This window comes from Antechinus flavipes, chromosome 2 (assembly GCF_016432865.1).
Source record: "Antechinus flavipes isolate AdamAnt ecotype Samford, QLD, Australia chromosome 2, AdamAnt_v2, whole genome shotgun sequence".
Classification (NCBI taxonomy): Eukaryota; Metazoa; Chordata; class Mammalia; order Dasyuromorphia; family Dasyuridae; genus Antechinus; species Antechinus flavipes.
The window spans coordinates 266,011,668-266,155,846 of NC_067399.1; the positions used below are offsets into that span (position 1 = coordinate 266,011,668).

At 33.9% G+C, this 144,179-nt stretch overlaps 2 protein-coding genes across 3 annotated transcripts in view; both read right to left on the reverse strand.

Annotated features, from left to right (window-relative positions):
* Positions 1 to 14,072: 14,072 nt before the first annotated feature.
* On the reverse strand, positions 14,073 to 112,319 carry AQR (aquarius intron-binding spliceosomal factor). Its single transcript, XM_051977028.1, has 35 exons — positions 112,132 to 112,319; positions 107,229 to 107,285; positions 105,876 to 105,916; positions 99,111 to 99,146; positions 96,874 to 96,994; positions 94,064 to 94,204; positions 93,664 to 93,732; positions 92,524 to 92,624; positions 87,725 to 87,801; positions 86,102 to 86,166; positions 85,162 to 85,278; positions 81,371 to 81,484; positions 80,782 to 80,885; positions 78,322 to 78,424; positions 75,499 to 75,619; positions 73,301 to 73,442; positions 69,670 to 69,848; positions 61,197 to 61,364; positions 58,817 to 58,986; positions 55,911 to 56,152; positions 54,592 to 54,738; positions 53,255 to 53,324; positions 43,886 to 43,996; positions 42,360 to 42,469; positions 39,995 to 40,130; positions 37,600 to 37,809; positions 36,952 to 37,089; positions 33,326 to 33,397; positions 31,352 to 31,539; positions 29,943 to 30,114; positions 26,212 to 26,382; positions 22,088 to 22,173; positions 18,454 to 18,628; positions 16,658 to 16,771; positions 14,073 to 14,632 (listed from the first exon to the last, which is right to left on the reverse strand). Exons 1-35 carry the CDS (start codon positions 112,204 to 112,206, stop codon positions 14,327 to 14,329), a joined length of 4,449 nt encoding a protein of 1,482 aa, XP_051832988.1. The 5' UTR covers positions 112,207 to 112,319; the 3' UTR covers positions 14,073 to 14,326.
* Positions 112,320 to 134,263: 21,944 nt separating this feature from the next.
* ZNF770 (zinc finger protein 770) overlaps positions 134,264 to 144,179 on the reverse strand; it is a 12,778-nt gene continuing 2,862 nt past the window's right edge. For both annotated transcript variants that reach the window (XM_051977029.1, XM_051977030.1), the window contains one exon: positions 134,264 to 138,947. In XM_051977029.1, the coding sequence (XP_051832989.1) occupies positions 136,817 to 138,874 (2,058 nt within the window). In that variant the 5' untranslated portion in view covers positions 138,875 to 138,947 and the 3' untranslated portion in view covers positions 134,264 to 136,816. The remainder of the gene's footprint in view (positions 138,948 to 144,179) is intronic.

Genomic DNA, 144,179 nt, shown 5'->3' on the forward strand with positions numbered 1-144,179 from the left:
TCACATGTCCACATCTGGTATTGATCAATACCGATCAACCAGTTGACAACAATTAGCTTTTTACAAAGCAATAATTACTGGAAAAATATGATAATGACTGAAGTTATAAAAAAAATCTATTTACTAGGGGCATAGTCTTTTCTTTCCACTTCTCATTCCATATACATATAAGGTCCTTGGGGAGAGTGATTTCCAATTTGAAGTAAAGAGGTAGCCAGAGAAGTCTTTTCTCCCAGTCACAGAGTCTGTGCCAAGTTTGCTTCTGAACATGTCAGAGATGTCATCTGGGATGATTGCAAAGGACAGTGTTACAGCTAATGGGTTGGTCAGTTCACTGCTGGTCTAGGTCAAGGTCTTTTATTTGCTTCCCTGGTTTTTCATGGGACTTAGCTACCACTGCTATTGGCTCTGACTGTTGATGGGATTTAGTTTCACTGGGAACCTGTGTTCCCACACAAGTTCACATAAGATCAAGAAAGGATAAGCACCAAAAAATAGAGATTCCAAGCATTCATTGACACTTAGTGGCTAGGTGAGAGATAAGGTAATTGCTGCTCTTCTCCTATCTGGCAGCTCACAGCTCTATATTGCAGTCATTGAACATTCATGCTGTTGGAGTTAACAGGGTAAAAATATGTTTATATGTAAAACAATTAACATTTATGTTTAAAACTTTGAGATCCAGATTCTCTCTCTTCCTCCCTCCCAAACTCTCTCATTGAGAAGACACATGTAAAATCATGCAAAACATTTCCATAAAAGTCACATTGTAAAAGAAAATATAGACACCTTCCCCAAAAATACCTCAAGAAAAATATTTAAAAATATTTTTAAACATTTTTAAATAAACTTCAATCTGTATTCAGACACAATCAGTTCTTCCTCTGGGTATGGATAGCATTTTTTATAAGTCCTTCAGAGCTCTTTGGGGTCACTATATTGCTGAGAATAGCCAAATTATTCACAATTGATCATCTTACAATATTACTGTTACTTGTACACAGTACATTTCACTTTGCATGAGTTCATGGAAGTCCTCCCAAGTTTTTCTGAGAGCATCCTGCTCATCATTTTCCATAGCACAATAGTATTACATCATAATCATATACCACAGTTTGTTCAGCCATCCCCCAGTTAATGGGCATCCCCTCAATTTCCAATTCTTTGCCCTAAGAAAAGAGTTGCCATAAATATTTTTGTTTCATTCTTTTTAAAGACAGGCATTTTAAACCAATCTACAATCATGACATTTCAGAAAGAAATCATTGGAATTATGGGGGAAAATAATGTTCAGATTTTTTTAGTCTAGAATACAATAGATGCGTGCTAGATTTGGAGACACTAATCCTATGGAAATCACTAAACTTTTCTGCGCATCAATTTTCTCATCTGAAAAAATGAGAGGGTTAGACTAGATGACCTCTAAGGTTTCTTCCAGCTCCAAATCTATAACTCTCTTAAATTTAATGGGTCTCAAACCAAATTAATTATCTTCCCTTTTAAAATTGCCTCTTTCAAACTTCACTATTTTTGTTGATGACAGTTTTAACTGTCACCCAGGCTTGCAAATTTTTAGGTGTATTTGGTTCTTCCCTATTCTCCTTCCCCTCTACTATGTAATTACTTACGAAGTCCTATCAATTCTACTTCCATAATCTCTTTTGATTCCATCTACTTCTCTCAATTCATATTGTTACTTCCTTCTGTCTCTTTTCCCTCCCCTCTCCTCCCCTCCCCCAGCCCCTACACCTTGTTCTGGTTCTCATCATCTCAGTGCTGAGATGGCAGGAGATCATACTGACACAGCTTTCAGATCCACACAACCCCTTTCCTCACAATAATCTTGTTTAGTAGATAATGTATACATTTTTATACTCACTTTATAAATGAGGAAACTAATGGTCATAAAATTGAAATGATTTGCTTAAGGTCCCACCACTAGTAAATGACAGAATCAGGACTCAAACCCTGTTCCTGTTATTCCAAATCCAATGATCTTTCCATTATAATATACTACCTCTCACAACCTAACTGCTCTCTCCACTTCTAGTTTCTTCTTTTTCTAACCATCCTTCTTTCCACAGCTGTCAAAATAATTTTCCTAATACACAAATCTGACTGCCACTCCTTTGCTCCAAACTTTCCAATGGGTCTCTATTGCTTCTAGGATAAAAGACAAATTCCTTAGTCTGGCATAGAGGTCATGTTATGACATAGATTAGTTTTAGAATTAGGAAGATCTGGATTCAAGACCTGCCTCTGACATGCTGACTGTTATCCTAGCAAGTCATTTTACTTCTCAGTGCTCTAGAGTGAATCTCCAAGAATATTCATTGCAACTTAGTGGAAGTTTTATCACCTTCGAGTCCCTCTTAGATGAAATTAGAGGTCCTATTTCTATGCCATAATCTAGTTACAACCAACCCTTGAAGCCTTATTTCTCATTACTCCCTCTCAAATCTTTTACATTGAGGCCATTTTCACTACTAACTCTCCCTGGTCTTCTGTGCGCTCACATAGACAATGTCCAAAATATCTTCTCTCCTCAAAAATCATCCTTTAAAATCTTTGCTTTTCTTCAATGCCCAACTATGTTTCCATCTTCTCCATGAATTCTTCCTTTGACCTTCTAAGGGAAAGTTTTGCTTGCTTAGATTTTCTTAGATTTTATTTGGATCTCTATTATGTTTTATCTTACATAATATTTATTTGTGCTTCTCATCTCCTCCCCCTCATCCAGTCGTGAATTTAGTTAGAACAGAAACTAGGTCATTTTTCATTTTTGTACACCCTAATGTCTAGCACAGTTTGAGGGGGGAAACTACACCTGTGATTTCATTAGTATAGGGAACTCTTTGAGGGGGAAAACTACACCTGTGATTTCATTAGTATAGGGAACTCTTTGAGGGGGAAAACTACACCTGTGATTTCATTAGTATAGGGAACTCCCAGAGAGAAGTTTCCTCTACTAATGAAGACTGAAACCTACTCTGCAAATTATAGCATTAGAAAGTTGGATGGGGGCACTGAAAGGTGAGTGACTTGCTGGAGGCATACAGAAAGTATGTGTCCTAAGTGAAAGTTGAACCGGGGTTTATCTAATCCCAATCCATAACACACATTCTCCTGCTAAGTTCATAGTGGGTATTTATTGAGTTTTTGATTAACTGAAGGAAAAGTTTAGATGGAGCTCTGAATTCTAGTTTAACTTTATCATTTACTTGATGTAGGGCAAATCTCAACTTCTTTAATCTTTAATCTCTTATTTTGAAAAATAAGTAGCATGGATTATTGAGGTCCCTTCATCTTCTCATATTATGTGATCTTAATAAGGACTTTTTTGAAAGCAGAGAGAAATAAATATTAACTTAATCCACTCCTGCTCAACTATAAATCACTAATACTAATATGATCAAGGTTACTTGACCTCTCTCTTAGATAGGCTAAACTTTAAAAGAATTGATGATGTCACCCAAAACACAAAGTAGGGATGAAAATACAATAACTTAGCAACTAGATATGTTGAAGACAGTATTTCATCTAATCACTACCTAGAAAGGATAAACCTATGAAGTAAGTGTACCTTTAAAAAATTGAGTTTAGCAACCCAGTTTCTCAAAGAAGATGCTTCTGAGCATTTAATCAAGGTTCCATATTCTTTTTATTTTGGAGGATATCTTTTGATTTTCTAAAGCTATTATGACTTCCAAAGACTTATGTAAAATACATGTTGACAATAAAAGTAAGTCATCCAGGGGGATGGGAGTGAGATCAGAGAAGGAAAGGACAAGCTGGTAGCTACTTATATGTCTTAGACACAGTCCAAGTAAAGCTTCAAGATCAATTTCATTGTGATTGGCCAATAGGGACCAATTAAACATTCTCACAAAGTTTCTCTCAGTATTCTGTATTTCCCTTAATTTTATTCTATTTCTAGTCATGTTCCCAAGGGCTATGATAAATAATTCTTCCTTTTAAAAAATATTTGCACCTTTTAAGGAAGCAAGAGAACCAAAGAGCTGAGAAAATGAGATGCGTAGGTAATATGAGCTGTGTGCTTTCACTGTTTTGCAAAAGAAGGGAGGGAAACAAAAAGGGGAAGAAAGGCTTAGTGTTAAATCCTGGAGCTTAAAATGAAAATGTAAATAGGAAATGCTCAGTGACCTTTTCCCAGGAGACTTAAATGAACTAATGTTAATGTCATGGTACATTGGTCAAACTGTTTTACTCAGTTCATTCATCTTATATCAAGATATTGTTTTTGTATATAACTATTAAGGGGTTGAACTACATAACCTCTAAGGTCTCATTCATCACTAACATTCTATTAATCTATTATGAAGTTGGACATATCCCTTTAGCATCTTCCTTAAAAATGTCTCTATCCATCAAAGATTTTAAAAATTTTTTTCTTATTAATCTGTCTCTTTTACTATCCCCTATCGCTTGAGTAAATTATTTTTTTAAATAAAGAACCTGACAAATGAAGGCCTTGCTGCATAACTGCATAGTCCTGCAAAACAAATTCTCATCATGTCGCCCTATCTAAAAATGTCTCTTTCTGTACTTTAAGTTCAACATGTTTCTATCTGTTCATTTTTTTGAACTTGTATGGATCAGAGTTCTAAAGTCTTACAAATTGTTTTTCTCTATATTATTATTATTGTATACATTGTCCTAATTTCACTCTATTTAGAGGAAACTTTGTAATATCATAATTTGTAATATTGTAAATTGAAAAGACTTTCAACTATAATGAAAGTTCTGACCGCTGACCTACATTGGTATATTCTCATATCAATGAAATCACACAGCTGGACAAAAAAGAAAGAAAAAAGTTTTGGATATAGAAGATGAAAGAGAGCAAAGAATGGAAGAGGCCTTCTGTGGTCCTTGTTCAGAGATAGACAGACAGACAGACAGACAGACACAGAGACAGAGAGAGATAGAGAGACAGAGAGGAAGGGAGGGAGGGAAGAAGGAAAGGAAAGAGAGAGGGAAGAAGAGAGGGAGGGAAAGAGAAAGACAGAGACAGGGACAGGGAGAAGGAGTTTAATATTGGCTTAAAAATCGTTAATACAATACTTCAAAATTACACATAACATCTAGGATTTTCAAAGGAACCATGGCAGCTCTGGAATCTTTCTGTTCCTTTATCTTGCATAATCAACTAATCCACCAATCAAAAGACATTTGGTAAGAACATATTAAATACCATGAACTGTGATATAAGCACTGGGGACACAAAGAAAAGCAAAAATGGTCCCTGACTTCAATAAATTTACATTTATGCAAGAGAAACAACATAAATAGATATTGGCACATACAAGAAAAATATAAAAGATGGAAGGTAGTCTTATATGGCCAGGGACTAGGGAAAGAAGACTGAGACAAGTATCATATAAGGGGTGGCATCTGAGATGAGTCTCAAAAAGAGCCAGTTGTCTAAGATATGAGATTAGAAGAGTATTGCAATCATAGGGTACCATGAATGCAATTTTTATACTTATGAACAAAAGTGAACATAACATACCTTTTGGTCAATTCTGTGACAAAAGATTTGATTTGCTATTGAAAATCATCTGCAAGAGGTGAAGATGTGGCGGGGGGGAGACAAGGTCTTGTCTGTAGGTATAGAACTAACATATAACATCAAATTTTTTATGATTCTTAAATCAGTTTTACTGTATTTTTAAAATCTGTTTAAAATATGCTCAAAGGGCTATCAAAATTTGCATACCCTTTGATCCAGCAGTGTTACTACTGGGCTTTTATCCCAAAGAGAGTTTAAAGGAGGGAAAGGGACCCACATGTTCAAAAATGTTTGCAGCAGCCCTTTTCGTAGTGGCAAGAAACTGGAAACTGAGTGGATGGCCATCAATTGGGGAATGGCTGAATAAGTTATGGTATATGAATGTTATGGGATATTATTGTTCCGTAAGAAATGGTCAGCAGGATGATTTTAGAGAGGTCTGGAGAGACTTACATGAACTGATGCTGAGTGAAATAAGCAGAACCAGAAGATTATTGTATAGTATACAATAGTATAGTAACAAGATTATATGATGGTCAATTTTGAAGGACATAGCTCTCTTCAACAATGAGATGATTCAAACCAGTTCCAATTGTTCAGTGATGAAGAGAGCCATCTACACCTAGAGAGAGGACTGTGGGAACTGAATGTGGACTACAACATAGCACTGACATTCTTTCTGCTATTGTTTGCTTACATTTTATTCTTTCTCATTTTTTTTGATCTGATTTTCCTTGTGCAGCAAGATAACTGTATAAATATGTATGCATATATTCGATTTAACATGTTTTTACCATTTTTAACATATATTGGATTACTTGCCATCAAAGGGAGGGAGTTGAGGGAAGGAGGTGAAAACGGAAGCACAAGGTTTTGCAAGGGTTAATGTTGAAAAATTATCCATGCATATGTTTTGGAAAAAAAAGCTTTAATTAAAAAAAAAAAAAACTGTTATAAGGGATGGCTCTCTAGAATGGGGAAGGGGAATAAGGAGAAATCTAGGTGATACAAAGTATAAAATTAATAATAATCTTTTTTTAAATCTTCAAAAGTCTGCCTGTTTTCTTCTCACATTTTCATCAAAGAAGTTTTTTATATCAATTTAGGTCCTCATACAAATTCTAGAAATAATTAGAGCACACAAGTCAGTAGAAGTTGATCATAGTCTTTTGGGAGGTGATAACAGCATTTCATGACTTTTTTTCTCCCACCATTTGCTATCTTCTACTATTTTTTCATATTTTAAACATTAATTCTTCAATACTTTCAAAATTATGTCATCTCCAAGATAGATTTTTTCTATGTATACTTGGTCTATCTTTGCCTTTCTTCCAATTTCAATTTGCCAAATCCATTTACTCATAGAGTACTAGTTAAGATATGTAGTCCAAATGTGATGGTTTCACTGTTATTGATGATGAGAGTAGATCACTATGGAAATTCTCATAGATGTGATTCATTGTTGATTTATCTGATATTTTTCCAATTAAATCTATAAATGCTCTTGGAATAATTTAGTTTAGTGAGATCTCACACTGAGCTCTCAGAAGGCTAACTTTCCCCCCATACTGTTTTTCCTTGTTTTGATAGGACTTACTGCTCAGAACATTTCTCTATTCTCTTTGTAATGATGTTGTTCTGACTGCATCAAGTTGCAGAATATTCTAGACTTTCAATGAAATCCATGGCTATTTGAAAGAGTCTAACAAGCCACATAGTAAAAAATAAAAAATTTAAAATTTAAATGGAAGAAAACTATTTCCCAGTTGGAAGGGCAATCCATTACGTAACTCACTTGACACATATTTTAGATAGGCACTCCATAAGTTTATGGAATCTGAATTGAATTGGAAAAGGGGGGCTGGATTGAACTTGGAAAATTAAGTTCTTTGAATCTCAAGCTGTTTCCTGATGCATCAAACTGTTAAGGACAATGCCTAAGTGTGAAGGGGCAGGTCGGTTCTCTGGAAACCTCCACAGCTGTGAATCAAAACAACCCTGAAGGAATTGCAAATCAGCCTTTATTGACATAGATGTTGCTTGTGGATTGGGAATGAAATAAATTGGAGGCAGAGGGAAGAGGAGAGAGGTCAGAGAATGCAACCGCCTCTCAGTCTCCTTGTATCATTATCATCCTCTCACATGAAGGAATCCATTCTGCTGATGTGAGTTGATCCCCAGCAGCCACTGGCAGGTGGCTCCCATAACATCCAGCAACCATTAGCAGCTGGCTCCGGTAATATCAAACCACCTTTCTAATACCAATATTCTAGTGATGTTAAATCAAAAATCACAAGTGACTCAAAGGGCAATGGAGATATGCATGATGGGTGAGCATAACTAAGTTAAAAGTATATTATCAGTGAAGAGAAGGGATTTAATAAAGTTGGAAAAGGAGGTGGACCAGTTATGTACTGAGAATGAGAGATACATAGCCAAAGTGCTAAGCTGGTATCTACAAGATGTTAAACTTAAAAAGCGGCCTTTAGCCTCCTGAGGAACTTTGATGGAAAATTTGTAGGAAGATCAGGACAAAGAAAACATAACATGAAAATGTATGAGTGGATTACATTTGACACTGGTGGAATAAGATCAAAGTAATATCTATCAGAGATTCTCTCACATAAACTAAGATAGTTTTTTTTCTCCCCTAAAAAGAAGGGAAGCTCTCCGAGACTTGATCAATCCAGAGGACAAGTTAATGATGCACCTTACCAGTCATTTGAGGAATAAAAAAGGCCTGCCTATGAGAAGTCAATGCTAGACTTGTCAGATAACCTATGATGAGAATCAACTTATCCTTTTGACGAGTTGTGTTTCCATATGGAGACAGGGGAATTACATCTATCTGAACCAACACTGTATTCGAGATGAAAATCCTTTCCATTCTTTGACTAAGGAAATGTCCTTTAGATAAATGTTAGATGATCTATTTCTTACTTGGTTCCAAACCCAGACATGCATACCTGCCATCAAGGAGCTTACAATCTAATGGGAGAGACAACATGCAAACAAATATATATACAAAGCCAGCTACATATGAAATAAATAGGAAATAATTTATTATAAGAGAAATCCAGTCACATGGGCTAGGCAAATTTTTCCCTAAAAGATAGGGAAGTTATCTGAGATTTGATTAGTCTAAGAACTCAAGTCATTGATGTGACTTTTGGTCATCTGGCATATAAAAAGGCCACAAGGAGTTAGTACCATTTAGATTTGATAGATGTCTTATAAGTCAAGACAGTCTTTTGACCAAATACTTCTGTATTAAGCTCAGGGGAGATGCATCTACCTGAACTACTTGCATATCCTTTCTATGTTTTGGCTAAGTAAACTTCCTTTCATTGTTTAGACTGCCTAATTTCATTCCAATTCTGAACCTGAACCACCTAAAAGGCCTGAATTAGACTTGACCCACAAAAGAGGTAACCAAATTAATGAGATTACTAATCCATGGGAACACTGAGCACTTAGGAGAACAGTTGGGGTTCAGGTCATTTTTTGAATCTTATGTGTGAATATCATTCAATTTGCATCCTCCATCATCCTAACTTAAGAATCCTCCAGATAGATATTACTGTTTAAACAGAGACAAGTTTTTAGAAACTTTTCATTCTCCCCATCAAAATTTCTGAACTGCTTCAGGTAGTCATCTAATTTCAACAAACAGCTTATTAAGTTCCTTCTGTGAACAAGGCCCCGGGGGAGATACAAAAATGAAAAACAATCTAGTTTAAAGAAGGGTGGGGATCATATGCTTCAAACATGAATTCAAGTTTTTAATTAACTCCTACTTTCTAAAATTTGAAGTATTTTTATATGCATTTTTAATTTTTAAAAAATCTTGAGATGTTTTCAAATATGCTTGCATAATTCCAATAAATTTGGGATGGAAAATTCCAATCACTTCCAGAGAGATAGAACTATGGAGAATGAATGTAGATGGAAATGGACTATGATGACTTTTTTTTTCCCATGGTTTGTTTTTTTTTTTTTATTTTGGTTTGATTGTTCATGCACAACATGACAAATATGGAAATATATTTAAAAGGATTACATATATTTAATATGTATCAGATTGTTTGCTGTCTTGGGAAGGAGGGAGGTAGGGAAAGAAAGGAGAAAAATTGGGAACATAGAGTTTTATAAAGATGAATGTTAGGGGCAGCTAGGTGGTGCTGTGGATAGAGCACCAGCCCTGAAGTCAGGAGAACCCTAGTTCAAATATGGCCTCAGACACTTAACATTCCTAGCTATGTGACCCTGGGCAAGTCACTTAACCCCAATTGCTTCAGCAAAAAAAAGAATGTTAAAAACTATCTTTATATGTATTGGAAAAAATAAAATATTATAGAAGGAAAAAAATAAATTGATATTTCTAAAGCACAAAAAAATATGCTTGCATATAGAAATTGGTAAGCCAAGGAAATCCTCATCTGAATTTGTCACACATTGGGTACAGGCCCTGTATTATTTAATTCTGATTAAATGACTCCTTAATTTACCAAACTGAATTGCTTGTACAATCCATTATGTCTCATTGGTGTTTCCAGTAACAATTTAAAAATAACAAAAAGCAATAACTTGCTACAAATCAGAGAAAGATGTGGAAAGATCTTGGATCAGCTAAATAGTAATCTATATTACTGGGGGGTGGGGGGAGGAAGAAGAGAGGCTTATTTAATTAAGAAGATTATTGATTTCCTTGTTTTGATTGCAGGTATCATAACCCCTATCTCTAGAGGGCAGACAGAAAAATCAATCTTTTTCCAGGAAAAATAGAATTACTTTAAAGCTGCTTTTCAACTTTATTTAGACACTCCTCTGACCAATGAAAATCATTTTGTCAGGTCTCTGCCTCACATAGATAACCCAAACACCTGCTTTCAAATTCTTATAATCAGTGAAATTATGTTACCAACTAACCAGTTCAGTTCTGATAGAAAAAGTTCCCTCTCACATATCCTCCGGACCCTAGATTTATACTGTGTAGTTTTCTCAGTATTTCACTTATCTCATCATTCCATCACCTCAATTTCTCATCTTCCCATTAAGTAAGCACTTTTCCTCCTGTGATAATTTTCCTTTAATCTAATTGGGAAATGTAAACATAAAAAGCCAACACTATCAAATCTTAGATGGGTTTACATTTTAAACTATCTACGCCTCTCATTTTAGCATATTTATAACTGGGAAAAAATGCTGAACTGGTCTGGTAAATGTAATTTATGTAATGTGAGGACGGTGTTGAAGTGAGTAGACAGACGTGGAGAAAGGATTGATTCAAATCTTGTCTTTGACTCTTAGTTATATCCTGAGCCATAGTCATACTGTTCATGAGTACACAAGGAAGGATTTAAATCAGTTCTTCTAGACTCCCATCAGAATCCAGTCTTCTAATCACCTAATCTCCTAAGCAAGTCTCTTGTACACACTAAAATCATTGTAGAATAGTTAGCTTTTTTTTCCTACTCCACCAATCTAATTCATCTCAATAAGTCTTTGCTGAGCTCTTGAGGACCTAACACTTTAATAAGCTGAAAATTGCACTAAGACTTTTAGGAAACACTATATAGATGCCAGATCCTTCTTCTCACACACTTTTCATAAAGAATTGAATTATATACCAGTGAAATCTTTTAAAAAAAAAATACAAAGAACTATGCAAAGAATTAAAATGTGACAAAATCATTATCTTTAAGTTAAAGAAAATAGTAAGAAAAATCAAATATTCATGTAAACAGAATAGTTTAAAAGTCTACATAGATGGCAGAACTTAAAATGGAATTTGAAATCTATATAGGATTTGAATAGAAAAAAAGAGTATTCTAGAAATCATAAGGTAAAGTAATAAAAATGGTATTTTAGGAAGATATATAGTAGTAGAATGAATGTAATACAAGAATTGAATCATTAAGTTTTGAAAGATGCTATAAAAAAGCACACACAAAAAATAAGGCAGTTGCAGGTCAAAGCAACAGGTATTCCTTGGAAATGCAAAGACATTACTTGGTATAGCAAGTTTTATAATATGTTCAAAGTAACCAAAACAAAAAAAAACATTTCCAGGGATATCTGATCATCATGTATTGCAATGCTAATAAGCAGCTTATTATGAAAATAACTACAGCTTATATATTGCAAAAGGTAAAATAGTTTAAAAATTCTAAAGAATTTGGTAAGACTTTCCAAATATATATATGGAAAAATCTGGTACAAGTATTTCTAGAATATAAAAATAATTGACTCAAATTTATAAGACTACAAACCATTTTCCAATTGATAAATGGTCAAAGGATTTGAAGACAATTTTCAGATGAGGAAATTAAAACCATTACTAGTAACATAAAAAAAATGCTCTAAATTATTATTGATCAGAGAAATGCAAATTGAAACAACTCTGAGGTACCCTTATATACCTCTCAGATTGGAAGCCAGAAAAAGATGATGGAAAAGTGGAACACTAATACATCATTGGTGGAGTTGTGAACTTATCCAACCATTCTGGAGAGCAATTTGGAACTATATCCAAAGGGCTATCAAACTATGCATACCCTTTGATCCAGCAGTGTCGCTACTGGATCTGTATCCCAAAGAGATCATAAAAAAGGGAAAAGGACCCACATGTGCAAAAATGTTTGTAGCAGCTATATCTGTAGCAGCAAGAAACTGGAAACTGAGTGGATGCCCATCATTTGGGGAATGGCTGACTGTTATAGTATATAAATGTAATGGAATATTATTGTTCTGTAAGAAATGAGAACTAGGCTGACTTCAGAAAAGCCTGGAAAGACTGACATGAACTAATGCTGAGTGAAATGAGTAGAATTAAGAAAATACTGTGCACAGCAACAAGATTATGTGATGATCAATTTTGATGAACATGGCCCTTTTCAACAATGAAGTGATTCAGGCCAATTCCAATAGACGGGATAGAGAGAGACATCTGCATTCAGAAGGTCAACAGAGACTGACTATGAATCACAGGATAGTATCTTCACCTTTTTTGTTGGTGTTTTGCTTGCTTTTTGCTTTCTTTCTCATTTTTTCCTTCTTTCATCTGATTTTTCTTGTCCTGCATGATAATTGTAGTAATATATATAGAAGAATTGCATATGTTCAATATATATATTGGATTACTTGCTGTCTAAGGAAGGGGAAGGGGGGGAAAAGGAGGTAGACAGAATTTGGAACACAAGGTTTTTCAAAGGCGAATGCTGAAAATTATCTTTGCATGTATTTTGAAAATAAAAAGCTATTATTTAAAAGGAAAGGAAAAGAAATAAAAATGAGCGGCCAAGATGTGTTGATGACACAGAAGCCTCACACATCTCCATGTTAAAACACTTTTGAGAAAAGAGTTGCTAGACATGGCAAATAATACCAAGTAACAACATTAAGAACAAAAAAAGTTACATTTCAAGAGGCAGAAAAAGATATGCAATTGATGTCTTCCCTGAATCAGCTTATCTGTATAGTCAGACCACAAGATGTTTAAAAGCCAAGAATTAGTAAAAAAAAAAAAAAAATTTAAAAAAAAAAAAGGCACAGAAAAAAAAGCCAAGAATTTAAAAAAAAACAAAAAAACGACAGGAAAAATTATACAATGGAAACAATACAAGCAAAAATCAAAATTATTAAAAGAACAACAGAAATGCCATCGAATTGGTATTCATATTATCTAGAAGCTTAACTGATGTAAATTAATTGCCAGCATATGAAAACCAAAAGAAGCTATAAAGTGCCTTACCTAGTATTTGACTTACTTGCCAAAAAAAGATGGCTGACACAGTGGAACAGACATTAACTTTTTGTAAAATCATAATGATGAATATGTTCATCTCACCAAGCAATCAACAAATGGCAAGTCATTTACACAAAGCTTTCAAAGTTATCCCATGTGTATTTAAGGAGAAAGATAGAAAGAAGACTACATACATTACAAAAAATGGGAAAAAAAATTACAAAAATCCTAACTCTTTTCTCCATTAAGAATGGAACTATCATACTTAACATCATGGTCCTCGTGGATATGCCTACACAGGAGGTAGAAATAAAGCTGAAGTGAACAAAAGTAGAAAAGGCAGCCAGACTGGACAAAGTCTATATAGGGAAGACCTATGCTGACGATGACATAAATACAAAAATGTGGAAATCAATAAACCAAGTATCTGAGGCAAGTAAAGATACAAAAAATGGGAAGAGGAAGGAGAAGAAATCTCAAACTTCATCAATTTGTAACCTCTGCTTGGAAAGCTTCTAGCATATCAAGTAGAAAGGCCCTTTGTTGTAAATTTATGAGAGGACAAAGACAAGAGTCAAACAGGATGGCCAGACACTGATGGGTTATAATCTGCATCACTAGAAGTTCCAAATCAATGAGATCATAGTCATTTGAGTATTGGGAAGATAAAAATTTTCTTCCCCATTTTAACATCTACTTAGTGTTTTTTGTCATCTATTTTTAATGTCTTTTGTTTCTGCCTTAGATTATTAATGAGTTGCCCTTTGTGAGACATAAAAAGTGAAACAAGGCTGTAAAATATTTTTTAATAGATCCTTGGATCCTAATATTTGGAACAGTAAAAAAAAAAAAAAAAAAAAAAAGAAAAAAGAAAAAGAAACAAACAACAAACCAGTTATTTACACCAGAAAGTGTAGCAATAATACGAATTCAGCATTAAGTTAGTCTTCTCAAAGTAGGAGACAAATATGAAAGCAGAAAAGTAACACCACCTTTAGATAGAAATGAATAGTGTTCCTTTCAAATGTAGATACCAGGTTTACTTGTCAGTCTTTGTTACAGGTCTCTTCTGCCAAAAGGGAAGGAACCTCTCCTGAAACAGGCCTGGAATCTGTCTTTATGCTCTCTGCCATTGTCGGGGTAGCCTCTGCTGTGGTGGGAGTGGCCTCTGCAGGGGTGGGAGTGGCCTCTGCAGGGGTAGGAGTGGCCTCTGCTGGGGTAGGAGTGGCCTCTGCTGGGGTAGGAGTGGCCTCTGCTAGTGGATGAGTAGGTTCTACTTCAGTTTCCATTTCTGTTTCCTGATTTTGAACTGCATCACTTTCTTCTACCATAGCTGGTGGAGGTAACAAAGCCTGATGGGAAAGAAAATATTTCAGCATGGCTACAAAATTAAAAAAAAATTCATTGTTACACACTTTAGTCTCCACTGTCACCTTTTCTTCTATGATTACAAATACTGTTTATTCCCTCTTCTGGGACCAAATCCCCAGGCTTCTCTGATTACAAACAATTGAACTACAGAATATTAGATTTAGAGCTAGAGAGTCCTTAAAGTCACCTAATCTAACTCTCTCATTTTACAGATGAGACTGAGGCTTAGAGAGGGGAAGTGATTTGTCACAGGATAGTAAAAAGCAGAATCAAAATTCAAAGCATGGACTTCCAACTCCAACTTCTTTCTACTTTATGTGTTACCCACAAACAAACAAGAGTATGTGAAGGTAATACTGACTCTTCACAAAGGAAACATCTGCCAAAGTCCAGCATGTAACAGCCATTTTATTCTCATTAATATTTGTGAATTTAAGTGATAAAGGTACTAGAATTAATTATATAGAAAACACTGGACCAAAAAAGGAAGGACACAGAGGTTTGAGTCCCAGCTCTGACACTTAGCTATTCAGCCACAAGCAAGGTACTTCACTTCAGTTTCTTCAGCTGTAAGACAGGATGACTACCTGACCTCAGAAGTGAGGAAAGCATTTTATAAAGCCACAATGATCAACTCAGAAGGTGGGAAAAGGAAAGAGGGGTAACAAAAATAACATCAGCTTTTTCACGTTGAAATTATGAGATCCAAATGCTTTGTCACTTCTAACCAATCCATTTCCTCATAGAAGTGCTAACACATTTGTTGGAACCAAATCCTATCATCATTATCATTTTACAATAGGGGTTCGTAACCTGGTAGTACAAGGACCTCTAAGGAGTTCCCAAAGATGGGAAGAATCTTAGAACTTTATTTTGCAAACAACTCATTGGAATTTGGCATTTTTTTTAAAAGGGTTCATCAGACTGTCAAAGGAGTCCATGACACAGAAAACAATGGAGAACTCCTGATTTACATTCACTGAAATGGTCATTTCTATGCTTCTCAACAGAATTTGGCTATGTGGATAGGTACAGCAGGAATATGCACTTACACACATTTTCTTTTTCAATTTAAATAGTGACTATAAAGGTATGGGATGCCCTAAAAGGGAGCACTTGATAGTAACAACTATGTGATAATAAAAAGACTGGATACTATGAATTCATACATATTAAGTTAAAAACATAATAACAAATATATACATCAAGAGTTCCAATCTCAGATCTGCCACCTCCTATGTAATCTTAAAGTTACTTAATCTTCCTGGGCCGATTTCCTCACTTGTAAAATGAGAAAGTTTCTGGAGAGTCCTTTCAGCCCTTAAAACTATCTATATTACTTGTGTAGGGAGCTCTGAGAAGACACTTCCTCTACCTATGCAGATCACCAACATAGCTATCTGTAGACTTCAAGAACTGCCTTGGCACTGAGAGGTTACACAGATAGTACACATGTAAGGCAGTTTTATTTGAACCAAGTCTTTCCGACCCAGAGGCCAGTTCTTTATAAACCATATCATACACTGTCCCCAGGGTTGTGCCTGGAATCTGATAGGTGTTTTACAAATTATGCAAATCCTCCTTGGCCCTAAGGCCTGTTCTCCATTCATTATGGCTTGTCCACTGAGTAGAGATATAACAGTAATACTTTAAAAAACCCTTTGATCTCAAATAATGAATTCAGAAGGTTCTCAAAGTAGGCACTAAGTATTATCAAGTATTCTTTATAAGAATATATTCTTTTAAAGATTATGAAGTAGTCTTTCTTTTAGTCACTTGGAGGTATCTATTATAAAGAAATCTTTCTCTATTATTTCATTGAACCTTTCTTGGTAAGGAACACTAAATGAATAGACAATCAAAACTCTACAGAATTAAAAAGCAATACTAGCCTGTGTGAATTTAGTTCTTTCTCTGAAAGGATCAAGCTCTCTATAGAACTAAAGAAATTTATTCTGTATTTCACAAGACCCTTTTCTAAAGAAAAGTAGGTTCAGTTACCTCACCTGATTATATTGATGTGTACTCTGGATCATAAGCATGTACATGTTATATACAAAGTTTGCCATCTGGGGCATATTTTTTATTATCTGAACAGGGTGAGATGGCTGCTCTCCATTCTGGAAAGGGAAGAAAAAGTGAGTATAATTAATAGTCAGCAGTAAAATGAACAAAATAATGGCTCTTATCCACTATAAGTAAGAATAGCATTAGCTTTCAGAGATGACAAGGAAAAACGGCAAAGGAATTAATATAGAGTATCAATATTTTAAATTAGAAATTCAAAGAAAACTGCTCATTGGCTTTTCACATCCATGGATCATTATGAATCAATTTATTTTGTTTCCTCCATAAAACAAAAATCACCATGAGTTTAAAATGGCTATTATGACATAATCACTTGTTCAAACAAGACTATTCCAAATGAAATTGGACAAAAAGGAAAAAAAGAAATAAAAAAGGAAGAGAAAAATCCATAAAGACTCTTTCTAAACCAGTAGAGTCAAACTAAAATAGAAATAGGGGTCACTAATCCACAAAGGTCACACTACCAGCTTAAATTTTAAAATGTAACATTATGTTTTATTGTTTTTTAAATTTATTCTGTTAATTATTTCCCAAATACATTTTAATCTGGTTCAGACCTTTACTTGATTATTGTATAGTCCATGACACCTCTGACCTAAGTCATACTAGATAAAATTCTTATATACTGTCCACTTTTCTATAAAGATTCACTAATAAGATCTAATCAACTCTTGTCATTTTAAAACAATGATGATAAAGATGTCCTCTCATGTACTGTATAGTACAACATAAAGAAAAACATTAAGAGGTAAAATCAATTCAGGGAAAGAAAACACATCATTTTATAAAACTAACTCTAGTATTGGGGCATAATTAGCATTTTGAGTTTTAGGAAGCTCTGGATTGAATATATGACACACACACACACACACACACACACCTCCTCCCAAAATTCCTCCTAGTTTTAATTGTATAGGCTTATATGTACTATCAGATATTCAGGGAAAACAAATGCTATGAATATAACAAAAAACAACATAAATAATTCAGAGCATGTCAAAGTGAGAGTATTTATCAAATTCAATGACATTTCTTAGAACTGCCAGAGGTATATGGTTATTCAGTATATTAGCAGGCAGTCTTTTGACTGAAGATCATTTTCTGCTCTGGGCACAATATCTCATATGCAAAGAGCATGCAAGTTATTTACTAGGTGCTCTGCTTCAGGCAGACTTCAAAACAGGCAATTAAAAAACAAAAGGATCATACCAATATAATTACAAAAATATAATTCAAACTGGAGGAACAAATGGATTATATTATTTGTTCATCTTTTCCCTCTAATGCAACTCTATTTAGAAACAATATCTTTTTGCATATGCTCAATCCCCATCAGGAATATTCTCCAATAATTTATGTCCTGTCTCAAAAATCACTTCTTTCTAGGAAGTCTTCCTTTATTTATTCATTTGTTATATTCTCATCACTCCTATCTTCTTCTCTACATTTACATACTATACACCTCTATTTATATAGCATTCAAGTCTTAAAATGCTACTTGTTGTCTAAGAGTAAATATCAGCCAACTTCATAAGAAAGTGAGCTTTTCTGGAATGAGGGGTGACCTGTGTTTCTTTAATATCATACCAAAGGATATACTTCAGTGTTCTCTTCATATATAGAGTTCATAAGAGAAAAAGTGAGAAAGAAAATTCTATGTAAGTCCCTTAGAATATTTAATAACCTAAAGTCAGTAACAAAATAATCCATATACCTTTCTGTTGGTAGGAAAATGCTCTGTGGGAATTATCTGTAAATGAAGTGGGCGGGCTGTGAGCTGGTTAAAAGCTGGAGTTAATTCGAAGCAGTTCTGGAAGAGGGACACTCTTGCAAAGATATAAAGTCCAAGTCTGGCTCTCGACATGGCCACCACTAAACGACGAACATCCCTTTGGAAAACAGAGGAAAAAGAATAAATACATTTCAATTTTATTGCTATTGCAAGTGATTCTTGCAGGTGACTTTTTAATGTTTCATCTACAATCTTTCTCATCAGCATGGCAAAATCTGTCACTGAACTTTAGTGAAGAATATTTTAATAAAACCATGAACTAAGCAAGTCACGGTAGTATTTTGCTACTGAGTTCTATCGATAGGGAATAAATCAGTCTGCTTAATCAGAGAAATAAATCATTACACTAACATAAAAGTCAAAGCAACTAGACTGTACCATAGTAAAACCATACAATTTAGCTTGCAATGACCCATCTGCATGGTCCCCATGAGTGATTCAAACATGCTGCCAATTTACAATGGTCAGCTCAAAGGTCTGGCCATGCTGTGACCCATCTGTGTGTAGACACAGCCTAGCTCTTATTTCCTTAATAATCAGTGATGATGACATTTCAAATTCTAAACATAGATTTTGGAAGGTCTATGAATTATCTACAATTTATAAAATGAAAAAACTCAGTCCAAATAAACTCATCTACTGTATTACAACACATCATAGTTCATATTTATTCCCTATTACAGAAGCATTTGTTTTGAATGGAAAAGACCATTTTGTTCTCAATGACAAAGGAAAAATTGGTGGGTTCCCATTTTCAAATGGTGAATTGAAAATGAGAGATAATTACAATTGTGCTTTTAGGATTATTAAAGTATTTAGTCAAAGTCTAATTTTCCACTGCTTATCTATGACTACTTATAGTTTTGAGTATCCTGAAAAGATGAGCATTATTAAAGAACTTGTCTGATACATTAAATTCTATAGCCTAAAATTACTGTAACAAGGGAAATAGTATAAGATGCTTAAAAGTTCATATTATATGCTGTATGTTAGTCGCTGTTTGTTGGCCTATGCCAGAAAAGGGTATGAAAAAATATCTCCAATTATCACCCATATATTAAGAAGCATCTGGCCACATACTCAACTGAACAAAAAACAAAGAAAATCCTATCTTAGCTTATCATATTCTGGGATTGATATAAAACACTTATGTAATTAAAGCATTGTTTAAATCTGGAAGAAAAGGGGAAGAATAGAATTTTCAACAACTTATAACTAGCCAGGAATGACACTTCATTATTTTTCACTTTTTCTACCTCTAAGTATCTTTATATAAGTAAGAGAAACTCTGGTTAAGCAATGATATTTAAAAATCATTAAGAACTCTACTCATGTATTTACTTTAAAGGACACAATTTTGGAAAGGGGAACCTAAGCCAATACACAATTAGGACTGCATTAAATGTAGCTACCTGTTGTGGACATATATCAAAAATCCTATTTAAAGATCAAGATTAACTAAAATATATGGAACTACCTAATACTATTCTACAGCCAGGAAAGTGGCCACTATTAACTGCTTTCCTAGTCTTCAAACAAATCATTAAAGTGATTTTGGCTCTAAAGGAGAGGCAAGCAACAAACCACCACTCTGGTATAATTCCAATACGTGAGTCATCACAAAAAAAGTCTCACTACTTTACTCTGGGCCAACTACTTCTATTTAAAGCTTTTTAGTCCCTCCAAATGAATTTATGGACCTGAACAATGGATGTTGGGAAAGCAGCCAGAATTCCCTATTTCTCTGGCTTACAAAGAGCACCCCATCCAATTTTTGTACAAGAAAATAGTACAGGATAGGATGCCATCCCTTTGACCATGTGTATTCCTAAGATGAAGAAGATAGTTTTATGGTAAGGGTCAAAGAATGGGGTGAACAGGAGGCAGGTCTCCTCATTTTATTTCAGAGGCTTTTTTTAAAAATTTTACAGCAATTACAAGAGTATCTTTCTTCCTTGTATGTCAAAATCAAAACCTCAGACATCTATCACATTATTTAGCTCACTGATAGAATTATTAAATTTGGTAAAAATTAATTTTTTCCTAATGACTATCTAATTGTTTTTTCTTTGACTTTAACTTTCCTATTCAGCTTCTAAACTGAAAAAAATTTACTTAAAGTTCATGGTATTTGATGACCAATCTAGCAGTGACAACTAGATAAATTAAATCATGAATTTCAGTTTAACACATTTTTTCATTATATACTGATAGCAAAAAGGAAAAAAAAAAGAAGCTAGCCATTCAAAATTACATTTCAGCAGATTCTTTGATTCATCATCCATTATTTAAGATTATGATGCATGGTATATTGATATTTAATTTAAGAAAAAAATTGATGTTACATTTTTTTTTAAGCCTTTATAGCAGTCATGTCCCAATTAGGACCTTTCCTGAGAAAATAAGATGTAAAAAGAAAGATAAGATGTAAAAGGTAGGGCAATCGGAAGTTGGGGGAAAGACCTAATAAAGATTAATCAATACAGAGGAACCAATGTTTATTCTATTAAGAACCTTACAGAACTTAGCAAATAAAAAATAAAGATAAGTCCATTTAGATCTCAGTCAACAAGCTCCTCTTATTTTTGAAGCCAGAAATATCTACACACATGCGTGCACGTGCGCGCGCACACACACACACACACACACACACACACAGTAGAAAAGGCTGTCTGGTATATTACCATGAAAAATAAAAGCAGGAACAACCTGTGTTTAAAAATAGCAAGGACTTGAAGCAATTTCTTGAAACAGCATTTTTAGTTACCCTTACATAAAACGTTATCAGACTAATGGGACCTGATTACTAGGATAAACCCTCAAAAGATCTTGACTACGATGACAGATCTATGAGAGCCTGGTTTTATTTTTAAGTATGGACATTTATTACCCATAAGACAAAATAATAAAAAGAATTCTTATAGCTTTATTCCTAAGTCATATGAGATGAAGGTTTACATAAAACCAAACTGCTGCTTCATAATAAGAAGATGCTATTCCCATAAATCTCTAACACATAAATACATCACAATAAATGACAAAAATAGATTATAGTTTGTTTTGACAATTCTTAATCCTAGGAAGGCAAATGGCTCCTTTATCCTTTAACACTGAAGCTGAAATATTCTGGGGAAAAAGTCAGGAACCAAGGCCAAGCACAGCTCACACACATAATTTTAAAACTTACATATCATAAACACATTATTTTTTTTAATCACTCAACTCCTTTAATTCTAGAACTATTACAAAACTTTCCACTGATTTGAAATGGGTATTTAAGGATATTCTGATGTAATTTTCTATATATTTATTTTAAATGATGCATCATTAAGTACCAAGAGGTGTGCAGGTATAAATCAATAGTCATATAAGGAATCTTAATGCATTTCAGTATCTAAGATTAAAACATGTCATCACATTTAAATGAACAATTTTAACACCATTTTTATCTTTTAATATATAACAACTAAATTATCCAACTAGAAAAGTTTTTAAAAGATCATCAATGGAGTAGAAATATATATTCAATGACTTATTAGATTTTTTTGTTACATACCTCAAGTGGCCCACTGCTCTGGTTCGTACTAGAGAAAGAAGTATATAATCATTTTGTTGACCTTGAAATCTGTCAACTGTTGTCACCTAGAAATGGGAAAGCAACATATATTTTTCAAAACCATATTGGAAATAATAAATTTCTTCAGATTATTAGCAAATAAGATCAATAAAAATATCCTATAACCTAGGATAGGCAGAATCAATGAAGCTAAGGAACACTGCGATATGAAGAATGACACATTTGCTTAAAGAAAGCCCTGGTCCTTATTCTATTGCTTTCTGAGGGTTTCACCTGGTTTCTTTGATTCTAATGGAATACATTGATATTTTGCTATCTGACGCCCAAAGAAAACTGACACAACAGCTTATTGCATCAGTGCTAAACAATAACATTCCATATATGCAGCATTATAAATGTTTCACTTCAACAGTAAAACAAACTAAAAGCCTTGCTCATTGATTTTCCATCAATGTCCAAGTCAAATCCAGGCAGCTAATCCTAATCTAAATGTTTATATTTAATACAGAATCTCTACTACTTCTCTTATTTCCCTAAAAGCTCAAAATTAATACTCTCTTTAATATTTCCCTTAAAATTTAAAATTTAAATTTTTAAATTTTTAAAAATTCTTTAAAATTTCCCTCAATTGTATTCATGTCCACATTTGTCCAGGGCCTGGAGCCTATTTATCAATCTTTAAACCAGTTAGCTTTGCTTTCTTTGAAAAGTAAGGGATCAGTCTTCTTGAAAGTCAAATCATTTTTAACTAATGTAACTAAGAAGCAGTCTTACAAACTCTAAGTCCTTGTCTATTTTTTAAATAAGAGAATTTAAGCCTGTTTATGCCTTGAAGACACCAAAATGAGCATACCAAACTATCCAATATAAGCATAATACTAAACTCTCATTATTACACTAAAATTTCACAAAATTGAACATAATACTATCACTATTACACTAAAATTTCTGAGTGACCCAAACTCTTTAGAATTTGTAGTTTTCTTCTATAATTACATTAGAAGAATTAACGTACGGATACAGGAAGATTTTACCAAATTAATTCTTTGAATTATATTTTAACATGTCATGTCATATTGAGTAATAGAAAGCCAGAAATCAACTCACACGCTGATTGTTGTTGTTGTTTATCCTCCATTCTTAAAGAGGACCATGATATCAGGAAGGTGATGCCATGACATGCAAGTAAATTGGATTTAAGCGAGGGAGGGCTGTGAGGTCACCTCCCTCACTTTTCCCTCCAGAGCCATCTGGGGTCAGTGGCAAAATATAAATTAACACAACAGGAGGTGAACTTGGTGAAATGGGAGACCCTAAAGGTCTTTTTAAGTTAATGACTTCAAAAGGTCTTAGTTTGACTGAGGCTAACTAATGCCTTCAAAAGGTCTTAGTTTGACTGAGGCTGCTCCAATTCAGTAATTAAGGCTAGGTAGCAAGTGGGGCAGGTAATTTCCTCTTTTACTTAGATCAAAAAAAAAAAAAAATCTAAATAAATAAATGAATGAATGAATGTTAGGAGGGAAAGATCCTCTGGGTTTCTGGCCAAAGTAGAAATGATTGTTCTTTACATTCTGAATCAATCAGGACCTGAATGACTAAATGGGGTTTTGCCTAAGACTTACTGGTGGCCAATTAGAATCAGAATGGCTTTGGTTTAAGGCCTGGTCCTTAAGAAAGAAATTGTGGCTACTGATTTATGATGGGACAGTGATTTTCCTTTCTATAAAAAAGAATAAAACTTTCCTTCTAAGGATATCATATACATAAATTAATAATAACTACAATTGGTTTTGAAAATGTAAACAGCTAGAAGTGGAGCCAAGATAGTGAATAATGCCTCAAAACAAATTCTAAAGTGGCAGAAGCCCCAAAAGGACAGAGTGAAACAATTTTTAACTCAAGGCAACTTAGAAAGTCAGAAAAAAAGATATGCTGCATCAGAGTGAAAATGGAGTGCAGTGCAGTGCATGTTAAGCCCTACCAAACCAACTGTAGGTTTTAGGAATGACTGAATCAGTGGCAGCAGTGGCAGTTTCTGAATCTCTCAGCTCACAGAGGGAAAAGGAGTAAGACAATTGGTCAGGAGATCATAGGGATCACCAGGCACAGGACTTTGTTGTATTGCTCATACTTAGCTCTGGGTCACAGTCCCAGGTAAAGCACTAATACACTAAAGTTTGTGGCCACTAGGATCCTGGTCATAGCTCCAAAATGGAAAAGAGTGCTTGTGTTCATTCACAGATTAAACACAGGCCAGAAAAATAGTAAACATTCCCTGGAATGTTTACCTGGAACATACCCGGAAAAACTGAAAACTTACAAGTCCCTATTATTATCTCAGAAAACAGCTGCACAAAAACCTAGAAGTTTGGGACAGTGCTCCCTCTACTCTGGAAGCAGAGACCCACTTTATGCTAAAGTTAAAAGTCAAAAAATTGCCTGGAAAATAACCAAAGAACAGAAAAAGACCTTGATTGTAGAAAATTACTAGGATGACAGGGAAAATTAAAACACAAACTCAGAAGAAAACAAAGTCAAAACTGCTGTATCCAAACCTTCAAAGAAAAATATGAATTGGTTCAAAAAGGATTTTAAAAAATCAAGTAATTAGAGGTAAAGGAAAAATTGGGAAGAAAGAGTTAACAACAGTTTGGCTAAAAAAAGGAACCAAAAAAAAAAAAAAATACTAAAGAATATAACACCTTAAAAAATAGAATAGGCCAAATGGTAAAAGAGGTACAAAAATTCAATGGAAAAGAATGGCTTGAAAAGCAAAATTGGCCAGATAGAAAAAGAGAAATAAATATTCACTGAAGAGAACAGAATTGGGCAAATGAAAGCTATTGACTTTGAAATATCAAGAAAAAAAAAAAAAATCAAAAGAATGAAAAATACAAGAAAATGTGAAATACCTCATTGGAAAAACAACTAATCTGAAAAAATAGTTCCAGGAGAAACAATTTTATTACCCAAAAAGTCAAGATCAAAAAAGAGCCTAGACATCATCTTCAGAAAAACATGGACTTATATGAACTGATGCAAAGTAATATGAGCAGAACAAGGAGAACATTGTAGCTAGTAACAGTGATACTGTATAATGATCAACTGTGAATGATTTAGTTCTCAGCAATATATTGATCCAAGGGTTTAGGATGAAAAAATTTAAAACAGAAAGAATTAATGGAGTCTGAATGCAGATCAAAGCACACTTTTCCTTTATATCTTTTTGTTTTTTTATGGTCTGTGTTTTCTGTCATAACTTGACTGACACAGAAATGTTTCACATGACTGAACACATATAACTTACATCAAATTGCTTAACTTCTCAATGGGGAGAAGGGAGGGATAGGAAAAACAGAAATGGAGAGAATGTGGAACTCAGAAATTTTAAAAGGAAATAAAACATTACATTTTCTCTTTTTTTCTTTTTAAAAATTTAAACAACTACATAATTTCTTTGTTAAATGCAATCCTTAAATCCTCATTATGTCAGATTAATTCTTCAATCACACTGTATTTGTATTTTTGGTTTACTTTTTTAATTCAACCTACACATCATTTATCTAGAAGTCTGGGATCACCATAATTAGCTAGTGCCAACTCATCTCATCCCAAGAGATGTAAAATAAATAAAATAGTTCAAAGGTAACCAAACACCTAAATAGGAAATCAGTCTTATTCTTAGAAATCAAAAACACTTGCCCCAAAAGTACACAATTTGTTAATTTTCCTGCAAAACTGATAAGTACATAGATTTGGTTCATCACCAGTTACAAAACATAAGAAATAGATGTTTCTGACATTCTCTCAAATAAATCTTCAATCTAGTAATGTATAACAAAAGACTGTAAAGCCATTATCAATTGTACCCAAATAAGGGGTAGAAATTTGGGAAGAAAGAGATGTTCACAAATAAGTAATATGTATAAATCATTTTTAGTTACTAATAGGTCAAAGGAAAGAAAAAGAGTGCAAAGGAAACTAACTGGTTCAACATGAATTCATCCTTAGTTAAGTAACAATTCTAAACATTTCTTCCATCTATTCCACATATATGCTAATTTCCTCAACTTAGAGTTCTTATTTTCTTATTGGAAAATTACCTTATTTGGCCTTCCAATCAATGGGTTGCTCCCACAACGCTGATTAATTATATCCCGAATGAGATGTTTCTGTCCATTATATGTTGTAAGAATACTAATCTTATCTGCAGGGTAACCAAGTAGGCACATGTACATAAAAAGTGCCACTACATACTCTGCCTCCCCAAGGTTCTGTAAAATAAACAAATTGAGTCACAAATTAATTTTTTTATTATTTTTAAACTTTTTGGAAGAACAGGCTAATAATTATATATAGCATGCTTACTAGATCTTAGGAAATCTAGAATGAATCAACTGGCCAGTGAAGCCTTTTGTGAAAATGAGGAATAACCTTACTCAACTTTGAATTTGAAGGAAACTCTGACATCAGTTGGCCTACTTTTCAATGATAACATGACAAAGAATTGAGGTCTAAAAGTATTATATGATATGCCCAAATTCACACAAAAAAGTAAGGAACTGAGCTAGCATTCAAATTCTAGTCCCCTAACAACAAATCTAGCATTTAACACAATATTTTGTATTCTCAGAAATTATCTAGTCCAAAACATGGTCAGAAATGCCTATTACAGCATCCCTAGCAAATGGTTGATTCAGTCTCTGCTTGAAGAACCCTCCACAAGAAGACAGGTTGAATGGATAAATGAATAGCATGTAATATGTATTTATTACATGCAATGTACTGTGTTAAATATTGAGGATACACATAATGGTTCTACTTTTAGACAGCTCAGATTGGTAAGAAGCTTTTCCATATTTCATATCAAATTCTGTCCTTCTGTAATTTCTCCTTTCTCCTCCTCCATTCCTATCCCAACTACTTTTACAGCTGAATCTTTAGGAAAGGAAGCTGAAAAAGGTCAATCACTTTTCGTATAACGGATCTTTGGATAGTCAGAAGTTATTATAACTTATATAAATATTTTCTTCTATTGGATAAGTATCTTCAGCTCCTTTAATGTTATCTTATATAATCTAGCCTAACCCCTGCTAAATTAAAACATATGGCCAGTAGGATGTATTAAAGTAAGCCAAAGTATATTACCAACAATGATCTGCAAGCAACAAATAACATAAAGGATATAATCAAGGTCATTTCTGACCAGAAAAGGTGGGCCAGTCACATAGCTGAAGGGATGAGAGAGGTACAGCACAGGTACTAATACTATCATTCATAATATATTAAAAGACTCAGCATATAGAGTGTGATTTTTATAATTCAAGAGTATTCACATCATTGTGATCATGAATTCATCAAACTTTAATACTGTTTTTTGCACATGGTAGTCACTTAATATTTCCTGAATGGATTTGTGTATAGCACTTTGCATTTTCAAAAGGGTTTCTATGGATAATATGAGAATAAAGCTATAATAACTCTCTAATGGTCCTAGTAACATGCTAATTAACAGAGAGGCCAATAATATAAAACAATATTACACTGTTAACTCTAAGTATGGTAAAGTATTTTTATCTAAAGTTGTGAAGATAAGAAATCCCAGTGTAAGATTTAGATGTATATAGATTTGGTGATAACATTTATTTTTTTCAAGGGAAAATCATATGGTCTTTTCATGTTCCTTTTTTTCCCTTTAAAAAAAAAAAATTTTGCTTTTAAGTTATTTACTCTTGGTTAACATGGTGAAATATTAGCCAGCTGCTTAAAAAGGTTTGCTAATCCCTAGATAGGCCAGTGGCTAGTTAGAAATTCTGGCTAAAAGTTTGGTTGGAAAAAGACTACAACCAAAACTAACACATTGGGGGCTCCGAATTATCTACAGTAGTTTGAATAACAACTTACGATCATCCAATACAATACAGATTAAAATGTAAAGCTCGATGAAAAAAGGAAAATAAATAAGAAAACATGTGAAAACATAAAAATAATAAGTCATGAATAAAAATAAGCTGGATGTGGCATCATAGAGATAAGAAAGAAAAATGATAGAAATGCAGAAAAAAGTTCTCTGGTCTTAATTCTTGAAGAATTACTATATTTCTCTGCAATTCTAATTTCCTATAACCTTACAATATTGACAAGAAAAGCACATGCAAACTCATATGTGTGTTCACACACATGGATTAGATATCCCCTGTGTAAATCTTTTTTTTCAAATCTTCATAACATTGCTAAACATTAAAGCTTAAAAAAAAATTTAAGGTGCTCCAAATGGAAAAAGAACAAGCTGGAAATTGACATGGAAAATAATTAGAGTATTAAAAACCTGTTTGTATTTAAAACCTGTTTGTAAGACTTTCAGATTTTGAAACAAAAAGACAAAATGGAAACTCAAAAAGAGCCATATCTTTATTTTTTTCTTGAAGGACACATATTCTAACTCAATATTTACAAATTCACATAGAATACTCAACTATAAAGCAAAGATTTTTGAAAAAGCAAACATCTGAGGTATATGTGAATGCATCTGAGTATCTGTATTGAATATATCTGAATGAATGCTTCAAAGTAACCATCTTAAGATAAGTGTGTACTTGTTCTAGCATTGAAGCTACTGTTCATCAACATTTCCAAAAGTCCTCTTCTGCAGCTGTCTTCAAAGTCTACAATATTTTAAAATAGCTTTAGCAAATCTAGCTTATGGGTAAAATTTCAATTTCTGAGGACTAATCTAATTTTTAGAATCCACCCAAAGTCACTTGAATCAAGTCTGATGAATCAGGGATGTGATCAAGCTGGTCTAATATTGCTTTGGGTCAAAAATGTGATGTGGCTGTCAAATAATGAGAAAATTTTTTTTCTTTTGTGGGTCATAAACTGGCCCTAAAGACAATTCCAAAAGTATTTACATAATTACAGCATTATTCAACAGCTTACATAGTATCCAGAGGAGGCAACTCTGAAGAATAGTATTCATTTGGATGTGTGAATTCTGGTATATTTGCTTTTAAAAGATATTATTTAATATTTACAGTGGGGGTTTTTTAGGATCTTAAAATACAAATTAAATTATCTACATTATTCTATGAGTCAAACAACTAAAATAAAATGAAATAACCTATTCATGAGCTTTGGATTTACACAGACATACGTGTGTGTGTGTGTGTGTGTAAATTCAGTATAGTGATGCAGAAAGAAATTCTCAAAACTATAGTGTTTTCCCCTTATACTTTACTACTATTATCTTTCTGTTACAATATATATGTGAAAAAATAGAAACAGAGAAAGAAAATAACCGAAGTTTATATTGCACTTAAAAACTTACAAAAGATTTTATAGATATACATACATGCATTCATTCAACAAACCTACAAAATAAGTACTTCAGTGAATATTATCCCCATTTTATGGATGATTAAACAGGCTTAAAGAACTTAGGTGACATGCCCATTGTCTATAGCTAGTACTTGCCACTGGTGGGAATTGAAGTGATACTTTCTTACTCCAAGTCTACAACTCTGAGACACTATATCATATTACACTTCACCTTCTCTTCTCTTTTTACACACATATACATATCAAATGTGTACCATACTTTTTTGTACATCTTATACATATACATATTAAAATATATACATACAGGCATATGTATAATTATAGTATACCAGAGTGACTGTATATATGTACATACACATACATACACACACATTCAAGAATCATTTTAGTAATTTCAGAATCATCTAATTCTGATCTCCACTAACTTAGACACTGATCAAGTTTAGTAAGCAAGAACTACAAGTATGATTTCAGAATACAAAATCATCTTTCTTACCTGGTAAAAGTAAGGATTAGGTTCGGACTCGCCTACTCCATGGAAATCTTCTACATTAATGAGCTGGAAGTCATAGAGAAGTCCAGCATTTGCTGTTCTGAACTCTGGCATGAGCTGTACATGAGGCAAGTTTCCCAGATTCTTGTAACGCCAGTTGTACAGATTGCATAAGCTTTGCAAAAAAATTAAAAGTTAAAAAAAATCCCCACAAAACAAATAAAAAAATATCCCCATAAAACAAAAACTTAATGATTTAAATTCCTTTCAGATCTACCTTCGAGAAAATTTTCAAAGACTATATTGCTTTTTGACATTCATCTTGCCCATTTTGCCCTTATTCATCCTAAGAATAATTCTTTCTTTCCTGGGATTGGTTGCCTCCTTCAACTAAGAGCACAGTCAGGTCCATGAAATTACAGTGGCCACAGCATCACTACGTTCAATGAATTACCAGCAGAAAAATATTAACATGTCAACTTCTGGGAAATATCCAGTAGGCTTTCCTTCATTGGGGTAGGACTGTCTTTGTTTCCTGGTAAATGCAAATTGCCATATGCTAAACACCAAACAGCCCATGTACCATACACAGAAGGCAAGTCATACTTGTTTGCTAACCTTTGCATTAAATCCTAATATCAATTTAGTATTGTCACCTTTATGTAACACTTATTAGTGAAGAAGTTTTGGGGGGTATTTCTCATTTAATTTTAAAAGAAATTAGAAAACTATTCAACTAAAACAAGTGAAAAATACAAAGTCTCCATTATGCTAACTAAAAAAGTTTGTTTCACCTGAGTAAATTGTTTGCTGCATAGCATTTAAGAGGTGCTCAAGAAATGAATTAAAACATTATTAAAAGGTCTAGATGAGTAAAGCATGAACTTAAAATAAAATTCCATTTTTAAAAAGTCAGGATTTGAGAAAATAATCCTGAAATAAGACTTAGCACTGTTACAAAAGAGAAAATTAATGTTAAGACTAAAGAAAGAGATAACAGGCTCTAACTTACTCAAAGAAGTGTTAGCAGGTAAGGACACAGAAACCATTTTGGTTAAAACATAGATGATAATTCGGGATGATTTTCCCAATAGTCAACTTTGTCCAAAAAATAGAAAAAAACCAAAAAACCAAAACATATAAAGCTAAAAATAAGGGAAAATGGACAGGAATTTGGCAAAGGCTATCGTGTAGTAAACTTCCTAATCTGTGCTAATATTAGAACCTTATGAGGGAAGATTAGAAGCATCTGAGCCTGACTCCAGTGTGTCTTCTAGCATTTACTACTGCCTCTAAGCCAATCAATTTCTTAGTTTAAAATACCTCCTTTTTCAATTAAAACAAAAAAGCAAACTCAGAATGCAGCATGTAGTAAACAGACAAACTATTTTTACTTCCTCTTTTTCATTTACCTTGCTCGGGCTCGTCCTTGGGCATCAAGGTCCACAGTGGGAACTCCCACTCTAACAAAACGAGTAAAGAGTGATTGTTCCATGTTAGAATACTTTTGAAAGGCCATATTCTTAATGACTGGGGGCAATTGATGATGGTCACCAATCATAATCCATCGTTTAAGTCTGCTGAAACCGTCTTGTGGGTTCTAGAAATGTGAAACAGAAATGATAATGGCATCACAGAAATGAAAAGAGATTTTATTTACAAATGCCTACGGCAATTTTATCATAAACCTGCAATTTGTAACTCCATTTTCTTTTGCTTTTAAATAAGCATAAATTCCAATGATATATCAATAAAGCAATCTTTAACATATCCATCTAGCCCATTACTTTTCAGGTCCCCTAGCAAAGAGTGATCCAATTAATAAAAGTTGTATTTTCTAATGATGAATACAGATTTTGAAAAAAAAAAAGAATCAAGTCATCAATACTAAAATTTTTACAAGGGTAATTTTAAAATATCACAATGACATCAAGATACATGGCATAAAATGTAAATAATTTGGGAATTTAAAGTTTACACAGTCTAGCTTCAAACTTTCCAGACTAATTTACATGATTCTTTACTCTAGCCTAATTGGTTTATTTACTGTTCTCAATACATGACATTCCATCCATCTCCTATTTCTCTGCCTTTCAGTTTAGTTGTTTGAGTCTTGACCACAGACAGCTTTATAGTATAACCTTGGATATACTCTCTATCTGAAATTTTTCACTTTCCTGTTATGCTAGTTGAAATTCCACTAATGCATTTAGGTAGGTTAGTATATACCCTATTGTTACATGTAAAATTGTAAAAGTTAAGTGAATTAGCTGAAACAGTACTGTTTCCTTATAATATTAAGGAGAATTAAGCAATGGCAGTTTACACAGAATGTAACTGTGATACTTGCAATATACTTCAAGGATACTTCTGACTAGGAGGCACAAAAAGGAAGAATAAGGATAAATGTCAAAGGGAAATTTTGCCTATTTCTATATTTTATACATAATTAATTCCGTGCTCAGAGAAATAGCATAGACCTTCTGTGCCTAAGCTTGACACTATAATTATGAGCTGTAGGTTTTTCAATCCATATAGTTCTAGGTGGAAGGACAATGTGACATAGTAGATAGAGAGCAGATCCTGAAAAAAAGGCAGACCTAAGTTTAAATCTGCCCCTGAAGGATACTAGGCTTTATTATTAGGGCAAATCATTTAGCCTTGGAGAACTTCAATCAATTCACTAACATGAGTAGTTTCCTACCCTAGTGAAAACATAGGTCTATATCAAAAGAGTTCTTAGTTATATGTTTTTGGTTTTTTTGGCTAATCTAGGGCTTAAACAACATGCATATCAGGATAAAATCTATCCTAAGTTTCAAATAATTGATTAAAAGTTAACTACTGAAACAGAATGGGGTCTCGAGAAATGCTTGTATTAATAGAATTGGAATTCCAAATTTTCTTTTCAAAACTCCAATTCTAAAGGGCTGTTAAAAATTAATGCACAGCAGGAAACACTTGTATCTCGGAATTTGGCTTAGGACTCCTAAAAAAAAAAAAGGCAACTTGAAAAACAATTCTAGAAATAACTTTGATGAAAGGAAGGAATTAAAAATAGCTTGTCTACTCTCCAAAGCACATAACAATGTAATTTTCTTTATTACAGTTACCATGTCTTTTTTCAAAACACTTTGCACAGATAAAATATGAATTTTTAAGTGAAACTAAATACCCCCTAAGCAGCAGAACTACGGAGTAATCAGTGAATACATAAAAGGAAGTTTACAAACTTATTACAGAATATTGGAAAGGATGAACAAAACTGAGAATATATAATTGTGGCAATTAGCACCATCAACTACTGCGCAGTTGCTTTTTTACTGATAACTCCCCCACCAAAACCTCAAAGTATTATGTTACTTATTTCACAGTTGAATTATTACCTGTAAAAGAAGGGGTATAAAGGTTTCTATCTCCAGAATCTGAGCAGACTCTTCCATCAAGATGTTATCATACTGAGAGGTTAAAAATAAAAAACAAGTTTATCAATAAGAAAGTCATTTAAAAAATGAGAAGAGCAATCATTTTTGAAAAACAGAACATTCAAATAGCAAATATGATTCTTGCTTGGCAATGTTCCTCTTCAATGTTTTGATTTTGGAAAATATCAAAGTTTCTCTCAGGGATTCAACTCTGAGACTTCATATATCCTTACTAAATATACAACCACTAATGCCCCTACATTCAACTCTTAAAAACCATCAAAAATCAATTTGTAACTACATATGCATCCAATCTTGTATGGATAGTTCCTCCAGGTACAAGGAATAAGATGAAAAAATAACCATTTATTTCTCTATTCATGTTAATATCTAAATAGTCTTTTAAGCAAACATAAGAGGATCCCAAACTTCAGTATTAGGATCTCATGAAACTTGAACGACCAATAAATCTATCTATTATGTGTCAGGAACATTAGTAGGACCTGAGGATTCAAAGACAAGAATAAAAGGGGGAATTTAGTTTAGTTATGTGTTTTATTACGCCATTCGAAGTCCCATTTCTGAGATTCTAATGTCATTTACTGGTTGGAAAAAGTCCATTCCTTTTTTTCAGGCTAACCCCACTGACTATTATGCAACAAGGTCAACTAAAAATAATCAATTAATCAATATTTAATCTTTTGATCTCCAATTAGGTTATAAGGTTTATTGATACTGGTGGTGTAGGGTTCATAATATATTGACTTTGTATAGTGTGGTGGTAGGTGGCTTAAAAGCAGAGGAATTACTTCTTGATAAAAAAAAAGTCTTTAATAAAATTCATCTGTCATAAGTGGATGAGCCAAAATATATTTAAGAATTCTGTTCTTTATGCATCAGTGCTTGAATTCAAAGTAGAAATATGAAAGAGGAAAATTTGCAAATTGCTCCAAGAATATCTAAAAGATTTCGAAAATCTTTAGTTCCAAGAAAATTCTTTAGTTCTTCCAGCTAAATGTTTCATGTTGCTGAGATTAAGAAATTCTTACTTTCTCTGCTTATTTTACAGACACTGAATGGAGATGGTCAAGTTAAAGTTTTCAAAGTCTTAAGAACAACTGTGCATATCAGTAATACTGCAGTCTCTGGCAACAATGTAAATTAGGTTGTGGCCAAGAATACCCCGAAAAATAAAAAAACCTAAAACACATCAATAATATTGATGCTTTCGGGTACATCTCCAATACAGAGGGACTAATTATCAGGATAAGAATATGGTAATTACCTTTCTGGCTATAGCAGCTCACTATCTACTAAATTATAGAGGAAATGCAATTTTCATTGGTGGAGAAAGTACCCACATCAAAGAAATGACAAATATTTAAGTACTTTTGCCAAGATTAACAAGTTCATCCTATGTTGCACTCAATTTACTTTTCCAAACTAACAGGTATAGAGTCTTTCCTCTGAGATGACAATAATTATGATTGAATCTTGAATTTATTTTCTATACAGTTCAAATCATTTTAAAGTTAACTCCATTAACTACCAACTGCTTTGCAGAAAAATGGCAAACATTAATTATAAAGCAATACAGATGGAGACGTTCAAACGCAGAAGTTATGAAAGTTGCACAAATATATGAAATAAACAATAGGGTTTCAAATAGTCCCCAAATTTCAACTTTCTACTAAATCATTAGAATAGGGGCTATAGATAAGTCATTCATAAACTAATAGACTAACTGGCCTCTAAAATCTTATGCCTTTAACATATAATTAAGAAACCATAATTTGTCACTTAAGGTATATGACTGTAGGAACTTCATACTGAATAGTTATTGAATAGATAGAAACTTGACATGAATATGTCAACAGTACAAGCAGACTGATATCTGATATATGGAAGCCATATTCCAATGTTATTTCTATAGCTTTTACTTCTGTCATGGAAGTTTTCAACAATCATCTGATTAAACCATGTCACAAGAAATGTGTCAATACAAGTGCTAAAATTTATCAAACAGCTTATTTTTGAACAATGTCAAATATAAAAACTGCAAAGTTTTCTAGTTTTGTTTTTTTTTTTGGTTTTTTTGGTTTGTATCTGAATTTTCTTGGCTATATCAATATGACAATTGATTAACCTAAAAATGTAAATTATCTGGCCAAAAAAAAAAAATTTAATTTTAATTAATTAATTAATTAATGATAGGTTTGCATTAACTGTCACTATTTGAACTGGCTATTAACAAAATAAATTTTAAATTGTGTTAAGTTTAATTTTGTAAGAGATTTTTTGACAGAGAAAAGGATCTCTAGAGGTGATTTGAACCAGAGAAACAAGTCAAAAGCAGGAATCTGCTCTAACCAGAGCAAAGAACTACAAGAGATGTTTCCAGAGACCCAGAGAGCTATATGAGATGAGGCCTCTATGAAAAATTTTCTTTTTTTTTTTACTATTTACTTTTTCCCTATGCGCCCTTTATCTATAAGGTTTCCCAACCAGAGAGGACTGTCCATTTTCATTTTGTCAATGCGCTGATCAATCTCTTTCTTTTTTTCCCCTCATATTGTTTCCTATCATAGGCCCCATAGTTAAAAACCTTTCATGAAGTGATTCTTTATATATCAGTCAGCAATTCACTAAGGAGACTGCATCTCTCAATAAAATCAAATGAGAGAATGAAAGAAATGATAATTTCTCTTATGTTGATAACCAATTATTGAATTTCCACTAAGATTTTCCCTCCTCTATTTCCTCATTCAAAAATCAACGTTGGTAGGCTATTCAGACAGCCTCTAAAGTACGTGACTGATAGTGACATGAAAAAATGGAAGAAACACACTGGGAAAACAGATCTGATCAAAAGATAAAGAAATTCTAGTCTAGGAGTGAATTCTGATCCATTGTGTTTTAGTCAAACAGATCTGAGTGGAAGTGGATTCCCCTTTATATCTAGGCTGGTCTACACTAGTATAGTCTGGGAAAAGATAAATATTTCTTTGCCTAAGATTGAGTATTCACAGTCATATCCCCCAGATCCTCATTAGAATAAGCCCACTTCTCATCATAATATTCATTGTCTCATTACTTATTAACCAGTTGGAATTGATTTCCACCCTTAGGAATACCCACTCTTCCAAGGGCATGTAAGTATTGGCTGGGTTCCATGAGGGATCTTTGGTTTAGGAAAGATGGTCAATGACCATCCTTTTATTAATCACTAGCTAGTCATAGTTAATAAAGGTCTAATTACCCAAAAAATACATCTCCAGAACTTTTTATATGTCTTAATGTGACATTTCTTGATGATTATTATGGATAACTAGACTTGTATAGACCAGATTAAGTGTTCATGAATTATATAATCTTAACATTTAGAAAATACTTTTAAAGGGAGCAATGATAAAAAGTTCTAAATATGAATTGCAACAAGAAATTAGAAAATTAGGTTCCCAAAATACGAGACAATCATCATTATTATCATCATCACCCCCCCCCCCAAAAGAAAAAAGTTATAACAAAAATGAAAATTGAAAAAGTTAATTCCTGGAAAACATTTTTTATCCAAACTGAGTTACTACCTTGAAACCCAATTCCACTAAGTCATGTCGTTTCAAGGCAGCATGAGTACAAGTCATGGCTATGATTTTGGCCTCCTTCACCAAAAGGTATTTAGATCTGTCTAGTCCACTGCGGAGTAGTTCAAATGCTCTGAATTCCTATAAAAGAAAAGAGTCTTTGAGAAAAACAAGCACAACACTTCAACATTATGTTTTCTCTATGTACCAATCAACAATTGAGAAAGATTTAAAAATAATATTCAGTCTCATGATGCCATCCAACAGGAAATCATGACCACTGAATCGTAGCCTATATATTATCAGCATTAGGCACTGAACAATTCCCATTGCAATATGGAATTGGATTTTTAAGGTTCAGGATTCACTAAGTTTTTTTTATGTAGGAACACCTTATGAGAAAGGCCAAATACAAAGAGGGGAAAAGGTTGTCAAGAATAGATTCTGCTCTGAAAAGCTCAAATGCAAACTCAATAAAGCAAATATCAATCTTCTTATTTCCTTTCTTGATTAACTTTGCCCTAAAAATAACTGTATATTTTCAACCATAGGTAGCAATCCAGTCTTCCAATTCTTGGCACTTTAAAAACTATTTCATAGTAAACAACAAAAAATTTTTCAAAAACAGCTAGTGAACTTGGGAAGCCTCACCTCAAGTTGAGTAAAGATTTTCTTAATATGTCTGAAACACCCTTCAGCAATTTCCATATCTTCTTCATAGGATTTGCTTTTGAAAATGGGCTGAGGAGCATTTGCAAAATATTTGTGAAAAGGGAAGAAACTGGAGATTTCTGTAACATCAGGCATCTTATTACTTTTGCTTTTTACTTTACTAATATATTCTTCCCATCGAGACATTACCTGTAAGAAACAAAGTTTATATCAGTCAAACAAATAGGATATTATTATGCATTTTCAAAAATAATTATGAAATTATGAAAAAAGAAGAGGCAAAGCAAACTGGAGGTCAACCAAGTAAGAGGGAGAGGAGTCTGTAGTAGGATTCCAATGATCACAAAAGTCTCCAAAGGCCTAGAACAATTCTAGCTTTTAAGGTACTTAGCCATAAAATAAAAGTTGAAAATAAAATAGAGCTTTTTTGCTTTCCTCTTGTCTTTAAGATTTTCTCTCTGGTGTGGTCCCTCATCCTACTCCTGTCATTTAAATAGTGGTCTTATTCTTTCTCAATGCCCTTCCATCCCAATAGCTTCAATAATACACAATAATGTGTATATAACTACCAAATTTGTAGTTATTATCGACTACTCTTAGAGTTCCAGTCCTGCATTACTAATTGCCTGCTAGATTTATCTGAATGTCCTGCTGGCCCTTCAAATTCATCACCTTCTACGACTCCATAAAACTTTCCCAGAAAGCCTTATTCTAATTTTTATAAATGGCACCCACTTGGTCATCCACTTACCTAAACTTTTAAATGAGGAGTCATTCTTGACTCTTCTTCTTTACTTCACAATCTAAATCAGTGCCAATTTCTGTTTCTACCTATACATTATCTCTTACAATTAGTCCCTTTTCTCCATTCACAAGAATTCACTGCAACCACCATAGTTCAAATTCTTTTATCATCTAGATTCCTAATCTTCCTACTATACCACTATGATCAATTCACTTTCAGTAGTTCCCCACAGCTAACTAAATAAATGATTGATTTGCTGCTCATTCTAGCATTCAAAGAAATATACAACCTAATTCCAAATTTACATCTTTTATTTTATACTACTCCCCTCCATATATTCTAAGATTCTACCCAAATTAGCTCCTGAGCATTCCAAATTTCTCTTACCCTTTCTCATTTTTTTTTGAACCTATGAATAGACTCTTTTTTCTATTTTTAGTGCTAGGTTTAGGGTTTCTATTGCCTTTCCAGGCAAATCAATTGCTATCATCACAAGTTTTCCCAATTCCCTCGGATGCAAATGATCTCTCTCCCTCCTCAGACTTTTCACACCACTCTTCCTGGATCTCTCTTTCATGCTAACCGCACATTCCTTTGCAACACAGTAATTTGTGTATTTGTCCTATTCTCAATTGCACCTAACATAGTATTATTCACACCAAGGCTATAATGAATGTTTAACTAATAACCTATTTAGTTGAGTTAAAAAAGACAACAAATAAAATTATACTAAATTCTTTATTGTTCCTACAACAAATTGTTTTTGGGTCTGTAACTATCTATAGTATTTCTAATTGTTTTAGTAACTAGAAAATGGTCTGAACTCATGTAAGGCATTTTACTTTTATTAAGATTAACCCCCACCAACCCAACCAAAAAGGAAACCTCATCTCTACAACGAAGACATAAATTCTTATGATTCTTTTAACATTTGGCCCCACTGTGTAGTCTGTTTTAAGCAACACTATATTTTCAACCATTTAAAGAAATAATTGGTTTCTCTTCATCAGTTGTTTAACAAACATTGAAATAGTTAGCTACTGTCCTGAACATTGCCATCAATAGCATGAACAAAAAAATTACTGATATTTTCAGAGCTTAAAAGAATATTCAGATTGGAAACTATGCCAAAGTCACGAAAAAAGGGGAAAAAAAGCTGGGGCACTGGCCTTTCAATAGATGACTCATTTGGCAAAGAGAATTAAAAATAATAACCCAAGCATTTAGCAGTCATAATTATATCTTTAGTTGTAGTTTGTATTCTCAGTTACCAAATAGAAATGCTTTCAGAGTAAATAAAGTGGTTTATCTAAATCTATACCATATACATTCAAGTATAGTAATAAATATGTCTAAAACCCTCTTTCTTGAGGGAAGTAGGAAATTAGGGGAGTAGAGTGGATAGAAAACTAAGCCTGAAATCAGAAAGATCTGTATTCAAATCCAGCCTCAGAGACCTACTAGTCATATAAACCCAGGCAAATCACAACCCCTATAAATCTCAGTTTCCCAACTGTAAAATGGCAAACACAGATTTGTTGGGAGAACAAAATGAGTCTATATTTGTAAAACACTTAGAACAGTGCCTGGCATATTATTATGCATTACTTTTTCTCTTTCATCTCTTACTTGGTATAAGAAGAAGTGGCCTGCTGTTTCACAAGTGTAAGAGACATCCCCTGGAACTCCCAAACTCTCCTGCAATCTTCCAACTTCCCGTAAAAGTTCTAACCTTCGAGTCAGAACATAATTCACTCTTCCATACCTGGAAAATGCAAAATTGCATAATGAGGAAAGTTTCCTGGAAACTGCTAGGAAAAAAATTCAAAAGTGTCATGGTACAATTAGAAAACACAAGAATTGTTAAAACAAATAATAAGGATAAACTTTAACAATACTACTGATTGTGGATTTCTTTTCCACTAGGTTATCTTAACAGTAAGCTGCTGCTAAAAACAAAAATTATTACAAAACCTGTATACTAGATTTTTAAAGAAAGTTAAGTCATTATGACAAAGGAATGAGTAAAACTGTATTCATATAAATTAATATTGTATTACTTGGCTAAGATTGACTCTATGGATAACAAAAAATTCCACTAAATTTGTTAATGTTAAAATATTTAAATACTCTTAGGTATGATGTCAACTTATTGTTTTAACATAATATTATTTTTATTTCCTTTCTCTCACTAATTCAGTTATAAAATAATGAAAATTCAGACTTCAAAGGTTAGCAGTAGGAATTGGGAATGTGTAAATTCCAGTGACTACCTACATAATTTCTTTCTTTTCCCCAATTCAAGAAGAAAAATAACTGCTAAGGAGAAATCACATGTTTCAAAAAGCATAATTACCTAGGTAGATTATGAATACAGATAATTATCTTTGTAACATACAAGGTATATTAATATTTCACTTATTTTTGTGTCCAAAATCTTTCACAACAGAATTTGGAGAAACTGGTAATATTTCCAATGTGCTTTATGATATTTCAGGGGAAGAAAAATATAATATATTGCAGAATATTACAGAATGTTAATACAAAACAAAATATTACTAGAAAAACTAGGTTATTTTCAGTATAATTCCTAAGAAACAGTAGGAAGTTATTTAATGAAAAGTCCCTTCAAATGAGATTAACATTTATTTTCTATGTAAGAGTATCCTTCTAAAGAATTAAGGATGTTAAATACCAAAGCACTTAATCAAATTCATTTTTTAAACACTCAAATGTAAGATCATTTGAAAACACTTTACTTCTATTTCTATCAGAATATTCTTTTTTAACTATTCATTCTAATGTAACATTATAATTATAGTATTAGACATTTAAATAGCAACTTGATGTTCACTTGACTGTTATTAAGTTTTGGAGAAATACCCATTCTGGAAAATTAGATTTTTATAAGTAAACAAAGATGGAAAGAAGTCATACAGCACCACTGCTGAGCTAAAATTACAATTCAAGTTCTACATTCCTAGTCTCTTGCTTTAGCCAAAATCTCCTTCAATGTTGACAAGGAACCACAGAGTCCTATAATCCATAAACTCAAAAAAATGCCATATTATAATTCAACATTCCTATAGTTTTGTGACCAATGTGGTCAAAGGCCAGTTAAAATATTTGAAAGTCAGAGGCAGCCTAGATGGCGCAGTAAATAGAGAGCACCAGCTGTAAAATCAAGAGACCTGAGTTCAAATGTGGCCTTAAATATTTAATACTTCCTAGCTGTGTGACTCTGGGCAAGTCACTTAACCCCAATTGCCTCAGCAAAAAAGAAAAAAAGTAATATACTAATATGTTATATATTAAGTACATATAGCTATTGGATAATTATCTGAAATAATGTTCTGGAAATGACTTTAAATAGAATTATAAAGTCATGCCCTAAAGCAAAAGGAATTCATCTCAAAAACTTAGTCAATCTGCAAATATTAAATATAAGTTATTATGACATGAATAATCAGGAGAAATTTAAAACTACAAAACTGGCATGATTTTAATCTTCATTCTGTATTTTATTTTAAAAGTCAACTTTTTAGCAAAACATTCAAAACTATATCTAGAATGTATAAAAAATTAAGTATTTGGATGAAACAAATGAACAAGAAATTATAGAGTTTTAGAGTTGAGAAAATTTAAATGACCAAAGAAAATTTAAAAACGATCAGAAAATAAGCGACACCTTGCAACATTCAGACAATGAACCAAACACCACATGCCAATTCTTCCAATAACTGAACATGTTTAAAGAAACAAGGACAGATGGCATCTTGCCCAGATGTACAAAGAAGAATCAGAATAAAAAGAGCTCCTGGCTCCCAGTCAATGTGTTTCCCTAGTGCATTTTACTAAAATGCTTTCACAAAAAGTCAATTAATTAATTCCTCGTTTCTCCTGGAGTTTCTTTAATAAAGAACAAAAGATAAAATAAAATACTCGTGTTAGCATCTCTACTGTAAAAAAGCCAATCCTTAACTCACTTACTTACCTGCTGAAATCTTTTTCTGTTTCCAGTTCTTCCTCTCCATGACCAAGACGAAGGAGATGGCGCTCATCAATGTCTAAAGCCATGATTTTCTCAAACAATTGGTTCAGGGCCTAAAGATCAAGAGAGACAGATAATTCTCTTCCAGAAATATTATTAATTTGTAGTTCATCAGAATAGAAAACAATAAAAATACTATTTGGGAAGAAATCAAAACTAAAGTGAATAGTAATATAATTCTTAAGTTAGTCACTTCATTTAAACCAAATAGAATAAATTCCATTTCTTTACTCACTTAGTCATTAAATTCTGTCTCTAATAAATAAATGGGCAGAAAAAAGCAAGCATCACTTGGTACAAGTTTCTGAAAAAATGAATATGTTGAATTCTATTTTGTTCAATTAGCATTTCTATAAGCTGTAGAGGGCAGGCAGGTAAAGTATTCTGTAAATTTTAAGGAGCTAGAAAGAAGCCAACTTTTATTATTATCATAATATTGCTATCCATGAACTATGTCATATTATTTAAAAGCTATTACTTTCTTCAACTGATTTATACAAATATCTGTAATCACTGCAAAGTTTATAAAGTACTTTGGAACCTCAAGTTCTGTTTGCCATGACTTTTGTAAAAAAAAAAAAAAAATTCTGGCAAATTCACACTGACCAGTGGACTCCCCCTTCTCTCACCCAAAAATACACAAAAGAAAATATTCCTTTTAGGCTGCTTTGCAGAAAGGAGTTTGTCTTAACTGTAAGCATATTTTCCAAAACATTAACTGATGTACTTTTCATGTTTTCTACCTTCATTGCCAGTTCAAATACAATGTAAAAATAAAGTAATGAAAACAATCACTGTTTCATTGGGATTTAGATTTCTATACAAAGTTGATAAAATTAACAACTTTAAATTTCTCCTTCTAAATAAAGAAAAATGGCACTAAAGTCTGCCTACCCTTCTGACCCCACTTTGAAGCTTTAGCTTTGGTATGAAAGAAGAATGGCCACAATCCAAATATTTAATACTTATTACATTTAATCTCTCCTAACATGTTTTTCTTAGGACTGAAATTTATTCACCTCTGTTGTAGATTTCTCTTCCCCTCCTTAGCATTAGGCTATTTGACACTAACTAGTCTTCTTGATGTCAATGTGACTTAAAAAAAAAAAAATCTCTCCATATAGTATAAAAGGTAAGAAAATACAGAGGTAGACAAAGGATTCAAATTCCAAGTTCTAGTGCATCTACAGTCATGATGCAAGTCACTGAACTTCTCTGAACCTCAGTTCAAAATGAATTTATATTACTCTATTCCATATATTACTCTAAATGATGATTAGATATGTTACATGCAATTCCCTTTGTAACTGTAAAAGACAAACATACCAGATAAATTTATGACAGTAACAATAACAAATTCAACCATTTCAAGAATTTAGGAAAGAAGCATGACCCGGCTAGTATAATGGCAGCGGTACAAAAAAAATAGTAAATGGAGTTATCTTTCTAAATCCCACAGGGTGATTTACCTGATTTGAATGAGTAACAATTAGAGTCCTCTGTTCTGGGAAGTTGTGGTACAGATTAGATATGATCTGGACAGCAACATCAGTTTTACCTGTACCAGGTGGTCCCACCACCTACAAGATAAAATAAGTATGCAAATCAAATTCATAAGTGATTATAACATTAAAATATTTCCAAAGAATAAAGTATCAAGATAAAAGAAGGCTCAAGGTAAAACTAAGATATTAATCTCCTAATTCCTAGATATTCCTGAATACTTGGGCAAAAGATAATATTCCATTAGTCAAAGTTTAATTATATAGATAGGCTCAGATAATTCTAAATTGTAAGGATGCCATAAAGAAGCATTACTCAAATAATAGAATACTTTTTTAAAATTGGGCTTGGTAAAAAATAAATGTAAACATTTACATATGTCTATACACACACACACACAAAGTATATATTTGGTGTTGAAACATAATTGATAAAAAGAAGATCATGAAAAACACTGACAAGCCTCTCACCTCCCCCCAAAAAAAGAATCAAAACTTCATAATTAGAATCATGTTCTAAGTAAAAGCTTTTTAAGATCAAACAAGGTGAAATATAAGTAGGTAATGTGTGAAGTTATATGGAAATATACAGATGGCATTGTATCATACTGCTTTTATTATAAAGTTCTTATTGATTCATCAAAGTTAACATGCTGACCATAAATCCTATATGATTAAAACAAAAAAGCTATCATACCTAGATGGCTTTTTCAGTGTTGATTACATATTATAGAACTGATAATTTTCCAGCCATTTTTGCAGTTGACAAGTAAGAAATACTGGTCTGAAAGGAGGCTCTTCTCCAAAGGGGCTGGTATTCCTACACCAACACTATAATTATTACAAATCTGGCAGTTCGATTCAATAGATTTATCCCCCAAAAGACCTAAATAAATATAAGTAATATCTATATTGCTTATTTTCTAACTGCAATAAAAATTAGCTTGTATGTTAAAATTATACTCACTGTCTCTAATTTTTGCATAATTTAATTTATCTATTAATCAGCATTTTTTGAAATAATAATTTTATTAAGCTGACAGGCTGCTAAGTTTTGCCCTGTATTTTTATTTATTCATTTTTTCTAGCACACATTGTCATAATGTATATCTAATTGCTTCTATTAAGTCCTATTTGGGTATTTCATTGTGGTACAGACGTGATTTGGGTTCTCAAATGCTTTGCCAGTACACTGCAAACTCTGGAGGTGAAAAGGCTTTGAGCAGAAGATACAGTGATGGCATGTATGCTTTCTGAGGACTAGTCAGCCCAAATCTATTTACTAAGTTATAGAGAAGCAGGAATGGGTGGGAGGGAATGTGCGATATCTATAGGAATAGAATATATATTCATACTGATTGTACACAGATTCTTGAAATGTTGAAATGAATGAAATAACATAATCCCTTCCTTTTATCTCCAAAATTATAGAGAACAATGACAAAGAGTATCATAATAGTTAAGGTGCAGAAAAACACCACTACAGTGTTTGTTGTTTTTAAAAAGGATTGAACAGAATATTATCACTATTTTTAACCTTCAAGCACAATAGAATCAAACCTCTCCAGAAGATATTATACCATTGGTCTGTCATCCAAGTGCCTATACAATTAGGTTCTAAGCTACTTTCCTAACTTTTTTCCATAATACCTGCTTTCATGAGCTCTACAATCCAGGCAAATTTGATTTCTTCTTTCCTGCTCTTACCATGCCTTCATGTAAGCCAATCCTCATACCTAGAATGGATGTACCTTTCCACCATGATCCCATCTGTTGAATACACTCTCCTTCCTTTACATTTAAAGGCCAACCTAACTTACTTAGTGAAATTTTCACTAACCTTCTCTCTCTCTCTTTTAGCTTAAAAAAAAAAAAAAAAAAGGTTCTTTACCCTTCTTCATCTATCTTACATCACTCAATTTGCAATCATCACGCGCTACACTTATATCCTCATTATCTATGTTAAGATCACATCTTTTCTCCAAAGTGAGAAATTATGATACAGAAGACTGGGGCTCAAAACCTGGTCCTGATACTATCTTAGACAAATCATTCAATCTCTCTAGGCCTAAATTTCAACCTATATGATCTGAAATTTCCTTTCCATCTCTCAGTTATACTCTTTAAAATGACATCTCTCAGAGCAGACTCTGTCTTTATGTTTGTGCATTAAAGAGTATAGAGAAGTTCTATGGTCTTATTAATGAAAGTACTCTGTCCAGCGGTGTACAACAGAGCCCTTCTATACTTTTCATATTGAGAGACTCTTGGTTGTATCTTTCAGTAGATTCTCCAATGGGAGGTAAGTGGTGTCAGCCCAATGGACATGGGGCTTTACTCTAAATTTCTTAACATGGAATGAATTCCAATGGTACACTTTTCTTATCAATCAACAAATATTTATTAAGCAACTAATATGATCCAGAAACTAAAGATCATGAAAGGAAGAGGAGCTAATACACATATAAGTTTATATTAAAAAAGAAGAAAACAACATGCATAGATTTATAAAACATACATACACATATGTCGTACCTTTGGAGGGGAAAGACACTCCTAAATGGGGGAGTTGAAAGCAAAAAAAGCCTTTGTAAAAGATAGTTCTTGAACCAAGTGCTGAAGGAAACTAGAGATTCCAAGAGCAATTATGTAATAAGGTGGAAGCATAGGATGCCATCAGATAAAGGCCAGAAGAGTTTATATTAAGATCCTATGGCTAACAAAGAGGGTTTATAGGATGACATGATCAGACCTGCATTTTAGGAAAAATCACTTTGGCATAATGAAGGCTAAAGTAATGGCTATATGAGCAGGGAAAAGTAGATGGATACATGTAACATAGGTGTAAAAATAAACAGATTTAGCAACTGACGGATTATGGGGAATGAGTCAGACTAAGATGTCAAGAATGATGACATGTTGTAAACCTGAATAACTATAAGAATGGGAGTAATCTTGACAAAAATAGGGAAAGTAAGAAGAAAATGGGTTTGTGGGGAATGAAAATAAATTGTTAAGAAATACTAGTTTGAATACTAATTTGTGTGCATACCCTTTGATCCAGTAGTAATAATAAGCTCGTTACTACTGAACTTATATCCCAAAGAGATTTTAAAGAAGGGAAAGGGACCTGTATGTGCAAGTATGTTCCAGGCAGCCCTCTTTGTAGTGGCCAGAAACTGGAAACTGAGTGGATGCCCATCAATTGGAGAATGGCTGAATAAATTGTGGTATATGAATATTTTTTTTTGGAGCTTTTCCTCAGCAGTGTTTATTTATTTTGTTTATTTTTTTTTAAATAACTTTTTATTGACAGAACTCATGCCAGGATAATTTTTTACAGCATTATCCCTTGCACTCACTTCTGTTCCGATTTTTCCCCTCCCTCCCTTCCCTCCCCCAGATGGCAAGCAGTCCTTTACATGTTAAATAGGTTACAGTACATCCTAGATACAATATATGTGTGCAGAACCAAACAGTTCTCTTGTTGCATAGGGAAAATTGGATTCAGAAGGTATAAATAACCCGAGAAGAAAAACAAAAATGCAAGCAGTTTATATTCATTTCATAGTGTTCTTTCTTTGGGTGTAACTGTTTCTATCGATCCTTGATCAATTGAAACTGAATTAGCTCTCTTTATCAAAGAGATCCACTTCCATCAGAATACATCCTCAAACAGTATCGTTGTTGAAGTATATAATGATCTCCTGGTTCTGCTCATTTCACTTAGCATCAGTTCATGTAAGTCTCACCAGTCCTCTCTATATTCATCCTGCTGGTCATTTCTTATAGAACAATAATATTCCATAACATTCAGTGGTATATGAATATTATTGTTCTGTAAGAAATGATCAGCAGGATGATTTCAGAAAGGCCTGGAGTGACTTACATAAACTGATGCTGAGTGAAATGAGCAAGACCAGGAGATCATTATATACTTCAACAACAATACTATATGATGGTCAATTCTGATAGACGTAGCCCTATTCAACAATAAGATGAACCAAATCAGTTCCAATAGAGCAGTAATGAACTGAACCAGCTACACTCAGCGAAAGAACTCTGGGAGATGACTATGAACCACTAGATAGAATTTCCAACCCCTCTATTTTTGTCCACCTGCATTTTTGACTTCCTTCACAGACTAATTGAACAATATTTCAGAGTCCGATTCTTTTTGTACAGCAAAATAACGGTTTGGTCATATATACATATATTATACTTAACTTATGCTTTAACATATTTAACATGTATTGGTCAATCTGCCAGCTGAGGGAAGAGGTGGGGAGTAGGGGAAAAGTTGGAACAAAAGATTTTGCAACTGTCAATGCTGAAAAACTACTCATGTATGTATCATGTATATATATCTTGTAAATTAAAAGCTATAATAAAAAAAAGAAATACTAATTTGACATACAGTTTAAAATGCATAATAGGTAATTAGTTAAACAGAAGCAAAGTTTGAGAAGACTCAGGCAATGAAATGATAATTAAACTCACGGTAGCTGGCAAGGTCTTCAAATAAGTTTAGAGAGAAAAGAGGGCTTAGGAGAGAATCTTAGGGAATATCCACATTTAGGAACTATATCATGGAAGATAATCCAACAAAGAAGATGAGTAGAAGGGACCAAAAATGTAGGAAGAGAAACGAGAGGACAGGAAACATGAAAACTCAGAGAGGAGAGAATAAATGGACAAGAGGATAGCTAACATGCCAAAAGCTATAAAAAGGTCAAGCATGATGAGATTATTCTTCACCCTTCATATATAATCAGCTTTTTTTAGGCATACATCTTTTTGGTGGTAGTTTTTATGCCCCTATTTCCTGCATTGTTTTTGGTTGCCAACATATTGCACCTAATTCATGGGTTGCTCTAGAGAAGTTATGGAAGTGAACATTATACATAGTTAACTCCAAGTTAAATTTTTCAGGAATTGTTGTTATATTCCATAACTCTCAGACATTCAGCATCATTTTAAGAATACTGGTGAGAAAGTGAACCTCATTTCAGGGAGAAGGATCATTACAGGCATTGCTCAACTTCCCAAAAGCAAGTTAGTCTATTATTTTTCTCCTATCCAATGCTGAGCCAAATTCATTATCCACCTGACCTAAAGGATCAGTTTTATGAACTGCAGAATATTCTCCATCTACTTGATTTCTCCCGTTAGTTTGGCTGAAGACTTTCTGAGCAATTAAAAATCTCATTTTGCTCAGCAGAATAGTGCCTGTAAACTAGAGCTTCTTGGAGACCTTACCATTTATAGAATTCATTTGAATTTTGGGGCAGACATCCTTCAAGTATGTGGCAAACACCTTTGGTAAACATACACCTTTATATTTCAAGCACCACTTGATGGTAAGAATCAGAAAATATGTACAATAAAGAATCCCAACCAATCTTGCATGATTCAACATACACACTGGAAGAACTCTTTTAGCGCAACATTTTGGTCCATCAATTCAATTAGGGATTTTTTAGTTTGTTGGGGTTTTTTTGGGGGGGAGGGGCACTCACCAAATAATAAATACAGCAAAATATTGTATTATCAATGTTTAGTCAGTTATGCAATTGCAATGTTGTAGTCTGCTATGATATACTGCTTTTGAAAGCCTTAATGATTACAGATTCAGAAGTAAAAAGAATCCAGAAAGCCTTTTAATAGTCTTCTCATTTTACCTTTTAATAGTCTTCTCATTTTATGGATGAGAAAACAAAGGTGGAGAGAGATTAATTGACTTGTCTGAGTCTAAAAAGTCAATATGTGGCAGAGGCATGATTTAAATGATGATCTCAGTTCTAAATCAGTGCTTTTCATGGCATAGCATTGCCTTCTCATTAAAAACAAAAATCAAAAACAAACGCTTTAGAGAAAACAGGTAATCATTGATATTTCTGGTCTTTTTGTTGTTGTTAGGTCTCGGATTTTCTTCTAAGCATTTAGCATCTTCATTCAGGATAATTCAGGAACAAGTATATCAAAACAGTGTTACCACGGAGCATTGATTTCTCCTTATATATATGGTCTAGTCCAGCTGCTCTTACTATTTTCATTTTTATCACATCATTTCTAGTTCATCAGAGAGAACAGGGAACTGTGAAATTATAAAGCAAATGTGGCTTCTTACAGAGGGCTGAAACTCTGAAAAGGTGTACTTGAATCTGAGACAGCAGAGCACTTAAGGCTAATTACCTATTCGATGTGAGATAATGGTTCTACATACATATATTAAATGAGATGGTGATGTGATGGCTCTCCTCACCATTGGTGCTTGCTGAATGTGTGGTGGTGAAGTAATCATAGGCAAGGAATGGAGGACTGAGGGAAAGAGGTCAGTCGCTTGGTTGAAGGACAAGGAGGAGGAAGACTTCAGGCTCCAGACTCCAGAGCCCAGAATTGATCTTTAGCAAGCCTCATGGCAAGTTGCCTGCCTCCTTCACTTCTCCCCCAAAAGACCAAAGGACTTTGATTGATCCTGATTCTGACTGATCCTGAGGCCCTCCAGAGAGCTAGTCCAGACATCATAGCTGCTAGACTTTATTCATGAAAAAGTTAGCATGGTACAGAAATCTTGATAGATATTCATTTTGTTTTCCTTCTGTCTCATCCTTAAATGCTTACAAGATGATATGGCTAAAGAGGATTTCTTGTTCCTGCAAACTTGGTTTCTATCATTTTTTCTGTTTTATCATAATCTTCTATCATCTTGCTTCCAAACCAATCAATATAAAGCAGTGTTTCTAAACTTGGCTGACAACTTTACACCTAGAAAAGAGATTAAGTGTAAGCTAGTTAAGGCAGTCTTTAGGATCTTTTCTTTTCCTTGTGGCAACTGAATTAAATTGATTAAACTGGTTTAGGAAGTATGTCTCTATGTATGCAATTATCTGTGTCTCATTTTTTTGAAAACAAAATATCTTAAATGAATGCTATATCTCCATCTCTTTTTTATTTCCTCTAGTTTGGTACTGATTTTGTTCTTTGCGTTAACATGTCTCCTATGTTCAACTCAAAGAGCATTTATTAAGCACTTAGTATGTGTAGGGCATTGTGTTAAACAAAGAGCTAAATTTTTATGGGGAGGTGGAGGAGAAAGAAAGGAAAAATACACACAGATAATATATACTAAGTAATTAAGAAGAGTGGGAAGAACACAAATTGGGAAGGATCAGAGCCTCATGTAGAAGTGGCATGAATCATTCAGTTGCTGTTGTTTAGTACTCAGTCTAGTATCTGCTACATTCATGATAAATAGTTATAAAAGTTTTCATATACTTTACAAGGTATGATAAAAAAAAAAAATAGCTCTGTCACTTTTACCTGTAACTCCAAGGATAATCTTATGCTATCATTTCATTTAATTGTCATTTCTCTATTGAACTGAGGTTTCATTTGTAACAAAAATATCTTCAGAGTAGTATCTATACTTGGTCACTAGACACAGATGACACATTTTGACTACTGATAGTTAATATCACTTATAGACAATCTAGAAACTGTGATTCTCAGTATCCTCTTCTCTATTTCCCATTATTTATCACTTCAGAAACAGAGAGACCATATCAACAACAACAACAATAACAAAAAAAAAAAAACTACAAACAAATTGAATATTCACCAATTGGAAAATCACTAAACAAAAAAAAAGGCATTTAAACACAAGAATGATATGGTATTATATAAAGAACTCTGGGAAACAGACTGGTATCATTCACTACAGATGGAAGAAATCACAACCAGGAAAACAACATACATAATGGCTATTAACGTAAAGAAAACAACTCTAATATATGAATACAGATTAAAGCCAATAACATATCATGGTCCAAGAAAAAGATCTGAAGAAACTCATCTTCTTGCCTCTTATAGTGGGGAGAGTAAAAGTTGGGGGAGAGAAGGAGGAACGGGACTAGATGTATAGAATGCTGTCAGGAAAATTTGAACAATTGGGTGAATTTATTTAAATACTTTCTTTGTTATAAAGAAGAGTTGTCCACAGGGAGATCAGGGGTGATTATCTGAAAGCAATTCAATAATTCACTATAACAACAAGCATCAACAAGTTTTAAGTGAGAGTACCACATAGTATTGATGTTCAGTCTTTGTTTTCATAAGTGATTACAGACAAAAATATGAGTCAACAAATAGTTTGCCTACCAGTGATGAACCTAAGAAAATAGTGAGAATTTTTTTTAAATGCCAGAGCTTGCACTATCAGCATGTATTTTGAGAACCAAAGGTTACCTCCACAGTGATCAGGAATTTGAATGGGACTTGATGAAAAGTAATATACATGACTGATACTCAAGAAATATTTTTTAAAACTGAATTTTCCATCTGAAAATAAGTAGCTAAGAACACCAGAAAGATCTACTAAATGTACAGGATGCTATAATTTCTTTAAATACTCGCTATAAATTAATGTGATAGCTAACAAAAGAATGGATCAAGAGTAAGAAGATTTGGATCTGAATCTAAACTCTACTTCTTGATAGCAGGATGGTCACTTACATTACACTTGTCACTTAGCTCCTTTGAGCCTCAGTTCTCTAAGTTTTAAAAGGAAAAAAGTAAGTTAGATTACCCTTCTAGCCCCAAATCCCATGATCCTATTCTTGATCAGGATAAGAGCTGAATATTCTTCAAACACAAAAATGCTACTTCTTTTTTTCTAATAACAAAGAATTGGATGCTCATCAACTGGATAATGGATAAGCATACAGTGATACAAAAACAAAAAGAACAGCTGAACTGTAAGAAATAGGCTCAGTGGATAGAGTAGTGGACCTGGCATTAAGAAGACCTCAGTTCAAACCCAGCCTCAAGTACACAAGCTGTGTGACCTTGGACAATTCACTTAACCTGTTTGACTTAGCCTACTGGAGAAGGAAATGGCAAATCATTTCAGTATATTTGCCAAGAAAACCCCATGGCCAGTATGGCCCACAGGGTCCAAAAGAATCAAATCAACTGAACAACAACAATAAAACTTAAATGAACTGAAGCATAGTGAAATATGCAAAACCAACAAAATATACACAACGAAAACTAAAATGGAAAAACAAAAAAAAAACTGAAACTGAATACTATATAATTAGAATGACTAAGGTATGGGGCAGTCTATCAACTGTTGGACATGACTGTGATGTTGATTACTTTTATTCAACTACCTTTTCATCCCTTTTATAATTCTTCGTTTAAGGGTTGGCTTATTGGAGAAACACAACAACAAAATACTGTGAAATTAATTTGACATAAAAAAATTCCTAATTTTAATGGAATACTTATTTTCTTGGTCAATATAAGAAAATAGTTTTATAGTAACTCTCTTACCATAGTCAATCCAGGCTGCATTCCAGCACGAATGGCCTCTATTTGAGTAGGTGTAAACTGAATAGTATTGCTGTAAACAAAACAGTAAATTAAAACTGGTAGAAAATATGGATAAGTGATCTCATAGGACATAGGCAGATGAAACAAAATAATATATGCAAAGAACTTAACGAAATAAGCTATACTAATTATTACAATGAAAATTTGGACCAAAAAGGAAAGGATTGTCTTCCTTAATTGTTTCAAAAATCAGGGCAGATAGGTGGCACAGTGGATAGAGCACCAGCCCTGAAATAAGGATGACCTGAGTTCAAATCTGATCTCAGATACTTAATACTTCCTGGCTGTGTGACACTGGGCAAGTCACTTAATTCTAATTGCCTGAATGATACATGACCCACCCTAAAAGTTAAGAGGAACTGAATACATTTTGAAGGAATGATCACCAAAACTATTATATTAACTTGGAAAATTCTTGGGAGAGATGAAAGAATAAATCTCCTCCAGTACTGATTATGGTGTATTTGGCATAGCACTGAGTCCCCCTAATGATACCAACAGCAGGAAGGGACTGAGTTCCAGCTCCTAATCAAGGAATAAAGTATGACCCAAATTAGGTTAAATAAGTACTGCACAAAAAACAGTTCTAGATTACCATTAATAGCATACAAGCATGGATAGTTTTGTTGTTTATATGATATGAGAATACATCAGACTAGGCAAAATGTCTGTGTTTGCAGGATCGTTGATTTAAAGTTGAAAAGAACTTTTAAAGATTATTATTTTATATGAGAAAACTCTTGCACTAAGATTTTAACTGATTTGCCCGAGGTCACAAAGGACCTCACACTGGGGCAGGATTTGAATTCAGCTTTTCTAATTTCAAAAAAACCTTTTTTTTTTTTTTTTGGGTACCATGTTGCCTCTAAGACTAATACAAACAAACCCTGATTTTTTTCTCCATGTGTTTAGTTTTGAAATGTCCTAACTATAGAATGCCAAAAAATTTTAAGGTATTCTTCTGGCTCTCCCATTTTAATAGGGGTCAAGAATGCCAGATATCTTAATATTAATATAAATCAAGTTTTTACTAGGGCATTCCAGAAGAGCGTTTTAACCTAAAAAATTTTAAATGTGGCTAACCTATTGGTTATTACTAGTTATTACTATCATTACTATTAGTTATTACTAGTAAGTATAATGATCACCCAATTGCTAAGCATTAAAGTTAAGGTGACTTGTACTCAATCCAGCATATACTGGACATATGTATACATAATATATGAGCATGTGTATAACGTGTATCACAAAGATGCATTTGCATAAAGAGACATTACCGTTTGGGTTTATTATAAGGATAGGGACCTCTATTAGGAATAACATGAGGCTCAACAATTAAAGTTTCAGCTTCTTCAGCACTTTCATCTTCTCCACCTGCTTCTTTCCGTTTCTTCCCTTTTCCATTTCTTACTGGGAAAGTTATCCTATAACACACAAAATTTAAGTATTTCTTGAAATTTAAATCTGTTTTCTATCCTAGCTGAATGCTATAGGCCCTAATTTCCAAAGGATAAAGTGACATTCATCCATGGCTTTGAGCTGTAGGTAACTACAGCATTGGTTCTACTTTTAAAAATAAACATCTGTCCAAAACTCAAGGCAAAGGAAGACAAGGAGCCAATCTCAAATAAATGGGCACTTTTTTTTCATCCACTCCTTTTGAGTTTGAGACTTGCCAACTTTTTAAACCAACAAATTTGCTTAATGGGATCAAAAGGATTAAAATCAAAAGGGGCCTTAGAGTTCATTTGGTTTGACCCTCTTTTTGTTGATAACAATACTGAAGTCCAAAGGGGTTAAATAACTGACCCAAGATGACACAAGTGAAAAACAGAATCAGGATGTGACATTCTTGCTACGTAACTATAGAAAAAATAAGATACAACAGACAAATGGCCTGAGATATTAAGTGAATAAGAGAAAAATCTCAAGTAAGTTGGATGAATTTTCTGTAGACAATTTGTGGAAAAACTAAAATTAACAAAAAAATAAAAGGAGCGATGTGGCCATGGTCTTCGTCAGAAGGAAATATTCATATTGATACAAGTCAAAGATCCTTCTAAGATCACTGTAAAATGTACTTATTGAATATTAAATCATATTGTAAAGTATTTTATAATTTATGAAAGAAAAAGATTAAAAGGCCAAAATTTCCTTTTTAAAAAAATCTCAAAATCATTTGCTTATTTTGGGAGACATTAATTAAATGGTTTAGAAGTCATTTTTATTGCATATATAAATTAGCTTATTGAAATAATACTTGGAATGCATTTGAGTAAAAGGCTATTAACACAGTAGCACTCAAGCAACAAATAGTGGCAGAGTATTTGATACTATATTCAATAACTTTTCTTGTAATTTTCAAGTTACACTTGCACTGTGGTAAGATTATCCATGTAATAGACTAACTAAACAAATTTATAACTATTTATAACTATACACAACATATGGCAAAGAAAAAACATTATTCAAATAAAATTCTACCATAACACCCAAATTTTACATTAGCCAATAATTTCAACTTCCTTCCTCAAGCTAATTACAGAATGACAAGAAATTGATTTCTAAAATTCAGTGTATAGGTCTTTGACCTTACCTGAAAGGGGGAACCTGTAGGGCTGGGTTATCCACTGTTACTTTGACATTATAACCAGGAAAACTGGCTTTTAAGTGATCAATGGAAAGAAAAGTATCATTGAAATCAAGACAGGAAATCTGATTAGGCATTTTTGAGTAATGGGCACTACTTGGGTCTCCATATCCTAGGATGATGTCATGTAGCCAGTCAGGTACCACACAATCCGTATTCATCAGATTCCGAATGGTCTCTAATACAGCCTGTCAGTAACAAAACAAAATAATTGTGTTAACGTGACATCTCAAATATCTGAGCTTCACTGGCATGTAGAACTGGCTCTCCAAACTAATCCAGCATTCCAGAGTATTTCAGGGCAAGAAGTTATTTTCTGCTGACAGGTGCTTGGCTGGACTGAACCAGCAGCTATATTTTCTACTGATACTAAAGACTAAGTTAAATAAAAGATCAAACTTAACTAGAACAGTTTATCCATTAAGAGGTCATTTAGACATAATGACACAAATAAGTTTAGCACTTGGTTCCTAATGGAAAAGAGAGTAATTCCAGGGTCTGCATAGCAACAAGTAAACATTATAGAAAGAGTCTATAAAGAAAAAAGCTTCTATTTTGGAACTCTTTAAAGTTTCATCTCCCACCTTAAGGAAAAAAAATTATAAAAATAACCAGAATTTCAGGGAAATATATAATTGTCAACAGAAAGAACTAAAATTCTTAACGGAAATTCACAGAGAGATAAAAATAATTAGCAATTGCTAATAACTAATCTCTTTGAAAATGATAAAGAGGACCTACAGAATCTAAAACCACATTTATGCTATGATACTATAAAATAGAAAAAAAATATATTCAAAACAACAATGTTTTCCCTTCTTTCAAAAGTTGGCAGCTTAAAATAATCTCGAATTCAGAACCAGGATACACAATGTTATTTTTCTTCTAAAATTTGACTGAATTTCTTCTACTATCAAATAAAATTCATTAATCATTCCAAATAAAATGTTGCTTTCATCATGACAAAGTCCACTATGATTTTACAATGAAAGGAACTTGAAATAAAATGACATAAATAATAAGAAAGATTAAACTAGCCAAGTGGAATCTATTAGTATACTAACAATGATGGATCTAACTTGCTACAGTATTGAATTGTCAATAGAACCAGGATTTGAAATTCTAATAAGAAACCACAGGGATGAAAAGTAAAACTCCCACTAGCAAATAAAGCTTCTCTGGAAAAGAACAGAGCTTCTGTTATCAAGTTTATTTTAACTAGTCATGGGAATTCTCAGTACGAAAGACAACATGATTGGACATGTCTGTCATAAATACATGTTTAAGACAGCCAATAACCCTACCACCTTTCAATGATTGCAATGTCAGCATTCTCCCACTCATTTTACAATTTCAAGGAAATAAAACTACACCCCTCATTAGAAAAAGTCTACTTTACAAAAATCAGACTCCAATGAAGTAAACTGCCTATGCAAGAAGAACAATAATTTTCTTTTCTGAAAATTCATCCTCCCTTTCCAAAGGAAGATAATATTTTTCTCTAAATTTTATTTCAATAAGCATGTTCAAATTTGATTTTATATTAATAATCACTATTCTTTGAAAAGCTAAAAGAATCATTTTGTATATTTTCAGCATCCCTATTAAAAATAGGGGGCTGGTAGGTGGTCAACAGATTTAGCAAATTTTTAAAAACTAAGTCTTTTCATTCTTACTATAATAGCTATTCATTCACTAGAACACAACCATATGATTTCTGATCAAAACGTGTATGTACTTTTGGATGTTTCAACAATAGCAGCTATAGGTTGCTTAGTGAGCCATAATTCTATGAGGACATTGGTTCATTGTTCTCACTGCCCTTTCTTTTCTACTCCAATCTCCTGCACAGATCAAGATTTGTCTTTCCCTCTGCCAATAATACTAGATGAAGACTAGAAAGCAATTGAAGGATTATGAGATTATAGTAAACAATGTTAAAAGAACAGGCAATATTTGAAAAGGAGAGTTTGACTTAATACAAGGAAAAACTATTTAAGAATTAACCAACTCAAACTTAAATGGGTTTGACTTAATACAAGGAAAAACTTTCTAAGAATTAACCAACTCAAACTGAAATGGGTTGCTTTGAACGTTGTCTCTGAGATTCCCTTCTTCATATTCTGTAACCAATTTGACTTTGTGCAAGCATTGAATGTCTCTGAGCATGGAAATGGAGGTAGATTGAATAAGTTATGTCTAAGATCTCTTGTACCATGCGAATGCTATCTGGCTTGAATAATAATCAAGCTTATGGCTATGGCATTAGTTCCAACAAGAGAACCAATCTCTATTAGGTCAAAAATTATAGAGATAATATTTTGGAGATAGAAAAAAAAAAGATATTAATAATGTAGGGTTAGAGAGTAAATGCTAAATCAAATATTTTAATTCTCTTAATAAATTGTATCATAGAGATTACAGTGACCTACAACTAACTATAGTATATCAGGAAAATATTGCCTGAATGATGAATTTTAACAGAAAGGACTCTTCTACCATAATGCTAAGTACCAGATGAGTAAATGATTCTGAAAAAGGAAAAAGCTATACCTTTAGTAGGACTGTCTTCACTTTTGAGTAAAATTAAACAGTTAATATTTGAAGGTCAACAAACCCACTCATAGGAGTCTTCAAAGGGCAAAGATTTTCATTTGGATTTCTCCATTTTAAATTATACACTAAGCTTTTAAATAATAGTTTATATTAAGTGAACAAGTTTCTTTCACCAAATGTTTTCACCTGTCAAAAAGTTCTATAACATCTCTTACAATTCACTTTATATCATATAAGTAAAATTTGTTTCCCAGGTTAAATGCTAGAGTCCCTAGTTAATTTATCATGTTGCATACCTTAAAGTTGTTTTCTTTTGGTTTTCTCCTCATGATGATATTAAAAGTTTCATACACATCTTCCCCTCCATTTTGGATAGTATTGGTCATATCTTGCTGATACTGGTTTGGATCAAGAAATACTCTATAAGTTCTTGAATCTCCTCTTAGTCTAGGTTTGGGTTCAGGTCCTACACACATTGAGAAATAAAGAAAATTAAACAAAATATGTTTAAAAGGATACTTAAAAAAAAAACAGTACACTAAAATAAAAATTATTTTGTTCAGAAATGTGATGACAACTATGACTTTCCACCCATCCTTCCTTCTAAATGTAACTCATCAAAAGTCTTATCTTATCCTTCAAAGTTCAACCCAAATCCATCTTTTTCATGAAGTGTCTCCTGGATCTTACATGGTATTTGTCTCCTCTGAATTCACACAGCATTTACCATAAATATTACTAATAGGACACCATGTATTAAGATATTTTTGTATATGAAGTATCTTTCCCAACAAGACTATAAGATTCTGAAGGACCAGGGATAGATGCTATCTTGTTATTATCTTTTAATGAACTTAACACTGTTATATATAATAGGTTCCTAAATATTTGCTAAATCAATAGTTTTTCCCATTCATTAAAGTCTGGATACTAATTATATACCTCATTATAACACATCCATAGGCAAATCTTATAGGCACGAAACAAAATTCTAAATACACTGAAACTTAGCGAGCTATTAAAAGGTTAACAGTCACAAATATAATTTCTATCAACTTGTCTTCCTCTCTTCCTTAATTTTCCAATTCTTCTACTCTCTTAATTTTAGAGATTCTAAGTCTAGCCACAAATTCAATTCCCATTTCCTTCTACAGTGGAGAACAACACTATCCCCGAATTCTTAGCAGCCTACAACAAAGAACCATAATTGGGAGGAAAAAGTATAATCAAAGCAGAATTCTCTTTATTAATTTTTATCACCTAGTATTAAAGTGTATGAAATATGATAACTAGCATATGTCATATCATATAGAATGATATGTTACATATATAATGTAATGCTACATATATGTTACATATATAGTGTAATATAATGTTAACGTATATAATGTAATATGTTACATATATGATGTAACATAAATATAAAATGTTAGTCACTATAGCTTAGAACCAGCATGGCATGACGAAAAGAGGCACAAGTCAATGGAATCAGGAAGCCTGAATTTAGTTTCTAACATGTTACCACATGGACAAGATACTCTTTAGTATATAAGGTAAAGATTGCTGATCTGTAAAAACACTCAGTTTCTTCTCCAAAATTCCCTTCACTGATGAAACCATAAGTCCTGACAAAATGATAAAGACCAACATTTTTACAGCAAAACATTTTATATATAATCTTAGATAATATTCAACAACACAAAAGGTTAAATATAGCCAGTTCTAGCTTAATGAAAGTGAACCATTCTGCAAATTCCCCCTCCCCTCAGGTCTCCAAATGGTTCTACTCCTTCATGACTCTGTAGGCCCCCCCAGCCAGAGCTGCTTCCACTCCTATATAGCCCAAGGAGCTTCAGTACTTGGAACATAAGCACCAAGCAGGGTTGCACCAGCACTTCCCATCTCCACCTACCAGAACTTGGAGGCAGACCACAAATAAGCACAGGATTCTGCCACTGCAGGGAGATGAATTTGTCATAATGTGAATTTACATAAAGAAAGAACTGTCTGTTCTGTAAGTATCATTATCCCCACTTTACAGATGAAGAAATTGAGGCTGAGAGGTTAACTGACCTGCCCACAACTAACAAGTATTTTAGATGCAATAAGATCTTTCAAGCTTCATTTATTATACATTGTTATCTGAACTGTAGTGGCAAAGGCAAAGTCCCATGGCTTGTTAAAAAAGTTCAAAGGAGGCCAAGATTTCATGGTCAATAGCTACGACAGGAATTCTGATTGGGAAAGGTATCTAGAAAGTCTACAAGTTCTCTTGAAATCAATTATAACGTAATAGGAAGCTCATACTACAGTCTAAAGCTGTGATGCTCAACTCAAATAGAAATGAATATCTTATTGATTTAAAATCACAAACATTACCTATTCTATTATGTGTCTGTGTGTGTGTGTATGCGCGCACTTACTTTTTTTCTTTTTAACATTTTGTTAAATATTTCCAATTACATTTTTAATCTGGTTCAGGCTATACTCCAAAACTTTTCAGATCACAAATGTGACATCTCAAGAAAGCATATCAATGAAAATACTATAAGATAGAGCCAACTAGTGGATGAATAAATTTAAGATCAAAACTGTTTTATGTTACTTAGTTAAAAAAAAGCAAGGAAACTTTCTATGCAAAAATCTTTGCCCCAAAATAAAAATGTGTCACCATACCATCTTCAATGACACGTCCTCTATCATCCAGCATGCCCTGGATCTCACAGCCTCTGACATACACCAGACCAGTTTGCTCCACAAAAGGTCGCCTCCGGTCAAACTTGGTGCCATAAGGCTTCGTGGGTCGTACCGTAATTAAAAAGCAAACATCATGCTTGCGCAAACCTGGTTAAAAGAAGACATTTTCAGATTATTTAGTTAGCATGTAATTTTTTATTATTATCATTTGTTTAATGATAGACTAATCTTAATTATTTGTTATATGTAAAAACATTAAATGCTAGATATCACTATTAAGTCAACTACTGTATTAAAGACTACCTTCTATAGTATATGTACTACAGTTGGTGACTTTAATGTGACCCTTCCCATCACTTATCTGCAATAAACATGGAAACTTTGCACCATAATCTAATTTCTATGTTAACATGATAGATTATGGATGTCACAGCAACAAAAACAGGATTTTTGTCACATTCCATCTATCAGTTCATCCTCCACATTTAGAATTTCCCATTTAGAATATGTGGTCAAAAATATGGCTGATGTACAAACTGACTAAAAGATATTTAGAAATTCTGTCACTTAAAGATAATCCATCAGCATCACTTCAAAAAAGAAATATTTTTATGTGACTTGTCTTAAAAATCAACTAAAATATAGTTCAAAAGACACAAACTCTTGATAAGATTATCCATACCAACATGTGGAAGAAAATATGAGCTTTCAATTCATGTAAGTTACAATTTGGAAACACAAAACAAAATAATAAGATGCTTATGCTAAGGTCTAAAGTTTCTCAATGATTATGCCAAAAAATGCACTTAACTAATTTTTCCAGTTTTACTAAAGGGACACTAGTAAGATAAAACTAAAATTAGACTTCACAGTATGTAATGTCAGACCATCTGCCAGCACTCTTTTTCTGATCTATTCTCATAAGTCAGTTTCGCACTAATGAGAATGTATATTTTATCACCTTACTTGTTCAGAAACTTTTTTTTTTAATTTTTATTTTTTATTTAGTGATTACTTTATATTGACAACATTATTCCTTGCACTCGTTTCTTTTCCGATTTCTTTTCCCCCTCCCTCCCTCCACCTCCTCCCCTAGATGGCAAGCAGTCCTTTATATGTTGGATATGTTGCAGTATATCCTAGATACAATATATGTTTGCAGCCCGAACAGTTCTCTTGTTGCATAGGGAGAATTGGATTCAGAAGGTATAAATAACCCGGGAAGAAGAACTAAAATGCAGATAGTTCACATTCGTTTCCCAGTGTTCATTCTTTGGGTGTAGCTGCTTTTGTCCGTCATTTATCCATTGAAACTCAGATCTCTTTGTCAAAGAAATCCACTTCCATCAAAATATGTCCTCATACAATATCGTTGTCGAAGTGTATAATGATCTCCTGGTTCTGCTCATTTCACTTAGCATCAGTTCATGTAAGTCTCGCCAGTCCTCTCTGTATTCATCCTGCTGGTCATTTCTTACAGAACAATAATATTCCATAACATTCATATACCACAATTTACCCAGCCATTCTCCAATGGATGGGCATCCATTCATTTTCCAGTTTCTAGCCACTACAAACACGCCTGCCACAAACATTTTGGCACATACAGGTCCCTTTCCCTTCTTTAGTATTTCTTTGGGATATAAGCCCAATAGAAACACTGCTGGATCAAAGGGTATGCACAATTTGATAATTTTTTGGGCATAATTCCAGATTGCTCTCCAGAATGGTTGGATTCGTTCACAACTCCACCAACAATGCATTAGTGTCCCAGTTTTCCCGCATGCCCTCCAACATTCATTATTTTTTCCTATCATCTTAGCCAATCTGACAGGTGTGTAGTGGTATCTCAGAGTTGTCTTAATTTGCATTTCTCTGATTAATAATGATTTAGAACACTCTTTCATATGAGTGGTAATAGTTTCAATTTCATCCTCTGAAAATTGTCTGTTCATATCCTTTGACCATTTATCAATTGGAGAATGGCTTGATTTCTTATAAATTTGAGTCAGTTCTCTATATATTTTAGAAATGAGGCCTTTATCAGAACCTTTAACTGTGAAGATGTTTTCCCAGTTTGTTGCTTCCCTTCTAATCTTGTTTGCATTAGTTTTATTTGTACAAAGGCTTTTTAATTTGATGTAATCAAAATTTTCTGTTTTGTGATCAGTAATGGTCTCTAGTTCATCTTTGGTCACAAATTTCTTTCTCCTCCACAAGTCTGAGAGATAAACTATTCTATGTTCCTCTAATTTATTTATAATCTCGTTCTTTATGCCTAGGTCATGGACCCATTTTGATCTTATCTTGGTATATGGTGTTAAGTATGGGTCCATGCCTAATTTCGTTCAGAAACTTGATAGCAAAGTTTCAACTAGCTTAATCAAAACAGTAAACTGGGATTGTGATTAGCAGCATGTCACAACGGTGGTCTAGGATGTGAAAACAAGGCTACCTTAAATCAAATGACTGTTTTGGAAGTAAATTAAGTATGGATAAAGCTAAAAAAATACAAAATCCATTCCAGAAAACTTATTTCACTGTTGTTTTCTTCTTAAGAGAATTTAAAATCTCTTTTTTTAACGAAGCAAAAAGATTTGTGCAGATAAGGGCCTGAATTTTGAATTCTGCTTCTAGCTTGCATTGTGACCACCCACATTATTAGTATTACAGACAGAGCTTTAAGACTAGAAGGAAGATGATCTATTCTAACTGACACAAGAGTTCCGAGTGAACATCCATGCATCAATCAACATTTACTAAGTACCTACTATGAGCAAGGTGCAGTGTGGAGCTACAAAGACAAAGAATGAAATACTTTAATAGATAACAACCTCTGAAATCAAGAATACAAACCTGCAAGAATATTCCTAGTTTGGAAGAGTTCTAACTCTTTACGAAGTTTATCCTTATGTTAAGCCAAAATTAGCTACTTTTTGAACTTCAGCCTATTTAATGAATCTAGTTCTTCCTTTTGGAAATTCACTCTATCCACTGTTTTCTCCATCTAAAAAGTAAGGGTGCTAATATCTACTTCCTATCCTTAAAAAAAAGTTGTTAAAACATTGTTATAAAAATCTTCAAAACAACCCCTATACCTTTACTGTGTATACACACATACATACACACACACACACACACACACACACACACACACTATAAGATATAAACTTATGACTTGGGGAAAGGGAGAATATATACATATAAGCACACACGCACACATTAATTTTTATGACTTCCTGCAACAAACTGGGAAAACATTTTCACAGTTAAAGGTTCTGATAAAGGCCTCATTTCTAAAATATATAGAGAACTGACTCAAATTTATAAGAAATCAAGCCATTCTCCAATTGATAAATGGTCAAAGGATATGAACAGACAATTTTCAGAGGATGAAATTGAAACTATTACCACTCATATGAAAGAGTGTTCCAAATCATTATTGATCAGAGAAATGCAAATTAAGACAACTCTGAGATACCACTACACACCTGTCAGATTGGCTAAGATGACAGGAAAAAATAATGATGAATGTTGGAGGGGATGTGGGAAAACTGGGACACTAATGCATTGTTGGTGGAGTTGTGAACGAATCCAACCATTCTGGAGAGCAATCTGGAATTATGACCAAAAAATTATCAAATTGTGCATACCCTTTGATCCAGCAGTGTTTCTATTGGGCTTATATCCCAAAGAAATACTAAAGAAGGGAAAGGGACCTGTATTTGATCCAGCAGTGTTTCTATTGGGCTTATACCCCAAAGAGATACTAAAAAAGGGAAAGGGACCGGTATGTGCCAAAATGTTTGTAGGGGGGGGGGAGGGGGGGAGGAGAGAGGGAGGGGAAAAAACGAAACATAAGTGATTGCAAGGGATAATGCTGTGTAAAAATTATCCTGGCATGGATTCTGTCAATACAAAGTTATTATTAAATTAAAAAAAAAAAAAAAGAAAGAAAGGGACCTGTATGTGCCAAAATGTTTGTAGCAGCCCTGTTTGTAGTGGCTAGAAACTGGAAAATAAATGGATGCCCATCAATTGGAGAATGGCTGGGTAAATTGTGGTATATGAATGTTATGGAATATTATTGTTCTGTAAGAAATGACCAGCAGGATGAATACAGAGAGGACTGGCGAGACTTACATGAACTGATGCTAAGTGAAATGAGCAGAACCAGGAGATCATTATACACTTCGACAACGATATTGTATGAGGACATATTTTGATGGAAGTGGATTTCTTTGACAAAGAGACCTGAGTTTCAATTGATAAATGACGGACAAAAGCAGCTACACCCAAAGAAAGAACACTGGGAAACGAATGTGAACTATCTGCATTTTAGTTTTTCCTCCCGGGTTATTTATACCTTCTGAATCCAATTCTCCCTATGCAACAAGAGAACTGTTCGGTTCTGCAAACATATATTGTATCTAGGATATACTGCAACATATCCAACATATAAAGGACTGCTTGCCATCTAGGGGAGGGGGTGGAGGGAGGGAGGGGAAAAAAAAAATCGGAACAGAAATGAGTGTCAATATAAAGTAATTATTAAATAAAAATTTAAAAAATAAAATAAAATAAATAAATAAATAAAAATCTACGATTAAAAGGAGAAAAAAAAAATAATTTTTATGACTTCCTACTGACAAAACCAAGTACAAAATTACTTGATGATGTATTGTGAAGCATATAGACTTTTAAGTACTATATATTGGACCATCTTGATTATACAAGTTAATACAAATAATCATTTCACTTTCCCCTCCTTAAAAAAAATCTAAAGAACTTCATTGGAGTCATCTCATCAATGTGGATATTCCAACTGCAAAAGTACAGATCCTAACTCATCCCATCATTCTGCTTAATATTTCTATATGTCTTACCATAAATCCCCCACAGCAGGTTTATCAGCCTTTAGGCCTCTGAATATTATATGGCCATTTGCTGATCTCCATGTTACACAACCTGGACTCTAGGCTCTACTTCCATTTGGAGTTGAAGGGCCCAAATCTCACGATCTCTAGCTCTGAATGGTGGGCTCTTAGCTTAACCTGCCAAGTCTCAGGACCATCGAGTCACTTTTTAACCATTTTTGTGTCATGCTACTGCTCATATGCCCCAACTCTATTCTACCTAAGAATGATACTCAAAACAGCACTGCCACTTCTAATGACATCAATCAAGTACCCTGTGATTCCAATCACTATTCACTCCCACTTCCCTGTTACCACTCCCTATAGAGTTACGTGTGTGTGTGTATAATACAACTATAAGTATATATAGTTACTTGTATTTTCTTGCTTACTTACATTGTTATCCCCAGAATTTTGCACAGTACTCAGCATATTGTAAGCACTTTGTTCACTCATTTATTCATTCATGCACTAATAAAAAAATGTAGTTTTTCTATACTCCTTGTTCTCATTACATAATTGGCCAATTTTCTTGTCTGATCACATCTCTTTGATGATTTTATATGTGTTTTGTACCATTTAATGCTTTCCCACAAATCGCATACTGGTGTGTGGTGTTCCCTCCTTCCCCCCCACAACATCAGAACCATAACATTGTCTGACCTAAAGTCTGATCATAGGTATAAATAACTTTTAAAGCAACATTTTTAGTTTGGCCCATATATTTTTCCTTTTATTCTTTAAAAAATAATTATGACAAACTGCACCTGCTGCATAAGGACCGGCCCAATTGGCCTCTTAAGTAGCAAATAAATTTTGACCACAGAAACTCATAAAATAGCATACAAACAAAATAGATCTATTTAATGTATAACCTATGATCTGTTTCTGTAGAGACAGCAGCAGAGTAGTAGGAAAAGAAAGAAAAGATACTAAGAATTAAAGGCTTTGGTTTATATAGATACCAAATAAATTATTGTTCCTTACAAAATCACAGAGTTATAAGAACTCTAGAGACCTGCTAATTCAATAAGCCATATTTTTCTCTGACCTCCCGAGTGTTTATCTGGCTTTTATGTGAATATCACTAGTAAAGGGAAATCAACTACATCCTAAAGAAGACTATGGAGGAAAAAGTGCAGGGAAGATGAGGAAAAAGACACCAGACACCTTTTGGAGAGTTTTCAATTGTTGCAATTTTATTCTTTTATCTAGCTGAAGTAAGTCTGTTCACCAACAGCATTATTCCCACTTCTGCCCCCAAAAGCAAATTTAACCTTTTTTTTCCTACATAATAATCTTTTAAATAAATATTTGATGATAGCTATTGTATTCCTTCAAATTCTGATAATAGTCTTGGATCTGGATCCTCAAGGAAAGGCTTAGTACTACTCCAACATGGGTCTCAGGTACAAGACTGGGACCTGAGGTCAAGACTTAAGACATTAACTTCTGATATAAATGACCATGAACAAATTATTTAATCTTGCTGAGCCTCAGTTTCTCCATCTATATTCTCCATTTTAAAGGGCTGTTGTGAAGATCAAATGAGAAAATATAAATAAGGCATTTTGAAAACTTTAAGTATTTGTTTCCATTTTCTAAGCAGTTCTTTATCCACAATCAAAACCTTCCCTTTAATATATGATGATTCAGTTATTAAGTAGTCCTTGGCATAAAATCTTGAAAGAGGCTTTTTGAAAGTTAAAATAAATTATAACTATTGATCACCCCTTGTCTACATGCTCATTTAATTCATCAAATAATTCTAGCAGATTATTCAGTATTACTACTTTTATTCCTTTCTTTATACTCACAAAATGGTAGTGTTTAATTAACTATTCAATGTTTTATTTAAATTCCAGAAGTTTTCTCCACAAATGAAGAAAACTCAAAAATATACCATTTTAAAATATACTTTTGGACCTTTTGCCTAGATAGGGAATTGCTGTGCTGATAATATGTCAGCCTTCTGGGATAATGATTATTTGTAATGACATATTTTCACCAACAATTCCACAACAAGAAGCAGAGTAGCTATGTGAAAAAAAGGATGAATTTAGGATCATAGGACTTCAGTGCAAATTCCAAGGTTGGCCACTTGTTCCCTTTCTGAAGCTTAGGATTCTCCTTGGAAAAATAAAGGTGTTAGAGGAAAGGACTGTAAAAGTTCTTTATAACTGGGATGCAAGTGCCTTCAAAATTCTTCAGCACTCTTGGTTGATCCCTTTTGCCAAATTTTCTAATCCATCATTTTTTACAGCTTCCTTTGTCTTCCTTTAAATTCTGACAGAAATGTCAACAAAGCAATGTCCTCTACTCTTGAAGCCTTTTACTCCTTTGTTTTTTAGATGATCCCACCCTAAGTCAGAACTACTGCTCACCTTCTTCACTCTTGCTTCAGTCACACCAAGCTGAGTCAACTATCATGCTATTTATCCTCATGTAGGTCTCATAGCTACATGGCCATTTTTTATATATCTCTGATAATTTGCTAATCACACTTTACAGAGAAGAATAATTTAAACCTTTATTTTCCAATACTTTAATTCCAATTCTACTTATCCTCTCTCATCCAAAAGACGACTATTTTACCAAGACCAATGTGAATTATATGATTTTTCTTATCTCCAATTCCTCCACAATATAAAATTTCTCCCTGTATCCAATCTCCTTCTATTCTCTAGCTTCAGGGAATATAAATGGCCTTACTACTCATCAGGGATCATTCCTTTGTGCCCTAGATGTCCTGCTCTCTCTTTCAAGATGATACCTGACACATTTTCTCATCTTCAATCTCTCCTCAACTGGCCTTTCTTTCTCTACACTTAAAAAAACAAACAAAAAAAAAAAAACTTTATTTTTCTCATCTGCTTTACGCTATCATCTTTTTTCTTCTCTCCCCTTTCCTAATAGATTTCTGGAATAAGTACGCTCCATTTTTCCACTTCATTATTACCCATTAATGATTCAATCTAATGCAATCTGGCTTTTTTACAACTGCTATCTAAGGTCACCAATATCCACTTAGTTGTTAAAAGCCAATGACAGCATTTTTAGTTTTTTCTTTTTAGCCATTCCTTCACAATGATCTCTTTCACTGGTTTCTGTGACACTGCTCTCTTGGTCATCCTCTGGTCTGATTACTTTCCTCTCTCTTCAAGTTTATCTTCCTCACCCCACAACATAACACCCCAACATATTAACTTTTGGATTATCTCCTAAAGGGGATGTTCACATTAATCTACACAGAAAGCCCCCAAAATTTACAGATCAAATAAATTCCAGACACAATTTACAAGTCCAAAATAAATAATGAGATTTGATCCTAGGTGTTTTAGGACAGCAATAAATAGAGACAATTAAAACCCTGAAAACAAGTGTTCTCTATCTAGGAAAGAATAGGCAATTTCAATATTACATTTGATAAAAGTATTTCACTCTTCCTCTGATACACATCATACACACAATACCCTCTTTAGTGGTTTAAAAAAAAAAGGCAGAAATCAACTTTAGTGTTTGAAAAATAAGAATACCTTGCCATTCATCTTTGATTTGGTCTCTGACATTCAAATTGATGGTAACATCTGCACGCACTCGAGTCGGCCAATTTTCACCAATGTTAGGTTTGGCAACTTCAACTACAGTGAAAGCTACAATAGGCTGAGCCATTCGAGCCCAGCCACCAAATACCACGCCTCCATATTCCGACTGCCTGAAAACCAAGAGGTCAAAATGATTAATTACACTGGCAATAGTCAACAGACATTAACTCCTCCTAAATTGCTATAATACTAAAACAAATAAATTAAATGACCAGCTACCACTTAAAATTAGTGTAGTCAAATTCCTGAGTGTAAAATGTTTCACAAAATTTTTCATGTCAGTTTAAATATCGTTCACTTTGTTATTCCTTCATTATAATAATGAGAAACTTCAAAAGGAAATGTTTAAGAAAAAAAGAGAAAACAATATGAGGAAAAAGACATTTCTATATAAGAAAAGGTATTCATAGAGTTCAACCATAATGTTATGAAAGGAAATAAACCAATACAACATGTATGAATTTCTCCTTTCTTTAATGCCACATAAACTTCTATTTAACAGAAGTCACTAGGGATGTAAAAAGAAATTATCAATAGTACTCAACAAAGAACTATATAACAAGATAACAATTCTTTCCCATTGCTTCTATTCTTTATTGAAGATGGAAGTTGAAACATGAAATCTGTAGAAGCCCTTCCTTCAAGAGGAAAAGGGTAAACAAAAATGACATGCTCAAGAACATATCTGTTCACTTAGTATAGGTTTCTAGTATCATCAACAGTGATGCTGACTCTTTAAAACTGTAAATCCATAATAGCAAAGAGAGAAAAGGGAGGGGGGAAGTCCTAAGGGATGGAAAATTATCTCTGGGATCCAATAACAATATTGGTGTCTGAGACAATTTCTTAAAGACTAGTTCAGAGTGCTTAAATCCTGGTGGAACCAGTCCTATATTTCCACTTATAAAATGTAATGTTAAAAATAGAGATTTCTTATAATCTAGACCATCTTCCCATGTTGGCTGAGCAATCTCAAAACATGATCTTTACAAGTGCCAGATATAAATACATTTTCCTAGGTTTGCTTCTCCAATGTTCATGAATATGAAAAGAGATTGACACCTTTAAAACTTCATCATTTTTACAGCATCATACTGGCCAACAAGAATCAATGGGTCAAAATTCTATCTTCCAAATGTGAATCAATTACCTTCAAAAGTGCTATTTTCTTCCTTATTGTAATGGATTTTAAAATAACATCTAAAATTCTCCTTGATTAATAAAACATAAGATTGTTGGGATTTAAGTAGAAAGTAAGGGAACCATCTTGATAAATTGTGATTTAAATTTAAGATATGAAATATACCTCTGCCTCGATGCAAAATCAGGACCTACTAGCTCAGGGTATACATAAACTTGGGGCAATTGCTCTTCATATGACCCCAAATTCCCCCATCCAGACTCAAATAATGGGCAATAATTGCAGCAGCAAAACTGTGGGCAGGGAGCAACAGATCAGCCAGTGGGTATACAAATTTCCAACTGCCAGCCATATCCCTGCCTACTGACTCAACTGATTATTAAGTCAAAAATACTTTCCTTTAAATGCTATGCTTTATGGTCTCACCCAGAATAACTTTTCACACAATAATTAGTGGAAAATATAGCGTTATGTATGAATGGTAATAAGAGAAACAAAAAAGAATATGATCACAAATAGCATCTATATTGTTATCATTAGCAAATAATGGAAATTATCTGAATCAGTTTACAAACAAATAAATTTAAGCTCCCTGTACAGAATGTTGTAGCATACACAAGGTATAAAATAATGAAGCTATTTCTACATGAACTTGTAGACTCTGACAGATGTCAATATACAGGAACAGAACAGAAACTATATTATCCAGGAAATGAAAATAAAAGTAGGTGACAAGTAAATAACTTTATAAAAGTGGCACCATAATTTACAAAATCCTTGGAACGAATCTTTCTTTATATGAAGTCAGCAATATTTAAATAAAAATAAAATCTTGATAAATCATGCAAAGTAGAGAATTTTATGTTAACCACAGAAGAAAAGGCTTTTGATTTTGCTAACCCAGTGAAGATCTAAGCCTAAGAGCTGTTGGCAATGGCAGAACATGTTAAATGTCCCTTCACTAGAGTCACCTGCTTTAGTTTCATCTCTTGGCTAATCTCCTCCTTTCAGATCTTTCCATAGCCTTTGCTATCGCTTTGCAACTCAAACTTCAACACTGCCCCCAATAAATGGAAGATGTCACGCTAAAGCAGTAAAGCCTTAATGCCTTCCCTCGATCCTAAGACTTTCATGTATTTGTCATATATTTTGTGACATTTTATTTATGAATATCTGCAATTGCCTTCCCAATTCCATTTGATACCTGAGAAGTAATTTCTAGGCCTCCTATGTCACTTTCAAATCTAGTTATGAAGTCAGTGATATAAGAAAGTTTAACAATAGAAGGTGTCCTCTTGGTTTACAAGGGATGTCAATCTCAAATTTATAAAAAATCAAGCCATTCTCCAATTGATAAATGGTCAAAGGATATGAACAGACAATTTTCAGAGGATGAAATTGAAACTATTACCACTCACATGAAAGAGTGTTCCAAATCACTATCGATCAGAGAAATGCAAATTAAGACAGCTCTGAGATATCACTACACACCTGTCAGATTGGCTAAGATGACAGGAAAAAATAATGATGAATGTTGGAGGGGATGCGGGAAAACGGGGACACTGATGCATTGTTGGTGGAGTTGTGAACAAATCCAACCATTCTGGAGAGCAATCTGGAATTATGCCCAAAAAGTTATCAAACTGTGCATACCCTTTGATCCAGCAGTGTTTCTATTGGGCTTATACCCCAAAGAGATACTAAAAAAGGGAAAGGGACCTGTATGTGCCAAAATGTTTGTAGCAGCCCTGTTTGTAGTGGCTAGAAACTGGAAAATGAATGGATGCCCATCCATTGGAGAATGGCTGGGTAAATTGTGGTATATGAATGTTATGGAATATTATTGCTCTGTAAGGAATGACCAGCAGGATGAATACAGAGAGGCTTGGAGAGACCTACATGGACTGATGCTAAGTGAGATGAGCAGAACCAGGAGATCATTATACACTTCGACAACGATATTGTATGAGGATGTATTCTGATGGAAGTGGATTTCTTTGACAAAGAGACCTAACTGAGTTTCAATGGATAAATGATAGACAGAAACAGCTACACCCAAAGAAGGAATACTGGGAAACGAATGTGAACTATTTGCATTTTTGATTTTCTTCCCGAGTTATTTTTACCTTCTGAATCCAATTCTCCCTGTGCAACAGGAGAACTGTTCGGTTCTGCAAATATGTATTGTATCTAGGATATACTGCAACATATTTAACATATATAGGACTGCTTGCCATCTTGGGGGGGGGGGGGGGGTGGAGGGAGGGAGGGGAAAAAAACGAAACATAAGCGAGTGCAAGGGATAATGTTGTAAAAAATTACCCTGGCATGGATTCTGTCAATACAAAGTTATTATTAACTAAAATAAAAAAAAATAAAAAAATAAAAAATAAAAAAAACAAGGGATGTCAATGTACTAACCAAGGTTTCATTCTGCTGACTCCATCCTCGATATCCTGTCTTATCTCATAAGTTGACTCTAACCGGAACAGATTGAAGTTTCTTAGCAGATAGTCATGAAGAGTCAAAAATTGCAAATTTAGCTTGGGAAGAGCCAGACAACCTAAAAGGGGAGATATCAAAAAAGGATGTGACCTCTGTTTTACTTCTTCTAAAAACATCATTGATAACACAAGAGCAATACCTTGTTCATTTGTATGAAAGAAAAAGTGAATCTGACTTAACCACTAGGAACAACATACCAAACAAAGAAAAGAAAAAATAAAGAATATACATGTTAAAGGACAATTTATTGATCCTGTGAATATAGCCATCAGAAAATAGTAACTGGTTTTCCATGAAAACTAACTTTAATTTTTTTGACTGTACTTGTGATTTAAAGGTAGAAGGAATATTCAAAAAAGAAACACCCCTCACCCCCTTTCTGATGTAGTCATCTCTGCTCCTAACCTTGGAAGATGTTGTCAAGCTCTGAGAAGTTAAGCAACATATGGCCAATATATTTCAGAGTTGCCTCTAAACCTAACTCACCTTGATTCTGAGGCTGACTGTTTTTCCACTCTGCCTCACTGCCTCTCAGAAAAATAAGTACATTATAAATAACAATAATAATAATAATAATAATAACCTATTTTCCAGGTGAGACTGACCTTTAAACATTGTTATAATCACTGAGAAACAGTTCCTAAGTAACAATAGACACAGTAGAAAATCAGATGAGTTGATTTGCTGCAGTAGAATTGTCATACAGCTCTACATTGACACAATTCCCTTTTTTTGGAAGAGTTTTGTAACAAAGTTGCCTTTTAATTATTAATCCTCTAAAGAAAATCTTTAGAACATTGAATGCTAAATGGATTCTAGTTCTCATCTAGCTAGCTTACTTGGAAAAGAAACAACATGACTGATGAACACAAATTCTTCAGAAATAAGATATACTCCAATTTTTTTGATGCTCCCCAAAATTAATGTTAAAACAGCAATTTCACACCTTTTTTGAAAGTAGCATGTCTCCATAAGAAGACTGTAATTTAAGGCTCAAAATAAGCAATGGGTGCCAAGTATAATAAAAGATTTGACGTTTTCATCCAAATAGACTTGTGTTGGTAATAAGAGGATGATTCAAAAAAAAAAAAAAAAAAAAAAAACTATTCAAAGTGAAGAATTCTGCTAGAAACATGTTTTCAATCACATCAGAGATAAGGACAAAAACTAATGACTTTAAGGAGACTAACTATTCCAGAACTTGCAAATCTAAATGAGGGATTCCCGTTTCAAAGAAATCATCTTCAGAGCTATATATCTGTTTTGTTGCCACTATTTAAAATAGTGTTGAACATACTGTGCTAAGAACTTCACAAATATTATCTCATTTAATCCTCACCAACCTGGGGGATAGTGCTATTACTATTCCCATTTTACAGATAAGGAAACTAAGGTTACACAGATAAGTAGGACAACAAAGATTTTAACCCAAGTTTTGTGACCTTAAGTCCAGTGTTCTTTCCATTGTATCATGTTCTCAGAATATTCTTTCGATTGTATAATGCTCTCATAACATTCATTCTTTGATAGTGAATTTACCCAAACTAAATTTAATGAAGGAAACAGCTGATCAAACTGTCTTACTACCAGTTTGGATTCAAAATACTGCATAACTATAAAACAGTATATTCTCTTTCATGGCTTATAAGTCAGAGTTCAAAAAACTATCTTAGACAATGAAAAAATAAATGAAACAAGATGAAGCCTTTTCAGATCTAGAACTAGAACCAGAAGAAACTTCAAAGGCCATCCTATCTAATCATCCAACTTTGTAGTAGGGGAAACTGAAACCCAGTTGGTTAAGAGACATGTCAAAAGCTACAAAACTGAGAATCATCAGAGGTGGAACTTTGAACCTCTGATTCCAGAACCCATGCTAATGTAATTATTAGGAAGAATTAAACTCATTTCAATAAATAAATTTGAGTAGTATTGTTAAAAGTTAAGTTAAATTTAATAATTATCCTAGTATAATTGTATCAAGGACTTGCTAGTTGTGAAAGATAAACTTGGAGAAGCTAAATAATTTTCTTGACTAATAAAATGTAACTAACTGTATTTATTCCCAAATCCTCTTTTTAAACCAAATTGCTCTATTTTTTCTTTGCACATACCTTCCCCAGAATAATATTCAGTTGGGACAATATTTTCATCCCAAATAATTTTCTCAGTTGGATACAAAGGCATTTGGTTAAGTTGCTGAATTTGAGAAATTCGACGTTCATGACGGGAAACCTGTTTTTAAAAAAGAGAGAGTAAATTTATCAACAGAATCAATCCATGAGAAATCAAAGAAGAAAAGTTTTCAAAAGAACTTAAAATATTTTCTTTTATTTTCCAAATTTACATAGTTTCCTTAATCAAAAATGAGAAATACAAAAAATATGGCTTTAGAAGTAATTTTTTTTTCATTAACAGCTTTTCAGTATTCAAAATGAATTTTAAGATCATCAGGGGGATTTTCTTCTTAGTAAGTAAAACATTCATTAGGCAGAGAAAAACTTTTTATTTAAAAATCTAGCCCAGAAGCAGCTAGATGGCACAGTGGATAGAGTACTGGCTTTGGGGTCAGGAGAAGCCAAGTTCAAATCCCACCTCAGACATTTAACACTTACTAACTGTGTGACCCTGGACAAGTCACTTAACCCCAATTGCTTCAAAAAAAAAAAAAAGTGAATGGTGAAAAAAATTAAAAATAATAAAAAAATAAATCCACCCCAAAGACTAAAATAAGCATTTTCAAATAAAGAATCTTTTATTTGAAATCAATGCCATTAAATGGTTTTATTAACCTTTAGTCAGAACAATTCTATTTTCTCTTAAGGAATGGAATCTACTACTGACAGTAACAGTTGTTAACAACCTGACTTAAAATGGAAGACTTTAAAATATCAGATAATAGCCAAAGGAATTTTTAGAAAGCAGTCATAGTCAAAAGAATGATTTGGAAGACAGTAAAGCAGGTTTGCTCCCCAGGATCAAATTACTCCAACTGAGGCAATATATCAATAGGAAAATGTTTTCCATGTGTTTAATATACTTTTACTTTACAAAAAAAAACTATACAAAGATTTGACAATCTCTCAGGGAATTCTACCAAGAGTAGCTTAAACACCTGTCACAAAGGCTTAAACATTTGTCACTGAGACTTTAGACAGTTCTTTGGAACTAACTTGAAAATTAGTTTTGTCTTCTTGAATAACTAGTTTTCCCTTGAAATAAGAATTGGTCAGGGGTACATTAAAATTGCTAGCTTGGAGTTGAATTTTTCCATAAAAAATGGAAATAACTCTGGTTGTCATCTAGTCCAATCTCTTACTCCTGCAAGATTTAACTACCATATCCATTCCTGACAGGGAGTTACCTAGAATCTGTTTGAATATTTCACATAAAAGGGAATTTATTACTTCACAAAGCACCCCATTTCATTTTTGGACAGTGCTAATTGTGGAGATGCTTATGCTTTTACTGACTGATATTTTCCATGTCCTTGTCCTATAAATTCATTGGTCCTAGCTTTCTCTCTCTCAAAAAGTATAATCCCTCTCCATGATAAAAAGCCCTTCAAATGTTTAAAAACACAAGCCACGCCTTAACTCTTTCTCTTTCTCCTCCCTTCTTTCATTATTTTCTTTTACAGAGTAAACACTCCAGTACCTTCAAATATTCCTCATAACAAGACTTCAAGAATATCACTACCCTAGTCACCTCTCCATGCATTATATATGGTACCCAAAACTGATTCTGTTACAACATACTTTTATGACAAAGTCTATCTGCACTGAAGTTTTCTGCCCAAGTGACTCCTTGGGAAATGGAGATGAACCTTGATTATTAACATGTTAATAAATATTTAAGTTCTCCCAGATCCTATCAAGATGGAAAAACTTAGAATATAGGATTGCAGACAGACTGCTTCTGTGTATTTAAATATGGAAAGATTCACTGCCAAAAAAAATTTGGCACCTGGCAACAAATCGTTTTAGCCAAAGTAATCTATGAACATCTTCTACTATGGTGTAGACTACTATTAGTAGTTTCCATACCAATGAAGTCACAAACCTTTTGAAATAGTGAAGAATTCAGTTTAAAATTTTATCAAATTTTTAAATAATCATTTTTGCAATGCAGATTCATTCTAGAATTATAAAGATGAATTAAGTTTCATGTTAAGATTACATAAAGAATGATAGTACCACAACAGGAAAATTAGGAAGAAAGGTTGAACTTAGGGAAAGGTTCACATGGAGCTTGAGGTAATAGAAGAAGTATCTAGACAAAGATATCTAGAAGGCAAGAGAAAGGAAAAAAACAGGATGTTTTGATTTTTTTAAAATGATGAACAAATTTCTTTTTAAAAGCAAAGAGCTAAGAGTCCTGGGACTTGCTACTAAAAACTTCCTTCAGGGTGAACAATAATTCATTATTCAAAACACTTTAAGTATAGCTATAAACTCATTCAGCAGTGTCATTAACCTGCCTATTATTAATCTCCATCCTGTCATTAAGGCATTGTCAAATACTTCAATGAAATCCATACACTAGTGCTACAGCATTAACCTAATCCACATGTCTATCAACCCTAACAAAACAAAAGAAAGTTTAATTAGGAATAATTTATGCTTAATAAAAATGAAAACATTTTGGTAATCACTTCATTTTTAAATGTTCATAAGCTCTTTTTGCACTTGCCATGTATCAGTTTAAAGAGGTGGTATGGTAGATAATGAATGAAAGAAAACCTTTTTTATTGAGCACTTCCTATGGGATAAGTAATGTGCCAAATTAACTATGCTGGATTTTCAAAAAGATTATAAATTACTGACCTAATATCTTGTTGATCTAATTATTGCTAATAATTTCATTAGCTCAACATCTCCAGGAAAGAAAGATAAAAGAAAAAAGAATGTGAGACATTTTTTTAAAATGTAATTTACCAACAATTCCAGAAGAAATTCCTTGTCAAAAGTTGTGTCTTCCTTTTCAGGAAGGGCTGGCAATAAGCAGAGATATGATGCCACCTGGTGGAGTGTATTTGAACTGCAACATAAAATAAAAATACATAAACATAAAAAAAATACATAACATAAATGTGTATTGTGCTTAAAATTTTTTAAATGCATATTCCCCAGATTGTAACGTGCTGCTAGATGGGCAGCCCCTTCACTTAGCCCATTAATTCATATATATTAGAAAGTCATTGAACATGGTCTGTTGGTAGAATTAAACATGAGTAAAGGAAAATTTGAATTACACATAGAAAAATACAAAAAGCTTCCAATAACTCACATTGCTCCTTGCTACAAGAGCCTAATATCTTCCTGGTGATGTTAGAGGACTTCAATCATGGTAGAGCATGAAGAATGAATTATTTCTGAAGAAATAGGTAGCCCAAGATAGTATTTCAGGTTGAATAGTAGAATGGCAGTATACACAGGTTATGATATTGCTGAGAAGTGTTAATAATGACCTCAAAAACCATGGAAGCCCAGATCATGGTAACAAGAAAATACTTTTAAGTATTAAAATCTAAATCATGAACAAAGATAGCAATATCTAGATATGAAGCCAGTGAAGAAGGCCATCTATATGGGACTGTGTGGATACATGATAGTAACTATGAAAAGAGAACAAACAACAACAACAAAGGACATATAGGACCAATGACCAAGTGACATTTGGGTAGAAATAAGGTGCAGTGATATCAAGCTCTACCAGCAGGAGTTGCTTCAACAGGAAAGGAACAGAAATCGGGCTACAATGAAACTATGAGCTGATCCCCAAAACTTTGCAAGAACTACTTTGGAGACAATAAATGTGTGAATATCTGTGGCATCTCAATCTATGAATTTGGATCCCTACAAGACATGATACAGAAGCCACAACAAAAATGGATCATAGAGCTAACAAATATAAACAATCTCCTGTATGTAAAATGTAGCAAAAAATACATCATCAAGTCCTTGTGCAGAAAAAGAAATAGACTGTTTATGTACTGAAGACAAGAGAGAGTAGAAGAAAAGCCTGAGTGTTTCAAGGTATATTTGTGGACATGCATGAATAAGTTACACAGAATAAAAAGACAAATAATGAATGGGCTACAATTTGGATAGATGATAAGATTACAGTCATCTTAATCCTGCAGAAGTACAAAACTACAAAAGACATTTTGAGAGAAAAGCTTTACTCAGGAACTGACCAACATTTACCAATATCTTGAGTCAGGCAAGGAAAGTAGTGGAAGGACTCAGGCTGCCTGAATTCAAGTCCCTCCTCTACGACTCACTCTTTCCACCATCTTGTGCAAGACTCTTAACCTGCCTTGACCTTTTTCCTCATCAATGGGGTTAGATTAGGCGGCCACTACACCCTTTCAGCTCTCAATCTAATTGTCTACACCTACTTTCCTAGGTGCAATGTGAGGAGCAAATCTAAATATATTTGAAAACTGAAACATGTCAAACAAATATGTTTAAAAGGCATGTTTAGGAAATATGGGTGCTTTTGCTGTCAATAAATATTGAACTTGAAAAAGAAAGATATTATTGTTTATTTCTAAATAATCATGTATTTAAATAATAAATTGTTCACTATCTTAAATACGTGTCAGATCTAATTCATATGAACATCAAAAGCACAAAATTCTTGCTCCATTTTACATGACCAATTATCAAAAACAAATTTTCTCCAGAAATAATGATGAAAAGCAGAGATATTTTACAGGTAGTTAATAACTATCTGATGATATTACTACCATCATCTCTTCCAAGGATGTAAAATTCACTATATTATAACAGCCTCACTGAATATTTGTTGTATGTGTAGAATGTATATAGCACTATTTTCACAGAAGCAGAAATGATAGATGGTCCAGCTTACTATCTATTACCCCTACTCTACTGATAGCATAGCATCTGGAAAATTTTTCCTTATGACTATGGAGCAGAAAAAAGAATTAAAAAAAAAAAAAAGAATTCCCACAAAACAGGGAAAATGAGAGTTTTAACTTAAATGAAAGAAAAATAGAAAAGTGCTGAATCAAAACTGAAAGATTTTAAATAAAAAAGCATGAACCTAAAGTGATAAAATATAATCATAAAAATGGTTTTGCACATCCTAGGAGCTTAATAAATGTTTGCAAAATCAATGAAAAAAGGGGGCACAGTGCATAGAGCACCAGTCTGGAAGTAATGAGGACCTTAGTTCAAATCTGTCTTCCAACACTTAAAACTTCCTAGCCCTGTGACCCTGGCAAATAACTTAACCCCAATTGCCTGAGAAAAGAAAAGAAAAGAAAAGAAAACAAGAAACGAAGAGCAATAAAATAAAAATTAAAAGTCAATCACTAAAACATACTAACTATATTATCACATAAAAATATTTTCTTTCTGACTTACCTAAGAGGTCCAAAAAACTTTAACAAAGATTCACGCGTATCCACTGCTGCCACATTTGAAAGGGCAAAATCATACAATTCAGGGAAATGTGCAAAAGCAGCTCTCTAGAAAAAAGATCAAGAGAAATCCCAATAATTTTCATATATTGAAAACATCTTTTTACTCCCAAAAGTTCACCATTTTCACATTTGTTAAGTAAAATTAAATGGCAAAAGGTGCCGATATTTTTTAAATAACTGAATCATCCAATTTGATTATTATGAATGACAAAATTGTGTGTAATATATAAACTTTATCATTACAAATATTAAATTTAAATTACGTTAAATTTTATCTTTTAAAAGATTGTTTCCTAAGATTTAGAGAAAAAAAGAGGGGGCAGTGAAGCTTCCTCTGAAAGAAAATCACTATGTTTTTCTTTAAAAATCAAAAGAAATATTAAAGGCTTAAAGCAGCATTTAAAAGTATTAGCAAGGTAAATTTTTTCCCATTAGTATCACAAATAAGAAATCTACCAAAATTTTAGAAATATGACTTGAGCCTAACTATATGAGGCATATGCACATGGCTCTAATGTGTTAAAAATTACCTGTAAGGAAGTAATTCTATCATAGTGAATTGTTGTCATCTCATTTTCTGTCAAAGCATTCCCAGTCTGGTCATTAATTTCAAAGCCAGTGTAAAATTTAAGCACATCTAAAAGCTGAAATGAGATATTTAAATTAATGAGCTGTGTGATCAGAACATATGGCAAAAGCAAAAACTAACAATGTGCCTCTGTGAACAGCATTCCCCATCAAAAAGTCTATATATAGCCTCAGGGAATACCTATATTTTGAAGTAGAAATCTACTGACATCAAAACCCAAAAATAAAAATAAAACACATTCCAGATTGAAAATTAGCTTGTGATCAGTTTCACAATTGAATGATGGTTAATGGTCCATTTAATCTGCATATTCAATTCTCCATGTAAGAATTCTAAAACTAGAATAATAAAATTGAGACATTAAAGTTGCTGAAATTAGTTCTAAATTTCAATAAAAGAAAGTTTATAAAAATACAACACAAAGAAAGACTACTACTGAATCTGTATACTCTGACCAGAACATAAAAGGACTAATAGTTATAAGACGTCCAAATGGAAAGATTAAAGTGCTACATTAGCAGTGGCCTGTCAGGGGATGAGTATTATCTTGGATTCTATGTAGTTCATTCCTCACCTCAAGCCATTTGCTATATACAGTGAGGCCTGACTAATTGCTGCAGATTATGGAAAATCCTTCTCCACTTTCACAGATAGAGACAACACAAGAGTTGTACTAAGGAATGATGATACTAAGTCCAAGAAGGAGTTGTTTATTTAATTGTATAATCCGGCATGTCATAAGTCTGTAACAGATTATCACATGACAATTTAAACTAGGAAAAAATGCCCCTCAAAATCAGAAAAGCTGTGAATATTTATGTTTCCAGAAGACTCACATTATTGCTTCCCATATCAATACCATAAGATGGAAAGAAGTGACATTGCTTTTCCTTCTGTCCTGGGGATATATATCAATGATCCCAGGTAACTTTATCACCAAAAGAGTGGGAACAGAAGGGTGAGGTAGAGGTCATTTAAAATCATTATTATTGTCCTCGGCTATTCTCCTGGGGCACTGTAATTAAATGAGGAATGAGAACAAAAATCCAATATTAGAATGTAAAATAAAAGGAAAACCCCTTGCAATTTTCAGGTATCTATTCTAGAGAGGAAGGAAGGTGGCGTAATGGCTAGTACTAGGCTTGAAGTTAGTAAGACCTGAATTCAAATCTGGCCTTATAGAGATACACTAGTGTCACCCTAAGCAGGCCACTTAATCTCATGTTTGTCTCAAGTTTCTTCACCTGTAAAATATGAATAATAACAGCACTTCTCAGGGTTTTTGTGAAGACAAAAGGAGACAATCATTTTAAAGCACTTGGCACAGTACATGGCACATAGTTATTGCTGTTATTAGAGTCAACTTAGAAGGAGTATTTATTCTGTATGATAAAGGAGATAATTTAAAATAAAACTCAGAAGCATACCAATGAGACAAATATGTCACTGTTTCAATGGAACTACTGAGCTAACTGATTTGTATACTCCCTCCAGCAGTGCAGGATTTTTTGTAATTTTGTGCTACTGTTATCTATGTTCTCCCACAATCCTCTTGTAGAGGGCTATATAGCATGCTGATGTCCCTCCTGTAAGTTATATGGGTAACAAGGCAGCATGACAGCTACTCACCTTTATTTCTTGTACTCAGTACATGAATAGCTCACCTTTTTTCTGGACTTATGAGTTCTGTACAAAATATTTTAATTTGTTTTTCCTACAAAAATGTCTATATTATTCTTTGGAAGACCCATAATTCTGATCTCATTCAACAAGCATTTATGAGTACTTTATGTGTCAAACATAAAGTTTATTTATTTATTTTTTAAATAACTTTTTATTGACAGAACCCATGCTAGGGTAATTTTTTACAGCATTATCCCTTGCACTCACTTCTGTTCCGATTTTTCCCCTCCCTTCCTCCACCCCCTCCCCCAGATGGCAAGCAGTACTTTACATGTTAAATAGGTTACAGTATATCCTAGATACAATATATGTGTGCAGAACTGAACAATTCTCTTGTTGCACAGGAAGAATTGGATTCAGAAGGTAGAAATAACCCGGGAAGAAAAACAAAAATGCAAGCAGATTATATTCATTTCCCAGAAACATAAAGTTTAGATGCTAGAAGTACAAAGACAAAAATCAAAACAAAACAATCCTATTTCTCAAAAAATTGAGTAAAACATTTATCCCAATGAAGAGATGTCTCATGAAAGGCCTCCTGTAGGAGACAACATCTGAAATAAGCCTTTAAGGGAGCTAAGGATTCCACAAGGCAAAAGTGAGCAGATAGAAAATCCTTGGTAGAGGGCCCAGACTCTGCAAAGGCAGAGAAACATCATTGTTATCAAATCTTTGAAGATCTTTTTTACAATTTTAACAAACAATAATCACGACATCTTGTACTCTGTACCACTGAGTCAAATATGATGTGAAAGATATGATCTGCAAGAAAGCATATTTTGAGAAAGCATCCCTTCCAATCTTATATTTCTGTTGAAGATGCCCTTGAAATATATGTAGAACAATTCTCATAAAAATTCCTTACAGATGAGAAAGACATATAGATAAGCAATAAATGATGTCTTTTTTTTATTTTCTACTTTTTGGGGGGAGAAATTTTCCTCCGCAAGGTATTCAGACTTCTCTTTTTTTTTAGATATCTTGATATACAATCCCACACTTAGAACTTCATTTTCTCCTCTATCACTTCTCACTGTTTTGTGAGACAATAACAGGTCATAATTTAAACCATCCTCATTCAAAATGTTCTGCAAATTAGTTTATGCTCTAAACCCATTTTGCCAATAACTGCTATGATGTTCTTGCTAAGTGTATGTACACTGCCTAAAGTAATCTTTGTAGAATATTCTTTTGTTTTCCTCCAAGAAACTGATTCTGGCTAACTCTCAACTGGAAATAAAAATAGCTATATTGACATATTAGTGACTATTCCTTTTTTTTTTTTTTTTTGTTTCTAAAGTAATTAGGTCAATTCAAAGCTATTTCATTTGCCTACCATATCTTTTTATTTTTTTTTTCCTAATTTGGTGTTGATTCCTCTGCTTGTATTGATTTTCTTTTCAAAGTTTCATGGGGATATATAATAAAGTTGACTTCTCTATTTACCTGTCTGAGGAAAACTTGTGAATTATCCTTCATAATATTCTTATTTCAATGACAGTAAGAATGTAAATACTGAAAAGATGCAATTCTTCTATGGATTTTTCATTTCATTGGTCAATGTGTAAGGATCTAATGTTTAAAGAATTGTTTAATTCAAGTTTATAGATATTCTAGAGATTGTGAGTCTTAGCAACTTCTATCTGTTTTCCTAACATTGTTATTGCAAAAGCCAAAGGGGAACCCATAGAACAGAAGCTCATTTTGTCCTCTTCTCTGTTTCAGGGATCTCCAAAAGCAAGTATTCATCATGAAGTTACAATCTGCTAGTGGCAGACCTCTCCATATTGAGCTAGTCTGATTTTTAGACAGAAGTCAGTATTATCAGGATGTTACTCAAAACTTTCCAGTATTTACCACTTGTCAGGGCTTGTACCTCACTGGTATAAACTTCTGCAACTCATAATTTGCTTCCACATCTTAGTGAGACACTGGATAAGCCTTCTGTGGAGAACTTTGTCCTATACTTCAAAATGCCAAAATTCAAACATTTAAAAATAAAGAAATTATCAGTTTTATATATAAATGTTCACATACATCACAGCTCACCTGGGAAAAAAGATGACCATCACCTTCTCTACGGACAAGATTGGACAAGTAACAGTGAACCACAAGATGGGAGTCATCTAATACTGTGTTAAACCAGCGTCGTGTAGGGAGCAAAGCCTAGAATAAATATGACAGAAACCAATTTTACATATTCTCCACAGCTAAAATAGAATTCTGGGGCAGCTAGGTGGCACAGTAGATAGAGAACCAGACAGAGAATCAGGAAGACTCATCCTGAGTTCAAATCCAGCCTCACACAGCTTACTAGCTGTGTTACCCTGGGCAAGTCATTTAACTCTGTCTGTTTCCTCATGTGTAAAATGAACTGGAGAAGGAAATGGCAAATCACTCCAATATTTCTGCCAAGAAAACCCCATAGAGGTCACAAATAGTCAGATAAATTGGACTGAAAAAACTACTAAACAATCATAAAGTAGAATTCTAATGTTACTTAACAAATGTTGCTCATAACAATGTATTTTATCACTATCATGAGAAACAAACTGACTTCATAAGCCATTATTAATGACTACATCAAGAATTTTTGAAATACTCATTCCTCTCATGTGTGTTAGACAACTATGGAAGAAAATAAATTCCTTAACAGCAACCATTTTAATGACTAAATTCATCATATACTTTCTCTGTAAAAAATAGCCATGTGTGAATGAGCTATTATCTATAGCTATCTATACAAAGAAACAGAAATAGGCCTATATATATATAATTAAAGGTATAGGCTTTGATATCATCTAAACTCAAGGACTAGGTACTTTTTACTCCAATTTTGATAATTTGTTGGTTAGGTGGATTTTGTTGTTTTTTTTCCTAGAGACATTAATGACAGACAGCTCAAAATGAAGATGAAGTAATTAAATATAAACACTGTCCAACTAGGGCTTCGGCTTCATTCTTACTGTAAACACCTTAGATTTCTTACCTCTAGATCAACCACAAGCTCAATAAATCGTTCACAGTAATGTACTTTGTCCATAGTGAGGGTTTCTAAAAGAAACAAATGTTATTTTTCATTTTAATCTGCCACCATTCATATTCTGCTATGAAACTTCTACTCTGAAACCTCAATGTCTATCTAATCTCTCAGATGAGGGTGGAAAGGGAAATGTTTAGAAGGTTGTGATTAAAAGTCAAATTAAAGATCTAACCACAAACCTCAAATAAAAGAGCTCCATTTCTCAGCCTTCCTTGATCTCCTTTTTTTTAACATCTTGAATCCTCTTTTCCTCTCTCATCTAGTAGTACCATATTCCAAAAAAAATCAACTCTACTTAGAAACTCGATTAGAGAGGACATGGAAACTTGAGGAAGAAATAAAAACAATTCCACACTATTTTTATTTTAATTTCTTCCATTAAAGAAATGATTTTTGTAAATTCTTATTGAGTTTTACATTCTTCATATTCTTCTTCTCTAAAGCAGGCTTCTTGTTTTAAAAAAAAAAAAGGTATTTTTAAAAGATTTCCTTTAAGGGCAAAAGTACTAAATGACAGAAAGTAATTTAGATAAAACATTTTGCCAATTAAAATCATACTGTCAAAAGCTTTGTCTATTAAGGGGGGAATAATTTCAAATTCCCTAATAACGAATTGCTTTTTCCTAAGGAATGTAAATTAAATAATTATTCTACTGTTTCACAAATTTTGATCTGAAAATTTCATGAGAAAATGCTATCCATAAAACTGATGTGCAACAACCAATTAACATTTATTCAAACACACAGGACTTAAAAAAACATTTAGATTTAAAGGACTTCAAACAGAAAGCATTAAGACATGTAATCAAACCTAATTATTATTTCTTTTAATTATTATTTTTTTCTGATTTACCCCATCAAAATAAATGAGTTACATCAAGAGCAAATGGAAGAAAGAGTTACAGCTAAAGAGTAGTAAACAAAAGCTAAATAGTGGTAGCAGGGTGTGGGGAATAAAGTACCAGGCTATACAGGCTGGAAAATTTAGGTACAAATTTGACTAACATACTTCCAGTGTGACTGGGCAAGTCACTTAACTCATGTACAAATGGAAACTCCAAAGTATTTATCTCTGAAATCACACATTACAATCTGACTTGGTGTCTTAAAGGAATTTAAGATCTTTCAGATAAAATGATGTTCTCTTCTTTATTAAAATGCATAAACTCAAAGGTCCCATAAATAATGGATAGGATAACGGAAATGTTTCAGAATTTAATTTTAGTAAGGTGCAACTCAAACTAGGGTTTATGATGTTCCCAACATCATTAATTTATTATATCCTCAGGAAGTGAGGTTTGGAAAGGGAGGAAATCTACTCCCAAACTCATTTCTCTAGCTCAAAGGAGAATATGCCACAAGGTCATTGCTCAAAAATAGTTCCACTCTTGTCCAGAGTACCTATAACAAATAGTTGAGTAAAATGTCTATTTTCTTTATATTTAGATATGCAATAATCATAATTTAAATTATCCTAAAAGTAGATTTGAAAACTAATTTTAAAGCCCCATTGACAAAATCATGTAGATAACAATTTAAAAAACAAGCTGAGTAAAACAAAACGATTACCAGAAAGTGGAACTGATTTCAGCACAGATATGAACCTCTGGATAAGCTCTGAAAGGAATCTTCGCTCCTTATGGGCCCTAAAAATAACAAACATTTGATATATTTATGTATCTGAAAAGACATTAAAAAAAATTTCCAAAAACTGAAACATGATTATCATTACTACTATATTTTATTACTATGCTGGGTCTGTTTCCCTGACAAAACTCTCTCCTTGTTGCAGTCTGTGCTATCAAAGTAATCTTCCTAAAATATAGGTCTGACCATATCATCCACTAATTGAAAATTTCAATAACTCCCTAATACTTCCTGGTTCAAAGAGAAAATGTTGCTTAACATTCAGAGCCCTTCATAACTTGTCTCCACACAGTCTTCTTTCTTCTAGTCTTTTCTAGTCTTCTTAAAGCCTTACACCACCACCCCACCTCTACTCTGCTACTCATATACCAGTCTCCTTGCTTTTGCTCAAGTAAGATACTCTATCTTCTAAATCGAGATATTTTCCCAGGCTGTCCCCATGCTTAGAATCCTTTCCCTTCTTATCTCTGGATCTGCTTCTTCCTTTGAGAGTGAGATAAAACTCAACATTTGATAGGAAGACTTTTCCAACTTCTCCTAATTCTAGTGCAATCCCTCCTTTATTTCCTATTTAGTCTTTATAAAGCTTATCTGTACACATATGTTCGCATGTTATCTCCCTCATTAGAGTGTGAACACCTTGAGAATAAAAGCTATCTTCTGTATTTATTTGTATTATCAGGATTTAGCAAAGAGTCTAGTTCATAGGAGATACTTAATAAATATTTAATGGCTGAGTCTTTCTCTAAAACTAGGAATATCTCGAGTTTGAATTCCTAATTTGTATAGTATTTATATATTATAGTATAATTTGTATAGCACCTTTTCGGTGCTTTCACCTCCTTTCCTGAGAAGTCAAGGAGGATGTGATCACCTCCCCTTGGGGGCTCTGACCTCCCTGAAGAGTCAGGGATGGCATGATCACCTGTGTTCAAAAACAAAAGAAAGCGGGAGATGTAATGGGCTGAGGCTTGAGTTGATGCATTGAGATCCCAAGCACATGAGGCTAAATAGTAATTGGACCATACTCTATTAATATATAAGCTTGGAGAAAGAATGGCCCCCGCCTACTCTTTGTGCAAGTCCTGATGTGTTGTATAGGAATTGACGATTCTGGTGGGTGGAGGCAGGGGAGTGAAAAAGGATAGTATATCAAAGCATTGAATTAAAAATATGAGGAAGCCCTATTATCTATCTTATTGAATTACTTAAAGAAAATAAGTTGTGGTACAAAGAACCCTAGATTTGAAATCAAAATACTTATGTTCAAATTCTGGTTCTGCTAATTATCAATGTGACTTTGGGCAAATCAATTTACCTTTCAGGGGCATCAGTTTTTTAAAATGATAAATTGGACTGGATAATTGCTAAGGTCTCTTCTAGGTCTGTTGGAATCTTTACAAACTGTTAAGTCATTAGAGTTGAGATGTTTTGGGCCAGAACCTGAAACAAGGTACTAAGTAGAACTAATTAATACAATGCTTGTGTTCAAACCTTTATTCATTGGAGTTCACACATTTGGGAGATTTCAGAGTTTAGTATGAGATATCCGAATTCACACCTCCCTTGAAGCTCTTAGGGCCAGAGAGCACGCTGGGAGATATCCCATAAATCCACTCTCTGATATATAAGAAGAAAGCAGAGGCCTAATTAGGAGAATTCAGCTGAATTACATGGAGAGGGGAGCATCAAGTCAGAAGAAGCTACGAGTCAATAGTTCAGCTGAATTTAGATTGAGAGGGGAGCGTCAAGTGAGTTCAGCCAGAAGCCCTCTCTGAGTGAAGAGTTTTACTTCGGAACATTGACTGGAGTCGGAGAGGAGCACTATGGGAGATTGAGAGCCAGAAGCCCTCTCTCAGAGGCAAGACAGATTCAACTTGGAGCTGAATTGGAGGCTGAAGAAAGCAGAGGTAGAAGCAAAGGACAAAGCTGCAAAAGCTGCAAGAGAGATCCATTCCATTTTCCACTTGACTGGCTGAGCTGAAGGACAAACCTTTGGATTTGGAGATATTCGAAGGGAACTCTTGGAACCAATCAGAGAGATAGGCCTCTAAGCTAACCAGGCTATATTGGAGACAATAAAAGATTTGAACTTTTATCACCTGGCTACATTTGGGGTAATTATTGATCTGAACTGCGACTAAGTCTACCTCCAGAAAACCTCCCTGAGAAACCTGCTCCCAGAGAGAACCATAATTATTTATTATAAAGAAGAACAAGAACTCCATATAGGTCTAACTTTATAAACCTCCTATTGCTGCTAAAGATCTTTCACCACCAAGTAAAAGATACTGGATGAGAAGGGACGTCTCCAAATCATCTTAATTCTTATATTCATTATTCATATAATTTACTCATCAAATACATCTGATATATTAAAGGCACCTAGAGTAAAAAAAAAAAAAAAAACACACATTTATCACTTTGGGCAGACCAAGAAAAAGAGAATGACATACGTTAAAAGTGGTCCAGCCATTCTGGAAAATAATTTGTAACTGTGCCTAAAAAGTTTCTAAAATGTAACCTCTGATCCAATGATACTATATGTACAAAAATATTTAATATTATGTGTACAAAAAAAAAAAGATCTTTTTTTGAGATATTAAAGAACTAAGAACTAGAAAAACAAATAGTTCTTAAACTGTAACCAAACACAATTCCAAGTCAACTATGAACTTTTATGTGGACTGATCAAGCCCATGATTGTTTGTTGCACTTCTAGGCTGGGTGAGAAATGAAGGTCCAATATCCAAAACAAAAGTGTTCCAGAGAATCATGAAGAATGCTATCCATCTCATGGTAGAGAAATGATGGACTAATATGCTAAATGACTTGCATATTGAATAGTCTGAATTATTTTCTTTAACTATTGACTGCTTTTATCTCCTTGCTGTCCAAAAACTCTAAGTCTTCTCCAGCACCACAATTTGAAAGCGCTGATTTTGTAGTTCTCAACTTTATTTATAATTCAACCTCACTGCATGTCCACATTTACAAGGAATAAAAAAGAAATACAATTAGGAAAGACAGAGGGAAAATAGCCTGAAATACAGAAGAAAAAAATCAAGACCAAATAGCTTCAAGAAGTGGAGAGAAGAACATTTCAAGGGGAAGAAAGTAGTCAGTGATGAATACTATAGAAGAGAGAAGTGAGTTAATATGATGTGGCAATTAAAAAATTATTAGTGGCCTTAAGAATGAAAAGGAAAAAATTTAAACTGTAAGGGATTAAGGAGTAAATTGAGGGCAAAGACATGGAAACAATTCAAACAGATGTTTTTGGGGGAAAAGTGAAGGGAAGAAGAAAAAATAGCTGCAAGATGATAGAGGTACTTTTCTTTTTCTTTAAAAAGGAAGATCTGATTATAACTATAGGAGAAAAAAAGGAGTCAGTTAAGAAGAGACTGAAGATGTAAGAAAGAGAGAGAATAACTGATGCCAATCAGTGATCCAAGGGAATTCCAATAAACTTTGGATAGAAAAAGCAATCCGCATCCAGAGAGACCTATGGAGACTGAATGAGGATGGAAGTATACTATTTTTCATTTTTTTCTTGTAATTTTTTCCTCTCAACATGAATCATATGGTAATATTTTTAAAATAAATATAAAGTGGGGAACCTAGATGGCACAGTGAATAGAGCACCAATCTTAAGAGTCAGGAGGACCTGAGTTCAAATCACACTTCCTAACTTACACTTCCTGTAACACTGGACAAATCATTTAACCCCCCGCATTTTTTTCTAAAAGAACCTATCCAAAAAAAAAAAAAAAAAAATGATGAAACCAAAAAAATGAAAACAGGAAACATGATCAAGAATCCAAAGAGATTAGGCTTGGAAATAAGTAAGGGTATCTTTTCTGAAATAAAAAGGAAAAAAAAGAATAAGTGAAAGATTATCACTTTTGAGATGAGTGGTATAACTATAAAAACATTCTGAATTGCGAAGTATGGAAGATCATAGAGATCATGTTTCATGCCCTCCATCTTCTCCACAAAATCAAATCTAGTCACAAAGAAAAATTCATATAAAAGACATGGAAATCTAGAACAAGCCCTGTTAGAACATTTTAAATCCAGAGAAATACCACAAGGAAGTACTACCTGCTGGTGAACAAACTTATCAGTGATAAAGAGGAAAGAGAGAAAGCATAGAGTTATTGGTTTCTATTCCAAACAAGGACCTAAAGACATCAGTGACAATCTGGACATCATTTCCAAAACACAATCCAAAACTTTTAAAATCACCTATTAAAGCATATGAATATATTTTGTATAGTGCCTGGCATACCAGCATGTAATGGGTTGAAGCTCGAGTTGATGCACTGAGGTCCCAAGCACGTGAGGCTAAATAGTAATTGGACCATACTCTATTAATATATATGCTTGGAGAAAGAATGGCCCCCGCCCACTCTTTGTGCAAGTCCTGATGTTTTACATAGGAAATGACGATTTTGGTGGGTGGAGGCAGAGGGGCAGATAGAGAGGCAGAAGAGACTGCTGGCTGGTTCCTGTCGCAGCTGCTCACATTGCTAATCCCCCTTCACCTCAAAAAGAATAAAGATTGAAGATTTTCCCTTAACCTGAATTCCTGACTCTGCAGCTGATTTTAAAATACGTGGTCATCACACCAGCAAGCAACTTTAAGCGCAATTTATGTCCACAAGAAATTCAAAATTTTGGAAAGACAAATAACAAAGAATAAAAGTTTAACTACATACTGTTCTCGTGCTTTTGGATCCATTTTTTCATCATTCTTTTTTATCAAGTTCCAGAATTTTCTAAGCTTGGGCGTCTTTTTCAATTCTAATTCCAAACGTGCCTAAAAGAAGGTGGGATGTAGTCACTGATGGCATTAAATTGCATGTAGAGTAGAAGCACGAACCAATATGCAATTCATTTCTCACATCTACCTATTAAAAGCAAGTTGCACTTAGAAAAACCTGAACATACTCCAAAAGCAAAGTTCCTTATACTACAATTCTTTGTTATGAAATTGCCTTTTCTAATAAAAAAAATCTAAATGAGATCACTAATTAAATCTAGTTCTTATTTCTAAATTTGGATTTGGTACAATGTATATCTAGAAAATTATGTTAAATTATTATAGGAATAATATGTATACCACACATTATACAAAAACATATTATTTTATAAGATGTCAGAAAAAAATTGGAAATTGTTGTTCATGCTTTTATTCGTTAGGAAATATTCAATTAACAGTTTGATGAAAATAATAAGCAAGATATGATGCACTTATTTCAAAAGCTGCAATTGAGATAAACAAAAAGATTTAAGTTTAAAATTGGTCTAATACCCTTGGTACAAATATGATAATAATATTTTATATTTACGTAACTATCTTTTAAGAAATGAATTGAAAGTTTCATTTTATCTCAATGTATAAAGCAAAACTTATGCTATACTATTAAAAATCCTAAGTCAATAGCAATACTAAGTTAATACTTTGAAGACATAGAAAAAAAAGCAAGAAAGAAAATTGTACTAATGAAGAGATACACTTCTAAGGAGAGCAAGAACTTTTACCTCCATGGCTCAGTGACCAATTACCCAGGATGTGGAGTCAGAAATACTTATAAGGTTCAAATCTCACATCAGATATTTATTAGCTGTGTTCTTCAATAAGTCACTTAACCTCTCTCTGATTCATTTTGCATCTCTATAATATGGGGATAAAAAAATAGTCCCCAAAGATTAAGTGACATAACATATATACGTTTGCAAACCTTCAAGTGCTATATAAGTGTTAGCTATCATTAATATTATCATCAAAAATTCTTACATTTAGACAAGTTAGGAAACATGAATATCTATGTTTTTGAAATGGCATTATTACTTACAGGTTGTAGACCCAACCACATTGGCAGAGAGATAAGCTGTTGTACTTGACTCCGGATCAGATCCACTTCCTATTCAAGGTATCAAAGAAACAAGTTATAAGTAAAACAAAATTTTTCCCTTAAATTTGCATATACATCTATCTTTAAGGAAAAATATCAAAAGACTAAAGTTCAGAGAAACAGCATAGTAGAATTTCTAAGGAAAAAAGAAAAGATGAAATTAAAATCTAATTTTTTTTTTTCTTTCAGGTTTTGGTTAAGGAGACTGAAATTCAAAATTTGGTATTAACTACAGATTTTCCTGATCCTGTTGCCATTAGGGCAACTTTTGATTTTCTCTAAACTTTACCATGAAGAAGAGAAAGCTTGGGGGAAAATCTCTAAATAAAGTTAAAATTACCAAGCTATTGAAGCAATGATCAAGAAAGAGTAATAGGATTGTCTGTTCCTGCAGAGAAAATTCATCTTCATTTTCAATAAGTACTGATTCCAAGATGCACTTGAAAAAGAAAGGGAAGTGTTCTGGTTTCTTCTTAAAAATCTAAAAAGTAAAAGAATAAATTCATTTTGAGTTAATTTATTCAAAACTACATTTTATCTTCTAGAAATAAAGTAGACATGACAGTACATACAAATATAAGACATTTCTTGAAAAACTATACCTATAAGAAAAGTTTAGTACAATTCATTCTTTTAGTTTTATTTTCTATCCATATTTATTTTATCCATAATTATTTTAGTCTTTTTTCCAAAGGAAAAGTTTTAAAAACCCTAGACTTAGACAACCCCCTCCCCCTTTCAGTACATCTTTAGTTCATGTTGCTGCATCTGAATCTTTCCCCTGCCCCATCCCCAACATTTTCCAACCCTAAATCTTAAGAACAATAACCAAAAGGACACTATAATTCCTAGGGAGGACATTCAATTGTCTAAGACTCCAATCATCACTTCTCTGATTTTCTTACCCAAAACAATTCTCCCTCGCCACCATTCCTTATATATGTTGCTTTCCCTAATAGGATGTTCTTTGAGAGCAAGGACTGTATTGTTTGTTTCAATTTGTAATATTAGTGTTAGCACAGTGCCTGGGATGGGTCCCCTCTCTCTTGCTACCTCCTCTGCCCCCCACACATACTAAGTGCTTAATAAACGTTTTTCCATTCATTCAAAGAACCACAAAAAGCTACAATATTTACACTGAAATTCTTCATTAAGTACTTTTGATTCAATCTAATTCTTTATACTCCTTTAAGGAGCTAAATACTTAACAAATATTAAATATTTACTGATAGGTCAAAATATCCACCCTTCCAATTAATCAGTAACTCTAATCTGGCCAGATCTGCAATCACTTAACGAACCTCTGAGACTACAGTTCATAAAACCTTAACTTTTACAAATGGTTGCTGAATTTTCACACAAGAACTAAGTATATCCTGGTTACCTCTAGGGAATTAAAAGAAAATTTCTCTCTCTGAAAAATCCTTGCAGAATGGAATGGCAACTGTACAAAAAATGGAAATAAATCTCTTCAGAAATAATTGTTCCCTCTTTCTACCATACTTTTTTAAAACACATACATACATCTAAAAGAAGCAAAAATCATTTCATAATTTCCAAATCTAGGAACTTTCATAAGAAATTAGTTTGGAATCTCTAATGCCACATGGGCTTTAAAAAGCAAGCATAGTGAGAAGTTTCAGTTCACAAGGTAAAAAAGGAAACTATCCCAGGTCAGGAATAAAATTTCATAACCAAAGTCATAGCACAGAAGTTTAACCATGACACAATCTCAACGACCACTCTGTTCACATTAAAGCTACAAATTCATTTCCCAGGTGGGATAAAAAAGAAACTGACAGAAAAGAAATTATCATCTCATTTCAAAAAACATCTATTTGTATTTGTAAATTGTGCTTAGCTTTCACTAGAAATCAAAAGCTTCACAATCTATGTCATTTTTTGTGTCAAACACAGAATAATCACACATGAATTGTTTTTAAATTTAGGAAGCAGTTTTACTGTGAGAACTGTTGAAAAGAAAAAATAAACTGCCACAGAAACAACCTTTCAGAATATTCCAAATCACTATTGATCAGAGAAATGCAAATTAAGACAACTCTGAGATACCACTACACACCTGTCAGATTGGCTAAGATGACAGGAAAAAATAATGATGAATGTTGGAGGGGATGCGGGAAAACTGGGACACTGATGCATTGTTGGTGGAGTTGTGAACGAATCCAACCATTCAATCTGGAATTATGCCCAAAAAGTTATCAAACTGTGCATACCCTTTGATCCAGCAGTGCTACTATTGGGCTTATACCCCAAAGAGATATTAAAGAAGGGAAAGGGACCTGTATGTGCCAAAATGTTTGTGGCATCCCTGTTTGTAGTGGCTAGAAACTGGAAATTGAATAGATGCCCATCAAATGGAGAATGGCTAGGTAAATTGTGGTATATGAATGTTATGGAATATTATTGTTCTATAAGAAATGACCAGCAGGATGAATACAGAGAGGCTTGGAGAGACTTACATGAACTGATGTTAAGTGAAATGAGCAGAACCAGGAGATCATTATACACTTCGACAACGATATTGTATGAGGATGTATTCTGATGGAAGTGGATATTTCTTTGACAAAGAGACCTAACTAAGTTTCAATTGATAAATGATGGACAGAAGCAGCTACACCCAAAGAAAGAACACTGGGAAACGAATGTGAACTATTTGCATTTTTGTTTTTCTTCCCGGGTTACTTTTACCTTCTGAACCCAATTCTCCCTGTGCAACAAGAGAACTGTTCGGTTCTGCAAACATATATTGTATCTAAGATATACTGCAACATAGCTAACATATATAGGACTGCTTGCCATCTAGGGGAAGGGGTGGAGGGAGGGAGGGGAAAAATCGGAACAGAAGCGAGTGCAAAGGATAATGTTGTAAAAAAAATTACCCTGGCATGGATTCTGTCAATATAAAATTATTATAAAATAAAATATTAAAAAAAAAAGAAAAGAAACCACCTTTCAAATAGCTCTCTATCAGAGCTACCTTTGCCACTGTGACAGGTACTGTGCAGACACTGTTTATTGTCAAAGTTAAAAGTTCTGCTACTTTTCAACAGGTTAAGTTGGCACAATGTGAAACTACAGCTCCTAGATCAAAGTCAAATTCAAATAAGTCAAGTAATTCAAATCTGTTACCTCCCACGCAGGGACATTTTCTCTGAACTTCTCATTCACCATACAGCAGATCGACATTAAATAGGCTTTGCTGGACACCTCAGGGGAATAATTTATCCACAGGTAATTTTCAAGGTACTGGCTGTTGAGAGTGAAAAAGCACAGAATATTTTATTAGTTGCTACCACCCACAGTAATGTGTCATTCACCCAAAAAAGCATAATTATCCATGTCTCCCTGAAAGCATTCTGAAAAATCCATATTTATGATCTAAGAACAGTTCACAAAGTTACCTTTAATCTATATCACTGTTGCTGCTTATAGATTAGGCAGAGGAGACAGCAGAAAGCTCATCTTGGAAGGCACAATGGAGAGTGACACACATTAACTGTCATGACCAACAGCCCACAGGAAATCTCATCTAGTTTCCCTCACTGAATAAAAATTAGATACTTAACCAAAAGGGGTTGTGAAAGCACTGGCTGTCATGAGAATTTTAGCAGAGAGGCATACCTGAAACATAGGAACTTAGCACAGTTATCTTGAGTGTAAAATAAATGTTTGCTCTGATTATCACAAATAGATTTTTTTTTAAGGAGCTATCAGTATAGTCAAATGTCATCTCTCCAGAATCTCCAGATAAAAAGATCTTTCACATTGTTATATCTGTAGAAAATGGAAAGTCATATCTCTTAGCTAAAGCTTTTTTTAAAATTTTAATAATTTTTAAGATATGTAACATAATTCTCTAACCTCAAAAACAAAATACTTTAAACATAATTTATCTTTTCTTAATGGTTTGCTATGAACATCTATTATTATGCTACATTTTCTCATCTATAAAGAAAAATAATACTTGTAAAAACTCATCATATAAAAGCATAATGAGAATAATTCTTTGTAAAGCTTTAAAAGCTAAAAAAAATGTGAGCTACCATTATAAATATCTATAAAACTCAAGTCCAATTTTGAGACCTCTTTTCAGTAAAGTAATGATCACAAGTTCTCAAATGCAATATTAGACAATCCAGAGGTCACACGAAACCTATTAAGCTATAGTAACTTCAGATATGAAATTAGCTATATTAGATTGTATTCCAATCTTCCAAAAACCAGTATGGCTAAGTTCAGAGAGGGTCATTACCAGAGTCATTTGGAGAGAAAAAAACCAAATACCCATGCCAATAAAATCAAATATTCTTAAACTTTTGAAGAAAAATAATGGTGTTTTGAAGGGCAATTAAAGTGTTCAGAGCAATTTGTCTCTACATATTTCTGGATAGCCATGCTTTTCAAAATGTATTTTTCTGTATCTTCCCTTGGTCTTACAAACATGCTTGCCTGGGTTTTTCTCTTTTAGTGACAACCATGAAAGTTCTGCACCAAATATAAAAAACATGAGCAGTAAAGAAGCAATTCCTTCTCTCTACAGGCAACCCTATAATAAAAATATTATCACCCCTCTCATATAAATGAATAGTTGACAAAATTATATTACATTCATTATTCAGTTATATACAAAGAACGTTCAATATTGGAAAGCTCATGGTACTTTGAGAAAATTCATTTTATATTTACTAGCTTTTATTAGAGGAAATAAAGCATCAATTATCAGAAAAAAAAGGGGGGGGGATAAAATATTATTTAAGAAAACCAGAGTGAGAAAGAAGAAAAATAGTTTGTATCTTCAACCAATTTTTGCATTTTATTTTCTTTGTCTTTAAATTTTAATTTGAATGCATGAGAAGGGTATAAAATCATAGAAAAGGGTAGGGGGGAGGAGGCAAATGACCTTCCCACCTACCTAAAATGGACAAAGGCTCAGAGTTACGCACACTGAATCTAGAAGAGAAATACATTACACTTAACAGAGAAAGAAGAAAGAAAAGGGATGAGGATATTATACTGATGGAAGACGATATTGGAGATAGAATTGTCACAAACAAAACAAATTTCAGGATCCTGAAGCGAGAGATTAAAAGAGGAGGAAAAGACACTAAATCTAGTGTCTTAGATTCATCTTAAACAACTGAGGAATGGATGAACACATGAGTATAATGGAATGTGACTGTGCTATAAGAGATGATTTCAAGAATTTGGGATAGTAACAAGAATTAGGAAAACAGTTTATACAAGGAGTAATATTGTGAAGAAAAACAATTTTGACCTTCAGCTTTGAAAAAATCAGTTATTATAGAAGGACAAGGATATCAGCTCTTTTACCTTTAATAGAAACACTTTAAGACTTTTTAACTTACCTAAATTCCAAAAGCATTATTTTCCGAATGGCAAACCTAAAAGATAAAAATATAGTTTGTAAAATGTGATAAATTATTTTTTTCTTCTGGCTTTACCATCAATATTTCAAAGTCACTACTGTTCCTGCACTTTTCAAATCTTTAGCTTTATAAAGAATCATCATTTTTCCTGTACATTTTGCCCACAAAATTTACAAAGGCTAGTTCATTAAACTTCCAAGCATTTTTACAACATACCCTACACATACAATTCATAAATACAACTTTTTGTTGTATTTTGCTGATGGCAAATCAAAGATATGGTGGAAAATACACATCAATAATAAAGTTTCATTATTAACACTCATCACCTAGTAAGCAATCAATCTTAAGTGGCTGAGTACAGAAGAGAACATAAACAAATATAATAGAAGTTCAATTTCTTATATAAGCCTCTTTTTTATATAAGCCTCTATAATGACATGTCTATGTTTTTGATAATTAAATTCAAAATCAAAAACAAAATAAAAAAAGGAAAAGGTTTCAAGATCAGAGAGGGTTCAAAATGACTTCTTTTTTTCAGGGCAATACACACACAAGGTCAAACTACAGAGACAACTTTTTAAGAAATGGAAGATGTTTTCACATTTATTGCTATTTCTTGAGCTTTATGTTCTCTACAAAACAAAGGAAACCTGCAATTATGCTGAGGGAAAAGAAAAAAAATCAAAAGGATCATCAGATTTTTCTCTTTATTACAGTTTTTCTCTATTTATTATTTTATTTATGTCAAAAGATTATTTAAATAGATAAGAACAGATGTTATCTTCAGGTATCTTTTCAAAAGCTAGTTCAAATATCTACTAATTTCGTTTTATCATTTTTTATAATGATAATAAAGTAGCCAGATCAGATTATTGCCACTGGATCACACTCTCCCATTTTGAAAATTAAATATGTAGGCATTATTAATGTATAATACCATAAAAGATCATTATCCTGTCAAAATCCTATTCCACTGATTTCTGAAATAGTCTCACTAAGCAATCTATGCCAGAGTTCTTGTTGAGCATGAAATGGTAAAGGCTTTGTAAAAGCATAAAGAGAAAGCAAGAGACTAGCTTCCAGAGCTATACAGCCATTCACCAGGTAGGACACAGGTATGACATTCAGCATCTCTAGATGTTTCACATGGACACTTTATTTCATAGTCCATCAACATTTATCCAGTGACCAAGGTGTGTAAGCTTAGCACCAACTGCTATAAGAAAGAGAGGAAAAAAAAAAAAAAAAAAAAAAAGATAATTCAGCGAAGGCATTGCTTGGGGAAAAGGTGAAATCACTGTTTGTTTTTTAATATAAAAATGGGAGAAGTCATTCTTTACTGAACCTGACTTTAAAACTTCACTTTATAGTCTCAATACTAAATAATGTCATATTATTAAATTTGCTTATCTCTAATCCAGAACACTATATTTAGGAATACACAATAACTCTTTACTGGATCAGTTTTTATTATTTCCCCATACTTATACTCTTTTCCCCTTAGACTAGCCAAATTTTTTATACTGTTAAATTACTCCTGTAATTTGTAATCACTTTTCAGAATTGTGTATAGTAAATAACTTCCATTTTGATGTGAAATTAGCATAGAAAAGCATACAAAAGCTTTATAAAATCTTTTATAAAATATCCTACATGTTGATAAAGGTCTATGGGAACCCAAACTTCCCTACAACAATTTCAAAGAGAGGAGTCTATGTAAGATTGAATCTAATTTGGTATCTTTAAAAAGAGAGAATGAAGCTAAAACTACTGGCTCTATTACTTAAATCACCTTTTTTGAACCAAATCTATTTCTTCAGAATACGTGAAGAGAGGATAACTATAAAATGCAAAATGGTAATATGTGGTTGCCATTGTTTCTTCACTATTTTTTTGGATTACTTTTCAATGCTTCCTACTCAAGGTAGTGAGAACCCTTAGGGGGGGAATTAGGAATCTCTAAACCAAATGTTTTTCTTAAAATGCAAACTTATAAATAGTCACCCATTTGTAGTAATTATTTAAACCAAAACAATGAAAAGAACTAACTATATACTACTAATGTATTTTCTGATAATATAGAGGAGACTGAAAGAAAATTGTTATGGATTGATAAACTATCCTATTTTCAAGACTATACTATAGCAGGCAACTATTATAGTCAAAAGTGATAACATTTTCCTGTAACTATCAATTAGATACCAATACAAATATTAATCACAACACATTTTTAATATACAACAGGAACTCTGACTTAAAAGTATTAAAATATTTAATGCTTCTACTTAAATATTAAGAGTATTTTATGACAATGAATTTTGCATTATGACAAACTAGAAACAAGTTAATAAATCTTACTTCAAACTATTCCCACACTACCCATGACTCCCAAATCACTGTTCAGGAAAATAGCTACCTTAGGCACTTAGAGTCAAAAATGGCCATTTAAATTTTTTAATAGACTTGGTAGCTGAAATGTGGTAGAATGTTTCTTAGCTTCTAAACTTTCAGACTTTGGGGCAGAATACAATCAGGATCAGTTTTTCTTTAAGTGTTTGGAAATGTGTAAAGGGTGAGGAAATAGCTGTTGGGATTGCCATCATAAATCTCAGTGAGCCAAGCAAATGACAATCACTCCCTTCAGCTGTTTCAAATAACATAGCCAAGTGTTCACTGCTTAAAAAACATTGTTGGCTTTTAAGTCATTTTGTTATTTACACACCAACAAAAGGAATCTTAAAACCAAAGTTGTACATTTGCCCAAAAAAAAAAAAAAATCACTAAAATTTATTTCTTCTCTTGATTCAAAGTATTTTCCAAAAGACAGCTCAAAAAAGTAGTTAAAATACAAGAAATGCTATAGAAAGAAAAAGGGACATTTACAGAAGTCTCAGAGAGGTGGCATTTTCAATCTGAGGTTCACCAATTTGGCTCCCACCATCACCTCTCTGTCTGTCTGTATGTATAGATATGTATATATGAACATTATTTCATATTATGAATTTCAATTATTATTTCAATATAATTATGTTGTTTCCTTTATAATTCTATGGATTTTATTTTGTGCATTTAAAAATATTATTCTGAAAAGAGTCTATAAGCTTCACCAGACTGCCAAAAGAGTCCATGACCCAAAACAGATTAATGTTCCTTAACTTTTTCCTTACCTAAATTATTAATTATTAAACCTAAAAATTCAGATTTTCAATTGTCTTAATGTTCCTCAATTTTTCTTTTAAAAAAAATTTTTAAATAGAAAAAGAAAAAATGTCATGTACAGCAGAAGATTAAGCGGATTCAAAATATGTAACAATAAATTTCCAATTTAAGAAAGCATATATTGTATTGAGAACTGTCCAACTTTGCTTCCTTGTTGATTTTTTTGTTCTCTGCTATGCTCTTTTTATTTTATTCTTTTTTTCCCTTTTCCTCTCCCTTACCTCCCCCACGGCTATAGTTAAGCATATATATATATATATATATATATATATATATATATATATTATATATATATATATATATATATATACACACACACACACATAAAACATATACACATATATATTCATATACACATATATATACATAGGTACCTATAATCACACATATATACATTCTGTCTATTAAACATAATATTACATTTAAACACTTTTTCATAGTCAAAAAACTACAAGCACAAAATGATCTTAAATTCTCTGCACCTTTCAGTCAAATGTGTGAGTATAAAGATATGGTCTGAGTGAGAATATTACTTGTGAAAGCCTGCCTATTTTTTTCTTATTTCCATCAAAGATATCTGCAATAAACACACACACACACACACACACACACACACACACACACACACACACACACACAGATGTATATATTTTTTTTCATTAAAATTTTGTAGAAGTAAAAAAAATTAGGGTTGACAGTTATTGATATCCTGACTGCCTTTTTTTCAGTAGTAGCATTATTTTTTCTAATTGTTGGTATCCTACCTTCTTACAGCTATCTTAAAGACTGATCTCTATGTATACCCTCAAAATTGCATTAAATCCAGCATAACCCTCTTCCTCTGTGAATATTTCTTGATCTAGATGCTCTTCCTGTCTTCATTTTGTGTACTGCCATTTCCACTTCTTCACAAAGCACAAAGTACCAAGCTATTAAGGTTCCAAATATAAAAAATAATAATAATAATAATAATAATAACAATAATAGCACTTACTATGTGCCAGGTATTATGCTAAGCACTTTACAGTTACTTTCTCATTTAATCCCACAATAACAAGTTATTATTATTTCCATTTTACAGTTAAGAAAATTGAGGAAAACATATGAAATGACTTGCCCAGAGTAACTAGTAAATGTCTGAGACTAAATCTGAACTTGGTTCTTCCTGAATCCAGGCCCAGAAATTTATCCATTGCACCATCTATCTGCTTCAGAGGCAAATGTAATGGTTTCACTGTCAATAATGACAAAAATATGTTTTACTATAAAAATGCTGACATTTTTTCTATTTTTATTCTGCTTCTTGTTCTCCTTCCAGCTTTATTTAAACACTCTTGGAATAAATTAATTTTTCTGATCTATGAACAAAAATTTCTGAAAACTTATTTTTTCCTCCACTGATTTTCAATGTTCTGTAAGATGTTGCCCATAATCTTGCACCACTTTGTTGCAGAGGACTTTGCAAATGATTTCATATTATAAACATTGCCTGCTATGTATCTTAATTTGACAAAATCAAGTTTTTGATGGAGTGGGTAACTTTGGCCTCTTCACTGTGGGAATTGCTTAATAATATACTTTAGTAGGAAATAATGATGATGACAACAACAACAACAACAAAGAAAAAAAAAACTGCTAATTTACATTAAGATCTATTCTTTTGTCTACTTTTCAGCATGAAGAGCTTTGTATGAAGAGCTATTTTAATAAAAGAGTAACTTTAATTGCATAGTGTATCTTTTCAACTTTTATCTTTTGTTCTAATTTGGTGTGAATTTTAAGCATGATTCTAACAAAATAAAAGGTCTAAATGTACATAAGTAACTGATTCAAAAAGGACTCCCCTATCAGCAACCATCACTTTTTGGCTATTAAGATAGACTCATCAAGAATGAGCAAGATGTGAATTGATGCAAAATAGAATGCGCAAAACCAAGAGAATACTGTACAGAGTAACGGCAATATTGTATAATGAAGAACTGTAAGTGACTCAGCTATTCTGAGCAATACAATGATCCAAGATAATCCCAAAGAACTAATGATGAAACATACTATCCACTTCCAGAGAAAGAACTAATATTTCTTGAAAGCAGACTGAAATATGTTCTTTTCATTTTCTTCCATTCTTTAGTGTAGTCTTCTTGTTCAAAATGACTAACATGGTAGTGTTTTACAGCATCCCACACATATAACCTATATCTGATTGCTTACCATGTCAGGGAGAGGTAAGGGAAGAGAGAAGAAGGGATAGAAAAGTTTAAAAATTATTCAAACATGTAATTAGGGGAAAGATAAATAAATATGTGTGTGTGTGTGTGTTTTTAAAAACAGTATGATGCAGTGGAAAGAGAGCTGGCCATGAAACCAGGAAAACCAGGGCTCAAACCCTGAACCTTAACTTCTTAGTGTCCCAAGGCAACTATCCAAATCCATTTATTGCAAAAGATATATTTATTTTAATTGGTCAAGCAAGTTCACAGATCAATTCAAAAGATCAATTTCTTCCCTCTTCTACCCTTTTTAAAACATTATTTGGAACACGTGATAACCAGTGACTTCCTAATTCTCTTCCTGAAAAAAGTATTGATGAGAGAGATGGATAGATGCATAAATCATACAAATATATATATCAATTTGTATATTATGTTTGTATATGCATATAACTGCTTGATACTGTACCATGCTTCAATTTGTTTTTCATCATTCTCCTTTAGATCAACTTTTACATTGATGTTATTGTATTAAAATACATGTTGATCTAATTTGGAGGATTTTTATTGGATCCTTTGTAAAATGTCTCTGTCTCCTTACAACCTGCTACAGATGTTGGCACAAAAACTGCAATTATTTCACAATGGCATTTTTTGATCATGTTTAATATAATGCAAGAAGAAATGATGAAGCATCATGTAAAAAAGTGTTTCTTATTGCCTTTGAATACACAAGGAGAAATATGTAAATGAAACAATCCAAAATATGTATAATTGGAATGAGGTTGGTCATATAGCAAGATCAAGGGATAGTAGATATATAACTCAAGTACTATGACAGTACCTAAATAATGTGAAGAGACCTAGAAGACAGTCATTCATCACTATCCCAACTTCTTAGGTCATCTGTGAAGAATCTAGACAAAAGTCACAAAAGTCAACTGATCAATAAACAATTATTTCTAAACTTTAAAATGCAGGACTAGAAGATCTTTCAACACTCTCCTTCCCAACTCATGAGTCTATGAACTCTGAAAATTAGTCCTATCTGCTTAGTTCCAGGGAACTTGCAAGGAAAAAAACCCAAATACAACTGTGTTGAAATAACCTAAACCAGACACTAGATGGAAAAAGATAAGTATGACTATTATGAGCCTTTAGACAGTTCGGGATACCCTTCCAGACCAATTACTTCCATAATATATGTTATATTAGGAATACACAGGAAAAAAAAATCAGTCAGCCTAAACATGAAAACAAAAAACAAAAAAACAAAAACCATGAAAAAAAAATCTATATATATATCACTTACCTTGATCTGACGATCTCTTTTTCATATATGGCTTCGATGACCTATTACCAAAGATCAAAATGAGCAATACTGAATCAAAGTTATTTGGATAGATTCTATTCATTTTTCAGATAGTAGTTTTATTTAATTAGTAGTTTTCAACTCCTTAGATTACACAAGACAATGTTTTAGAAACAATGTGTAATCATTTTAAACCAACATTTCACAATACATGTGAAGTAAAAGAACAAGTTAATATAAAACTGCAGGATAAAATATAGTATTAACCCAAATACAGGTTGTACAGCTAAAATGAAATCTCATTTACAAACTTTTTGAAAAGTAAAAATACGTTAAGTAGCTAAGAACAGTTAACACCAAACACCAAAGTTTTGTATAAGTCAAACTAAGAGGAAAAACTGCAACCTTTATTTGGACTAGTATGATTAAATAAAAACATTTACAGTAGTGTTAAAAAAGCAAAGCAAAAGGTGTGTCACATTTTGGAAAAACAGGTAACAAGACACTTTAAAATATTTAATAGAGTTTTCCAACTTCAAAATTCATAAACAATATTTCAGAATATTCTTTCCAGTTATGCTGTCCAGTTATCAATCTAGAATAACTGAAATACATGTGGCAGTCTTTAAGTTCTGAGCAAAAGTGCTACATCCTCAATATACTGTGACATACTTTGATTTCTGGGGAAAGTTTGTCATTTCTTCAAGTTTTGCCTAGTCGGCATGGAACTTGGGGAATCTTTGCATCAAATTTCAACTAAAATAAAAATAGTATATATATCAACTAGGGGAATATTATATTTCTTCTACCTTTCTAAAACTAGTAATTAAAATAGTACTGATGGTATCAAAGTGATTTTGGAGTTAAATCTTCCCACTCTCTGGTTTTAATGATGCTATTTGGGCATTTCTGTAATAGCAGGAAAAAATTCACTGAAGTTATATGTACAATCTAAATTATGTCAAAGCAGTCAATATTTATCTATTTAAGGAGCATTTTAAAAATAAAATTGCAATATTTTTTTCAAATACATTTAGGAATTCATTATTTGGCTTCTCTCTCAAACTGAACTGAGTTTAGGTTACTCTCATTCAGCAGCACAATGAAGAATTATAGCACTATTACATACCAGTCTCTATTTTAACCCTCCATCCCTTCATTGAAACTAGTCTTCCTTAGATCCTTCAGATTAGGCATTCCTATTCCTTTAGTCTTTCTGCACTGGTTTAAATTTTCAAGTTATTTAAATATAAACATATGTTTAAAGTTAGCTAAGACTCCTTATTTACAAAAATAGGAGCCCAAAGTTTTACATTATCTAGAAAATTTGTGACACAAACCAAAAATGCTTACCTTTGAATCGAAGGGAGATTTATTCTTGACATGTGGAGCCCAGTACTTACATGCTAACTAGAAATGTAAATAAAAACAAATACAATTATTATCATATAATAAAATAATTTCTTTAATTGTAAAAGACCTCTAAAATAATTTAGGTTTAAAATCAAATCCATTATCTTTTTTTTTTTTTTCAAAATCTTCTCCTGCTCAACTCACTATTTTCTGCTGCCGCTAGTGGCAGCACCATTCAATCAGTTACCATCCTCAAAACTAGTCACTTGTGATTCCTTCCTATCTTCCTCACATCACATATGGTTACTTGCCATGTCACAATGATTCTGCCTCCAAAATATCTCTTGCAATGAGCCATACAATTTTTGGTCATGTCATGCATAGTAATTTGTTTTATTTGATTATGTATATATATTACAAGGCTTTGTTTTTCTTTTCTCTTTTCCAATGGAGAAGGGAAATAGGGAAAGAAAAAAAAAATTTTTTTTCATTTAAAAAAATAATTTTAAAAAAATCTCTTGCAATCATCATTATATTTCCATTACTTAGCCCTAAAAAACAATTACTGCTTGTTGGATTATAATAGTCTATAATATTGTCTGAATTTTTCCTAGTCTCTTTCTGCCCTTCTCTTCTATCAATTCTACACATCAATGTCAATATCCTTCCTCTCCTTTCCACCAAAAAAAGCAATCTTCAAACCTGACCTCCAAAGATTAAGACTTCTGTCATCATAGGAGAGTAAACATACTCTTATGCAGTCCACCTTGAACCTGAGCTATGGTGATTGGTGGATGAGCAACTTATATCTATATATCTAACATCTACCTAGGCAGCTCAGGACCATGTTTCACAATTCCAGAGTCTATTCAAAATGGGCATTTTTTATCATCTGCCTCACATTCCTCTTACTCTAAACCAGAAATAAGTCAATGCTACCATTGCTGCTGAAAAGGGAATGACAACTGACTGTTCCACTCAAAATCTCTCTATCTTCCTGAACCAAAACGACCTTTCATCACACTCCCTGAACCCCATGGTGTCCCAGTAAATAGTACTGGGACTGGAGCTGCAAAGACCTAAGCTCAAATCTGGTCTTAGACACGACTCCTTAGGTGATATCGAGCAAGTCACTTAACCTGTTTGCCTCAAGTTTCCTCCACTGTAAAATGAGGATCATAAGAGCACTGACTTCATAGGATTGCTGTGAGGAACAAATGAAATTATATTTTTAAAGCATTTAGCACAATGCCTGACCCAGTGTAGGCACAATATAAAAGCTTATCCTCCCCCTCCCCATATATATCTTCTCATCAGAGCGTAAACTTGAGAAGAAAAAGTCACTTTTACACTTGTATCCTCAGACTTTAGCATATTCTAAGTCCCTGTTCGTTCATTCATTAGCAATATTCTTCATATTTTCCTCAAGTTTTACCCTGGTCACACAGGTTATACACCAAGATCTTTTAATACCTAAAGATCTTAAAACAAAGATTCAAATAGTGGAATCAAATAATCAAGAATTTCTTAAGGCCTACTATGTGCTAGGAACTGGAGACAAAGACAAAATTAATCAATCTTTGCCCTCAGGAAGCTTACATTTTATTAAAAGAGCCATGTTTATAAACAAATAAGAATGAAATATATGCAAAATAAATAAAAGGCAATTTGGAGAAAGATGGAAAGGCAAATTAGCAAGGAGAAAATAAGGGAAAGTTTCACAGAGAAGCTGGAACTGTGCCAAGTTTTGAAGGGGGGTTGGGGAAGGGGGAAGAATGTCTTTAAAAGGGCAGAAAAGGTTAGTACCAGGTTGTAAGAGATCTTAGAAGCTAAAGAGTGGAGTTTACATAAGATTCAAAAGAAGCCATTGGAGCTTAATGAGTAGAGGAGTAACAAGGTCAAACAAGCACTTTAGCAACTGTAAGGCAAATGTTAAAGAATCAAATTATCACCATACTTCCCAACAATTAAAACCTAAGAAAATCTAATGCAAAGATTGATAAACAAGAATAAAAGGATTCTGAGGAATCCTTTCTCAGAAGGATATATAAAATGACAGAGATAAATAACTCATCAAAAGAAGACTTGTACTACCTATTCACAAATGTGGTACTATATATCAATGTCTAAATGCACAGAATTGTCCCTTAAGAAATTGAACAGGCACAGGTTAACAGATCAAATAAATTATGCTTCAGTCTAAGAAAAGGTAGGTGTATAATGATGTCTTTATAGGGATCAATAAATAAAAATGGAAGCAAGAAAAAAGAACTATATTGAGTTATGTCCATGTGAAGGAGGATACAGCATTTTGCTACCCTCAAAGGTGGAAAGCACTGTTAACACACTTGGCTCAGAACATATCTGTTACTTAAGTACTATGAACAAAAACTTTTCATGACTCCACGGTAGTTTCTCTACAATGTGCCTCAAAACTATTTTTCCAGCATCATTCATAGTGTTCACCTTCATATTCTGTCATTCATTCTGTCTTCATATTCATATTCATATTCTGTCCTCCAGCCAAACTAGATTATTCAATTTCCAGAATACATCCTGAGTTTTTTCATAATTGTGTCAATGAATAATATAGTATCTACAATTGGAATGTCCTTTCCCCTATCCCTACCAGTTGAAATCCTGTACATCCTTCAGGCTTGGCTAAAGTTCTACTAATTTCCATGAAAATATCCTCTGTCCTGGCAGTCTAACCCAATCTCCCTTCTTTGAGCTCAGACAGATAGAACATAACATATTTTAAAAAGATTTTAGCACCTGCACTTAGTTGGAACTTAATAAAGGCTTGCTCCCGATCCCAATGTACCCTGAAGGCCACTGACCCTTTCCATTCACATTGCAACTGACCCTCCTATATGTGTTGTCTCCCACATATATGGTAAACTTCATGAGAGTAAGACCTGCTTTCTCTTTCTCTTTGTGTCCCAGGATTTAGCACAATTTTGTTACATATTAAACATTTAATAAATGACTTTTAATTCACTTATTTATTTCACATGTATATACAAATATGAATACCAATGATGAAGAACTCTTGTTTTAAGAATTTCCTCCACCAACCACTAAATTTATCACTTAGAGAACTTCTTTCAACACAAAGCAAGTTGAATCACTTGCCCAGAGCCACAAAGCTAATATATGTCAGTTAGAATTTGAAATCAGGTCCTCAAGACTTAGAATACAGCACTTCATTTATATATAAAAATCCCAACTTGCACATTTACTATGGAGTCATGAGCAAGTCATTTAATCTAAAATTCAATGTCCTCATCTGAAACATTTAACTCTGTAAAGCCTAGCTCAAAGTTGTTATGAAAATAAAATAAGAATGTAAAGTACTTTGTAAATTTTAAATCCCCATTAAAAACCATGTATCTTATCCCTGTCTACCTGATGAGACTGTAAATTCCTTAAGGTGCGAATAGTACCTTACACATCTTCTGCAACCCATCAGAGGGCCTTAAGATATAACTAGAGAGAGAGAGAGAGAGAGAGAGAGAGAGAGAGAGACTATTCCTGTTTTGAATACTATAACATATAATCTTATACTTTTCAAAACAATATAATAAGGATTAATTTCATTTGCTCTTCACAAAAATCCTGTGAACTGAGGACAGGCAAGAGAAAGCGAGGAAAGGGAAGAGTAAAATAATCTGCCCAATATCCTGACTTGGTCCATCACACTGCTTCATACTTTTCAAGTCTATATATAAGAAGGTTCAATACTCAGAGTCTCCCATGTCTAGAAAGAAGAGAGGAAAATCCATTTTATCAATTTCTCTCTGGGCTTCAATTTACTCACCCGTAAAAGAGACTGGTCCACTACCAATAACTAAAGATGTATAAAGTAACATCCCTTCTCTTAAAGAATTTATAATTTCACCAGGAAGACAAGATACACAACTGGTTTTTAGATGAGGTTTTAAAGTTTACAAATGTGCATTCTAGCCCCAAATCTATGATCCTACAAGTTATTTTATTCATATGAAAGGTTTTTTATAGACTGATGACAGGTTTGCATGAATCCATACATGCACTTGTCACACAGCACGCACTTAATAAAAGCTTTTTACGAAGTTATTTTTCTCTTTTGGATCCCTTTATTAAAGAAAAGGATCCTGAGTATTTTCCAGAGTCCCAGTGTCCATCAAGGAATGCTAAGTAGGACTAAAAGAGTACCTAACATATTCCAAGTGCTTCATAAATACTTGCTGACTGCCGATTTAGGGATAACTGCTTTCAATTGCCTGCATTTGTGTCTGTTAATCTAACATTTATTCAGTAACATTCATGCATCTTTGACTCCTCCCGGTTTTCCTCACACCACTCTTAATATCAGTTTCCAAGCCCCGAAGATCCAACCTTCTAAGTCTCTTCAGTCCATCATTATATTTCCTTCCTCTAATTCCAATAAACACTTGATTCTTATTGGATTACTTCTATAATAATCTCTTTACTTTTTTCACTCTCTTTCCATCCCCCTCTTCTAGCAATCACATGCAAGGAACAAGAAACACAAAAATTCCATTCCTGTCCTCAATAAGTGTCCCATTTAAATAAACTTCCCAGCTACGGTTTAACTGAAAGCTTCTAACTTTCCTCCTGCCTCACTTTCCCTTTCCAGATTTAAAAAACAAACATAATAATAAAGAGGCCTCCTAAGCAGTTTCTGGATGGACAAGAAAGCTGAACTAGAATTTGTTCCCAAAAAATGAAATGGAGAAGCCCCTCAGCACTGTACCGCCCTCTTGCCCCACTCCCATCTACTCAAGACCCGGGGGTCTTCAGGTCCTCGGTTCTCTCCCACCCCCTGCTCCATCCCCGCCCCCTCCGCATTCTTTTTAGACTAGTAGATCCCCATTCCTCCGAACCCCGCCGCATTCACCTGGGTTACGAACTCGGCGTTGATCTGGGACACCGTGGGGGCCAGGATCTTCTTGGGCGGCGCTGGGGTCGCCATGGTCGGTCGGCCCTTGATCCAACCCTAATAGCAGAGGGTGGCAAGAGCAGGACCCAGGCTCGCCCCAGAGATCTCTTTCCACACACACCGGCGAAGAACTGCCAGTACTTCCGGGATCCAATCCGGAGCGGAAATCGTCACTTTCGGAAGAGAGAGAAAGGAGCCTGGGGTTATAAGTTTCCCGCGGAGTAGAACGAACGGAAGTGTCCATAGAAATACTCTGGGATAGAGAAGCCAGGGATGAAGAAGAGACCTCTTTCTATACTGCCCCCTGCCGGCAGACTTAGAGAAAGCACCGAGGGCAAAGGCTGATTTTTCTTTACCTTGGTGCTGGCAGTGGGAAGGATGGTGTTGAAGAAGGAAGAAGAGGCAGTGAGATGCATACAAGCAGTGATGAAGGGAGCAGACATCTGCTCTATCTTACTTGCCCATTCTGTAGCAATGGGTGACCTACGTTTCCCAAGTCCCTAGGAGATCACTGGAGTCATCAGGAAGACTGATGTAATCCAGATGGAGACATGGAGATGCATTCTAGCATTAAATCTATGACCTATAACTACTCGACTAGGTTGACCACGTTCAAATTTCTGCTTTGCCTGTTTACTTTGGACAAACCACTAGAAGCTTCAGCCTCAATTTCCTCATCTGTAAATGGCAGGAAATGGATCAAATTACCTCTAAAATCTCCTTCGAAGCTAAATTTAAAATAAAAATCTATAATTACATATATGTCTACAATCCTATTAACTTCCAGCCATTTTTAAATTTCCCTCTTCCCCAGCTAGATAGAGATGAAAATTTAAGCATATTGAAAAAAGTTTTTGAAGTTTTTGTTTGTGTTTGGTTGATTGGCTTTTTGCTTAATGGGTTTTTTTGTAGAATTAAGAAGGATATGGAAAAGTTGGGGGGGGGCGGGGAGGAATAGAAGAGAGCAGGGAATGGGAAAGAGATTGTAGCATATTTGTTTTGAGATCTGGCATCTGGATGGTCCCAGGTTCCAAAGTGGAGGATGGTTTCTTCCTATGGTTTCTATCCTATTCTATCCTTGAGGATAAGTTAAAGGATAGGGAAAGGAAAGATGGTAAGGGGGGAAAAATTATAGTGGACTGGGAGTATCCTACATGTATTTAAGAATGAGCTAAGTGATCATTATGAGTTCTGAATCTTGAAGCTTTCCTAGAAATTTTTGAAATTTTAAATATTTCTATCAGTAGTTTAAAAACCCAAGCTTAATTTAGTTGAAATATGACTTGAAACTAAATAAGCAAATGAAGGTGGCCTAGCTGTACCTGATCTAAAATTATATTATAAAGCAGCAGTCACCAAAACCATTTGGTATTGGCTAAGAAATAGATTAGTGGATCAGTGGAAAAGGCTAGGCTCACAAGACAGAATAGTCAATTATAGCAATCTAGTGTTTGACAAACCCAAAGCCCCTAACTTCTGGGAAAAGAATTCATTATTTGATAAAAACTGCTGGGATAATTGGAAATTAGTATGGCAGAAATTAGGCATGGACCCACACTTAACACCATATACCAAGATAAGATCAAAATGGGTCTATGACCTAGGCATAAAGAACGAGACTATAAATAAATTAGAGGAACATAGAATAGTTTATCTCTCAGACTTGTGGAGGAGAAAGAAATTTGTGACCAAAGATGAACTAGAGACCATTACTGATCACAGAATAGAAAATTTCGATTACATCAAATTAAAAAGCTTTTGTACAAATAAAACTAATGCAAACAAGATTAGAAGGGAAGCAACAAACTGGGAAAACATTTTCACAGTTAAAGGTTCTGATAAAGGCCTCATTTCCAAAATATATAGAGAACTGACTCAAATTTATAAGAAATCAAGCCATTCTCCAATTGATAAATGGTCAAAGGATATGAACAGACAATTTTCAGAGGATGAGATTGAAACTATTACCACTCATATGAAAGAGTGTTCCAAATCATTATTGATCAGAGAAATGCAAATTAAGACAACTCTGAGATACCACTACACACCTGTCAGATTGGCTAAGATGACAGGAAAAAATAATGATGAATGTTGGAGGGGATGCGGGAAAACTGGGACACTAATGCATTGTTGGTGGAGTTGTGAACGAATCCAACCATTCTGGAGAGCAATCTGGAATTATGCCCAAAAAATTATCAAATTGTGCATACCCTTTGATCCAGCAGTGTTTCTATTGGGCTTATATCCCAAAGAAATACTAAAGAAGGGAAAGGGACCTGTATGTGCCAAAATGTTTGTAGCAGCCCTGTTTGTAGTGGCTAGAAACTGGAAAATGAATGGATGCCCATCAATTGGAGAATGGCTGGGTAAATTGTGGTATATGAATGTTATGGAATATTATTGTTCTGTAAGAAATGACCAGCAGGATGAATACAGAGAGGACTGGCGAGACTTACATGAACTGATGCTAAGTGAAATGAGCAGAACCAGGAGATCATTATACACTTCGACAACGATATTGTATGAGGACATATTTTGATGGAAGTGGATTTCTTTGACAAAGAGACCTGAGTTTCAATTGATAAATGACGGACAAAAGCAGCTACACCCAAAGAAAGAACACTGGGAAACGAATGTAAACTATCTGCATTTTTGTTTTTCTTCCCGGATTATTTATACCTTCTGAATCCAATTCTCCCTACGCAACAAGAGAACTGTTCGGTTCTGCAAACATATATTGTATCTAGGATATACTGCAACATATCCAACATATAAAGGACTGCTTGCCATCTAGGGGAGGGGGTGGAGGGAGAAAAAAATCGGAACAGAAACGAGTGTCAATATAATGTAATTATTAAATAAAAAATTTAAAAAAAAAAAAAAAAAAGAAACTAAATAAGAATGTGACCTTTAGAGTGCTTCCCTATTAGAATTCAGCCCTGCTTCATTTAAATCCAATTCACCTGCCTTTCATGGCATCACCTCCTGATGCCATGGCCCTCTTTGAGAAGGAATCTGAACCCTGTTTGGATTGTCAATCTGAAGAAAAAAAGTACTGCCAAAGCAGCAAAAACTAAGATCTTTTAACTAAGGAAAGGGAATTGCACATAGCGCCATGATACAAGAGTATCCAAGACAGGCAAAGAGGGAAGGGTTTAAATAGCAACAGGAAAGGAAGTCTCAAGGGAAGGCACAGCCCCAAGAATTGTTACAAAAATTGTTTTGTACAACCAACAGGATGATTTCAGAGAGGCTTGGAGAGACTTACATGAACTGATACTAAGTGAAATAGCAGAACCAGGAGATGATTATACACAGCAACAACAAAATTATACAATGATCAATTCTGATGGATATGGCTCTCTTCAACAATGAGATGATTTAGACCAGGTCCAGTGGTCTTGTGATGAAGAGAGCCATCCACACCCAGAGAGAAGATTGTGGGAACTGAGTGTGGATCACAACATAGCATTCTCACTCTTTCTGTTGATGTTTGCTTGCATTTTGTTTTCCTTCTCAGGTTTTTTTTCTTTCTAGATCCAATTTTTCTTGTGCAACAAAAGTGCATAGAGAAGACAGGAAAAGGTTCAGCAGTAATAATTCTGGTCAGAATCGGGGCTCCTGACCCCCCCCCCCTTTTCTGTTTTGGTTTCAATTGTCTTTGGGCAATTCATAGCCCTGGAATCAGGCAAGTTCAGCCACATTCAGCATTCCCCAGTCTTAGTTAAGATGAATCCCAGAATGAACAAGAGAGGTACTGAGAAGTTGGATGCATTGCTGGACCATGATAATATTAGTCACCTTAGGCCCAAGTTTCACTGAACAACCAAGGATTCCAAATTGTATACCAGTCCCAAGCCAGTTTGAAGATAATGAAGAAATACAGAATCAGGACGGGAAATGGATGAGGGGGCAAATGGCAAAGTCCAAATACTCATACACTTATTTGTAAAGGCTACCGAACACCTACCATGATTATTGAAAATTTCCATATAAGGCAAAGAAGGACACAGGTAAGGTACAGGAAAATACTCCCCTAGCTAGATGTCAATTCCAGGCAAGAGTCATATAAGTAGACAATTATATTGACAGAATGTCACAGTCAGGCTTCAATTGGCCAGGTGGAAAAACTGTCTGCTCAGATGGAAATATTAGGAAAGTACTACCTCAACCTAAGCCATTATCCTAGCTTTCCAGGAGCTAGAACTTCACCTGATATTCAAAAATGTCATCCCCAGAGGGCTGTTAGCATTATGGATCATTGGCTCAATAATATTTCTTGACAATCATAACGAGAATCACACAGAATAATATTAAGTCCAGTCCCATAAGACTTAACCTCCTAAGGCAATAAAGTAGAAGGGGAGAGTAACAATATGGTTAAAAAAACGGAGTGAAATTATAAAACCTTGAAAGAATCTCACCAAGAATAGGATATCAAGGGGATGGGCACAAATCCAGCAGGAATTAAGCCCTGTAGAGAACATAACCTGTTGGAGGCCAGGAGCAAAAGGACAACCCAGGTAAGTGAGGATAGAAACGGAACAAAAGAAGGTGGCTAGGACAAGAAGGCCAAGTCAGTGAACAAGATGGATAAGGAACATAAAAAGTGGAGTCAGGATATTCGACCTACATCTGGAGTCTTGAGGAGTGATCTGCCACTGCTATTGCCTACTTCTTTTTCTAGGTTAGTTGGAGGAACTGTCCACTTGGGAGATAGAGACCTCTTTAGATGAAACAGATGTATCTATCAATTCCCTTCAGCTTTTCAGTGGAGAGATTGATCAAAAGGACTTGATATAGTTCCTTCCACCTGGGCTATAAGGCATCCTTATGCAGGTGTCTGCCCAAGTCCCAGACTCAAGATAAACTGATCTGAGTCCAGATCCTTAGAAAATGACTGAGAAACAAGATGGTTAAGGTCCCAAAGATTTTGAGTGAGCCCTCTGCAGTAGGATAGAAAGGGAACTTTGTTGGTAAGGAAGTTGGTATGGAGGAAAAGGAGGAGTCTCAGGAGCCCAGTGACAATCTCAAAAGGGTGAAAAGGAAAACTATACAAAAGGACTTGCCCCAACAGTCAGAAGGACTAAGAGAAGAGCTCTGGGCCAAGGAAGACTCAAATCATGCAAAAATTTCACAAGCTGTACTTTAACAATCCCATTGATATACTTTACTAGATCTAAAGATTAGGGTTGGTAAATACAGTGTAGGTATTGAAGTATGGCCAAGCAGCTTGTAGTTAGGAGACCACTGAAACTAGTATGTAATAGATTTCTTTGGGGTTGCCCAGGTAAGGAAAATCCTTTCTAACAAATCCTTGGCTACAGCAGTTACAATGATTTGCTTGCAAGGGGAAAGCCTCTACCACCGGGAAAACATACAGACCATGACCAATACAACTTATATCCAGAAAAGGGTGAGAATTGAATAAAATCAATCTCCCAGATTTGAAAGCAGGTCTCAGTGAGAGGGAATTTCTCCAGGGGAGACTACAGGGGTTTACCAACATGTATTTGGTCAGATGTCACATTACAATCATATATGAATAGTCTCATCTTCCCCCAGCAATATTGGCAGGTCAAACTAAACAATCTAGCAAGGGCTTCAGTGACTCAAGGAGTACAAGTATTCCATAATAAGATGACACAGGGAGTTAGGGAGGATTAGGAAGCTATTTGGCCCATGCTAGAGCCCAGAGTTTTTGTTCCTTGAGCATCCTTCTTGTTCAAGCCTCTCCTGGACGGACTGGGACATGATCTCTTAGACAACAGTAATTTCTGCCATAGTGTCAATCCAGAGACAGTTGTGGAGGAAGACAGGTCTATGAGAATAGGGGGTTGCAAGGCAGGATGGTTAGCATGCAGGTTTAGCATGAGCATAGGAAGAGTTCAATGATGGCCACTGCTGCTGCAATAAGAGTGAGTCAAGCAATATCTGGACTGAAGTCCTATTCGTAATAGAGGTGCCAAGAAAAGACAAAGAGCCTTGATATTTCTACTATATCGCAAAGTCAAGTACCATCTCAAAGTCATACCTGCTTTCTGTGTAAATGTTCATTTTTTTTTTTTCATTTCACAGGCTCAGACCAATACTTCAAGTTCAGCTTGAACAGCGCTGAAGAGGCCAATGGGAGGAATCCTGCCTCAACAATTTCTTCAGGAGTAGTAATGACATACTTAGCCATCAGGTTTCCAGAATCATTTAGAGATCTGGAGAGCACACGAATAAATCATTCACATACTTGAAAGAAGTGGACCCTGAAAGAAATTCAAGGCTAGCAAAGGCTGCTTTCAAGATCTGTAAGAAATAGGTGGAGCTTCTGTTGTAGCCTTGTGGTATTACAATCCAGATATTCTGCCAGCCTTCCCAAATGAAGAAGAAAAGGAATTGGCTATTAGAGTCAAGGTGAACACAAAAAAATGCTACACAAATCAGTGGTGGTGAAAATGGTGGAGTCATGGGGGATGGAATTAAGAAGGGTATGGGGATTAGGAACCACAGGCATTCTGGGGATCACACAAATAATGACAATCCATGAAGGTCTTGGATAAGGCACCAGTTATGGCTACCAAGTTCATGGATAGAAAGAATGGAGTGATATAAGGGATACCGCAGGGGGCCAAAAGTTCAGAAGATAAGTAATAATTGATGAAGGACCTTATTCCCTCAACTGCCTCTCTGGACAGGATACAATGTGGCACACAAAAAGAGAGATTTACAGGGATACAAATAAAACTATACTAGCAGTGAGTTAAGGACCCTTCCAATATCAGAAGTGCTACCTCTCTAGAGGGAAGGTAGAATCTCCTCAATGGGTGGAGAAGCAAACAAAGATGAAATAGTGTATGAGGAAAAGTGAGAGAGGGCTGTGACAAGGAGAGAGAAAAACTGAATATCACTATGGGGAGAGAAATCAATTGGGTCCCTATATGTCTTGGGAAAATCTTGGTTGAGATGGTGAAGAGAAGTATCCAGTGAAAGAAGGAAAATATGGGTCCTATACAAATTCTTGAGGAAAAAAGGGGAAAAGGGTGAGAAATATAAATAGACTGCAAGTAATTAGTGAATTCTACTATTGAAACTTTTCTAAAATGCCAAAGAGATTGGGTCAGGAAAAGAAGTGGGGTTCAGGATAGACATTGTGGAATCTATGAGGATCTCAACAGGATAAGAGGCCACTACAATGTGAATGAACCGTATTAGAGATGCAGACACCATGGGAAAAATCCCCTCTATACCCTTGGAGTTCCAGTAATCTAAGCCCAGACCAACTCAGGTTTTTTATCAGGTTCTCTCCAAAGAATTAGAAAAGTAAGATAACTGGCAGCTCTGTAGATTATGATGTAGCTCTTGGCAGTCTTTCTTCCAAAGGCCTAATTCTTTATTAGAAGCTCACCTCTTCACCCTGGGGTTCTGGGGACTTGGTATCTGGAGGGATGTCTAAAGATAAGGAGAAAGTGGAGGTTTATTGCCTTCACTGCAGCTGTTGAAGCTCTAGGTTCATTATTTGATTCTTTTTAAAAAAAATGTTCCCCTTCTGTGGAATTAACCAAGTGAAGACACTCTCATAAGAATATAGCCTTAAACTATGCCTTAAGGTTGCCAGAACCTTATAACAACAAATAGAGCTATAGCTTAAAAAAAAAAAAATGTTGCAGGTGTTTGTCTCCTGTTTCCTACCATCTCTTAGTTAGCATTTATGTACTTCTTTTATAAGTAATGATGCTTTTGAATTCTCTTATTGGAGGATATGTACTTGTTTAGTAATTCTCTGGGGAAATTTAAATTAAGATTTATTATTGACTTGTATTCTTTTGTTTCTGGGATAGATTTCTGGATTTAGATATAAGCCTGGACTCCCCCAAACAATGAGAGAAAAGGTCAAGTGTAAGGGGCTTCTGTTCTATTTAATCTGGTGTTTTGCAGTTTATGCTTTGCACTCCTTTTTACTGACATGTGGGACGAATGCTAGATCCTCTTTCCCAAATTAACTAATCAGAGACAGCTACAGGTACAAAGAAAAAGCATTTATTTAGTCACTGCCGGGAAAGGCCCAAGCAAACCCGGGAGCCATCCCATGTGCTCGTGGAATCTGACCAGCTTCTGGCTCGTCATGATTTAAATAATAGAAGACCCAAGCCTTTTCATTGGATAGAGTAAAAGGAAATAACCATCCTTGACCAATAGTCATCAGTGTTATCTGCTTCCTGTGGGTCACGTCACTTCCTGTACCTTCACTGACTTAGGGTCTGATCTTCTGGCTCTGGATATAGGGATCATGTGACTTGGGCCTAGTCTCATAAATTGAGAAAACTTTACCCAATCAGTCCCATTAACAGACAAATACCTTGTCAGATGGGAGATGCCCTTTCTCATAAGATCGTAATAAAACCCTTTTTTCTTTTTCTTACTCTGAGAGTCTCTATTTTTGTGGTTGATTCTGTCCCACACAGTTTGGGGGCTTGTCTAGGATATTTCCTGTTTGTGACGAGGTCTCTCCTTCACCAAATCCTTGAGCAGACACCTTCCAGAGAGTTCTCTGGTGGTCCTTGGACTTGGCTCAGGAATTCCCGCTCAGATTGGATAAACTCTCGAAGAGAGACACTCAGAGAAAGCAAAAACTGAAGTAGGCTAGCAAATTCAGAGGATTAATTTGGCTCAGGAAAGAAGCCAGCTGAGAAAAGTTTGAAATCAGTCAAGTAAGTTGTGCAGCACAGCCTAAAAGGCCAAACTGGTGAGGGAGGGAAGAGACTTTATCAGTAAGAGGACTCTTCTCTGCCAAGCAATTGGTGAGCCATCAGAACAACTGGAAAATTCTAGGCAGTTCAAGTCTATAAAGGACTCTCCAATTTTCCTTCGGTAAGATCAGGTGAATCCTCCATTAAAAGAGGATAAAATGTGAACCTTAGGAAAGAAAAGTAGCTGGCTCTAAACCTATCTGGTGTCCCCAGAAGATAACTCTTTAGGAAGAATTAAGATGAAATACCAAAACTGTTGTTTTGTTTGGGCAGGTGCCCAGCTCACAAGAGTTGGATGTAAATTCAAAGGAACCTTCAATACAGGTCAGTTCCTGCTCCAGAATTCTCCTCCTTGCTTCTACTACAAGATGGAGCCAAGAACTGGAGCTTTATTGATTTAGAAAAGCAGTTTCTGTTTGCGTGTGAGCCTGTATTTGTCTTGTGTTTCAGTCAGCTGAATTACAAAGGAAAAGATCTGGCTGTTTGGAATTTTAAAAGTGCTTGTTTTGTACATAATTGGACTTATAGAAATAGCTTTTAGCTAGAGAGAAGATGGACTAGTTCTGAAATAGAGAAAGGTTTTAATTGACACACCAAAAATAAATAAATAAATAATGACATTTCTGTGGACTTAGAACTGGCCAATTTGGGTTTGCAGAAATAGTTAAAGTAACAGAACTGTTAAATCATTTTAGCAGATTCTGGGGATTTTGAAACTGTCTTTAAGTAGCTTGGCACTCTCAGCTAAATAGAGTTGATCTATTATATTTTTAAGTAGGCCTAATTTATATGATTAAAAGCTTTCCAAGGGCCAGAACTTGCTTATAGAAAAAAAAAAAAAAAAAAAAAAAAAAGCTGCAAAAGGAAACTCCTCCTTCCCCCCACTGGGATTTTCTAAGTTTCTCAGGTTTCTGCAATGTATCTTGGCTAGGATGGTGTCCTTGGCTGGCCTGAATCCTTCTGGAGTTTGTGCTGATGCCCCAACATCTTTGACATGGGCCTCCACTTCACCACAGCATTTTTGGCAATGGAGAGTGGGCTAGTCACTGGCCATAGACCTGTAGCTGGACACAAGAATCCAAATTTCTCCAACCTGCTTTCCCATAGGGTCCCAAAATCGGCCCTGTGAACGTACTTCAAAGGGTAATTTTCTGCCAATTTTAGGGCTGTGTGTGTGTGTGTGTGTGTGTGTGTGTGCATGTGTGTTTAAATTGGAATTCTGATTCTGAAATTATATGATAGAATTGCTATTAACTAGTGCATGTTAAAATTGTGAACTTGATTATTCTGGTATAATGTTTTAGAAATGTGTGTATTTACATTGAAGTAGTGTTACTAGAAATTTAAATCTGTATTTGATTTGATTTTAAATTAAAAATTTTGTTCTCTGGTAACTAATTTAAAGAGGTCACATGTTGTGACCTAATTAGATGAAATATATTTAACTACTATGGTGCTTGCTAAATTGTATATTGGGCAATTTGTAAAAATTGTATGAGCTGTGCTTTAACATTCTGTCAGCCCAGCTGGATATATGGCATAAATTTTGTGAAATGTAGTCCAAAACTGTTGTGTCCTGCTTTCTAGAGCCCCCAAATTGGGGTGACAAAACGTACTGTTGCTTTCTAGAGCCCCCACGCCAGGTTGATTAAAATATACCTTCCTAGAGGAGAAGTGATGAAATGGGACTCCTGAGCATGGTGGGGAAATGGAGTCCATTTATTTCAAAGACTTTCCCCTTTTGATAATGTAGCAAAAACAACACTGTGCACATGGGACCACATAAACAACTTGCTATTGGACATAATTTGCTACCTGCTATCACTCTTCGACCTGGTAGCACTGCTTCGATCACAACACAGATTGTCACCACCCCCTAACTTCTCAAGAAGGCTGAGAGCCCTTAGGGCAGATGGAAGCCAAACCAGACATTGTTAGCAAATTCCTTCTGGGATGAAGGGTCTTCTACCTCACCCAGAGTTTCTCCACTGATTGTGACTCTCTACACAAAACTATTTAGAGTATTAATCTTAAAGGTTTGTCTTGCTTTCTCCCTTTAACAAAGAGTAGAGGTAGGAAGGGTTGGTATATGGGGATGTGTATAATTAAAGAGCAAATTGTGTCTGAAGGGTGTGTAATATGTCTAGAGATACTTGGAAAGGTATTGAGGAGGTATCCTTTCAGAGGGAGGGAAGCTGGCTCCAAATATTTAGCTTAGGTTTTAGTGAAATGACACCAGTGGAGAAAGTGAGATGTAGGGGATATGCAATGTTGAATTTAAAACCCATCTACTTAGATATGAAAATAAATTATGAACTTTCTAGGATAAATCTCTTAACTATTATCAAATACTTATTTAGGATATGTGATCTTTGAACTAAATTCACAAAACTTTGATTAATGAGACTTGCTATTTGAGATAAAATCTCTTGGACTATAGCTGATATTATTTGGAGTTTTGAATTCAGATATGATTGTCTTTTAAATCATCAAGCCAGTTATCTACCATCTGAAAGGAATAGACCGTTAGCTATTCAAAGGAATAAGATCCTGAACTGTTATTGGTCTTCACCTATAACAGATACCTGTTAAGAGTTGGGAGGACAACCTGGCCTCTGCTTAAGATGGGATCCTTCTGATTCAGTTTACCAGGAGTATTCCTTTGAATAAGAACCCACCTGATTATTTCTGAATGGCTATAAGGTAGAATTATTACTGCATAATTAGTTGTCAACTGTAAAACAGTTGCAAAATCTTGCAATTTTCAATCTGAAAATATGTGGTCATTATATCCTAAATAAGTAGGTATATGACTATTTGGCCTAGTGGTCTGTCTGTTGCTAGGTGCATATATCTATTTCCTTTAGTATTTTTGTGATTGCTGATAGATATTTTTGTTTGCAAAAAATTACCTACTCTTATTACTGGAGACACTAATGGGGTGATAGATGGCTCTAGATGAGAGTTGGGGGTACAAGACCACAATTTTTATGCTGAATAGACTCATTAGATTCCAGGCCCTCATTGAAATAATTACTAACCAGACAACAAAGGCAATGAATTTGTTATAGATTTGAGAGAACATATAGTTAGCAAGGAAAAGACTTTTATAAGTTCCTTGGTGGAACTCACAATACAATTATGGTTGATAGAATTTATATTATGATTTCTTAACTTATGGTAATAAGATAGTCTGGGAAAATTAAGTTCCCATTAAGGTTGTCTCACAGGTTGTTATGAATTGTCTTTAAAGATGCTGGATAGATGAATTAACAACAGACTCTGACTTCACATTATTCTACACAAATACAGTTTGGGCTTCTTCCTGACAGGGAAACATAGTCAGTTCATATCACTATTATTAGACTTTAAAACAAAATATTGGAAAATATATGGGTCAAGGAAGCCTCCAATCTCAGGAAATTTGATAGCTGTTTTGCTCTTAAAATAAATTGTGTTACTTCAGTTTACTAATACACAATGTGGGTAAAGAGTGCCTAACATAAGTTTGATAGTATTAAAAATTGTATTAGAAATACTGTTAGAAAAGTGAGCTTTGACTTTCTTGGATTAAAGATTTAATTGTTACAGGAATGGTGTAAATATGTTAGAAAACTATTTAGAAAAATAAAAAATAACAATATGGTTTTCTCTGAAGTTAATATAGCAAAGATATCTTAAAGTTTCCTCATCTGTGAAAATAAAGCCCTTAAGATTTTACCAACTGCTAACAATTTAAAATATGGTAATTTAACTTAATTTTTGATAATTTATTTTATTTAAAAACAGGATAAGAAAAAAGAAAACTACAAAAGGAATACAAAACAAAAGAGAACATTGCCATATTCCTGAAGAACAGCAGGGAGGATTCAAAATACATAACAACAAATTACTAATTCAAGAAAATATATATGTGTGTGTGTGTGTGTGTGTGTGTGTGTGTGTATGTATATATATGTATGTATATGTATATATATGTATATATACATATATATATTTTAGAAGAAGAAATTAGATTCATGAATGTCTATCTTTTCTTCACTTTCTTACAGTTTTGTTCTCTGCTGCACACCTTTTTTACTTTATTCTTTTTCCCCCTTTCATCACCCTCCCCACCTCCAAGGAGGCTATAAAAAGGATATATTTATATATACATAATGCAGACATATACATATACATACACATACTCCACATACATACATATACACATCTCTTTCCTGTCCCTCCTAACTCTTTAATTCTGCCTTGCTATTACTAAATCTCTCACACCCATTCATCCTTCCTTTGTCTTCTTCCCTCACTCTTTGCTTCCCTGTTCACCCACACTTCCTCCCTTATTTCTTTATAGATTTTGGAGAGTGCTATACCCTTCATGGTATATATATAGTACTTCCTATTCAACCCATTCCTGATATGAGTAGGTTTTCAGAAATATGAGCCCTCCTATCTCTTTTAATGCTTCTGTGTCTAGTCTCCTCAGAACATCATTTGTATAATATTACTATTTTTCCCTTAACTCTGCCCTAATCTTTTTGAGCTATCCAATTGTTGATGTCAATCTTAAACATATGCTATCCCTTTCCCATGTAAAAAAAAATAAACAGTTTGTCCATATTTAGTTCCTTGAAAGTGATCTTTGATATTGATTCTATGTTAAATTTTCTACTAAGTTCAGGTTTAGTTGAGAGAAAGTCCTGAAAACCTGCAAGTTCACTGAATGTCCATTTTTTCTAATTCAGTATTATAATTTTGCTGGATATGATATTTTTGGCCATAGGCCTAATTCTTCTGAATGTCTGATTCCAGTTCTTGTAGTCTTTTGTTGTGGCTGGTAAGTCCTAATTGTAGCTCCAATATATTTGAATTGTTTTTTTCTTGTTACAAAATTTTCTCTTTGATCTGGGGCCTTTGAAATTTGGCAATAATGTTCCTATGTGTTTTCCACAAAGAATCTTGTTTAAGTAGTGATCGGTAGATTTTTTTCTATTTCTATTTTCCCTTCATGTTCTATCAGGCTAGGTGAATTATTGTGTCAAGATTCTTTTTTTGGTCACAATTTTCAAGTAGTTCTGAAATAATAGAACTGTGTCACCCTGATTTTGGGGGGGTTGAACCTGTCCAATGTCCAGACTAGCTCTCTGGAGGATCTCAGGACCAATCTTGATCTTAGTGGAGGAGTGCAGGAGGCAGGAGAGCCACCAGGAGGATGGTCAAAGATGGAATGTCTTATTTCCAGTCCTCTCAGCCCTTAACTACACTATTACAATTACATCATTACAGCATACTGTAACTAGAGAACCATTACATCATCATGCTAAGTACTAAGTATATGTGAACTAGAGAACCATCATCTCATCAATCACACTGAGTTACCGCGCTGCTGTATCTTTGCTTCAAGTACACTTTTCTCAAAGTTCCCCAATATTTGAGGTCCTCTATAGATTTGGATTAGAAAAACCCTGAATCTCAACCCCTCCCAGCTCTGGGAAAACTACCTAGTTCCCACAAGAAATTCCCACCTCCATTGATCTAGGAATCTTTGGTCTGGAAAACAATTACTTTAACTTATTCAGCCATTCCCCAACTGATGGACATTCACCAGAACAATTTATACAATGAAAACAAAATTGTAAAGCCAAAAAAAAAAAATTTTAAGTTTTAAAATCTATGATAAATGTAATGACCATATATGCTTCCAGAAGACTAATAATGGAGCATGTTGACAGAAAAATGATGAATTTAGGGTACAAAATGAGACTTTTTTTGAACATAACTAATGAGGGAATTTGTTGGGTTTGATTGTGCATATCTGTAATAAGGCATTTCTTTTTTCTTTTTTTCCCAATGGGATGGAATGTGGGAGAGAAAAATAAAACGATTTCTTTTAATTAAAAAAAATTTTTAATGAGAAGGGGGGGGGAGAAGAAAGAAAGGGAAGGGAAGAGAACAAGGGGGAGAAAGAGAAAATATGCATTTCTGCTATAGAGTCTTCAAGTTCTCATAAGCTTGTGAGAGTGACGGTTTTCTCCAGAGAAGAATCCCCACACAGTATTGGGCTCCATTTTGTTTGACCAAGCAGGGAACAGAGAAATGGCAAATTGTTATTGTTCAGCGGGCAGTCTTTAACAAAGAATGATGGAGCTAAAGAGTAGGGGGAAGAGGCAAGGAGCTAAGACACTAATGACAGTGAATAAAACTGGGACTACACAGATTGTTGAGAGATGATATAGTAGTAGAAGCAGCAGGTATGTTGTAGTAAGACATCTGAGGCAGGTCAGAACCTATCTTGGTTTTTCATTCTTAATGGGTCCAGTTTAAGTTCTCAGATCTTTTTCAGACAAACTACAGTCTAACCGTGTCTCTCCATTTTATGATGCTGATTTTATTTATTTATTTATCTTTATTAAAACTTTTTATTTTTAAAGCATATGCATGGATAATTTTTCAACATTTACCTTTGCAAAACCTTGGTGTTTCAAATTTCCCCTTCCTTCCCTCCATCCTCTCCCCTAGATGGCAAGTAATACAATATATGTTAAACATGATAAAAAAATATGTTAAATACAATATATGCATACATATTTATACAATAATCTTGCTGCACAAGAAAAATCAAATCAAAAAGCAAAAAAAAAAAAAAATAAGAAAACCAAATGCAAACAAACAACAACAAAAAGAGTGAGAATGCTATGTTGTGATTCCCCACTCAGTTCCCACAGAGCTCTCTCTGGGTGTAGATGGCTCTCTTCATTACAAGATCACTGGAACTGGCCTGAATCATCTCGTTGTTGAAAAACACCACAGCCATCAAAATTAATCATTGTGTAATCTTGTTATTACTCTATATAATGATCTCCTGGTTCTATTCATTTCACTTAGTGTCAGTTCATGTAAGTCTCTCCAGGCCTCTCTGAAATTATTCTGCAGATTGTTTCTTATAGAACATCTTATATCAATCATATACCATCACTTATTCAGCCATTCTCTAACTGATGGGCATCCACTCAGTTTCCATTTTCTTGCCATTACAAAAAGGGCTGCCACAAACATTTTTGCACATGTAGGTCCTTTTCTCTCCTTTATGATCTCTTTAGATTACAAGCCCAGTAGAAACACTGTTGGATCAAAGAATATGCACAGTTTTATAGCCCTTTGAACACATTTTCAAATTGCTCTCTAGAATGGCTGGATAGATCCGTTAAAATTCCATCAACTGAACCAAATCAGTTCCAATAGAGCTGTAATGAATTGAACCAGCTTCACCCAGCAAAAGAACTCTGGGAAATGACTATGAACTACTACATAGAATTCCCAATCCCTCTATTTTTGTCTGCCAGCATTTTTGATTTCCGTCACAGGCTAATTGTATACTATTTCAAAGTCCGATTCTTTTTGTACAGCAAAATAATTGTAAGAACATGTATACATATGTTGTATTTGACTTATACTTTAAATATTTAACATGTATTGGTCAACCTGACATCTGGGGGAGGGGATGGGGAAAGGAGAGGAAAAGTTGGAACAAAAGGTTTTGCAACTGTCAATGCTGAAAAATTATCCATGTATATATCTTGAAAATTAAAAGCTATATAATAAAATAAATTAAATTAATTAAAAAATAATAATAAAAACAATTCCATCAACAATGTATTAGTGTCCCAGTTTTCCCATCTCTTTTCCAATATTCATCATTATATTTTCCTGTCATCTTAGCCAATCTGACAGGTGTGTAGTGGTATCTCAGAGTTGTCTTAATTTGCATTTCTCTGATCAATAGTAATTTAGAACATCTCTTCATATGATTAGAAATGGTTTCAATTTCTTCTTCTGAAAATTGTCTGTTCATATCCTTTGACCATTTATCAATTAGATAATGGCTTGGATTCTTATAAATTTGAGTCAGTTCTCTATATATTTTAAAAATGAAGCCTTTATCAGAACCCTTTAATGTAAAAAGGTTTTCCCAATTTATTTATTCTCTTCTAATTTTGTCTGCATTAGTTTTGTTTGTACAAAAACTTTTTAACTTAATATAATCAAAATTATCTATTTTGTGTTCAATAATGAGCTTCAGTTCTTTGTCACAAATTCCTTCCTTCTTCACAGACCTGAGAGATAAATTATCTTTTGTTCTTCTAATTTGCTTATAATATCACTCTTTATGTCTAAATCATTTAGACCTTATCTTGGTAGGGGTGTTAGGAGTGGGTCAATACCTAGTTTCTGCCATACTAGTTTGAAATTTTCCCAGCAGTTTTTGTCTAACAATGAGTTCTTGTCCTGAAAGCTGGGGCTTTTGGGTTTGTCAAAAACTAGATTACTATAGTCATTGACTATTTTACCCTGTGAAACTAATCTATTCCACTGATCAAGTACTCTATTTCTTAGCCAGTACTAAATGGTTTTGATGACCACTCTTTATAATGTAGTTTTAGGTCTGCTACAGCTAGACCACCTTCATTTGCATTTTTAAAATTAATTCCCTTGAAATTCTTGACCTTTTGTTCTTCCAGATGAACTTTATTATTTTTTCTAGACCTGTAAAATAATTTATTGGGAGTTTGATTGGTATGGTACTGAATAAGTAGATTAATTTAGGTAGTATTGTCATTTTTATTATATTTGCTCAGCTTATCCATAAGCATTTAGTATTTTTCCAATTGATTAGATCTGACTTTGTGTGGAAAGTGTTTTGTAGTTGTGTTCTTATGGTTTCTGACTTTGCCTTAGCAGGTAGACTCCCAAGTACTTTATATTATCTACAGCTATTTTAAATGGAATTTTTCTTTTTGTATCTCTTGCTGCTGGACTTTGTTGGTAATATATGCAAATGTTGATGATTTGTGTGGATTTTGTATCATGAAACTTTGCTAAACTTGTAAATTGCTTCTAGCAGTCTTTTAGTTTATCTCTAGGATTCTTTTAAGTATATCATCATATCATCTGCAGAGTGATAATTTGGTTTCCTAATTACCTACTCTAATTCCTTTAATCTCTTTTTCTTCTTTTATTGCCAAATCTAACATTTCTAATACAATATTGAATAGTAATGGTGATAGTGGGCACACCCCTGATCTTACTAGGAATGGTTCTAGTTTATGCCCACTACATATGATACTTACTGATGGTTTTAAATAGATGCTACTGATCATTTTAAGGAAAACTCCACTTATTCTTATACTCTCCAATGTTTTTAATAGGAATGGGTGTTGGATTTTGTCAAATGCTTTTTCTGCATCTAATGAAATAATCATATGATGTTTGTTAGTTTGGTTATTGATATATAGTCAATTATGCTAATAGTTTTCCTAATATTGAATCAGCCCTGAATTCCTGCTATAAATCATACTTGGTCATGGTGTATTATTCTGGGGATGATTTGCTGTAATCTTTTTGCTAATATTTTATTTAAGATTTTTGATGATGCTGATTTTTTTAAAACATAAGTATAAAATTGTATATTTACTCCCATTTCATTTTATCCTATTTGAAGCCCAATGTTCTAGTCTGTCAATAACTTTTAGACCCCTAAATTTGTCATCCAATATATAAACTATCTCTTCATTTAAGTCATTGGTGAAAATGTTAATATAAGACCAAGCACAGATTCCCAGATTGTATCATTGGAATCAGTCTTCCAAGTTAACATCAAAACATCAATGACTATGCTTTGAATTGGGTTATTCCAAATTTCAATTGAATTATCATCTGATCCACAAGAATAGCACGTCAAAAGCTTTGTTAAATTAGGTAAATTACACATATTCAGGTCTAATAAATCTAATTATCCCATTCTAAAAAGGATATATACAATTAGTCTGGCATGACCTGCTTTTGGTGAAGTCATGCTGTCAATTATCACTGCTCCTTTTTCTAGATGCTTACAAACTATAACTTTTAATACTATTTCTGGAATGTCCCCAATATTTTAAACTCACAGACCTATAGTTTGTAGGTGCCATTCTTCCTTTCTTTTTAACTGAAAAGCAAGATGGTATTTTCCCTTTTCCTATTCTCATCCTTTGAAGCTGACACACAATAACCTTACGATTCTTTTCTGTATTTTCTTAACAAATAACCATCATGTCTATCCAACAAACTAGAGGCTTTAACCTTGTTCTTTCGGTATCTTAGTGGTACCACTTCACCATTTGAGTTGTCTATGTCATATGAATGTTAGCAGCAAGCTCTTTACCCTTCTCTCCATGCAGATTAGACTAGCTTTTCCTGAAAAAGGTACTGAGACATCTTCAAGATTTACTTGGTTCAGAAGATTAAGGGCTCATATATTATTTCCTAATTGCCTGAGTACAAAGAAGCCACAGGGCTCTAGAGGGGCTTTGAGATTCTTCACTAGTGGATTGATTCACAGGACTTCTCAAGTATACCCTTGTTAAATGTACTTTTCCTGCTATGGCTAAGGAAATTCCCTTTTGTTAATTGTTGAATGGCTCAGTTCCCAAATCAAATCTAAATTACCAGAGGACTGACCTGAGTTAAATCTTACCGAAGACAACACAAAACATCTCCCTCACTATGCCTACATACTTAAACCTTAATACTATCTCTAATCATACTTTCTTGTAAGCCTTTGGAAGCACATTGAAGCCCATTTAAAGCCACTATACACCTTCTCACTGCCTTCATTTTTAATTCAGTAATATGCTGTGTGTAAAGATCAGTTAAGGAAAACAAACAAAATGTAGTGAAATATTAATAAAAAATAATGCAGTTTAGATTTTACTAATTAAAATGTTGCAATTCAGATGTCACACTACTTCCAATTTCATTCATCTAGTGTAGAATGGCAAACTTCAACCTAAGAGTCATACAAATTTGCCTCACAGGCTTTATTTTGTTGATCCTAATTGAGTCTAAGTAGGGGTGATGTCATATTCATGTATGACATAGTCCCTGTTCTTGTTTATCATCTAGCAGGGGATAGATATTTGAACAATTGTAAAATCACATAATCTGGCAATAGTGGATTAAAGAGAGGCAAAATTAAAGGCTGGGAAAGCAATTAGGTTATTGCTTTATTCGAATAATGAGAACTTGAGCTAGTGTGGATCATAGTGGCAATAGACTGAATAACTGGAAAGTAGAGAGGCAAGAGTTTAAGTCTTTTAGGTGGAAACAACATATGTACAGATAATTATATAACAAAATAGACTGGCTCAAAGCCCAGTTTTGTTGCTGGCCACATATACATAATAAAGGAAATAATCTGGAATGGAAAACTGAAGTGAAAGTTGACTCCAAATGTAGTGTCCCATTTAGACAAGATATCCAGCTAAGGAAAATCATAGGGCATCAGATACAAACAGTCCTTTGGGTTTTCTTGGAAAGCAATCCCTAAAACTATATGTAAAGGATTCAAGTTGGAGATTGGAGGCAGTGAGGTGGCACAGTGAATAGGGCACCTGAAATCAGGAAGCCCTGAGTTCAAATCTAGCCTAAGACCTTACTAGCTGTGTAACTTTGGGCAAGTCACATAACCCAGTTTGCTTCTATTTCTCCATTTGTAAAATGAGCTGGAGAAGGAAATAGCAAATCACTCTATTATCTTTGCCAAGAAAACCCCAAATGGGGTCCCAAAGAGTTGGACACGAATAAATGGGAGGTAAGGAACTTAGATCCTTCACACAGGATGAAGCAGATTCAACAAATGAATTTTTGAGTGGGAAGGACTCAGAGAATCTTAACAAAGGATCATAGGTCTAGAGCAAGAAGAGATTTCTTGAGACCTACTCCAGCATCTTCATTTTATAGATGATGAATCTAAGACTTTGGTAGATTAAATGCTTTGCCCAAAGACTCACAAAAACTAAGTGGCAGCAGTAGACTTCAAACTCAGGCTCATGCTTATTAAACATTCTTTCCATTGCTTCATATGGTTTTCTGCTAATGGAGCAGATCACAGTGTAATGGGATAAAAGATGGAAGAACCAATTTGGAATGTGCATTCAGAGGAATATAGCTGATAAAAATAAGGATGGGTGTCAGTCTTTTTAAGCATGCACCTTGTTCTGTGGCAAGAGATCAGATGATTTAGAATGGGTATTTTGTAAACTAGAAAGGAACTGGTTGTATTTATGCGAGACATACAACTCAGTCAGCACAACAGAAATAAGTAAAAAGTTGGCACTTTCATGTTTAACCTATATTGGATTACCTGCTATCTAAAGCAGGGGGGAGGTAGGGAGAAAAATATGAAATACAAGTTTTTTTGCAAGGGATGAATACTGAAAATTATCCTTGCTTGTATTTTGAAAAATAAAAAGCTATCTTTTTTAAGTTGGTGCTTTGAGGTATATAATAATTCATCATTAAATTCTCTCAAGATGGTAGTTCTGGAATTTCCAGGAGAAAAGCTTTGCTTATAGTAGACTAAACCCAAATCTCATGATATAACACAAGGGAGAATAAGGAAGTTAGGAGCTATAAAGTATGATATTCCACAGAGAATTCAATAACTAGAACCTAAAAGAGGCTAATGTTTTGGGAATCAGGAAGTTATTGTAGACATGTTAGAGAGTAATATTTGTAGAAACTAATATATTTTAAAATTTTCTGTAATTTGGAGAAATCATCAATATAAAAACTTTCTCATTTAAAAAAAATGTATCCTTGAGTTTGACTATAGTTTTACAGAAAACAATTCCACTAGCTCTACCAAACTTTGAGAGTCATGTGATTAATAGTTTATCAACTAAATAGATGACAATTAAGGAAAAAAAAACTCCAGTACTCTTTAAAGAGTTTTATGAAGTTTATTCTACTCAGAAACAAAAAAAAAAAAAAAAACAGTTGATTTCAGCATGCAGCAGTCCATCAGTTACTTTGACATCTAATGCTTAATCTTATTAAAATAAGATTTATGTAGCATATATTCACATTTCTAAAATCTTCACGTAGTGTACAATACAAATAGATGATTTGTTACAAGTACCTCAAAGTTCTACTTTGACAACTTTTTAGATTTTTGCAACTCAAAAAATAGGCAGAAAATTTATTTAAATAATAACATTTACAGGTAAGCAAGAGCTTTACTCCTTTTAAAAAATTACATAAGCCTGTTTTGATTTTATCTTTGTAGTCTGGGAGTGGGACAAATTTCATTCAAACCAAATTCAACCAAATCTATACCAATGCAAATAAAAACCATGATTCTTCTTTAAAAGGCCTAGAGAAATTCATCATCTTCAAATCCATTCAGACAAAATTAAAGTTATATTTTGTATAGTAGTGTGCGTAACCTTTAAAGGTGTGTGTAAAACAAATTTTTAACAAATGAAAATGTTTTACCTGCATCAGCAAAATTCAATATTTAAAGTAAACATTTTAAAAAAAAAAAAAAACATAATGAGCCCTGTTATTTGGGTATTTTTACTGGAGAAATTGTGAAAAGTCAAATTTCTCTCTGTGTGTGTATGCATGTATATATTTTTTTCTTTATAAATATTAAGCCCCCAAAAGTAGGGATGCTCTCAAAACAGATTCCGAAACTTTTCATACTTTATCCGAACTCCTTTTCGGAAATGAGCCTCAAGGAAAATTAAAAAAAAAAAAAAAAAAAAAAAAAAAGGAAAGATATGAACTTCTTACAGTGTTTGTTTCCTATAGGTACTCACCTGTTTTATATTCCATATGCTGATTCTTTTCCTTCAAGAACACCATTGATTTTAACTAAGTCCACCAAAGTAAAAAGCAACTTCTCTAAAACTCCTTAGCCAAAGAAATTGCCTGAGGTGCATAGAAGTTAAATAATTTGCAGGGAACACAAAGCTAGTAAATGGCTGATCTAGAATTTGAATCCAAGTCTTCCTAATTGCAAATCCAGCTCCCTATTTCTTAGTCCTTGCTACCTCTATACTTTACCAGAATTCCTTATTTCAAATAAGATTAAATCCTTAAATCAAAAAAAAAAGTTGCATTCACACTTCCTTTACAATTAATAAAAGTTTTCCAAAAAGTGAATTCTGTTTTGTAAAGTGATTATTACATTCTCCAAGATGAACATCTAACAAACAGGAATAATCTCCAAATACTTAAGATAATAGATTTAGACTTATGTGAGAACTTAGATCATCTAATCCAATCCTGGCTCACTTTGCAGATGACAATCAGACAGTAAATAACTTACCCACAGTCACCCCTAAGACTGCCTTCCCTTGACTCCAAATCAAATCTGCTTTCAAATATATCAAGATGCTGCATAATTGTTTGAGAAAGGATTAAAACCAAAGTATTTATCTAACATAAGAATTCTGTAAGAGTTTTGAGATGGATAACATAACACATACTAGATGCAGTTGTTGATATCTGAAGTGGCACCACTACATGAAAAGCAGAGTTGAGAGTTTTATGAAAAGGAACTCGGGTATAAGGGAGATGGGGCTCAGTGACAGGCCACTGATCTGCAACTAAATAATGTTGGCAGACCTATCTAGTAGTTACCATAAAGAAAGTGGGTTGAAGAGCTTTATTAAGTTTCTAAGATGAAAATCTAATCACCATTACCAAAAAGATTAAGGAAGCTATAAAATATTCATGACCTGACAACTGAATATGGCAGGGGTAAAGCCTAGCTTTTGCACCACTTTTCAAATGTATTTTAAAAACAATCTTTGCCTAGGTCAGGGATTCTTAATTGGGGGTCTGAGAACTTGTTTTCTTACTATTTTGGCAACTGTATTTCAATATAATTGGTGTCCTTTATAATTCTATGCATTTTGTTTTATGCATTTAAAAATGTTATTCTGAGAAAAGGGATTTATAGGTTTCATGAAACTGCCAATGGGGTCCATGACTCAAGAAGTTAAGAACCACAGACCTTTGACCAAAGCAGGTGAAGGAAAAGATCTGCTTCTATCTCCTGAAAAGAAATGCAATATTACTATAGTCAATTCAATTTAATAAACATTTCATATTCTCTCTTTATGAAGAAGCCTAAGATTCAAAGAGGTTAAATTAGCAACCAGAATGTTGCTATAAGAATTTTTCATTCATTTTTATTTCCATTAATTCTCATTTAAAAAAAAAAAAAGCTATTAGAGGATTCTGCCATGAAAATTAAGTAGTAAATGGACAATAGTCAAAAGACCCGATATTCAGCCCAGGCCCACTCTACCACTAAACACATACCTGTGTAACCATGGGCAAAATCACTTGACTTTTCAGTATCAATTTCTTTATCTAAAAATGGGAGGTAATGCCTGCAAAACCTACCTCAATAGTGTGTTGTGAGAATCAAATGCATGCTCTATCTAAAGCATTTTGTAACCATAAAGCACTACATAAATGTCAGTTATACTTTCAGGTCATATGGAATACAAAGGGACCACAGTGAAGACTGTTTATTACTTTCTGGGTGGGAACAATCTTCTGCCTCTTGGATTTTGTGTACACGTAAAGAGATGGCACAATGTAAGGAATAATCCCACTAAATGAATATCATATTATGATTTTCAATAATACTTTTAATATAGCCACCACATATATTTGCAACATTAAAATAAAACACTGGACACTCAAGTATCGTTTTTTAAATGGGTGGATACACATAAACAATATATTTACTATTTTCTCATCCTATGACCTTATCATGCACGACAAGCAATTGCATATTAATTCACTCAATTTCAGTTCCATTCAATTCAACAAACACTTGAGGCCTAGTATATGCAAGGCACTATGCTAGGTGCTGAAAGGCATGCATACAAAGATGAATAAGACACAGTCCCGGCCTTTCAGCTAATGTAGACCCACTGATAATCACACATTCCAAATACAATAGACTTTAAAAACTAAATCTCCAGGGATATTGCCAGCGGTCTGCCTAGCACCAATTGTGTTGGCGATTCTGTCAGTTATATAACCAATTTTAAGACAGCCATATTTTCCTAGGGTCGTTCTTTGAAATGAGTAAGCTGGTGTCTCTTCCAGTGGGGTGCCTGTCTAAACGTTTTGCCACACACTGAACATTCAAATGGCTTCTGTCCTGCATGAATTAAATAGTGTCTTTCGAGTTTGGATGGAGACCTGAAACTTTTAAAACAAACACTACACTGGTAAAGCAGGCCTTCATTCTTCTCAGCACTTCCTGAATAGCCATGGTAACGGCTATAACGCCTCTGCTCTGTCTCCAACAGTTTCTTAGACAGATAGGGCTGCATATTTCTACCATGAGTGACAAGAATGAAATCCCCTGATTCTGTACTAACTTTGAATTCTGATACTTCACTTGAGTCAGTCACCTTATATTCCTGAGCATCAGAAGCCTCAGAATAACCCATCAACTGAGAATTATCTCCTTGATGAGTGAAAAGTTTGCTTAAATTTTCAAATTCTACCTGGTAAATAGGCCTTTTAAAAGGGATTTTTTCAATGTGAGTGAGCTTATGCCTTTTTAAGTGAGCTGACTGTCTAAATGACTTCCCACAAACATTACAGCCAAAAGGTCTCTGTCCAGTGTGAATTAGATAGTGTCTCTGAAGTTTGGATATTGAAGGAAAAACCTTTTCACATTTGTCACATGGACACATTTTATGTCTTGAAAGCATATCATCAGTGGAAGTTGAAAGCGCACGCTGAAGTGCATCAGGGTCATCAAAGAACTCCTCACCAGATGGACTATAAATTGTTATGTCATTATTCACTGAATCATCTACATTTAAAATACCTTCACTATTAATAGTACCTTTCAAATTAACCTCAGCACTAGGGCTCTGCAATTGCTTTTGCCAGGAAAATGGCAAATGTCTTTTCTTTTTAGTACTATTAACTTTTTTGTAAGATCCAAATTTGCCATGAGGATTCTTAAAGGTTTTAGGTGAGGCATTCTGATCAGAGCTTTGCTCACTAAGATGATCACGATTTTTCAAGAACCTAGTTTTAAATTTCTTTTTGTCAGACCGAAAGGCATCTAACTGCTTATCCCCAGGACGCCTAAGCTTAGTCAAAACTTTACCTTTAACATTAGTTTTGTAGTTGCGGTTTCTTTTGATGCTGTTTGTATTTTTTGCATCTCCTGAATGCAAACATTTGTGAACATTGAGAACCTGTTCTGATTCAAAACACTGCTCACATTCTGGACACTGAAAAGGGACAATATAAATAGAGTCAACATCAATTGGAGAATTCTCTTCCGATTCCTGTGTGTCACCATTTTCAAAACCATCCTGCTTTAAGTTTAATTTAATTGGTACTGAGCGTGGCTCTGGATTCTTTTTCTTGAATGAAATAGTTTGAAAATTCTTTTTTCTTGTATGAATTTGTTTATGCTTTAGAAGTTTACTCTGAATCTTAAATCCCTTTTGACAAAAACAACATTGAAAAGGTCTCTCTTCTGTATGTGTTAGCTGATGGATTTTCAAATGAGTTGACTGTCTAAATGATTTGCTGCAAAGAGAACATTTAAAAGGTTTCTGGCCAGTATGAATAAGTAAATGTCTTTCCAGCTTTGAGCGGGATGGAAACATCTTGCTGCAGGTATCACATGCATGGATTTTCTTTCTTCTCCTTGCAGTGCCATACACATGATCTGACTTGGAGGATGGGTGTAATACCCACCTCTCTTCTGTTGAAAAAGAACGATATGCTCCATAAGTTGGCTTCTCTTGCTTGGATTCTGCCAATCTTTTGACTTGCTTTACATCATTCTGGTAGGTTTCATTGTGGAGTTGCTGATGTTTCAAGAAGGTTATTAGATTTTTAAAGTGTCGTTGACAAATACTGCATTTAAATGGAAGCTTGTGAGTTAGCTGATGTCTTTCCAGATGAACTAGTTGTCTAAAAGTTTTATGACACACATGGCATTCAAATGGCTTCTGACCAGTGTGAATAAGATAATGTCTAGCTAATTTTGATGGTGTTTCAAAGTGTTTGAAGCATATATTACAAATATATGGCCTCTTCCTAGGTAACTTGTTAGACACCACACACTGCTGAGCTTTTACCATTTTAAAACGTCAGTCACAAAATTCTTTAATGAATTCCATTGAAATCCATTGCTTTCTTAAACTCCATAGGTTTCTAAGAGTTAAAAGAAAAAAAGTATTATTTCAAATACTTTTTGGTTAGATTAAAAGATGAATGGGTTAGGTTAAAAATACTATGCAGAAAGAAAAACCTGGACCTTTTCTGCATTTAAAATACACCCCCCCCCTCAAAAAAAATCCCTAAAACTAAAATAAAATACTAATTCTAGATAACAGAATAAGAGTGATCTATCCTTCAAAATAATGTTATTGATTTCAGACATCCCAAGAAATAAGGCTATTAAAGGAAAAGTTTATAACAAATAGTTATCAATAATTTATAATAAATAAAATTCCTTAGATAGATAATTTCTTTGGAAAAGATCAGCCATAACTAGCAAAGAGTAATAGTAATACTATTAAAATATGCTTGCACAAAATAGGATGCACACATTAGGCATGATCTGCTGGGAGAGAAAGGAGGTACACATTGCCCTTCTGTGACAAATTTTTTGATGTACTATTAGCACATTCTTTTTACCAGTCAACTATTTCTGCATATGAAAGAACACCATAAGCAATATGCAGTACCATGGAAAATTCATTATACCAAGTCAAATTTTTGATTCTGGTTCTACTACTTAGCAGACAAGTCACCTTGTACAAGTCATTTCAACTTCTAAGCTTGTTTCCTCCTCCTTGCAATGGGGAATATAGCACCTGCCCTCTTTACTTCACAAAACTGTACAATAATCAAATGGAACAATATGGGGATATTATCTGAAAACTACAAAATGATGTATCAATGTAACATATTATTACAGACAGTAGGCTCTGTGAGGGAAGGGACCATATGTTCTTAATTCCCAATACAGAATCTTGAACACAATAGGCACTCAACAAATAATTACTGAATAACTTATCAGAGTAGCTATCTATTAATTAAACTAAGTTGTAATTCCTTTTATTTCTCTATAGTGGGAGTGACTAAAAGGGAAGGTAGAAAGGACATAGATTATTAACTCCAGGATGGCCTAAGAGTTGCCTATAAAGTCAGCAAATAATAAACAGGTGACATGATGGGTACAGCATTGGACTTGCAAGTTTGGTAGACTTTTATATATGTATGTGTGTGAGAAAAATTAGGGTTAAGTGATTTGCCTAGGGTTATACAGACAGTAAGTGTCAAGTATTTGAGGCTGGATTTGAGTTCAGGTGCTCCTGATTCCAGGGCTGGTGCTATCTAACTACCCCGCCACCCATAATCTTCTAATGTTTACATAGAGGTGTTTTTTTCCCTCAGTGTTCCCTTGCTATTACACTGTCCCACTTCTCAATTAGTGACAGGGTTGAAGAAAGTCTAATCATGGACTAGCTAGATAGTCCAGTGGATAGAGTGCTGGGTGTGGAGTCCAAAGACTCCTCTTTCTGAGTTCAAATCTGCCTCAGAGACTTACTAGCTGGGTGATCCTGGACAAGTCATGTAACCTCTCTATCTTAGTTTCTTCATCTGTAAAATAAATTGAAGAAGGAAATGGCAGACTACGCCAACATCTCTGCCAAGAAAATCCCAAATGGTGTCTTGGAGAGTCGGATATGACTGAAAACCAATGGATGTCAGAAATATAGTTGTATTTTGTTAGCATGAAACATAAACCTTTGTCTTTTCCAAGTTCATGCTTTAAACCCAGAATTGCTGAATTAAAAATTCCCTTCCCATCACATTTAGGAAGTTGTTAACCAATCTTTTTTCAAAGGACTCCAGAATCACCACCTCCTGAGAAAGCCCTTTATATCTGTGTATAACTGTTTGGAAATATTCCTTATAGGAAGTCTCAATTTTCTTTCAGTACTCCTACTTTAGCCCTCTGGATTCAAGCAGAAAAAGTAAAATCCTTCTGCTATGTGACAAGCCTTCAAATACTTGGAAACAGCTATAATGCCCATTCTAAGTGTTCTCTTCTACAGGCAAAATATCCTCTGCCCCAGACCAGTTCCTTCTAGTGACACTCAAATGAAGTCAACATCCCTTACCATGCTGATTGTGCTCATCTGGATAGATTCTAGCTTGTCAATGTAGTTCCTGAAATGTGAACTGAATAAGAACTGTACAAATGCTACATATAGTCTGACCAGGGGAGAGTGGAGAGGACAAGAGGACAGTCACCTCAGAAAGACTAGACACTACACTTCAGATTACATCTGCCTCTGTGGCTTCCATGTAATTTTGCTCAACCACATAGCTCTAGATCTCTTTAAGACAAACTACTACTTAACCCCAAACTTGTCATTCTCCTTGTAATACTGGTCTTTTTGAATGCTAATGCATAAAAGTTTATTTACTCCTATTCAATTTAATCTAGTTTGATTTGGTCTATTGTTTTAGCCTGTCAAGATCTTTTTGAATCCTGAATGTCATCTAATGTGTTACCTACTTCCTCTTCCCCCCAGCTTTGGGTTATCTGTAAATATGATGAAAATGCCATCTATGACTTTTACCTAAGATAAAATGTTAAATAGCACAGAACTCTGAGGCACTGAGAATACTGAAGACATCCTTCCAAGCTGACATTAAATCATTAATGATTATCCCTTTTTGTTCTAGTCATTCAACACAAAATGATTCAAATCACTTTGGTTTTCCTCAGTAACCAGCAATAAAAATAACATGGTTGTAATTTATAAGAGTAAGTTATTTACATATTACATATTGTATATGTATATAATTTCCCAAGAAATTCCTATCTAGAGCAAAGGGTAAAATCAATCTAGCAGCTTTATTCAAAATTACTAACCAGCCTATTAAGCTGAAATTACCAGAATACTGTTGAGATCCAAAGCATGTCATAGCTAAACTGCATTCTTTCTAATTATCTATCCTCCCCTACCAACTGAAACAAAATGCGTGAGTAGAAAGTCAAAAACAATTCTAAACTAAACATGAATTCTTATACAATAAAACAATTAACTACCTGGTATTTCTGATATGTCCAGAATTTTCTCCTTTTAAGTTTAAAATACTATATAAATTTCCAAAATCCTTATTGTGGATATTAAGACGTGGGATATATGGAATCCATAAGAGTCAAAACTAGAGAACAAACAAGGTAAATAATTGTTTGGTGTGGAAGCATGCAGTGTAGCACATATTGGGCAGTCAAAAGAAAACAACAAAAAATTTTTAACTTAAATATATCTGTGGGGAAAATGATAATATGTATTTTAGTAATATAAAATCATATTCTCAATGTTTAGAAGGGGATTTCTTGGTTTTGCAAGGATGAATGTTGAAAACTATTTTTGCATGTATTTTGAAAAATAGAAAGCTATTAAAAAATTATTTAGAAAAACTTTTTATAAGGGAATTTTATAAGAAATCAAGCCATTCTCCAATTGATAAATGGTCAAAGGAAATGAACAGACAATTCTCAAAGAAATTGAAACTATTTCTAGACATATAAAAAGATGCTCTAAGTCATTATTAATCAGAGAAATGCAAATTAAGTTAACTCTGCGATACCACTACACACCTGTCAGATTGGCTAGAACAACAGGGAAAGATAATGTGCAATGTTGGAGGGGATGTGAGAAAACAGGGACACTGATACATTGTTAGTGGAATTGTGAATACATCCAGCCATTCTGGAGAGCAATTTGGATCTATGCTCAAAAAGTTATCAAACTGTGCATACCCTTTGACCCAGCAGTGTTACTTATATCCCAAAGAGATCTTAAAGAAGGGAAAGGGACCTGCATGTGCAAAAATGTTTGTGGCAGGTCTTTTTGTAGTGGCCAGAAACTGGAAACTAAGTAGATGCCCATCAATTAGAGAATGGCTGAATAAACTGTGGTATATGAATATTATGGAATATTATTGTTCTGTAAGAAATGACCAACAGGATGATTTTAGAAAGGTCTGGAGTGACTTACATAAACTGATGCTGAGTGAAATGAACAAGACCAGGAGATCATTATATACTTCAATAACAATACTATATGATGATCAATTCTGATGGATGTGGCCATCTTCAACAATGAGATGAACCAAATCAGTTCCAACAGAGCAGTATCGAATTTAACCAGCTACACCCAGCAAAAAAACTCTGGGAGATGACTATGAACCACTACATAGCATTCCCAATCCCTCTATTTTTATCCGCTAGCATTTTTTATTTTATTCACAGGCTAATTGTATACTATTTCAAAGTCCTGATTCTTTTTGTACAGCAAAAAAACTGTTTGGACATATATACTATTATATTTAATATATACTTTAACATATTTAACATGTATTGGTCAACCTGCCATATGGGGGAGAAGATGGGGGGGAAGGAGGGGAAAAATTGGAACAAAAGGTTTGGCAATTGTCAATGCTGTAAAATTACCCATGCATGTAACTTGTAAATAAAAAGCTATAATAAAAAAAAATTTTTTAAAAAGGGAATTTGTTTTACAAAAAGTTGTTCATGTTGTAGTCAAGCCTCCATATCTTCACTGAGCAAAGGTAGTGTGTAGACCTTGCCTGAGTACACAAATACCATGATCTAGTCCATGATCAAATTTTTTAAAAAATATGAATTTCATGCTTTTCACAATTGCTTAACTTCTATGTCATCTCTGTGAAATCTTTTTGTAGTAGTTTATGCCTGAATTGCACAATCAAAGCCCAGAGCAGTAAAGCTTACAGCAGTAAGGTTGTTCTTTCAGTTGAAACTTAATTTCCTTCTTGTATTTATTTAAAAAAGTCTTCAAAATGAGATTCTGAAGATTTATCAATATGTGATCAGCTTTTCTGGAGATAACAGTTCTTAAAAGAAGAAATTTAACAATTCTTTGTATTCTAAATGCAAAATAAATACCACATTGAATCAGGTCAAATCCAACCAGGAAATACTGAAAGTTTCACATTTATGGCATAGCATAACTGTCCTCTGTGTCTCGACAATTTAGGTGCATCTAGTATGGCAAACATTCATAGAATTTTGAATGTGGAAATGATTAGTCTGAACCCCTAATTTCAAACTCCCGGAGAGAGTAAGTGGTCTAAGTTCATAGAAGTAGTTAATGGCATAACCAAAACTGAAAAACTAGGTATCCTATCTCCCAATCAAAATAATTTTTCATATAAAGTAACTTGAACCACTTTGATTCTCTTTTTTTAAAAAAAAGATACTTTTTTGCAATTGTTTTGACTTGATTAAAAAAATCATTCTTGGGGAGTTTTAATACCCACAAATCTATCTAAATAATTCTTAAATCTACTAAAGAATATCTAAACTGTCTTTTG

Bases quoted from the DNA above. Each gene is read 5' to 3' on its own strand.
- AQR (XM_051977028.1), bottom strand. From the start codon at position 112,206: ATGGCGACCCCAGCGCCGCCCAAGAAGATCCTGGCCCCCACGGTGTCC. The intron at 96,995-99,110 runs GTAAGTTAAAAA...CACTCTCAACAG, and splicing joins ATAATGCTTTTGGAATTTAG to CCAGTACCTTGAAAATTACC. The intron at 94,205-96,873 runs GTAACAGATTTG...TTTACTTTTTAG, and splicing joins AAAATGTCCCTGCGTGGGAG to ATTTTTAAGAAGAAACCAGA.